This window comes from Hippoglossus hippoglossus, chromosome 19 (genome assembly GCF_009819705.1).
Source record: "Hippoglossus hippoglossus isolate fHipHip1 chromosome 19, fHipHip1.pri, whole genome shotgun sequence".
Lineage (NCBI taxonomy): Eukaryota > Metazoa > Chordata > Actinopteri > Pleuronectiformes > Pleuronectidae > Hippoglossus > Hippoglossus hippoglossus.
In genome coordinates this window covers 9,772,182-9,894,077 of record NC_047169.1, presented here as the reverse complement: position 1 = coordinate 9,894,077, position 121,896 = coordinate 9,772,182, and the positions used below count along the sequence as shown (strand labels likewise).

The window sequence follows — 121,896 nt, the reverse complement described above, 5'->3', positions numbered from 1 at the left end:
CGCCGGGTAATTTGTTGTTTCCTTTCTCGAGCCAAGTGAAGGACTGCAAGACATAAAAGTGGATGACATCAGGGCGCAGCACGGATAATAGGGTGTTAGCAAACACACTGAGAGGGAGAGAGAGAGGGAGAGAGAGGGAGAATGTGTTGCAGTAAGAGGGGTCTATATTGGCGATGTGAATTGGCAGTGAAGCATTCTGGGGCTTCGTGTTACAGGCCTTATAAGGCCCAGGGCCCCTGTGCCTCTGCTCGCTCCGGCTATTCTTAGTCTGTCTGTCCCTCACCCTCAGCAACCCTGCAGGCAAGAGACTCTTCTCCATCTTAAGACTAAGTTTTATATTGATTTTTGAGAGTTTGCACTTTTCCAGAGTTGAGGTTTGTAGAGAAAGTTGTTGATTAGAGGAGAAGGAGCTTCAGGTGTTTTTTGGGGGACATGTCTGAGCTTGGTTCTTCTGTACACAAATGTGTTCCTGTGTTCATGTATGTGTGTGTGTGTGTGTGTCTCAGAGGTTCCACAGCACCTGACCCACCCACCAACCCACCAACCCCAGGGTGTTTGTCCTGAGAGCTAGGAGCAGACAGGGAGAGACGGTCTTGAATCCAGGGCTGACGGAGGATTTGCCGACTTGGTCAAAAGGATAGCAGCGGAGGACGTAGAGCAAGGGCACAGCAAGCAGGAAGAGAAACCACACGGCCACCGGGAGTCGTTGTCAGGGGGAGTGTTGACGTTTGACCGAAGATGAGTACGTACACAGTGACTCTGAACGGCACTGCTCCATGGGGCTTCAGACTACAGGGGGGGAAGGACTTCAACATGCCCCTCACCATCTCCAGGGTAAGGACGGAGTCAGATTTGTTGTGACAAAGCAACTAACAAACAAACACAAAAGCAACAAGCAGTGTGACATTGAAAATTTAACTCACAAACAATGGTGCAATAATAATCTGCTGTGACAAAACAATTCGTGGGAAGTGTCACAAATGACAAAAATGACAAAATCAGGGATTCCAGCACAGACTATGCCAAACTGATATCAGACTGAAAAGAAAAACAACGTAAATATGCACAATATTACAAACCTCATACCTAAATTATCCCTTTAACTATGATTTGTTTTTCTTGATCACATTTTCCTTCTTGAATATCAGCGTATAACAAATTTTGGTGGCTTGCAGGTGAAAAGATGCATCGGTGTATCATAAAAAACTAAGTATGTTGAAAAGCTCATGTTTTTATTCAAGTCTAGGTGCCATCTTACAACTGTAATTGCATTTAAATGATTTCAAGTGCAAGTGGTTAATTAACAGACCCTGACACTGTAAAATATAGTCACTCAAACAATTATATGCAACTTAGATTACATTTTTCAAAACAAAAACTGTCCCAGTTCTGAACATATTTCCCTGTTCGGACAAATGAATGTTGCATGTTATCACCTTCATCGAGTGCAGGTGCATATGCGTGTAATGTGTGTGTGTGTGTGTGTGTGTGTGTGTGTGTGTGTGTGTGTGTGTGTGTGTGTGTGTGTGTGTGTGTGTGTGTGTGTGTGTGTGTGTGTCTGAGCAGTGGCTGTGCAGAGGTTATGTAATGTTGCTTGACATGATGATGATGACAGGGAGCCTCAGATAATTTCCAGAGAGATTTGTAGAATAGAGCAGCCGAAGAGACGGGAATACCTTTTCCTGGAGTTGCTGCCGCATTAGTCAACCAAAAAACCCGAAAATTTGGGAAAATAAAGAGTCGCTCTACAAATAACAACAGAAGATTAGTTTTAAGTTCTGCAACAGAAAGACGGGGCCTCTCTCCCTCCCTCTCTCTCTTTCTGGCAGGACTGCTGGTGTATTTACAGCGTTTCCTTTAAATAGCATTGCAGGAGAGGTGGATGGATGGAGAGGGGTAGGAATTGGACAGGAAGGCAGCGAGGTGAGCGGGGAAGCTAATGGCGGCTTGTGTTACCTTTAGTAAGCTTTACTTTTCGCTTAAAGTCAGTTTCGGTTTCAGCCTCTGGATCCACTCCTGAGGGGGGCATGGGGGCGTCACTGTGGAGGAACAGATGGATGGAGGGATGGCAGAGGAGAAAGGAAAGGGAGGAAGTTAGATGTTGTTGGGTTTTAACTCTGCTCCCTCACACACCTCCACCCTTTGAGTCCTGATTGATGCTCGGCTGCTGATCAGTCATTTGTATTGATTCACAGCTCCAGACGTATGTTGGTCTATCGTTGGTTCCAGTCTATGGGCGACCAATGGGGGGGGGGGGGGGGGGGGGGGGGGGGGGGTGACACTGTATCGTTGGATTTATGAGGTCATGATGGGCTCCGGCAGGTTAACATAAAACACTGCAGCTTGACATGTCAAGTCCGGATGTCTTTACAGTTTGACGTAAAGCCGCAGCGGTTTGAATTTCAGCTCAGCCTAGATTTGCCAAGACCTAAGAAAGGAAAGTGGAATGAAGGCAGCGGATTCCTCAGATCTTGTTAGTCAAGTGGAGTCGTCAGCTGTTAAATGTGACGGGCCAAACTGGTTTGCTGCCGAACAGTCAGTCATAGTATAAATTGGGAAAACCTGCCAATATACAGTAGTACCCCTAATCCAAACTTCCTTAACATGTGTTACCAATGTCATTCCAGTCTATTTACATTCTCCCATGAGGCCGAGATGTTTCCAAATGACTAAGAGCAGCTCTCTGCTCTCTGGTTCGCTTCTGTCATGAGCTTGTGCACGTGGAAAGAGTGAGAAAATAACCAGGCTTAGTCTATTTCTATCGACTTAGCTAATGCATTTGAACAAACTGAATTAGCATATAGTATAAAACACGCAAAAAACAATTCACTCAAACTCCAAAACTCTCCAACATCTTCGTTCTGTTTGTTCTCTGGAATATTTGAAGTATTTGAGATGTACGTAACATGCATGACAGAGCTGGCTGGGCGCTATCATGTGTCCACATATGTATCTACATGTGTGTTTGATGACACTGAGCCGTGCAGAAATAGGTCCCCCCCCCGCCTGCTGTCCCCTCGCCTTTCTACCATAACACACAGAAACACACTCATACACGCATGACGACTGGAATTCACATACTAAAGCAGGAAAATGTGCAAAAGACAAACACAAAGAGGAAAATGTTTGACAAGAACAACGTTATAGGACAAGAAAAGTAGAAATGAGGGACACAGAGTAATGTGGCTTTAAAACGAGGAGCACTGTACTTATTGTAAACAGACAACAGAATCAAGGAAGTTGTGTATGAATAACAGCAGCAGGTGTGATGTGTGTGTGTGTGTGTGTGTGTGTGTGTGTGTGTGTGTGTGTGTGTGTTTGGGGACTGGTCAATCACAGTGAAGCCGCCGGCATCAACAGCATTGCTTATTTTTAACTCTTTAACAAGTCGACTGTAAGCCTAGACCCACCAGTGTATGCATCGGGGCCCCTGAGCTCAGTTAAACCCCCTGTCTGTGTAGTTTAAACACTTAAGTCTGCTTTTGTAGCACAGCCAGAGAAATATGTGTTAAACCGAAGGTCAATAGATGAATGACAACAGAAAAGGAGTGTTGGGGATGTGTCTTTATAAAACTGAAAAAGAAGTGCGAGGTGAGGGTTCACGTAAACTCCAAAGTGTTTCTTGGATTTCACCATTACAGTTTGATTCAGTGACCCAGCAGTGCTTTTATTTCTCTCACTCTCCTCAGCCTGCTTTATCCTGCTGCACTGGATCCTCACGTTTTTACATAGGCGTCGTTAATTCCAACGTTAGATTTAAGATAATTCTGTCCTGCACCGCTTACGTCTCTTTCAATAGAAATCCTGTTGATTCTCCGCTCATTCGCGACCATGATGAAGAGCCTTGTGTGCTGCTGTGGAGACTCGTTTGACTCTCAGATAAAATGCAGCTCCACACTGTCCCTCAGACTAATGAAGAGATTCTTATCCAGCCTCTTTATCTGCAGATCGGATGGATTCGTTTATTTTGCCTCATTAGCTTTTCTCCTCTCTCCCTTTGAGCCTTATTTACTGAGCAGTTACATTCAATGCGTAAATGCTATGTGGACTGAGGCATGACTTGGAAAGCACACATTAGCTGAGCTGAGCTGTAAAGCTGTTTAGATTTGAGGGCGTGAGGCAAAAATTAACAACTTCTTTTCATTCTGATTTGCTTTTTAATTTTTCATGATTTTCACCAAAGCTCTTTCAGCATGCACAAATATTTGCTCACTCTGTAACATGTGTTTGTGTAAACGTCACATCTTTTTCCGTTTGGCTTGTGTGTTTGCTGAGGAATCTGTGTCAGTGCTCCCCTGTGTGACTTGCCCTGTTGACCTCCTCCATAGATAACCCCCGGCAGCAAGGCGGCGGGTGGCAGCCTGGCCCAGGGCGACATCATCTCAGCCATCGATGGCGGGAGCACTGACGGGATGACGCACCTGGAGGCCCAGAACAAGATCAAGTCTGCCAACTCCAAACTGGCCCTCACCATGCAGAAGTAAACAACTACCACACGTACATTAAAACACATGACACACGCACACTGCAGAAAGAACATCCAAGGTACTGGAGCTGGAAAGAATTTGACAGGGGGAAGCATTTTAGGTTAAAGTGTTAAAAATAGACACACATGCAATTGCTCTGCATTGAATAATTTGTGTCTGTTTTGTTCAATTAACTTTTTAAAACCAAATCTACTCCCTCATCAAGAATATGTGAATATGCAAATACATTTCTATTTACAAGTGTCACTGCGGGACACATTCATTTTCCCTGTACGTGCACAGGAGGAGTCGAGTTTCCAGTCCACATACTGGTCCAGGATTGGCTCCTGAACTATTTGTGATGTCGCAAAATCTTACTTACATACTTGTGTCAAACTGGAACTTAACGTGAGGACAGAAAAACAAATGAATGTGCAATTAAACATTCTGCAACCAGTGAGAAAGACTGAAGACTGAGAGTAACAAAAGACATATGACTGGAGGGATACTTTAGAATTTTTCTTTTTTTAAATGCATATGAATAAAGATATTTTTAACGGTTATATTTTTTGCTGTCTTATCAACAGATCAAGACGCCCTGCACCGGTTCCCACAGCAACTCCGAGAATGGACTCGCCTATGCCAGTCATCCCCCACCAGAAGGTATAAAAACCCACAATGCCCTTAAATATACACATGTATACACATAAGATTTAAAAGTTATTCATGCAAACATAAAGTGTTTCTCTGCACAAATGTACATCAATGTACACCTGTCTGTCTGTTTTGTGCTCTTGTCCTTTGTGAGAATCTGTTCATGTCTTTAACGATGCCATCAGGCAGTGCGCCGCTGCCCTCTGGTGTTAAGTATTCACAGTGCACCTGCAGGGAGTCCTGTGCAGAGGTCAGAGGTCAGCAAACACCAATCACATGACAGGAAAATTAAGACAAAACAAGCTGCTCCCTCATTTAGATTTAAAGCTTTTGTTTTTGTTATGCCTCACTGGACGTGTTCCCATCTTTTTTTAAAGACTTAGAAAAGATGGAGGAAGAGATCAGGCCTAAACATTTTGATGAAGTTCAAATTTAAATCTCAGTGTCCGATGACATTTTCCAGGATAAAAATCCCTCAGAGTGGGATTACCCCAAAAAAGATCCCGACCTCCTCTTGACCCCGGTCAAAGCCCCTGCCTCCTCCGCAGCAGCTGCCGGATCTACACCGAGCCAGCGGGGGCAGTACAATTGCCCAATTGGCCTCTACTCTCCGGAGACTGTCAAAGAAATGATGCTGATGCAGGGCAAGTTAGGAGAGGGGCCGGCGCCCGCCCTGGGAGTTCCATCGTTTGGGTAGGTCACCAAAGAGATGATTAACCTCCAGTCACGTCACACTGAGGGGAGACGATTACACTCCTGCAGGAATCCCCCTAAAAACAACACACCCACAAACTAATGTGACAAATGTGTTGTGTTTCACTCTAGAGGAGTGCAGGAAGTCACGCTGTCCTTGTTTAACCTCACATTAACAGGACCGTGATGAGAAAAACGTACTCAGAACTTTCCGTCGCCGTCCCGGCCTTCATTCCTCTCACATGTGGCACTATTCCGGGAGCGTACACACAAACATACCTGGCCTACATCCAGGTAACGGAATAGCAGGAGATCAGTCTACAGGGTCATCAGAGGATTTTGATCCCAGGCAGATCGGAGACACTGAACTAAAGGTCATGTCTCCTCAGCAACCCGATGAAATGTCCCGGACGCTGTCCAAACCAGAGGTCAAGTGGTCAGTTTTGGTTTTGGTTTCTTCGCTTATTGTAAATGGTGGAAACTCATCTACTCATTTCTCATTTCTAAAGAAATCTTTTGCTGTTTCCCTTCCCCTGATTTCCATTTTTGAAGCTTTCTCCTCTTGGTGGGAGCGCTTGTTTGCATTTTGCCTGGGAAACTTTTTTTTTCTGGGTTGAAATAGCTTTTGAGGTCACAGGAAGGAGATGATTTCTAATTACGGTGTGAGGTAAAAGTAAACTCGTGGATACTTTGGGACCTGCAGCCACCAGAAGTCAAAGATCCTAGTGCCCCATGTGATGTATTCAACTATTTTGACTTACTAACTATAAAAAACCCATTCAGATTAGCACAAATTTTGGAGAAAATCAAATCTCATAGAACTTTATGACTTATTCCCATAGGTCCATTTGTTTCTCTCAAAGTTTTTCTTAAAATGCATCACAAATATCAAGTTTGATTTTTAAAACAGCAGGGCACTGTAGTTTTCAGCAAACATTATTCAAATAGATCATTTGTTGGGGACTATTTTCAGCTGTGGAGTAATTTGGTGCTGTAGGGAGACTGACTCAAAATAACGCACAATTAATGCCCATATTTATCATTCATCATACAGGCACTTGGTAATAGTCTCTTTGTTGGAAACTTTTAAAGGGCAGGCACTTTTCCATTGAGCAAAGTCTTCGGTGATGTTGTTTGCTCTTTTTGAAGAATTACTGGAATAAACATAGACTGAATATAAAGATGTAAAACATGACTGCTCGCCACCTGGTGGCTGGCTGCCGTATAGATCATAAACCCCTCCTCGTCCATGTTAGTGGATTGAAATAGATATTCAAAGTTCCCAGTTCTTATCACACTGATGCTCAAGTGTTCATTTTCCCAGTAAGTTTGATTTTAATTTGTTATTTGATGCCATAGAAATGGGGAGAAATGTCAGGATTGACAGCTGACACTGACTCATGTTTGGTCGAGTGTGTATATCGTGGGACTTCTCTGTCGTGGCTGAATTTCTTAGTAGTGGGAGTAAATGGAGATGAGATCAGACTTGTTTCACTGTATCTTTGCTTGAGCCAAATGACTGTGACCTTTAACTGAGCTGCATGTTGCATTGTCGGGAGTGCAGAGGGCGTCACATTGTGGCCACTGTTCAGGCAACTCTCCTCAGAGCGACGGTGTGAGTTCATAACCCGCTGAGGTTAATTAAGGGTGTAAGCTGCTCGGCCTCTGACATATCACATCCAGATATCACTCTCCACTAATGGGTTTTCCCTCTGGAGCCGAGCTGCTTTACAGTAACGGCCAACGATAAGTCAGGTGTCAGGAAACGTGCTCCAGACTGACTGCAGGGCTATGACGGCAGTACCCTGCCAGTAGCCCCACATCACCGGGTATATAGAGACTTTGACTCCCCTGGCACACACACACACACACACACACACACACACACACACACACACACACACACACACACACACACACACACACACACACACACACACACACACACACACAGGAGAGAGCAGCTGTTGCACATGGTCATGGAATGCTCGACTCCGGTTACACACCATCATCCCGAATCCCCTGAATGCCTTTTTTCCAAACTTAAGATACCCTGAGATATGAGGTGTTGCTGAGCCTGATCCACTTTACCCACTGTGCCCTGAACACATATCCCAGCACCGTGTAGAGAAACACGACGTCACATGCAGGCTATAGCCTCTGTTCCACCAGCTCATGTTCTTCAATGCTGCAAAAAGAATCGCTGCCGTCTCCAATTAAAAAACTAATATTGAATCAACCACATTATTTATATAATTATTATTTATTATTTCACAGATCAATCCTTTTCTAAACAAATGAGCGAGTCTTCCTGTTAAAAACGGATTCTGTCGATTTTCTAGATTCTGTCACAGAACCTGGATGTTGTAGTTTCACTCCGGCACCTTGGTCATTCCTGCAGTGACACTGAACAGATTTACTGACAGACACAAGTGAGTTTGTGTTAATGTGAGATGTTATTTCATCTTAAAGTGCAAGTTTGAAACTAGTGAACGTACCACAGTGGTAGATGAAAAAGTTTAGATAGGGTTAGGGTTATCAAACTATGATTTTTTTGCATTGTAACAATAAGAAATTTGTGATTTAATAGATGGAAACACATGTAAAAGTTGTGTCATTTCATAACTTAAATACAACTGGATTTTGAATTTTAACAGTGATTAAAAGTTGAAAATCCTTTGCATACATCAGTGTTACACGTGCTGCTTTAAAGGCACCGCTTCTATTTCCACCTCCACCTCGTCTGCATTTAACGGCAGCAGTTCTGACATCAGTGGTTCAGGTGGTTTGTGTTGTGTTTGTGCGGTTGCGTGTATTCTTGGTCTGTTCTGTGCTAAATGTGTCTCCACGACTGTCATGTGATTGAGGCACTTCTGCCCTTGTCACTCACTCCCGACGATGGCAGGGGAAGCTGGGAAATATCCCAGCGATGACAAACGGCTGCTATTCTGACCTGCACATGGGATTTACAGGATAGCGCTGTTGCTCGGACGGCTTCTCACAAACACACATGGTGCCATTGTTATCCCCAAAATGCCACTGGTGATTCATTGCATGCTCTCCTCTCTCTCTCTCTCTGTCTGTCTCTCTTTGTCTGTCTCTTTCTGTCTGTCTCTCTCTCTGGTGTGTTTCAGGTTATCGCAAACACAGCTGCAAAGTCAGTACTCTCATGTCTCTCCTGTGCATGAAGTATACTGCGTTTAGACAGAGATCTGTGACTCTGGTGTGGAGTGAAGTTGTGTCCAACATGGATTCATGTGTGTGGAGCTTCAGTGCAACTTAAACAGCTTATTGAATGTGCGGGTCATTTTTTTTTTACGGCAGGTAACATGACCTTGCAGCCTGAAAAGTAGAGACATGTTATCAACAGCATCTGGTCCCCAGAAGTGGAAAGTTATTTTTAAAAAGTACATATACTCATGTACTCAACTACGTTGCCATTACTGTACTTGAGTAACTCTTCTTTCACAATATTTCAATCATTCATTTATTTGTAGCTGTAAATGGTAATTTGACTGTATTTATTAGCACTTTTCTAATCAAACCTTTTTACAGTATAAGTCCCGTTCACACATTCATACAGTACTTCTATACGCAGTATTTTTTCCATCACATAGTATCAGGCTCAGTGTTTTGCCCAAGGACGCTTCAGGGATTGATACCCCGACCTTCTGGTTAAGGGAGACCCTGCTTAACCTCCTCAGCCACATCCGCCGGAGTCGTACAATTCTCTGTATCGATATAGATTTCAAGAAACTTACTTTGTGAAATACAATTTACATTAACACAGTTTAAAAGAGCCAAAAGAACTAGTTTTAGTTTTAATACTCGATCTTAGTCTTTATTATAGTCTCCTAAATATTTCAATGCTAAATCCAATTAAGTTTTCCACCTCTGCTGGTCCTCTCAATCTTTCATATTCATTTCTGGGAATATGAACCGATTCACAGTTTATCACTGTGAATAAATGCATGAGCAGAAGTGTGTAGCTGTAAAACATCATCTGCAGTGTGTGTGTGTGTGTGTGTGTGCGACAGATTTTAATCTATGCTGTGGTCCTGTCGGTTTGGCCACGCTGTTGTCGTGATACATCAGCATGTTGTGTTTTCTTTGGATTTGAGTGTCAGCCTTATCGTTGTATTGAAAGTTTGTATATTGTCATTAGTGAGACAAAAAAGTTGTTTAGTTGCAAGTTGATGGTCTTTGTCCCAATTTAGTAGCGCTTACCAAACCCCCATAAACCCCTCTACTGTTGTTTTACGACGCGCTGACCCAGTTTCCTGTCCTCACTTTGCTGCTTTCTCTGTCCTTCCTTTCCTCTCAAATTCCCCTCTACCCCACCCCGACTGTTAACCTCTCCACTTCACCCCCACACCTGAAACCTCCTGTCCGACCCACTGACCTTGAACTCACCCCTCCGCTCCGACACCGACAGTGTGGCGTACACTCCCAGCTTCAACCCCATCGCACTGAAAGACTCTGCCCTGTCCACCCACAAGCCCATTGAGGTGAGGGGTCCAGGCGGAAAGGCCACCATCGTGCACGCCCAGTACAACACACCTATCAGCATGTACTCACAGGACGCCATCATGGACGCCATCGCAGGGCAGTCGCAGGCCAAGGGACACGACGGGTGAGGTCGCACAACCCAACTAATTCCCTCTTTAATATGCTCACACACCTGACTTCACATCACACTGATCGAGAAAGTGCCAAGAAATTAAAAGATCGGTTCGCCCAAACTACAATTTGCATTTGCAGAGAGTGTTTGAATTTTGTGTCGAGATTTTATCCTTCTCTAAGACATGCGTCTCCTCTTCAAATGTAATTATAAAAGAAAAGTCTTTTATGGAAACTTACAGCTTTAAAATTTTCCAAGTACTAGAGAAAGAACATTTTTGGTAGAGAAGTTACAGTGGCATACGATGATTGCACAAGTATTTATACTGTATTTGTGCTTATATATAAGGAGAAAGGCAGGTATAATGTACAATATGACATAAATACAAGGGTTATATAAGGGTTTGTATACACGTTTTATATAAATAGGTATAAATTCACAATAAGTGACATACATAGCATGGAAATAATATATATAATATAAAGATGATATATGTTACAAAGAAAAAACACGTACCTTTATATATATTATATATATATTAAATGGGACATGGATGGGACAAGATGTTTTTGAGACATTGTACATTATGCTCATAAAAGTAAAACTATAAATATAATATCAATATTAATTCAAACTGTAGGGCATAATATAAATCCTCAGTGTATTAAAGTATCCAGGGGAGTCACATGTTACTGTGTTCAGGAACAGAGAGGATAGAAAACTTTGAAATGAAAAAGTGTTTCCTAAAAAAGTTTCCTTTGTCTTCAAATTTGGGTGAACCGACCCTTTAAGGTAGTTTGCTTGAAAAGCCCAGACAGAAAGCAGTAGGTCTTAAACGTTAACGCTGCTACAACCTGGATGTCCGCTGTACTGTACGTATTGTCCGCTGTACTGTACGTATGGCCGGGCTTTTTCCCTGTTGTCCCTGTTTGTGCCCCGTACTCCTGTTCCTTTTCCTTTCACCCACTTTCCTCTGCTCATTCCATCCACAAACAAAACAACCAACCCCACCTGTGCTGTCGTCCACCCATCCCTCCCCATCTCTCCTCCCCGGTCGCGACCTCAGTGAGGAGGCGGGCTCCCCCCTGGCGTAAGTACAGCAGCGTTCCTTCTCCATCCTGCCTCTCCTCATACATGTGTCCTCTTTGTCTCCTGATTTCATAACAGCTTGTGCATTGCTCACATGAACTAACAGCCCACTGAAAAATCCCACAGCATCTATTTATCGATTCTAAATGTGTTTTATGTTTTGATTCATATCTGTCCCTGAGGTATTGTGTGTCAAAGCAAAACGTTTGATGGATGAACTCACTAACCACAGGCCGTCATGGACTCTTTGTGTATGTGCAAGTACTCAGAGGAACTTTGGTCAGAGTGTGAGAGTGTGAGATGAGTTTGGGGTTATTTTTGAGTCCAGCTCTAAAAAAGAAAAAGCCTCAAAGCCTAAAGGACCCTGATGGGATTTCATGGCATGGGAATGTTCTGAGTATCAAATCACGGGTTTATAAACGACTACTGCCCAATCAGAAGTGACTGACTTGTCTAACAGTGTCGCACGGTGTTGTTTCATTTTAACAAACCTGCACATCTTATGTGACAGTAAAGCCACTATAGAATTTGAAAATAAATTAGGATTTGAAAATGCGTGATATTGGCACTCCCTTGTGGTAGTTAAAAAAAAGGCACCATGGTTGTTTCATTTAAAAAATGCATAATCACACCTGAAAGTCCTCCATTGGTTAAATGTCTTGTTTGCTGCAGGGATGTAAGGGTGCACTCCAGGGTGCGTCGGCACACTGTGACATCACTGTTGGGTGTGATTATAGACTGTATATCAAGATGGACGACATGACAGCTCCCCAAAAATGAAGCCAAGGCATCCATATTGTCACCTGGCTGCAGTGCAGGTCATAAATCCCGCCTCTGCCATGTTAGTGGAAGGGACAAGGACCTCAAAAAAACAAGTTCACATCAGAAGAATCTTATCTCAAAGATTTCAGGTAGCTTTTATCACACTGATGTTTGTCAAGTGTTACATTTTTCTGGTTAGTTAAACGTCATTGACTGACAGCTAAGACTGACTCTTATCTGGCACAACACAAGATGGCAGCGTTCGTATCCAGAATATTTTGGCTTCATTTATAGATAGTGGGAGGAAGTGGAGACGTGTCATCTATCTCTATATCCAGTCTCTGGGTGTGATCCTAAATGTTTTGTCAGAGGTGCATCAGACATGAACCTTGAAACTACTGTTTAATGTTTATAAAGAGTTTGACTTACAATATGAAACCGTGTTTTTTTGGTATCTTAGAAAATGCTTAATTCTCTATTATGGTATCAACTTTTGAATTCTCACAATTTGAGTGTGAATATAATATAATCCCTGCTTGCAGATAATATACTATAGATGATCATGGGCATTTATACGTTTTCCGAGCTTTAACGGTCTCTCAACCCTGCAGTGGGGCTCTACCCGTCAAGGACCCTGTGGTAGACTGTGCATCCCCGGTGTACCAGGCAGTGATCAGGCCAGGAGAGATGAACCAGGATATGGCTGAATGGGCTCGTCGCGCTGCCAACCTGCAGTCCAAGAGCTTCAGAATGCTGGCCCACATCACTGGCACTGAATACCGTCAGTACACTGACTGCTTCCTCTTTTCTTTATCACTCATTCCATCTTTACTTTCTCTAGTGACCTTCTTAATACTCATCTCGGCAAATCCTCCATTCTTCTTCAGACTGAGTTATCGTCCCATTAGTTGCCACTTAACAACCTTCTCTCTCCATACAGTGCAAGACCCAGATGAGGAAGCCTTGCAGAGGTCGAGGTAAGGAGGAGTTATTACATTTCTTTTACAGACAGATGCACTTCAGATCAATATGCATTTTTCTTTAGTGGATAAATAACGCCTGCTTCATGAATAGAGGAATTCTACATTTTGCGAAATGTGCTTGTTTGCTCTTCGTTAGATGAGAAAATGAATTCCACTCCCATGTCTGTGCAGTAAATTTTAAACTAAAACAATTCCCTCTTATGTTCACGTGACAAAGCCCTCTAGTGACCATAGGAATTATGACACGTGAAAAAGAGGACGTTAGGTGGCTTTCTTTTATAGCGAAATATTAGATTTAAACTCTGGAGGTTGCTTTTTTGTTACACAAGACACAGGCTAGCTTTGCCGCTATTCTTAATGCTAAACTAAGCTAACCTATTAAACTATTGGCCGATTTTTGGCAGCATCCTCATCCGGGGTATTTTACCTTAATTTCTGAATAGTGAGAGGACGTGGAGACAACTTTATAAAAAGACAATTTTCTCTACAGACATGAGAGTGGCATCCATCTTCTTGTTGATATCCCATTTGGAAGGAAAGAATCGTACTCCATTGTTTAGTTTTTGTATTAAATTGAAAAACATCCCTGTCACCACATGTAAGAGTCTTTTCCTTCCTTCCTCACCTTCAGAGACAAGTTTGAGTCAGAGGTGAAAGGGCCTCGCTTTGCGAAGCTGAAGAACTGGCACAACGGACTATCTGCACAGATCCTCAACGTCCAGGAATAAAGAGGCGCAGGAGAGAAAAGAGAGAGAAAAAGAGAAAGAGAGAGAGACAGAGGGGAGGAGGACATGTAAAGGAGGACATGGACAACAGCACAGGAGATAACAGGAAGAGGGGATTAATTACAGAGGGAAAAAAGGAGCAGGAGGAGGAGACTCCTCAGCGATGTGAGATAGTGTATTGTAGACTAGATTAGTAGAATGTGAGATAATAACTGTTAGTGTGAGAATGCTATGCGTTCATAAGCACAGTATTACCTGTCAAATGTATCTGTCCGCTGCTAAGACCTGATCTCGCATTTGGGTTTTTATTTTTCTTTGTTTCCTGTTTGTTTTGGGTTCTGTCTCTCTTACGTGACAGGTAAATTGTACAAAAAATAACAATTATTCAAGTGAACACGCAGAACTGATGATGTTTCTTTTACGCCCCCAGTACACAAACTGCTTGTGAGTTGTAACACTTATCAGCGTGCTTGTTGAGAAATCACGAATACAGGATGGAGGAGAACACACACGTAGACGTTTATCTATATGCATAAAATACAGTATTTAAAAAACGTGCACTCAAAAAATGTACTGATATCAATGTGAATAAATTTTTTCTTAAAACTCTACAGCTGAGTGAACTACGGAAATGATTGTGTCACTCTGGAGGCATGGTGCGTTTTCAATTCCTGTCATTTTGTGTTTTGACTTTGCAAAGCGTAGCATCACTCAGAAAGAGCATCTAACAGCGTGTAACTGGATAATGTGATTGTACACTAGCTGGTGGCAGTGACACAGTTATGGTGGCAGCACTGAAAAAGACTCAAATAGCATTGGTGCTGCATTCTCAAAGTTTGTTTTCACTTAAATAAATGTGTGACGATTTAATGATAGATAGACATTCTTCTTCTGAGGGTTTCATTCATTTTCACGACAACAAACCCAAAATCCCAAATCCCCAAAGCTTTTTAAGGTAACATGTTTGCGAGCACTCTCCACATCCAGCAGACACAAGGCAACATTAGCCTTCATTTCAAGTCATATTGTGCACTTTCAAACATCAAAAAATCACGAACCTTTAATTCTGTCTTAGTTCTCCACCATCTACTGAGAGGAAAATAATTGTTTTATCTGTTTGACCTGGTTAGCTTGAAGTAGGTTATTCTCTAACTTTGCCAACATTTATGAAAGTTTTTGACTGAAAACAGTTGCCTGCTGCAGCCAGGAAGGATGAGAGTATAGGGATCAGAAATCAAATCAATGAGCAGAGAGATGCTCTGTAAAAGTGAGGGAAACAGCAAAGTCAATAGATAGTTCTGCAAGGGTTTGCCACAACTAGCTCTGGTTTTCACACTGTACATGGACATTTGGTCCGGTTAATATAAATATATGGATTAGTTCAGATTTAAGTAATCAAATGAGGATATGAGACTGAACTAAGATATTTCACATCCTTGATTCCTGACTCCTTGCCAACTTGACTTAAAGGTTCATTGTGTAGAATTTAGTGACATCTAGTGGTGAAGTTGCATGTTGCAGCTGAATACCCCTCACCTCGCCCTCTCCTTCCAAACATGAAGAAAAAAAACATGGCGGCCTCTGTAGAGAGGACCCGCCCCTAAATATAAATTATATAAATATGAAGGGCTCATTCTAGGGTAATGAAAAACAATTCGTACAGTTTAGATGAAACACACAAGTGAAAACATCACTTGGATTATTTTGTATTCATTTTCTGCAAATAGATCCTTTTCACCTAAATCTTAAACACTGGACATTCAAAGCAGTGACAGGACAACAGCTACCAATGAAAAGCATTCAAGTGCAGGCCCATTTTGAGGGTCGTTCAAACACTCTGCAAACTCTTTGACTTGTCATCTAAAAAGTTTAAAGACGGCTCTTCGGGTGATTTATTTGATCATTAAAAATCAGGATTATCTTTTATAAGGAACCCATCAGTGCAGCCATAATGCTGCGTCACGATGCCACATTTCTCTTGACCATGAGAGGGCAGTATGATTCTGCACATTTAAGCAGCCAGAAGACCAGACATCCTCCCTGCAACAGCAAGGTTCAGTGGGTTCCAGATAAATCACTTTACTCTCTGCACTTTGATTTTATCAGGCACAAAAAAACACGAGTGCCTAGACTGCTATTACACAGCAGCAGATTATATATTTTTGCCCACAGTTATTTCTCTCCGCGTGCCACATTTTATTTAAAGAGCACTATTTATATATATATAAAAAAAAAGGAGCTGTGGTGATATCAATAGCATCACCATGATTGCTGTGCCGCTGAGTCGGCATGTTTTGCAGGAATGGGACCATGAGGAGGAGGAGGAGGAGGAAGAGGAGAAAGGCACTTGTGACTCATTCAGGTTGAGATGACAAAGCAATTTCTCTTCTCTCCCAACAACAGAAATGGCAGCAGGTGCTTTCTTTGTCTCTCTTAACTCAGTACAGAGGGAGTTCATGATATTATATCCCAAAATCTGCATAATGCATAAACAAAGTCGTGCATACAATAAATAAATACAATTTATTTCTATGCGTAATATATATATATATCTTTTTTTAAAGGTTAGCTTCAGTAATCACATCTTTTGGACAAGCTGTGTTAAATTCAATCACAGATTTCATGTCAAAACCATATGATGTGAAAAAAAAATCCTCTTCATCGCCAGTGCTAAAGCCCTGCCGGTTATGTAACAGTTCTCACAAGCTCAGCATCCAGAAAGGTGTGTCCAGAGCGACATGCCAATCAAAAAATATGCAAACAGCGTGCCGTCTGAGTCTGAGTGAGAATCATCAGGAGAAAGAGATGGATGGGAAGGAGAGGGATGGCTGAGGGGCGGGGCTGCAGCATGACTTGAAAATGCTGCAGCATCCGGCCATCCCTCCTCTTCCTCCTCCTCCTCCTCCTCCTCCTCTCTCCATCTCGTGCGTACCCGTCGTTTCCTCCACCCTCTCTCTCTCAGTCTGCGTGCTGTAGCTCTGCTGTACAGTCCTCTCAAACCGTCTGTTGTGCAGCACCAAAGGGAGGAGGAGCCACCGGCACACGCATACATACTCACTCACGCAGACCAACACTCTCCTGACATCCCTCCTGCACATCCACTGTAAGCACCAGTCAGCCAGCCAGGCCCGTTTGGAGAAGGGGAGCCCAGCCGTCTCATCACCCAAGATGGATGTACTGATGAAGGGGTTCTCCATGGCCAAGGAGGGAGTGGTGGCCGCCGCAGAGAAGACCAAAGCAGGCATGGAGGAGGCAGCAGCCAAGACCAAGGAAGGGGTGATGTATGTAGGTAGGTAACATGTCCTATCGGTTAGTTTTAACTCATTTCTTTGTGTGTGGTGGCACCGTGTGTTTCCTGAGGTGGGGTCCCATGGGTGTCCATGTCTGGGACACTCGTGAGAGGTGAGTGGAGAAGAGGGAGGAGCAGGAGGAGCAGAGAGAAAAAAGGAGCAAACGAGTGAGCAGAGGCAGGATCCTGCTGCAGGACTGGTGCAGGGCAGAGGGTGGGGGTGTGAACGAGTGAGGGATGGACAGAGTGATGGAGAGGGGGGTTTAGATGGAGAGAGAGATGATAATAAAAGTTGCAACCGGGCAGCAGGGACGGTAACTGGTGGAGGACTGGTTTGTCTTGGGATGGGAAGAATAAAAGAGAAAGAGTAAAAGATAGGCGGAAGGAGGGATGCTGCAGGATTTCAGGATGTCACTGCCTCAGGCTTTTATCACCGTCCTGGTTTATGCACACTCAGTGGTTGGTGGAGCGGTTTGCAGAGGATGAAGTCCCCAGAGACTCCATTTCTGTGCCTTTTTAAAATTTTAAGAGCTGACCTACATGTACATTGCTCCAGTACATTTTTGTGGTACATTGAACATTCATTTTAAAAAATAATGTATAAATTCACAATAAAAATGCACGTATACGAGGACAGGACATGTTAAGTCAAAGAAATTGAATTAGTACTTTTTCAAAGATGCTTCAGACGCCGTGTGGCCCGCTGCACGTCCCTGCACGTTTACGTTAGCTGTAGCAGCAACTGCGTCACATCTCAAGGTTACCCCGAGAATCAGGCTTTTAGGCCGCCTTAGAGGGGAGGGGGGGGAGGGGGGTGTAAAAGTAAGAAGGCGGGTGAGGAGTTTGTGGACGTCTACGTCAGTCCACCTCTCCTGCACTCCCATCCACTGTCATGCAGCAAAATCTTAATGGGGATGAGGAAAATTGGAAATTGCATCCATGCAAGAGTCAATGTCACGATCTAAAATAGTGAGGAAGGGGGAGAGAGGGAGGTGAAGCAGACAGGGCAAGGATCACTTGAGCACTGCAGCATTTGGCCCATGCAACCCCCACCCCACCATGAAAGAAAATATATCCAAAGGATTTGCCAGTGCACGCCGCTCTGATGACTAACCACCTTCCTCCCCCAGAGCTCTTTAAACAACCCCCCATCTCCAACCACCCATCCCAGGGAAAAAAGGGAAGATGGAGAGATGCAGGGGGAAGAGACAGAGAGAGAAAAAATGGAGAAAGAGAGAGAGAGAGAGAAGGGAGGGGTGTTATGTCAGACGCGAAGATTTGTGCCTCTGGTCTCGTGCATGGCTCCCTGGATGAACAGATGGAGGGACAGACAGAGAGGGACAGGTGACGTGCAGCAATGGAGGGATGATGGAGGAGGAGGAGGTGGAATGAAAATGACGCCTTGATGTTTCCAGGGAGTGCAGGGTGGTGCCGAGCTCAGGTAAAGGAGAGGAGGGAGGAGAGGACGGGGTAGAGGAGGAACAAGTGAACAAGGGAGGAAAAAGAAAATGGAAATGCAGATCACAGGAGGTGGGAAAAGAGAAAAGAGGGATCGCTGATATGATCACTGGAGGGAAGATGGTCGATAAAGCAGCGTATCTGCCTGCAGCAGACTGCAGACGTCAGCATGTGAATGTGGGAACACTGTATCGAGGTCGGCACGCTCGCTCTCACACGCAGGCCCAAACCTGGACACACAGCACAATGTACTAGTTTATTGGGCTATTTTTTAAAGATTCAATATGTATTTCCTATGTTTTATTAATCAGAATCCCCCCCAATTTTTTTTTAATGAAATAATAAATTGCACCTTAAAGAACTGATTTTCCTTCACAATAATATGTAAGAAAAAAGGTTATAGGCGCTAATTTTCTGCGCAGACACTCAAAAATGGCTTCAGTAATTTTACAGCAAAGGATTTGTGCTTGGAAAGGATCCATCAACCTTTTTTCCCTACGTCATAGGTGTCACCTCTTCCTTTTCATCTGTGCATATGTAGAAAATGTTGGTGTGCACACATATGGATATCTCAGTGCATATATTAAATATTCTATGTTGCTGCAAATATACTGATATGATAATTCATTAATCACAGGTCACTTGCCACAGCACAAATCCTCCATATGAAAATAACCATATTTTTGTCAATTGAATACATTATTTCATCATAGGAAAAAGCATTCACACACTCTAATCCGTGCAATCTTCCTTTATCGCGGCAGCTTTTCATCGGGATTATGATTTATTATCAGGATTATTTAAAAATGCTTTCTTGTTCATACACAGCAGGGTCCTGTAGTGGAATTGCATCCTTTTTTTTGCACAGAAAAAATATCGGTTTCCTTCCAAACACTTCAAACCCTCTCCCATAGATCACAGTTTGTTCCTTGTGATGGTGGAAGACGGATCACCACAGGCTCTCATACACAAGTGCAAGTGACACTCACAGGGCTCCCTCTGTTGGCTGAGAGAAAGAAGCTGTGTCATTGCAGTGTGTGTGTGTGTGTGTGTGTGTGTGCGTGCGTGTGTGTGTGTGTGTGTGCGTGTGTGTGTCGGGGCTGTGCTGCAGTGCTGCTCAGTGCTCAGGCACGTGGCTCATGTACCACGGGGAGTGTGCAGAGAGATGGAGGGAAGCAGCAGCCACACACAGAGAGGACGAATGGATGCAGGAATCAGTAAATGGCAGCATGTGCATCCGTGTGAAAAGCACAAAGACACAACAGTGTGTGCGCATTTCACTCTGCAGATTTATCTTCTATCTCCTTCCTTCGTTTCTGCCTTCAAGCCATTATTCCCTTTCATCATTTACAGCAGATATTTCTCTCTTCCTATCCCTCACTCAGGCAGATTATATAACCACGATTTAATCTGCTCCAGATCATACTATAATCAGCATAGGATTGCTGAGCAGGGAGACAAAAACACAGAGATGCCATTCCAATTAAAATATCTCCATTAAAATACAAACTGAGGGAAAATGTATGAGTCCAAGCAGACGAATACAAAAAAAAGAACAAGTTCACTTTAAACAAGCAGGAAAGCACGTCAGTAAAAGTAGGTCTCTAAATGTATTTTTAGAAAGAGTAATGGATACTGCTAACACGACACTCTCGGGACGGTTCTGCAGCCAGCAGCAGCAGAGAAGGGCTTTTAAAGATAACAAAAAATATTTGGGTTAGCACATAATTTAAAGTTCTGTGATCATTCCTGTGACTTTGTTGAAAATTTAATAATGTTCTTATAAAAATAAAAGAATAATCTGTTAATGTCATAAACAACATCACTTTATTACACAGACACGATATCTAACGTGGGCATTGTGATGAGTTTTTTCTCTTCTCATTACTACGTCAATAATCAATATATGTATTACATCATCGGTCGGGTTCACAGTTTAATTCCGTAATTGATCAAAATCATGGACATTTCACTGATTAAAAGACCCAAAATAAATGATCTTTCACAAAATAAATAATACATTGACAGAAACTTTAAAAAAAGAAATATAAAACATGTTGTTTCAATGTTACGTGCCTGTAGTGAAAGTTGTGTGCATGAAGGTGATTGTAATCTCTCTCTTTGACCCACAGGTAATAAGACAAAGGAGGGAGTTGTGTCATCAGTAAACACAGGTAAGGAACGTTGTGTAGGTGTGTCGTCCCATTTATGAACTCAGCCATAGCCCAAATCTGTACGGGAAACACAGATGTCTGCTTGTTATTCTACAGGTGATACCTACCTGAAAAATATATTTGCTCAGGGTGAAACCAGTGTTTAGATCCGGTGTTTCCTCAACTCCTGCAGCAAAGAGGAGAACAGCAGTAGCATGTCATCGAGGCTTTTGCTGAAAAGCTGGAGACAGTCTGTGGAAATACTGGATAGTACAGCACAGGAGCCTCCACTCTGCTTATTATTTGATGAGACAGTCCCAGATGTTTCTGTAAAAAAGCTCAGGGAAACATCTGTGTGCTGCTCTTTGGCAGAGGTGGAAGTTAACCAGACCGTGAGCAAAACAACCAGTTACTCTGAATTGTTGTAAAACGGAAAAATATGAAAATGTATAAAATATAAAATGAGAATATATAATATGAATTTTAAATATAATTTAAAAATCGACTTCAAAACGGCTGCGTTAAAGCATAAATTTCACATTTGTGTTATGGCTGTTTAAGCATGTTTTGTAGCGTGGGCCTGCAATGGGCCCCCTGCGGCCATTGGGGGGGAAATACCCACTTTAATTATGTCACCTAAATAGATAGGGAGCACCAAGGTTACACACCTAAAGGCTCATGTATGCGGCCTTTACGTACGGAAAGAGACATCGTCCGTTTGTGTGTGTGTGTGTGTGTGTGTGTGTGTGTGTGTGTGTGTGTGTGTGTGTGTGTGTGTGTGTGTGTGTGTGTGTGTGTGTGTGTCACTACTAACCGTCCTCTATTCTTCCTACCAGTGGCCAACAGGACCGTGGACCAGACCAACATTGTGGGAGACGCAGCGGTTGCCGGGACCAACGAGGTGTCACAGGCGGGTGTGGAGGGCGTAGAGAACGTCGCCGCATCAACCGGGTTGATCAACCAGGTCAGTAACCATGGCAACATTGGGTGAAACCAATTGGCTTCAACAGGTTTAGGTCATTTGCCACCAGTAGCACCATAAGAGAGCATGAAGACTTTTTTAAAATCAAATTATGATGTTTTGATATTTTCATCTATTTTGAATAAATACATTATTGCTTATCTACTAGTATTTTTTTTAAAATCTTTGATTAATTGATTAATGTTGAAACATTAAAAGAATAGAGAAAAATGCAGATTTTATGTTTTAAAGTGTCATCTTTAAAATCCTCTTTCTATTTAAATCCTAAATATATTCTACATAAAAGGTCATTTATATCTAACTCTTTATATATTTGCACTTTATTCATAATTTTCTTTTGTTTTCAGTCATGATTAAATTTAGGATTTTTAAAATTCTGTCTAAAAGATTGGTCAATGTAATTTGCACGATTATGATTTGAAGACTTGTCAAACCTGTTAGATGTATGAGCATCTAACGTTTGTGTGTTTGTGTTTCATGCACGTCTTTGTGGCAGTGTTTCTGTGTTTCTGTGTTTCTGTGTTTTGCGTGTCACGTGTCTGTGTCGCTGTCGTTCTCACGTTTTTTCTCGTCTATGCTGTTTGTGTCTCATCTGTGTTTTCCTGATAGGAGGAGCCTGTATACGAGGTGCCTATTGGACAGAGCAATGTGGGGGTCATAGGTCGTCCCCGGGGTGGGCTCGGGTGAAGGAGAGACAAAGAGGGGAAACTCTGCATGCTTCACGCACAGAGTTATCAGTTTATTAGGCTCACCTGTACAATGTAATGTAATGAGTCAGACCACCGTTTTGAGGTGGGATTTGTTGCACTGGATTTGTTGCTTTGGTTTGCATTAAATTGTACAGGTGTACCTAAAAAACTGGTAATCCAGTGTATATTAGATAATAACAGCCCACAACAGACTGGGTGAGCGTCAAGAGAGGAGAGTAGAAAGAGCTCAAACACAAATACCTGCAGGGTTTTGGCTTCGGACAAAAGCTTTCACTGAATGACAGTATAAAAGCATGAAAATACAACACAATATCTAACAACTTCCTTACTTTGCGATCACTTTCTTCTGACCTCTCAGACGCTTGCTCATTCACGTGGTTTAGGCAACGATAAACACTAAAATTGCTCATTTCTAACCATGTAGCTCCTTCATGTAGTCCCAAGTGCAGAATTCATGGATCTTCCTCATTCATTCAGTAGCTTCATGCACCGCTCAGGCTGAACCAGCCCTGTGTGCCTAGAGCCTGGCAGGTGGAGGTTTCCTTTCACTCTTACATTGTTGTAAATCTCTAATCAACTAACTGACACCCCCTGGAAAGTGTTTTAAGCATGACAATAAAGAGTTATTGAGTCAACCGGACAGCATGGTTCCTGTATCTGCTTCGTTAGATCACATCTGGTGAAAAAACAAAAGCTAGACAGGTGGTCGATAGTGCTTTTGGCCCTCCGCCCTGCCCATCGCCTCATTCTTTTCATCGTCACAGAAGAGCCTCCACCTCTCTTTTGTGTCTAATTTATCATTATCCTACTTCTTCCTGTCCTACAGGGAGAATATGGAGGGATGGAGCAGGGCCGCGAAGGAGGAGAGGTAAGGAAACAAGTCAGGCCACTGCTGGAATTTAAACAGAGCGGCTTATGAATACGCAGCAGCTCAGTCAGATCAAATTAAAGGTGGCGTGTGCGGCTAAGTGCAGCATTAGTAACTAATATTTCACTTCTACTACATTTCCAGGGGAAATATTGTAGTTTTTTTTAACAACATTCACTTCATGTGACAGTTGTGGTTAGTTTGCAGATTAATAAGCAAAATTATGATTCATTAAAATGAAATCAATTGCCACAGATGAACACATCTGAAATGCAACAAGGGATCCCAGGTTGTAAAAGCAGCAAATAAACGCAAATAGCTTATACTTTAGAAAAAGTACTCCAAAATTGTACTTGAGTAAATGTACTTGTAAAATGATCTTGATGTGTAATACCTGTGCCCATTACTTTTACGATGTGATGCAACTTTTAATCTTTTCTTTCTTTCCTTTCTTCCAGGGGTATTAGTTGTCTTCAGGACCCCCCCACCCGCCTCCCGTCTTCTCCAGCAGCCCCCCCGGCCCCCCTCGCCTCGCAGACTCCAGATGTTCGACATATTTTTTTGTGACTCTACGGAACCAAAATCAACTAAAACAGACTCTTCCAGATGCCGCACCTCAGCCCCTGTATCCACCCCCTACACACCCCCTCCTCCCCCTCCTCACACACCCCTGCCTCCCCACCCCATCCCACCCCCTCCACCCTCTGACCCCCTGCAGCCTGTAGCTTCTACTCCACTGCCCGTCTTGCCCGTCTTACCCCCCCCCCCTTACTCACCTGTGTGTTAGTGTCGTCCTGATATGAGCCCTGATGTTGTTACTGCCCCCCCACGCCTACAAACCTATAGGGAAACCTCACACACAAACACACACACACATACCAACACGTACACACACACAAACAAAAAGAGACACACTTTCATTAAACACACGCATGAAACACACACACAGTGCATACCATCAACGCCAGCACAGACGCACACGCTGACCAGATCAGTGTCATCCGTCAGAAATGAAATCATGGTTGTGAGACTCCACTCAGGCCTCTGCACTGCAGTCCACAGCAGTAACTGATGACTGAGGCAGGATGTGAGCTGCTGTTTGTGTGCCTGCGTGTCCAAAGCTTATATTCTATATATATAGTATATATATATTCATGTGTGTGTGCATGTGCAGCTGTGGCATATGAAACAAAATAAAATAAATCTCCGGACGCTTGTGCAGGGAATCGTGCGTTGATGGCGGATCTCGTTCTGTTGTGTGTGTGTGTGCAGTAGTTAGTTAGCCCCGGTAGACTGCATGAAGAGATTTTTGTAGAACGACTCGTCACGTGTTGAAACTGTAGAGTAGCAGCTGTTTCCGTGTGGCTTTGTATGGCTTAAGTGTGTGTCTCGCCTCGACGTGTAGAAACAGGGTTATTAACAGTGTTGTTCACCTGAAAATAACGCACAGGGCTCATTCTTCTAATCGATATTAAATATTCACATACAAGCTGCAATCGATAACTGATGGTTTGATCCGATTTGACTGACAGGGGCATCTCTCTGCAAACAACGATATTTGAATAATAAATTATAATTGGTGATTGGAAATCCTGAATATCTTCCTATTTTCTGTCCCAATCCAGCCCAGTGTTTCCCATTTGAAATAACCAGTATTGCTCCAACTTAGGCAAACAAAATTATGTGTTCATATTTATATGTTCAAGCCAATTAGTGGATATCAAAGTTTCCAAATGCACCAGGGTGAATTCGGGGGAAAATGTGCAGGAAAATGCTGCAAAAACCATTTAGAACAGAGTCTTGGGTTTGAATGTTTCTTTCATTGTAAAGATAGAGTCAGGTCAGGATGAACTTGGACTTAGAGGGAAATTAAAATGGAAAATATGGGGTTTAAAATGTGTTTTCAGGGGAAAATGAGCAGTTGATTTCTGATTATCATGTAGTTGCTTTTTGGTGTTTGTGAAACTGGCTTGCATGTCAAAGAGGAAAAGTGAGCAGCCTGGATGTCATTCAGATTTCTGTGATGAAAACAATCACTCAATAAAAGGGAATCGGTCCAATGAGAGCGCAGGATGAGGGTTTGTGTTTTCACTGTAGTTCAGCTTTGTGTGTAGTTCTGTGTACAGCTTGAATTCTGGGATGTGTAGTGGATTTTTAGGGGTAGTTTTAATTTTAACACTAACTGGTGTTGTGACCAGCTCGACTGTCTCAGCCAATCAGGCGATTCCCTCCTCTCGTCACAGTGTAACGCCACCTTCCACTGCTCGTCTGTGTGTGCGCGTCAGTATGCACTGTATGTGTGTGCGTATATGTGTGTGTTAACGTAGAACGGTTTCAGCCAGCAATGTGTGTGTATGTGTGTTTCTGGAGCAGGTGTGTGTTTTTACTTTGAGGCCAATGGAAACTGATGACTGCATGTTGCCTTATTAAGCAATCTGACATTCACACACACAGACCATACACTTCAACACACTAACATGTACACACACACACTGTCTAAACAACACCCCCCGCCCCCCAACACACACACAAATACACACACCATGTTTAAGTTGGCATCAAAGCAGACTCGCTGATTTTATAAACAGTACCAGTGAAATTAAAAATGTTTTGTTGAAATCCAGCTACAGTGTGGAGAGTTTATTGAAGAGGTGCCTGAATGAAAATATAAGGTTTTATCACATTATTATTATCACATAGTCGGGGCCAGATTATCTCGCTAAGGGGCCACAGAACAAAACTGAGCTACCAGTCCCAGACAAAGATGTTTGTTTGCTTTCTTATCAAAACTTAGAAATAAGAGTATTTGTATTATTTTGTCTGTGCGGGGAGGTGGTTAACTTAGCTTAGCATTAAAAACAGCTCAAACAACTCAGAGCATACAGCATTATAATTTGTCTGTTGTAATTCATGTTTAAATTGTACAAAACAAAAAGAGGAACAATTATGACGACTGGTTTTAGCACGAGTTTCATGCTGGGACTATTTCTTGACCCAGAACAGCATCAACCCAGTATGCTACTTCTAAGCAGTGTTGGTAGCAAGTCATTGCCTGATGCTACAGTAAAATAAACTCACGACACGCCCATATTTTTCTCAACATTTTATTGGTTTCCACAAAATGAATAAAAATAAAAAGTAATTTCCTTCAAAATGGTTTGTATGTTGAGGAACTGGACGGTTAAAATTGAGAAAATAATGAAACCAGGGATCAGGCGGTCACAGTGACACCTCGCCTCCCACCCTGCTCCTTTCTTGGCGAGTGGAGGAATAAGGGAGAAGCTGCTTTTATAGATTAGAGCAAGCGGCGGGGACATGAGGAAGAAGAAGGAAGGGACAAGGAGATGGGGAGAGCATCTTTTTAATCTTGAAAAGGTAAAAACTACAGGAGAAAAATACTACATCATTGTTGGGAATCCTGAACCTTGGCAACTTCACTTCTAACCTTTACACCTCAGTGAGAGTGAGAAGACAAACTCAAGGGTAATAAACTATTCTTTTATTCACATGAAGTTAAATCTGAATCCCTTTTTATTAAAGTGAAACTGCTCATTCTCAGAGCAGACCTCTATCTGAAATAAGGCATCTGTAGTGATGACGACTGCAACAGGAGGGTCACACATGCATTCAGCGATCACAAAAAATAAAGGGCGCTTTGAACATGGCTGCCTTACAACAATACCATTAACATGTATATGGGGTCTGAGGGAGGGATGGGGTTTTCCATTGTCTCTCAGGACGGAGCTCTATCTTCATTTTTTTCAACAGAAGCAAAACAGGAATTGGCAAGATTCAAGCAGAGATAAAGATTCAGTATATCGGCGGCACAAAGATCACAGGGTAAATACCAGGCTGGCCAATGTGTAGCTGCGCATGTGTGTGAGAGAAAGAGCCAAAGAGCAGCCGTAAACAGCGATATGTTCTGAAGGCTGTGTGATGGATGGAAAATGCCAGGAGAGGCTGATCAATAGCAGGCGGGTAGAGGGGGCGGGAAGTGCGGGTGGCGATTGGCTGTTTATGTGAAGGTGAGCCCCGCCTCGTTGTAGACTTTGAAGACCTTCTCGATGGCGTTGACGTAGGCGGCCGTCCGCAGGTCCAGGCCCAGGTTGTGCTTGCTTGCTGTGCGCATGATTTGCTGAAAAGGCAGGAGGGACATTTTTATTAAGAAGTACATATAACAAGAGTCCCTGAATATCTCAAAGACATAATCAATTATCATGGCCTGAACACAGATGAGAAAGAAAAAAAATATGAACTAAATAAAATTAAGTGTTTATGGATTAATTACAGTAAGTCATTTATGCCAAAACTGACACTGTTGTGGTGTTTACGGATTTTACTGAGCACCAATATATTGAATTCATATCAAGAACAAAGTCAGATTTGTGCATCCTTACACTTGAGATGAGATTTGATTACTTTACTTCAAATCAAAATGGATACAGTGAAACACTGAGTATTTTTAGTGGTCGATAGAAATGTTACTGTTTTGACAGAAAGCTTGAGAACCAACAAACATTTGCAGATCCCTGATGTGGAAGTCTAATGTCTCATCTCAGTTTACTAAACTAAATATGGCACCTGCGGGTTCACTTACCCGAGCAGATCTCTCCATGGTGTAGGCCAATCCAGAGTGAACGATGTCCTTCTCAGAGGCACCCTGCAAAGACAAATGAGTGTTAAACAAATGGTTAATCTTAGACTTTTAAATCTCTTATGAACCTTTGCGTAGCATGAGATTCTCCTCTCAGGTCTCCTCACTATCCCAGAGACCAGATGACAAACTAAATGGGACAGAGCCTTTGCAGTCTGGACCTCGAAGCTCTTGAACAACTTGCGCAAGGATATTAAGTCGTCTGAGTCAGTGTCATCTTTCAAGTCTCTTCTTAAAACTTACTTCTACTGGAAAGCACTTCCTGATGCTATCAAAGCCAGTCGTTTATTCAAATTATTTAACTGTTCAGTTTATTGATTTGTTATGCTATATAACAGTAGATGTTACTCACAGCGACTCTGGCCTGGAAGTCAGCAGTGGGTACGACGGGAATGGGTCCCCCCTGTTTGCCAAACTTCCTCTCCAAACTCTCCTGCACAGACACTATAAGAGAGAACATGGGAGAGGTAAACAAGATATCAGGAGACTATTTTGTTTCTTCATGCTGTATTCTAAAAGCTTGTTTCAGCTGTCGGTAGATTGTGCAGGATTTACAAAGCAGTCGTCTTGTACTCACTGAGCAGATGGTAGTTTGAGTCCCTCTCATATTTGAAGGTCAGTCTTCCATAGCTGACATGGTTAAGATTCTTCAGCCACTCGAAATACGACACTGTCACACCACCAGCATTCAGGTACATGTCCTGAAGAGTAAAACAACACTCACTCAGATTGATCTGCCTGTTTGAAATAATCCTTTTTGATTCTGACAAACAAAGACACTGAAATTAACACTTAATGTTATTAATTTTACAAGTAAAACAAAACAGATGAGAAGAACCAAGACTGGAGGAAGTGTAAAAACGAAGTAGAAATGTTCTACTTCGTGTGCGTGTGCACTTACAGGGATGACCATGACGTTATTCTCCAGGAAGATCTTGTCGGCATCTGGGGTGGTGGGACCGTTGGCACCCTCAGCAATTATCTACAACAAACAAACGGAACTTAAGATGACTGCACTCATATCAATCCACATAATGATTTAAGGGTAGATCAAAATTATTATTTGCCTTGGCCTTGATTCTGCCGGCATTATTACGGTTGAGCTGCTTTTCTCCAGCAGCAGGGATCAGGATGTGGCAGTCGGCTTCCAAAATGCTCCCTTCATAGGGTTTGGCTCCTGGGAAGCCCACAATGGTGCCATGTTGCTGCAGAGACACAAGAAAAAGGAGGATAAATATAATGTTTATTTCCGGAAGAAGAAATGCCAAATGACAGAAGTCCTGTTTGAAGAGAATGAATCAGTAAGACACAAAAACTGTGCTGGTACCAGTTTGTAGTCCTCCAGCTGCTTGGGGTCGATGCCGTCTGCGTTGTAGATGGATCCATCGATCTCACCGATGCCCACACACTTGGCCCCAAACCTGTGCAGGTACCTCATGGAGTGAAGACCCACATTACCAAAGCCCTGTGAAAAGTCACGGCAAGAAGATAATCATTAAATAATATAAATAGCAAACATATTGTGTGTGTGTGTGTGTGTGTGTGTATGTATGTATGTATGTATGTATGTATGTATGTATATATATATATATATATACACACAATACCAATTTTATTCAACCATAAAGTATAGCTCAGCTCCAAGGAACTATATCCTCTGGTGCCACCATGTGGACTGCTAAGGTTATAACACCACCATCATCATATGCTGTAATATGAGCTAAAAGGAGACGTCAGACAAGTAAAGTATGTTTGATTATGTTGGTGAGAAATGGAGACAGGATAGATACAATAAAAACACAGGATGTTTTCTGGGTAATATTCAGTTAACTGGCTACATATGGCGATGTGAGTAAAAACAAGATCTGCACTGTCCTCTCTTACGAATATATCGCTAAACAAATCTAATCTCAGCACAACGTAATCCACACATACACACGCACAGAGGGATAAGCTGAACTTTCGTCATGATTCAGCTGTTGTCGCCGACTCTGCACCTCCTCAGTGCCCCCCCCCCCCCTTACCCCCATCATCACTCGAATACCCTCTCCACAAACCTCATCTCCTTTCAACATCTAAAATTGTTTTATTACTGCTGAGAAAAATTTGCCTGTTTGAAAATCTGTATAAAACAAAGAAACAATAATTGCAGGTGCAAACAAGTATAAGCACAACCTCTTCTACGTGTGAGAAGGTTACAGAGGGTGCAGCCCTCCTGACAGACACACAACATACAGGGTCGTTAATCAAGAAGGTCAGATTATAGTTTTTGTCATGGAAAAGTGGTAAATGCCCAAAGTAGTCGAGGAAAGCAGCAGAGGCCGATGTCGAGAGGTTGCCATGTGTCAGTGTGTCTTTGTGTCCACCACACGCGAGGTGCTGCCATGTGACGAGTGGAAGTGAAACGGCTGCTTCTCTTCTTAAAGACGAACTGTTTAAATGAATGGTTCACTTAAAGAAAGAAAGCCCTTCCCATGGTTCTTTGTAACTCACCTTTGTTTCTTTCTAACACCTCTAAGACTTTTCCATTTTGTTGCGTTATGTGAAATAAATGTTCATGATCTGAGCATTCCACTGATTACATTTAATCCGTCACACAAAGACCAAAAAAACTAAAATATCAAGTTCAGTAACATAACAGATTTATTTTTTTTATGCTCGACAAGCCGGAATTAGGGAAGGAGAGCAGGCTCATTTCTCCCATAAGACTATTAATTAGTCTTACTTCCTTTGAATCATTTCCCATTAACAAAGAAGGGAAACTCCTTCAGTTCCCTGCCGCAGCTTGGTGTGAGGAGATCAGGGCCAGACTAGAACAGATGGCACGGCTCTGATTGAGACGCAGCTCTAAAGCCCCCTCATTGTGCTTTCAAATGAAATCTTAAACCCTGCAGTATTGACAGTACATTTCCCCTTGAGCAAAATGTTTCCACTGTGATCAAACCACACATGCAGGCGTTAGTTTGTGTACCTGGATGATGAAGGTCTTGTCCTGGCAGCCAGGGGTCAGGCCCACCATGCTCATGTAGGACGCCTCATTCATGAAGTTCTCGATACCATGGAAAACTCCACGGCCAGTGGCTGAGATACGTCCGTGGATTCCTCCCTGGCTGATGGGTTTTCCTGTCACACATGCATGAGCGTTGATGTCCTGTAAACACGGGCAAGGAAGGTCAGAAGACAAACATTATAGACTAGAAAATTATGTAAACAGCACGAGTATAGTTACCATTTTCTTAAAGCTTCAAGCTTTCACTCATTCTCAATTTAATATGAATTCTTGAATCTAGTCAGAGTTTTGAAAAAAGCATGTGGTGGCCGTGTTGGCATGCCTATACTAAGAGGTTGAGTAGTGCCAGTTCCAGGCAGTACAGTGGTTGACAGAACATCAGCGCACACTACTCATTACACATAATCCTCTGCACTCAGATACCCAGAGCAGGAGTGTTTCACACACTCTTACGTCCTGCCAGGGGTATCAGGAACAGAGGTCATGTGACTGTATAAGGTGAAAGGAGGTTAAAGAACTAGAGTGGAAAGGGGAATCAAGTGTCACTGAGAAAGGAGTGGGATTTAATAATGTTTTAATGACATGGATATGCAAGGGTGCTTGATGTATATTAATTATAGATCATGAAACCCTATATTGGATTGTGAGTTCATAAAATTACAACAAAACAATTAGTAGCCATTGAGGAACCTGTTTAAAAGATACAGATTCTAGCAAAACCCCATTTCCTGGTCGACTCACTGGTAACCAAAAAAGGCAAAAAAAAAATGAACGAGCGCAGGAAAAAATGAGCACTATTTTTATTAAGAGGACCAATGATATATCTGATTCTACATAAGGGAGGGACTAACTTTAGCTGTGCATAAAGGCTACCTCTGAAAGGCTTCAGCTGAAAGACATGTTGCCACACTGTTGTTGCAGGGTTGGGTAACGACCATCAATAATAATCATCATCCATTATTGATGACAGGTCAGAAGAATGAAGAGTAGTGGCCAGAAAGCCAGTCTGTGATTTTTGTTTACCCTTATTCAGAGTAAGACAGAGAGAGCCCGTCAATTCATGTTATATTAACTTAGCTACAGTGGGATTTTCTGCTACGACTGTACACGTGTGGCCTCCACTTTCTCCTATAATTAAAATATCTATAACTGAACCCACATGCTTTCATATTTCATTGGTAGTCCCTATTTTTTTGTAAACTGGATAACTTTCCTTCCAGATGAACATAGTGGCCAAACTTATAACTAGTCTGGTGCTCGTTCAACACATCAGAACAGAATTAGCCTACAAAGTTAGCAGTCTGATGGTTTGCAAAAGTTTGGCCTGGAGTCAAATTCCTGCCATGAATTATCGTTTCAGTCCAGCCCTGGTAGGGTCATTTGAATTCTCATAACACTGCAGCTGGCTTTTCCAAACACTTTTCTGAATATCCCAGACCTAAAACGTGCTAAAAATAAATACCACGTGTGAGTCTTTGAGAATTATAACTTGTGGCAATTGGATGAAACTTTTAACAGTTGTTATAAGCATATGAACATTCTGATAATACACACAAACGTGGGTAAATATATTCTATCTCTGATCAAATAACACCTGTTTGAGAGGTTTTGATAGCAGAAGGATTAACTGATAGCACACACAGAGAAACACACAGGCCTCTGCCTGCAAAGCTGACTTCAAGAGAGCAGGAATGTCTCCCTAATGGGAAGGGAGAGGCAGGAAACCACTGCTCGTGGTTTACATGAGTCACTCCTTGTTTTTCCATTTGGCCCATTTTCCGAGTTGTACCAAAAGAACCAGTCGAAGCACACAGATTTCTATGTCTGAGAACTCACAGTGTGTGCAATGGTGTTGGCGTATGTGTCGGCAATCCAGGACATTTCCCTCTCTCCTGTGCTCATGTCTGGGGCAGGGACATCGATGCCAGGTCCTGGTGAACAGAGATTGTGTAGGAGAGGAAAAGAGGGGAGAGTATTGTAAAGTATGCCAGCGACTGTGTACCTCTGCGGATCCTAACAAATTTGAATGAACTTTGTCATTGACAGCACGGTATCGGATGACAGAAACATGAAGCACAAGACATTGTGTCATACTGTATATACATGTGCCCTCGGGCTGGTATCCTGGAACAAGGTCCAAAAACAGAAGCAGGCATGCAGAGAGGTGGGGGAGGGGAGTACTGAGAGTAAGAAAAGGATGAGCCAATCTCTCAATAGGGGCAGTTTGACCATGTTACACTCAGTGACAGAATAGAGTAGAGAATGTGCAGTGGGTATTGCTTCACCTCCAGGGTGTATGTACGAATTCACCAGTGAAGGGCCTTGTATAAAACCTCACCAAATGAAACAACTGTGTATGTTTACAAGCATATAAAATATACACAAATAACAGACTGTTATATTACTCAGTGCTGTTTGCACAGAACACTATAAACACTAACTTGCATCCAGGCAGGGCTGAAGAATGTGCCCGTATGGGGGCTGTTAACCTGCTGATCTGAGTGTGTGTGAACTTCCAACATAATTACTACTAATCTTACAACTTCCTGCAGAAACTAAAATAATTTTAGAAAATGTTTTTAGTTCTATAATAGTGTTATGTTTACCACCATCTCTTCAAATAAATACTTAAATTAATTCTTCCCTATATTATGTTCTTTTTACTCCTCTACTCCTTACTAACTTCAGTTACTTTGCAGATTCAGGTTACTAATAAAAACACATAAGTATGGTGTTGTTGAAAGTAATCAAGATTATCCCCATCTTTACCAGCCGCAACATTAAAGTGTTATACCCACTGGTAAATGCAAAATTTTACTTGTAGGAGGGTATTTCTGCACAGTAGTATTGCTACTTTTACTTAACTAAAAAGTTTAACTACATTTTCCACCGCTGCATACAGAATATAGGCGTTTTCATTTCAGGTTTTTCCACCTGTAAACATGAGATTCACAGTGAAACTCTATCTCAATCCCTTTTCTTTCTTTTGACACCACTATTGTTTCTCTCGTCAGTTGACACAGGCACACCCTGAGCTACCCCAGCCTGAATAAACAGCACTAGATGACAGGAGATATTTGCTTCCCTCAGGTAATATTCATCACTACACCTCTTTGAACAAACAGTGACAAGGACACCAGACATTAATCTTTCAAAACAAACAAATAAAAAGCAGTACGACAAATAATCACTCACAGAAAAAATTATAAAACCGTTTCTAACTTTCCGAGTACCAAGTTTTAAGATTATTGATTAAAGAATCTCACCAATGAATCCCTTCTTGGCCAGCTCAATGGTGAATCTCCTTGTAATCTTCTCCAGCTCATTATCCTACAGACGGACACACAGACAGTAGAGGTCAATAAAAACACAGTGGCAGTTCCATATAAAGCAATATGGCAATCAGATATTTAGAAAGAAGCTCCAGCTATTTTGATAAGAACAGCCAATGAACTTTAAATCTGTTCATCTCAAAGTAGCCATCAATAGATGGACTAAATTCCCTATCATCAATCAAATAAAAGGCTGGGAATCCTCACTGAAAGAATGTGAACATTGCACTGTTTATCTTCATTTACTGGCACCACAGTTCTTCCAGGTTTTAAATAAAAATTAAACTCGATCTCTCTCCATTCAATGGAGGACTAATACAACACGAAGGGGTGAGACTCTGCAGCCCTGGCTTGTGCATTCTTGTTTGGTTGAGTCATCCTCTGGGGTTTGTTTGGATGTGAGAAAGACACACAGCGAAACTGATATTCCGCATATGACTGCCAGCCTCAAGATCTCATCTTGGACTCACTTTCCTATAAGCATTACAGCACACACGCAAAACATTGCTGTAAATCTCCACATGTGCATGTTAAGTGTAGGCGCGGAGAGACTGACATTAGAAGGCTTACAGAGTAATTCTTGGGGTTGATCTTGACTCCAGCTTTGGCTCCCCCAAACGGCACATCTGGAGGAAAAAAATAATGCAGCTTAATAAACCACAGGAACATACTGTAGATATGCTTGTGCCAACACACAAGACGATAACATACGCATGCAGAGCTGCATTTTTAATGTGTAGTTAGAAGACAACGAGGCAAAATTAAAGATTGATTCCTATTCTCTGCTAGCATTACATGACCAATAACCTAACATGCTGTCAAATGGTCCCGATTGCTTTTGAACATTAAATGTAAAAGAGATGAAAGCGCAAAAAGAAATTGTAGAGATCAGGGGATAAGAACTAAGAGGCTTTGTGGAAAGCTTAGACTTCAATACCTACCGACAACGGCACACTTGTAGGTCATCAGAGAGGCCAGGGCTTTCACCTCATCCACAGACACATCTGGACTGTAACGGATACCTGAGGAAACACACAAACATACAGAGGGAAGTTTAAAACATGATAACCTTACAAAGAAAAACTGGAAAAAAGGAAAATGCACAAAAAGGGCTTGATGTGTGATCATATTCAAGTCATTCAAATGGAGTTTTGGTATTTTTACAGAATAATATTTAAAATAAATGGCCTACACAAACACCATCACATGTGTATCTCAACAACAGAATAATACTATCAAAGACTGGACCAATGCTTGCTCGCAGTATGTTCTCCACAATTGCACAAGACCACATAAACCGGTCAGAGATCACTGATTGTGTCTGACAGCCACAGTAACGGAGGTGGGCGGGTGGAGACCGAGTGAGCCAATCCCAGCCCTCCATTCTGACCCCAGCCCGCAAGCTGCAGTGATTTCTTCCTGCTGCCTTGGCTTTACTGCCGTTGCAAGAGTAACATGTGTGGGTCTACCCCAGCACAGCGTAAAAACGAGATCAAATAGCCAGCTGCCGGCCAGGCCATACCGGCACAGTGTGTGTGTGTGTGTGTGTGTGTGTGTGTGAGAGACTGACAGTGATACCAAATATAGCATATCCAGAGTTAGCTTACGTGGAGAAATCCAAGGGCAAACGCCACAAAGAGGGGACTGCAGAATGGAGAAGAAAGCACTGTGTGTCATTGCATGTGTTCCAACCATGAGCAAAAAAACACAGGAAGGGCAAGATCCCACTTACTGGCATCATTTATGTTTGTGTTAACACAGTCAGAGCCTCTCGTCCCGGGTCTGTTATTACTGAGATTTTGGAATAGACGAGGAAAAGATCAAACATCCTGAAAACAAAGCTCCATCTTGTGGAGTGCTGTTGTGGTTTCCCCTTCATCTTCCTCGCCATTCATCCACAGATCAGCTGAGTTTCCTCAGGCCGACCGTGGAGGACAATCTCGGGCACAGTAATCAAATTAAAAAGGGAAAAAAAGAATAAGCCTAGCTGCCAACCCATCCCCCATCCAACCAACCATCTATCCACCCAACCAACAGCCGATCCCAGCAACAAGGAATCAAAACACGTCTGTAAACACATTCCTCTGAGTGGGGAGGAACGATTTTTTTCATATAAACTGAGACCACTCTGAAATTCAGAGTTTCCACTGCAGTCAGATGAGTTGGATTTTTTTCACAAGACCTCACAAAATGGAGCTTTGTGAGTCAGAGCCGCTTGGCTGCATTGCTACACTCCTTTTAAAGCAAGTTTTGGCTAAGATAAAGGTGTGTTTGGTTGATTGTATCTTAAAATAGTTAGTTGTTTCATAAATACCCATTTAATCCTGTTGATTTTTCTTCAGCAACCACATAACTCTTCATGTGTATGTGTATATATATATGCAAGTCTGAGTCCATTCAAAGGTTTTTAACTTCTATAAACATACCTATGCAACTTTCACAAACTGCTGAACTTGTGTTTTCCACGTGACATGAATTTATGCCAAGAATCTATTCCACTTCTGCACAGAAAGGAGAAGGATGTTGACTAAACAGATCTAGAGTGGCGTGTACTGTAGAGCAACTTGTCAGAAACTCTACTCTGGAAGTGTGAAAACAATGAGATTATTTTATGCTGAAGGTGCAGCTTGGACCACAATGGCTCACTATTAAAAAGTGACAAGATGGGCTGACCAAACTGAGGATAGCAGGTTAGGATACTAACCTCAGGAGAAGCAAAGTAGTAACACAAATATACATTAACAGTGACAGATGCTGGTGAGTAATGGAATGAAATTTAATACCGAATTAACAATGCTTGTGTTTAACTGGTAAGTAAATAGCTGTTAATGCTAAGGCTGGCTATGTGGCACAAGCAAGAATCACATATAGCCCCAGACGCTCACTCAGTAGAAAGCAGCTGTTGCTCTATGTGGCCCTTAAAGCTGGAGCATGACCATGTGCGCACACAGAAACAGCCTTTGCACTTTTGATCTGACCACAACTGAGGGTCTGTGCACCGTATCAATGATTAAACGCAATGAATTTCTTTTTACTCCCCTATCACTATTCAACCGCCATTATAATCGGATTAGGAATGAAGGGGCCTGTCAGACATGTTTACTGAACCACTTGAATCAATAAGCTCTGCAGTTTTGTATATGTAGAGCAAGTTAAGATAAGAGAGAAGTTGTGGTTTCACAATGATTCCTGCATGGGCATTTTTTATTGTGTAAAAGACAGTATAACTCCAGCAAATTGCGAAACGATTTCCAATTTTTTTGCCACTTTATAAGTTTGAATTCAAAGTTAAAACCTTCAGTGATTTGTGTGGTCAACCATTGGAACAACTGGTTAGCTGTTCCTGTGATCTAAATCAAGCAACGCGAGACAGGAAGTAACACGTTCTAGTAACACTAACGCTATAGAGGATTTCTAATGCCAAGCTGGGTTTGGATACAGCTTCGGCTTGTGGTGATACTCTGCAGTGATACTCTCGCTCTCATGAGATGCATCGAGGAAGTTTTGCTCAGTATAACTGAGATTTGATTTGACTCCGATTTTTCCCTGCATTTCAACTGGCTGTTAAGTGTGTGGTGCTGCAAATTCATCAATGGGTGCACGGATGCATTACTGATAAGTGGTATGTTGATTTGTAATGGATACTTTATCTGGGTGACGTAGATAAGGCCATTCTGACTCAGTTTCTCAGACTGCATCCTTTTAAAAAACTATCTGTGTATGGCCCATTCAAGGAACGTGCACGTCTTCAGTCTAAATCTGCCTCCCCCCCAGAATAGGCCTTCATTCACCACGTTACACGGCTGCAGTAGAGGGTTCCGTGGTGTTAATAACAGGCCAATGTCTGCTCCATACCATTCAAACATGCCCTTCGACTGCGCTGACTGAAAGGTATGCCTCTTTTCTACTGAGATCGCCTCCTCTCCACAGCCCCCTCCCCCACCTGTCACACCGCTGACAAATAGGAGTGCCTGGAAACACGACCACCCCCCTCCCCAAGGCTGACACACCTCCCGTCTTCCTATACATCATAGCTCCACTCACAATTTACCCAGAGTGCACTATAGCAGAAAACCCATAATGCTCCGGCTCTGAACCTTGAACTCTGAACCACGGAGCATAAGTCAGTGAACATAATATCCTCTATATTATAACATATTCTGCTTGAGCCTGACACACAGTATTGACAGCTCCTGCATAAAGTAGATGAGTATTTGCATATACAAGGGGGAGGATCATAATCAGTGTATTAGCTCTGCTTTTGGGATTTTTCAGCCTTCTTTGATTCAAAGGACATGCGCAATGGGTCCAACCATGTGTTCTGTGCAGCAAATGTGGGGATGCTAAAGCTGGAAATGCTCAATGACATAACTGGGTTCTGCCCTCTCCATCACACCATACATTAGATTAGAATAAGCATAGAGCACGTTGGTGATGGCAGGAATTAGATTATAACGGGTGCATCCATCCAAGTTTGGAGATCAGACCAATGGATAATGAGAAAATTATGTCAAAACTATTGCATTAGTAAGTTCGTTCTTAAGATTGATAGATTTAGAAGTAGATAAACAGGGTGATGCTAGCTCGCTGGTGGCCCTCAAGCTAGCAAACAACAGCCACAGGTGAGCAGGAAGGTCACTGTAAACTACCCGGAAAGTCTCAGTTTAAGCAGCCAGAGTTTATACTCGGATGTGAGGTCGGTTAGCTCCGGATGAAGCCAGTGGCTGAGTGTGTGTGTGTGTGTGTGTGTGTGTGTGTGTGTGTGTGTGTTGCGGTGAGCTCCATTTGCAGCAGTTGACTTCCTTGTGTTTTGTGCCTTTAAGTGGCTAACGTTGCTGCTAACTCATGCTAAGTAGCCGGCTGGGGCTAACTAGCAGAGGGGCCGGTCGGGGGTCTCCCGCAGGTCTTACCTCCTTTGCAGGGAGTCCTGTGCTGGCTGTGCTGGGCGCGGTACGCCTCGATCACCTCCCACTCTCCGTTATCCCGCTTGATGGGGAACGACAAGCTCAGGACGTGGTTGCAGGGCTTGATGATGCGCAGGATGCCCCGCACACGGTGCCTCTTCTGCTCGGGGGTCTCCCTGGTCTTTATGTCCTCCACCAGCTTGTCCTCCACGATGGAGGCGCCGCGGTCAAAGAAGCCCTCGACCATGCGGAAGAAGTTGGGGTCGTCGGGCTTGTCGGCCGCGTCGGCATAGTGGCGGACCCGCATCAGGGACGCGGACGCCGGGAGAGCGGAGTCCACGCACCCCGAGGCCAGGGCGCTACCCGCCGAGCGGCTCAGCAGCTCCCCGAAATACCGGTACATGACTGGAGGTGGCTGACCGTGAAGAACTAAAGAAAACAGGGCAGCAAAGCAACCAGGACAATGGGGGTGACGACAGGAGAGAGGGGGGACGAAAGAGCGACTCCTCACCGGGTCCTGTCTTCTGGCAGAGTGCGAGCGACCCGCTGCGCGTGTTTGCTTTAAAAAGGTGCACGAGCCCAGCGTGGCGGCGCGAGAGGAGGAGGGCCGAGGCGTGCGCGCGCCCGTGCGAGGCAAGTCAACGCAACTGACAGCGCGCGCTCCCGAGGTGTCGCCAGTGATCCTAGCATCTGGTTTATTGACCGCGCGTGCACGTCAGTTTATTAGCGAGCAAGCAAATCTAAAGCACATTTCATTCCAGGAGGATTAGGTTAATAAAATAAAAATATATATGAAGTAGAATAAAAACAATTAAAAGAAGTTGTAATAAAGATAAAAAGCAAGACATAAAATATAGGAGGATGGGTTGAAAATAAAATGAAATAAGATAAAAAAAAACAATTGAAAGAAGTTGTAATAAAAGATAAAACACAATTAAGACCAGTCGACCAGACAAAAAAAGAAAATCTTAACATTTGTCATATTTTTGTCAGGATTTCAGCTGGTGCCAGTCCCCCACCACCCACCCCTGTGTTGAGGAATTTCTGACCATCCTCACATATTACACCTGCACAATACCATTATGAGAATAGTGCCTGTCTAATTGCACATATACTCCCTTCACTCTTCAAGCAATACCCAAGGTCCGATTATAGATAAAGTGCCAACTAGCTGTACATTGTAGTGTCTTTGCTCTTGGACTTTCATGAGATTTCTTTTGCCTATTTCACCAGTGGCAAGACGTAAGGACACAATGTGATTTAGGAATGCATATTTAGGCTTAACTATCCAATAACAAATACATGATACATGTATATTCAATAGTTTTAGAACTATGTGCAAACAGACATGGGTTCAATGTGGAATTTAATTGGGTTGTGTGCCCACTGTGTGCCATTCTAGATTAGGTTTACGGGAAACCGATCAGGTAGAAAGGAAGTGCACCAGCCTGGTCATTCATTAGTCTTTGTACGGTGACCACAGTGGTAGAGTTTTGTACTTTGTGGCTTGATGGAACAACCTCAGAACAACCTGATCAGTTTAGTGAGTGACACAATGTTGTTCTAATCCATCGAGCAGACTGTAATATATTTTACTGGATAAAGTAAAAAGTTTGATCAAGTGATATAAGGTGAAAAGTCAGACAATCACCAAAGTCAGTGATACACAACCTCTGGAACCATGAATGTCTGCACAAAATGTTCAAATGTTTCAGTCTGGATCACAGTGGTGGACTGACTGACAGACAGACAGACCCATTTCAATCCCTACACCCACCCACTAGCAAACTTTAAGCATGAAAGCATGAAGCATTTTGACCATAAAGATTTACAATTGTTGCCATTCAGATAGTGATATATCAACATCAACTTGAAACTTGAGCCAATTCTTTACATCAGTAATTTAACTTAATTTCCACCTTTCTGAGCTTAGTCTTGAATCCAAAGTACTTTAGCAGCAAAGTGTTCTCAGTGCTGTTAAGTGCAGACAACTTATTATTGCATGTGTTGTCTAAATGTATGTGTGACGTGGGGCATCAATATGCACACATACAAATGTTCTGTGTGTTTGCAAATATGTGTGACCAAGTAAGAGAGCGTAATCCAGGGCAGCAGGTCACACTTGGTGAGCATGTGAATGAATGGGGTGTTGCTGGAGAGCGTTTAGGAGACAACTGGAATAAGGCAGACTTGTGTGTGCATGTGCGTGTGTGTGTGTGTGTGTGTGTGTGTGTGTGTGTGTGTGTGTGTGTGTGTGTGTGTGTGTGTGAGAGAGAGAGAGTGTGGCGACTGCACTACCAGGTTGCTCGAGATAATTTTCATAAGAGGCCTCTTGATGTAGCGTAGGGGCAATGTATCATGGGTACAACCTTCTGATCAGCCAATCAGCAGAGCTTTTTTTTATACTTTGCTCCCATTGCATGCAATCCAATCATTTCCACAAGAGCCAAGACACTGTAACATCAATAATTAAATGCCGTAAATATCTGCTGCTATGCACTTGCCAACATGTGGGAGCAATTTTACGAATCCGAATGCAACTTTAACTCTTGATCCTGAGTCTGCAAAATACTCTCAACATTCTCACGTTCGTGTCTGTGCATCTGCTCCCACACTCTGAGCACAGCTGAGGTACTTAAGCACGAAATCTCTCTTATGTAAAACTGCGTTTATGGCACCATATATATATACTATACTTCACACATATAGTTCATGAAATCATTGTCATCCACTCTACATGGCACAGAGAGAGGGGATATTAGCGCTGAGCTCGGCTGGTTGAAGGCCCTGACCTGGGCTTACACCCGTGGACTCTGCACAGGAGATAAGATTAGATCCAGGTACAAATACACATTTATACTCTATGCTTAAACAGTGCTACAAACACATGATTGCACAATGTTATAAGTCACTTATGGCTCATTTAGGTGTGATTTTTAGACACACATTAAAATTATTAAAGTACATCCAGGTCTGGTGCAGGTTAACATGGTCGCATTGTAGAGCTGCGTGTTCTGAACACCCTGTGTTGTCTCTCTGATGTCAGGAAAGAACAATCAATAGAAACCGTGTTACCCATTACAATGGGAACAGAGTCGAGGCAAAGTCTCACTGGTAGTAATGCAATAATGGAGGAGAGCTTATCACTTTGTTGTTGAAGCTGCTTTCAGACAATCTACTCCAGGGCCATGAGCTTCACTCACTTTTAAAAGCTGATATCCATTATGAAAGCAAGTGATTTTACAACAGAGCGAGCGAGAGAGAGAAAAGATATAATATCTGCATACTATTGGGCCTGTTTGTTCTGTCCTTTTTGGGAGATAACAAGCAGCGGTAAAGATAATCTGAAGCTTTATATACAACTGAGGCCCCTGTCACACCTCACCCTGAGCATACCAGCCATAAAGTGAAGAAGGTGGATGCCACACAATCAGGGGTTTCAGCACAAAAAACTGCATGCAACAGAAATTTGCAACAGATTGTCTGTACACTGAAATTTGCAAGTTGCCACACAATTTAGTTTGCATTAAAAAACCTATCATAAAAATTTGTTTAGTCAATACAGTTTTTGAATTGCAGCGCTTGGCTGTGTTTATCAACATCAATGAATAAAAAGGAGATAAAAAACATTCAGGCTGAGTTTTCCAGATAAACAGAAGGTGTTTGTGGAAAACTTCTGCAAGACTTGAGAGCTAATATCAATAAAAAAAGTGTTTCAAAATTCAAAGAGGCTTTGTCTTACTAACAACTTTGTTTTCAAATGATTCTTAAGCCCATTTTCTTAACTATACTACCATACCTCAATTTTATCTTCTCAAAACCGGCCTTATGACCACCCCTAGAAGATCAGCGGTTCTATTCCAGTCTTCCCCATTCCACATGCCAAAGCGTCCTTGAACCCCAAAGCGTCCTTGAACCCTAAAGTGTCCTTGAACCCCAAATTGTCCCTTCTCATAGAGAAAGTGCTCCACATGGATGCACTGTTGTGTGTGTGAATGGCAAAAACTGTACTGTAAAGCGCTTTGAGTGGTACAGACCATTTACCCTTCTCTCCTGCTCCTTTATGTTCCTCAGCAGCTGTGGCTCAGGAGGTTAAGAGGGTCGTACACTAACTTAAGGGTTGATGGTGCACCTCCAGTCTGCATTCCACAAGTGTCCTTGGGCAAGATACTGGATCTAAAATTGCCCCTGACAGCTGTCCTGACTGAGTGTGTGATAGAAAAAGCTGGGTATAGAAGCATTCTGTGGATGTGTGTGTGAATGGGTGACTGCGACTTGTGCTGTAAAGCACTTCGAGTCAATAAGACTGGAAAAGCTCTAAATAGATATTGTCCATTTAACATTATTTCATATTTATGTATAAAAATGTTCTTACTTATCTAATTTTATTTTATTTCCCCCCACTGTAATTTCTCATCTAATATATAGAGCCTATATTTGAATTGTCGCGGTGCTATAAATACACTTGCTTTGTCTATAGTCGTACAGAAATCCTACACTAAGTTCTTGAGCTGGTTCTTATGAATGCGTCTGCTTGTACAAGGACCCAACCTGTTTTCTCTTGTCATGTCAAACATCAGTCAAAGGACTTCGAACTCTGCACCGCAGGTCAATCTCCATCGGCTCGGCTTTTTCCACCCGCTCTTTATCCAGATACAACCTCGTATTAATACCACAATAAAACAATGGCTGCATTAACAATTAAATTAATAAACATAGAGCAATTCATTAGCCTTTGACTCATTTTATTGCCCACCAGTATTTTCCTGCACGTGTATCTTTAATTACATCATTTGCACATTTACCACCCCACCCCCCCCTCTCTGTTTTGCTCTCTTTAACTCTGCCACACACACTTTTTCTCATTTATCATGTTTGGATTTCAATGGGTGAAGCGCTGTCATGTCATTGGCTCACAGCCTGACAACACCCACCCAACCATAGGGGTGTGACTGGGGGAGGAGAGGAGTGAACAGCAGAGGGAACATGGAGGGGAGGTGACTTCAGCAAGGGCCTGATGACTCAGGTCACATGTTGTTTTTTTTTGAAAATGCTTGGAGGAACAGACTGTTGTTCGGTGTGTGCGTGCGTGTGTCTCTGTGTGTGTGTGTGTGTGTGTGTGTGTGTGTGTGCGTGCGTGCGTGCTTGTGTGTGTGTGAAGGTTGTGAACGTTTTTTGGGAGCTGATGGTTAGAATGAAATTGAAAGAAGAGAAAAAACACACCACGTGACCTCCCCCCTGTCCGCCTCATACTGGGTCATACTGGAGTGTTCAGGCTTCTGAGACAACTCAGGGACACAGATTCCTTCAACAACACAACTACACCAGGGTCACCTTGAAAACCGTCTGCATGGTCAAACCAAAAAAAAAAGAGGTTCCAAATAGTAGTTTAGAAAAATAATCCAACAGGATGAAAAATATTTCCTAAAGCCGAGTTAATGAAGAGGAACTTTGATCGTTGGGAAGTACATTTTCAGAAGTTGTTTCCTTTCCCTTCGGCCAAACTTTCAGCTGTGATTAAACGATTACTGTCAACAAGCATCTTTTATTCCCTTTCAACAGAGCAGCGAGTTCACATTATTTTGATTATTATGATCAGTAGAAATTCAAGGTCAAAGAATAAACGAGGCAATTCAAATATGAAATTAACCCATAAACCTAAGTCAGACCATACCGGGTCAATTTTAAATCTAGAAAGACTTAACTATTGCTTTTTGATCATCTTTAGAAACAAATGTACTTCGTCAATCTGTATGATTAGTTTAATCTTTATCATCTAGAACCATATTCATCTATTATCGAACACTTATCCCAGCTGACACGAGAGGAAGGTCACACCCTGGACAGGTTCTATCGTCTAGTGTGACACATTTAATTACCTGGATTAAAATGTTATAATTAGGATCATGTCTAAGATCAGGTCAGATTATTGCAAAAATAAACACATGGCTGTAAACTTTACATTATGCAGATTTTAATGCAGATTTTACCAGAAATTGGTTGGATTATATTGATTTAGAGGTTAGGGCTGTCAGTATTCACCTGTAAATTTGATTTCAGGTTTTTAAATAAATTGCTGATTAGATTACAAACCAGAATTGTGCCTTTTTTAATTGATTTTATGTATTGTGCATTTGCACTTTCAACTGTATTCACAATGTTTTTTACCCCATACCAGGAAGAGGTATTGCTCTGGTAAAACCTGATGTGAATATGACTAAATAGTGGTTCAAAATAGTAATCCCAATAAAATAAAATCCACACAGATCTGAATCCTGGGCTGGTTTAGACTTTTTAACGTGCTTTTGTAGAGCACATTTTCTATCTGTATTTGTTTTCAAGTCCTGCAGTGACATGTTCTCTGACATATAAGATACACCATTAGTTGTCTGATTGTTCCAAAAACAAAGGAAATAAAAAAAGTGTAACCCACATGTCAATGCCTTTAGACTTTTTTCTTTCTCTGAACCCATTGGAAGTGAGTGGAGATCTAATCAGTTATTTGCCTCTAAGCAAAACTGACTGCAGGAACATGGCCGCTATGTTTCACTGACAACAGTTGAACACTAGATGGAGCAAGACCCTTTCCCTGCATGCTGTAGTCTGACTGCATCAATGTGAAGGTGAGAATATAAACTCGGGTTCACAGCCTTTTCATTCAAACCGAGGTTCCTACTGAGTGACACCCAAATTAACATCCTTACAGACAAACTATCATTAAAGCACATTTATGTGAGATAGTAGAATTGACTGCATTATTAAATGTACATATAGAATTGATGTTCCTATTAATGTAGTTACATTATTAAAGGCATTATTAGGCACAGTTTACCTTTGTTTAACTCAAGTTGAAAAGTATGTCAGTAAATACATAAGTTGTTATGACTTTTTTGTCATACATAATTATTGTTGGAATGCATTCGTATTTTCAGGTTGCTTTCAATTTAGTTTCAAAGTTCGTGTTTGTGCACGTTTGTGTGTGTGTGTGTGTGTGTGTGTGTGTGTGTGTGTGCGTGTGTGGTTGTGTGTGTGTGTGTGTGTGTGTGTGTGTGTGTGTGTGTGTGTGTGTGTGTGTGTGTGTGCATTCAGAGGCCAAAAGGTAAAAAGTTCAAGCAGTTCCCACGAGAACTTTCCTCTTGAACGTCGAATCAGGAAGCTGTGGTTTTGACTTGTCTGCTCACATCTCATCATCAGCAGAATGCATATCTCCCCATATATACTCAGTGGGTGTGTGTGTGTGTCTACTGTTCAATGTGTCTGTGCCTCACAGTCAGATGTCACGCACAGTGTCAGGTGGCCCAGGAGGAAACCTCAAAGGAAGTAGGGTCAGGCCCAGGGCGGTCAGCAAAAAGTCAAACTGCCGGTTTCAGCTCTCACAGTCTGCACCTTTAACTTTCACTTTCTCTTTGCGGAAGACTGCAACTCTTATGCAAAACAGTTTGAGTAGTAAAAAGTAAAATCGCCCACTGCAATACCAAAACTACAAACCACTAAGAATAAGTAATTTTTTTTCCCTCAGGTTTGGTTGAAGCGTCTGGTGGAAATCAACAGCTCAGATTGTTCAAATATTTCCCTCGATGTGCAAATCAAAAATCGCAAAGTGAGAAATATCAGATGACAGCACTTTATTTTGAGTGAGAAAGTCTTATATTTGATCAAAGTTAGCTGGATGGAAATCATTTGACAGAAGGAAGTATACGGGCCGATTGTTGTTTTTCTACAGGACGACTGTTAATACACTTTCAGCTGAGATATCTGTTGATAGTCTGGTCCAAAGAGAGCAGCAGGGACGGCTCCTCCACTCCACTGTAAGACACAAGAGAAATCACAATTCACATCTTACCCCCTAACCCTAACCAGGACCTCAGGAATGAGGTTTTGCCTCATAAGGGCCGGGCCTCGTTCCCAATTAGGTCCTGACAAGATAAGTATTTACACTGGAGTGGGCCCTAAAGAGGAAACAAAAACTAGAATACACACTTACCTGAGGATGTAGGTAACACAGAGGATGCAGAGAGGCTGGTACGAGCGGAACCTGGACTTGGAGGTTCGGACACTGGGGATGACGGCGCAGTGACTCTCCACCCAGACATAACCTCCACCTCTCACCAGCATCCTGTACTGACCGCTCACCGACTGACTCTTAAAACACACTGCGGAGGGACAGAGACACAAGTCAAATCAGGCGTGCAACGTGTCTGTGGGGTTTTTTGTTTTGTTTGTGTGCGTCACTACTCACAGTTCAGATGATTCTTGGTCAGACAGTCTGTGTCCAGTGTGTGACAGAGATCGTAAATGGAACGGCCGAGCAGCTCGACAGGACTGTAGCCTAAAAGCAAAGTCACTCTGTACAAACACAAAAACACAAAGCAGTAACAAGTATGAATCTATTCCACTGAATACTGGCTTATAAACTAGTCTAACGATTCAAATTCAGTCTCTTTTACTTATATAGCAGCAGTCGTAGGTCTAAAATTAAAAACAGGGAAGGTAAAAGATACACAAAGCGGCAGCCCTAGTTCTGAATGTTTTTTCTTTGTTTGAATTACACTTGAAAATCTAGTTTGTCGCTTGAGGGACATTAAACCGACTTATTTTACTCTTTGCATCATATATTCTGTGACTGCTTGTTTAAGCTCCTCAGTGAAGCCACAGTATGTAATGTTTACAGTTTACTGAGAGAACATTCAACCTCTATACTCCATATTCTTGAAGGCTCCAAAAAGACCATTCGATGAAAATATTATAGATGTTTATGTTCATCACATTTCAACTTCCTTACAATAATACCTTAATACTGTATGTGACTTGTAGTGATCAGTTATTAGTAATTAATGAAAGCTGGGACAGATTAGACATTTACTTTCCACACCAGGAAAAAGTCTAAAATGTCTGTGGAATCCACTGAGCTGCAGAGAGTCTGCTAAGGTTTGCATCGGCCTGTAAAACCTGCAGAAAAAATATATGTGCAGCACAGATGCCAAATAAAAGGTGACAAGCGTCGTGAGATTTATAATTTTCAAAGAATTTCAAATTAATTACATTATGTGGAAAATGGCACCTCCTCCTTAACAAGACATGCAGTTTTTAAGATATTGTTACATCAATACTAAAGACTGCCCATTTAAATAAATACTTAAATGCTTGTATATAGTGTAGATGTGTCCGTGTGAACATTTGTGTGAATCACCTCTGGTCACAGTGCGTGAACCTCATGTCCATGCTGTGCTGGCTGGTGAAGGTGTGTGAGCTGAGGAGTGTGTGTGACAGGGGCAGAGGTTGGCAGGTGAGCAGCAGGCAGGACCCCGCGGAGGGAGCTGAACACACCCTCACTCGACCCTGACAGTGCAGAACCTAGAAAACCACACAGTTTTATTTAGGAATCAGACGATAAAGACCATCAGATACAATTTGTGATGTTCAAGAGTCTCAGGAAGAGGGAAATAAGGGGAAAGTCTTTTGTGGCAGTTTCTCACCAACCTTCCACGTCGCTGATTTGAGGTTGGTGCTTCTTCCTCTTTGGGTCAGAGTGCTTTTTATCCTCAGGACAAAGGTCCTCGTGGCACCGCACCAAACTCCCTCTAAAAAACAGGCAATTTACAGAGCTATACAATTTAAATCTGCAAAAAATAAAACTCTTGATCCCCCCCCCCCCCCACACACACACACACACACACACACACCTGACATCCGCTGTAGATTAGATCTGATTTCTTCACGGTCAGAGGGGTGAGTAAAGTCGAAAATATTGTGTCCCATCAACTCAGTCTGTCAGAAAACATGAAGTACACGTTAATCTTTAAATCCAGATTCCTAAATGTAAACCAGAGCAACATTCACATAGATACATATAAATGCTTTTATAGGTGCCCGTGTGTGTGTGTGTGTGTGTGTGTGTGTGTGTGTGTGTGTGTGTGTGTGTGTGTGTGTGTGTGTACCTGTGTCAAGCCCATGTATTTGCTGACATTGTCTGACAGGTAGACCATGTCCCCCTCAGAGGATAAAACCATCAGAAACCCCTCCAGGGTGCTCAGATGCAGTTGTGTCTCCCCCGTGGCTTCCTCCGTGGCTTCCTCCGTCTCTTTCTCCCCACCATCTTGTCCTCCGTCACACACTTCCTCTCCACCTTCCAACACGTCTCCATATTTTACACTCTGACTGGTCTCTGCCTCTGTCGCAGAGTTCACTGAGGTTCAGGGACAGAAGATAAAAGAAATGGAGGGATTTTGATGATTCTGCTGTGAACATTTTGTTCATTTCATGGGAAATGTTTCTGTTCTGTTCTACAGTGGGTTCGTATTTATGGGGAACTGTGCACAAAGGATGTGGTGTGTGTGCGTGTGTAGTCCAGGTGCTATTACACATGTTACACCGCTTACATCAACAACCTGATGTTATTCACCCAGTGGAAAATATCTGGTTTATCCAAAGCAGAAGTTCTGCATAGAAGCATTGTTACTAAAGCAGCATTGTTTTTTGTTAGGATGTTTATTTACTAAACTTTTTGTATGCATAATTAAAAGCACAATGGTTTTTGGTTGGTATTGTATGAGGGATGGTGTTAAATGTCCGTGATGACTTGTGTTACCTTTGAGCAGTGCGTGCATGCGTATGTAGCTGAGGGTGAGGCGGATGACAGAGGGCTTGTCCAGGTTGGATCGGACCGAGGGTTGGAGAGGCAGCAGCCGAGATAAATCTCTAAACACCTCCGACTCCACTTGACGTCTCTTTCTGGCCGCCTCACGGCTGATCACCCTGCACACAGGTATATATATATAACAACAATAATTATAATAATAATAATAATAATAATAATAATAAACTTTATCTAATTAGCACCTTTCAAAATACAGTTTCAAGGTGCTTTACATCAAAACTTTAAAATGTAAGGCAAACAATAGGAAACAGTAAAAAAATATATATATATATTAGGCTTAAGTGAGCTACAATAAACCACTACATACCACATGTTATTATATGAATATAGTGAGACTGTGACACTGTATGGGCTGATTAAGGAATTGTTATGATCCCAGTTAGAATTATGAATTCACCTTTCATTGCACAACTTAAAATACTAAATGTACTTTAGACGTATCATTTTTTTGATACAGTTATTACAAATGATTTAATGACCTTCCAAAGTGAGAATTGGAGAAATGGCGGTAAACTAAATGTATTTACTTGATGACTTATTACCACAAAGGTACTTTAAGTAAGAATTTTGTTATGTCAAAACTCACATTTCTGTACTTTTTCAGATTTTTTACTGTGCATTTCTTTTAGTTTCTCAGGCATATCTCCAAAATCTCAACTTTGCAGGAACTTGGATGAGTCATATTTCAGATTGATGACACAGTGACTTTTTGAGAATTTCTCAACATGTACGGAAGAATATTATGCTTCAGTAAGGAAACTCCATTTTATGGTTATTGTCATGTTTTAAAAAACATTATGCTGCTGAGTTATATTTTTTTAAAGATTTTCATGTAGAGTTTTACTTTTTTCAATAGGTTGTTTAATTCTTCGATCTATAAGGATTTGAATAGTTATTCCACTGTAGACGAACTAGTTGGGGAGACGAGCACCGCACTGTGGTTATTGTTTAAGTTCAAGTATATACGCCCAGTGTGGTTACACTGTCTTTGGCCTCACCACCTCAGTCACACACCAAACCAGCATAGTAACAGGTCAATTAAACATGCACTCGAACATATTTTCAAAAAAACACACAGTTGAAGATGATTTTAAAAATATCCATGCACACGAAGCTTTTACCTTCTCTTCTCCTTGTCGGCCGTCATCGTGTCCAACAGGCGCCTCTATCCAGTGTCATGGTGAACCTTGGCTCAGGAGATAAAAAAAGATGGTGGCAGCAGGAGTTCACAGCACGGCGGGGAACCTCGCCACTCCAGTTTGCACCATCACAGGCAGTGTAATTAATCAGAGAGGCAATTAGTGGCGCCAAATGTCACGAGGCAAGTGGTCCCCCGCAGCAGAGATGACTTAATCAGACTCAGCAAGTGTCTCCTCTCCCTCCTCTGCATGTGCATCACCTACAGGCCTCCAGAACCGAGCTCACTGATAGGTCAGCTGGCCAGGAAAAGCATCATCCTCCCCCTCCACTTCCTCCTCTCCACCCTCTACTCTATTCTTCTTCTTCTTCTCTTGCACAAACTTTCAAGCATCCCACAGACGACCGAGGATGGATAAAAAGCAAAATACGACAAAAAGAGGCAGGAAGAGAAGACACGGAGAGGTGTGAGGGTGATGTAGACAGCTCAGTGTTTTATTGGAATCAGACCAGACAGGACTAGCCTGGCTGTTGCACTACATTTTGGCACAGAGTAAGATAGAAGTGTGACCAGAAACAGCCCTACCCCTGGGTGCACGAAGCTTCACTACACACCGACTCTACTGCACACAGAGCAAACCCGCTCGCCTTCAGACCACTGTACAGTACATGCGACAACAGTCCTTCTCTGTGTGTGTGCGTGTGTGTGTGTGTTTGTTTGTAAGGAAGAGAGTGAGAAGAAGAAGGGAGGAGGCGAAGGAGGGAGTCTGCATGTGGTGATTTGTGTCTTGTGTTTGAAATGAGAGGTAATTCAGCTGCTGGTTCTCCACATTTCTTTTTCACCCGGCTGTAACAGACCTATAATAGTATAGTTATAGTATTTTACACAAAGGTTTCCTCCAAATACACTTTACAATAATAATAATAATAATAATAATAATAATAATAATATAAAAGAGAGAGAGAGAGAGAGAGCGATAAGAAAGAAAAGCCATTCTTGAAAAAAGCAAAAGTCAGAAAAGCAGGTAGTTTAGGCTGAGTGACAGCTGCTATTGGTGGGAAAGGGGAATTGGTGCTTCTGAGGAGACGTGGAAGGAAAGTGGGGGGGGGGGGGGGGGGGGGGGGGGGGCTGAAAACACTGATTGTAACTATAGGAACAGAAATGCTGAAGACAAAAAGTCATACATCAACAAAGAAAACAAAAAAAATATCCACGCATTCACCCACAAAAAATGTACATTCACGAGAAATAATAATAATAAAACCGCCCACAGGCCGGCACATTCTCGCCGGCAGGACGGGAGGTGGACTCTGAAACTAGCAGATGCATGAAACAGCTGAAAAAACGGGGCTTTTTCACTGCTACACAGGCCACCTGTAACACTCTGCTCCACATAATTAGTTCAATAGCCTGTAACTCGTAAAGCTCGACATTCACTTTGTACACACGAGAGAGGATGAGAGCGATCGATCATACAACAAATCCGACAACAACAACCAAAAAAATAACATTTCGAGAACAAACAAAAAAAAGAAAGACAAAAATAACACTTGAACAAACAAAACCATAAAATATATAGATAGTCAGGGTATTGCACAAAGGGTATTTGGCCCTAACCGGTCCACATTAAGGACAATAATAACACAGGTAGGGTGCTTGTCCATGCGCCACGACTCTCCTTTACTAGCAGACGATACCAACACGATACAGCCACTCGACACAGGCTATATACAGGCCTCTGCACCCGGCACCTAGAGTCCACATTTATACAGGTGCTGGGGAGAGAAGCAGTGTCAGTGTGTAGATTTGTGTGTGTGTGTGTTTGGTTGTCTAAGCATATGCAGTGAGTCTGCAGGTATGTGCGAGCGTGTAAAAACTTGGGATTGTAGTGTGTATGTGTGATTATGTGCTAAACGTGTGCACATGGGAATGTGTGTGAGAGCATGTGCAGGTGTGTGTGTGTGTGTGTGTGTGTGTGTGTGTGTGTGTGTGTGTGTGTAGTCATATTCATATTCATAATAAACCCAGGCAACAAGGACAACACAATGCAAGTAAAGAATATTCCAAAAGTAACAACAACCAATAGCTTAAAAATAAAGGAGTGATTGCACGTGTGTGTGTGTGTGTGTTTTGTAAAGGGATCTGTGGTTCTACACATGTATGAGTGTCTGCATGTGTGCGTGTAAATGCGTGCTGGGTTTAATGTTTCTGGTTCAGTGTGTGCGTGTTTGCGTGTGTGTGTGTGTGTGTGTTAGGTCTGTGTCTCCTCGGGGGCGCAGTAGGAGAAGTCCTTGAACTCCTCCTGGTTAATCTGTCGGATGATGGCCTCGTCCGTGGGCGTCAACACGGGGTCCTCCTTAGTGAAGTCCTGGTCGAAGTTATTCACATCTCGCTTGGTCTTCTGCAGAGCGCACACACACACAAAGAAAAGAATGACTTCAGAGAAAGAAACTTCACTATAATCTAGTGCTATGAGAGTAATATTATAGCGACACCTTCTGGCCATTCAGACTTACTGCCTTGTTTGTATGTGACGTTCATACAGTCAGCTCAGTGTGTGGTTAGTGAATACAGATTCTACAGCAGTGGATCCAACCCAAAATATCGCATTAGTTTTCTTTGGGCTCATAAGATGATACAAACTTTTGAATCATTGTATTCTTATTCATTAGTTTATTTTGCTTTCTTCTAAGCTAAACCTTTGCATTTTCTAATGCAATACTGGATTGTTTTAACTCTTCAGTATCCGCTGGGTTTGGTTTGAAACTCTCCAGTATTAGATGATACCAGTGATGAGTTTTAGGGCACATATCATGATTAGTTTAAGGAAAATTATTTAATATCACAAGCAAAAACTTTGTCTTAATACAAATCGTTGTGGTTGTACTTTGGCTAAACAAAAAAGTATGATTTATCACTGGAGTTTGTTTTTCTTTCCACAAGAGAACCTTATTTTACAGTGACGTGCAGAGCGGAATGACCTTGCAGCAGGAAACAACAACTTTTGGATTTCTGGAGATTTTTCAACAGTCTGCTCCATTTTTTTTAAAGTAAAACAAAATCAGTAAGAACCAAAAACAAATGCAGGAAACACTCTTGCATATGGGAACTAAATTAAGACATTAAGTCACAGCAGATGTCCACAGTTACTGTTTCCTTTAGATTTACAGCTTTGAAGGGATGTCAGTGTGTTTTGTGTGTGTAATAATATGTGTGTGTTACTTACGATTCTGGGTTTAAAGGGCGGTTTGACTTTTCTCTGCTCCAGCAGCAGCCAGTCGATCTCTCTGAAGAAGGGGTGGGTCTTGATGGCCTCCTCGCAGCCCTGGCTCACCACGCAGCCCAGACGCTTGGCCGGGTTCTTGGTCATGAACTACACACAAACACACGACACACAATCTTGACTCTGAGATTTTCTGCTGTCTGAAAAGCAGGCCCTTTAAAAAAAAAAAAAGGACGTTTCCAGCTGATGTTTCATGCATAAAACAACAAGGACAGAAACAGAAGGATAAGGGTTGAGCAAAAAGCATTTCGCTGCTAATAATAGAGCGGAGGCATTAATGGCTCTGTGAATGCTACAAACAAAGAGGTGTAGTGGCAGAGTGATGAAACAGGTCAGCGGAGGGCTGCTGTTATTTAACGCCGCTGAAAGCTGCGTCGCATTTGTTCCGCTGTCTGTTCACCGCCGTGAGAGCACTTTGTGATCTGCTGTGGTTTTTATGATGGCATTATTATTTTAACCTCTCTGACTGACTTTTTTTTTTTCATTCTCCTCAGTATCACAGAGAAGTGCACGTCTGTTTTACGTGCACTTTGAATGAGTCTGATTTGAGCAGGTGGTGAGAAAAACATGAATGACTGTGTGATAACAATGATCACAAGAATATTAATGTGATAAACACCTACTTGCATGATGGAAACACTTTTTCATAGAGACTTTTCAGATTATACAAACATCTATTTCATAATGCAGCGTGGTGATATGCAGGTGAAACGCTGTTTAGGTTAAAACCTGCCTGAAAAACATGCTGGTTAAAGATCCAAGTCTACATACAGCGATTGTATCATCAGCGTTTTACATCAAAATCTCAGTCACACATATGTGAATGTATCAGCGGCGAAGCTTTGCCTCCTGGTTCACTTCCAATCAGCGTGAGCGACGGGTTGAATAAAACATTTGCTTCCTGTGGTGAAGCAAATCTGCAGCGTGGCTTCGCATGCGGTTTAACTTTGGTGAACTTTGACCTGTGATATTCGCCTGCATTGTGTGACCGTGCCATACCGCATGGCACCAACTGGAGCTATATGCAACTTAAACATCTACAAACTGCCAGTTTGCAATGAAACTCTGCCCAGTTTTGACTTTTTCTAAACTCCTAATCACCACATAAATGATCACTGAAAGATCTCCTCACAGCAGATTATATTTTGGGGTGTTTAGTAATGAGAAGTGTCAACAAACTGTAACAAAACCCCCAAACAAGTCACAAATACAAGGTCTGATCAACTTAATTGAACTAAATTAAACTTTTCTTCAGTTTATCACAGACGCCTTAAAGCAGGGACGAGCCTCGAGGAGATGAGATTCACTCTTGAAGAGATTTTAACAGCGCTTAAAGAAAACATTAAAATGAGGTGTGTCTGAGAGATGAGCCGTACCGCTCGGAGGATGGAGACGGCCTCTTTGCTGAGCCACACAGGGTACAGGACGTCGTCGTGGAGAATCGACTCGAACAAGTCGTCTTCGTTATCGGCTTCGAACGGAGGCTGCCCGGCCATCATTTCATACATCAGCACGCCCAGGGCCCACCAGTCCACAGACGCTCCGTACTCCAGCTCCTGCAGGATCTGAATTCAACAACATGACAGAGTTTAACGTGAAGGACGGACGGGATTTGAACCAACTAACATACAACTGTCTAACAGACTATAGGACTATCATTGTCTGTTGCATTTTCACAGGATAGATTCTTCAGGTGGTGCAGAGGGTAAAACAGGGAAACAGCTAACCTGCCTCTTTCAAAATAGCAGAAATCCACCTCTAAAACCCATTGATCTTAACGTTGAGTCTGCTGGTTGCCTAATGACGACAGAAATAGTCCCTGTAAAACCTCTGTAAAAAAGAGACAGAGTTTCTTTACACTCTGTTTTTTTTTCTTATAAGGAGACAAAGAAGACAAACGAGGTGCTACATGTTCATAAAAGAGTTTCATAGGTGTTGTTTGGCTGATTTAAATCTTTGGAGAGAGCATTGCTGTCTCTAAGAGCTTTTGTCAAGTCGAATAAAAATTACTTAAGGGTGGATAACAGGGTTATCGCTGCTCGGAGACAAATCATTTTCAAAATAAAGCCTGCAGTACTTGAGTTTCTTAAATTAGCAACCATCCCACCACAGTACAGTTGAGACCACGATATATAAAACCAGCATCTTGAGGACAATGTCATGATCTGAGGGCTGAGTTCGGCTCACCTCGGGCGCAATGTAGTCCGGCGTGCCACAGAAGGTGGTGGTGGTCACTCCGTTCATGATGCCCTCTTTGCACATGCCGAAGTCTGCCAGCTTACAGTGTCCCTCTGCATCCAGCAGGATGTTATCCAGCTTCAGATCCCTACGAGAGACACAGACAGAGAGGGAGAGAATTAGCACCATCTGGTTTCCACAGCAGTCGGGCTTGCTGAGAAAAGTGAGCATGCGTTGCAAAAAAACCCCCACATGAGAATCACGACCTAATGCATGTGTGAATCATGTTGTCATGCACCTTCTGGTATGTTCCTTATATACTGAGCCATTTATAAACTTCACTCATCGGCTCTCTGGCTTTTCCTGGCTTTTAGACAGAACATGAATATTTTAAAGAGTCTAGTAGATATTTCTGGTTCAAAGTGTTTTTTTTATCATGAAAATAAAGGAGGTGCTGGGGGTATTTACCTGTAGATGACACCATTACGGTGCAGGAACATGAGGGCTGAGGTGACTTCAGCGGCGTAGAAACGAGAGCGAGGCTCATCAAACTTCCTGGATCGCTGAATCTGGAACATCAGGTCTCCTCCGTTCACGTATTCCATCACAAAGAACAAACGGTCCTGCAGACAGAGGAAGACAAACAGGCGTGAGACTGAGAAAACAAACATTAGCCATCAAATACGTGCGTGTGTGTGTGTGTGTGTGTGTGTGTGTGTGTGCTGTCTGGCCTTCCTACCCGTGTCTGGAAGCAGCAGTAGAGCTGGGTGAGGTAGGGGTGTCGGCGGGCAAGGGCTAGGATGCGCTTCTCGGTCATGGTGCAGTCAACGTCGTCGTCCTGCAGGATCACGTCCTTCTTCAAAACTTTGACGGCGAAGACCTCCTCCGTCCCCTTCAGCTCCGCCAACATCACCTGAGAGGGAGAGACCACAGCGAGGAGGAGGAGGAGGAGGAGGAGGAAGGAAATAGAGAAAGAGGAAGAAAGCAGATCACAGAAGTTTAAGACTTTAACCTTTAACTCCACATTATTATAAATCTTATATCTCAGCTTTTACCTCATAAAATTGAACATTGAATGATTTATATATTGTCATAATTTAAACATGATAATTCAAATCACATTTAAATACCAAAATCTCTTGTTTGTTATTATTTTTTTACTGAAAAAGTAACAAAAAGTCAAAAAAAGAATTTGTATTGGTGTGTTTGGACAAACATTCTTTGAAATGTAAAAACAGCCTCTGCCTCATCATATAATGTACATATGACTGGTGTATTGAGGTCCTTGATATTCCCTGACATTACCAGATACTGAATGTGGTGTTAAAAGAATAATAGTGACATAATTATAAAGAACAGTAATCGTACAAACATCCCCCTAAAACGCCTCCTCTGAGCCGCCGTACCTTGCCGAAACTGCCTTTGCCGAGAACCTTGATGAAGTTGAAGTCCTTAAGGGTCCTCCTCTGACTCTGTCCGTTCTCCCTGCCCGCGGAGGACGAGGAGGAAGAGGAGTTGGTGGAGGAGGAGGATGAGGAGGAGGAGTGTTGGGGTCCCTGCTGGTCAAGCGACAGCACGTCCTGCAGGCGATCTAACTCTGCCAAGTCTGTGGGTGTCATCGGAAGAGAGGATCAGTGAGAACAGGCTGCTGCCCTTTTTCCTGTCACCGTTCAGCTCGTCGTACAACAAGAGAGACGTTTCCCATTATTTGTTAACAATTAGTTTTCAATAACCTTTTGAAATGAATGATCATATTCTGGGATGACTCTCTTAAAGTTTCTCTGGCAAGGTGGATTAAATAGCAGCTGTAACCTGTGTCATCGTAGTTTGGTTCGATAAGATAAAAATGGGAATCCTTCCACAGAGAGAAAGTTCACTTTTATTTCTCAGCTTAAAAAGTGTGAGAACAAGATGACTCAGTAACAAATGGTGGTGGGTGGCGGGGGATCATTGTTACTGTAGGTAAATCAGGGTTAGACTTATATCTAAAGGGACAATAACATATTCAAGTACTCAAAAGGAGCAACAATATTATTACTGAAAATAAAATGACTGGCTCTCACTGGTAAAATGAACACAGTAAAACCACATGCTGCTCAGAATGTATCTCAGAGGGCTTTGAAATATCTTCATGTTTGTGTAAAAGTGTTTTTTGATGATGATGTGTGTGCGTGTGTTTGTGTTGTGTTACCCTGCTGTGAGGGGGAGGTGGGGACAGCTGGCTGGCTGAAGCTGTTCTCGGTCTGAGAGAGCTCAGGAGGAGACTGGGGAGGGTCCTGCCCTGGAGTCAACTGGAGAGAGAAGGAGACAACATGGCCTTTCATTTGGGGTTCACCTCTTAAAACCTGTATCATCATGCGCCGCAGAGTTTAATCTCGGGTTCTCAGTTCGAGCATGAAGAAAAAACAAGAAGAAGCTAATAACATATTTCTAAAAAGAACCAATGCCCTTCCAAATGCAGAATCAAACTTCAGAGGTACAGCTCTTTATTGTTCTGGTTGGTGCAGCATCACAGTGAGAATGATTCATTACCTTCCTCCTGCGCTGCGCGGTATTCGAGATCTTGTCAGGCGTGACTCCCAGGTCAGCCAGGACCTTAGCGATTCCTCTGGCGTCCACGCCGCAGTTAGGAGCTACATTTTTCTCACACCGCCTGTGCACATTCATCTTACACACTGCAAAACAGCAAAAACACATGAAAAGGTTCAGGCTCATTTATTTTTAAAAGGTGACTTTTTAAAGAAGAGGAAAATGTATCCAAGGTATCAAAGTTCATTGTTAATGCAGAAGACACCATCTCTGGATGCTATGACCGCAACTTTATTTACTCTCTTTACTTATTTTCATTACCAATAATAGATTTCTCACATGGACTAAAAATGTCAGAAAAAAAGAGAATTCACTATAATCTGAAAGTCAAGGCGGCATCTTCAAGTTCAAAAGCCGATTTAAATTTAATTTAACAGGATAAAATCAGAGAAAAGAAAAGAGAAGCAGCTTATTTATAAAGCTGGAGGTTCGTGGAACAACAAATATTTGACATTTTAGTGATTTGATGAAACGATCAATCGATTTTCAGGATTATTAAAGTATTATTCTGGTTTATTTCTCTCTATTGGGTTGCAATAACTTTTCATTCGCCATCTCCGTTGTAGAGATTCAGGGACAGGCAGACTCGCATAAAATATTTGTAATAGTTATGCTGAAGGAGTTAAATCATCCATGGACACGTTGAATTCACCAAGACTGGAATCAACCTTTCCTTCTGCACCGACTGTACGAACAACACCAATTTCCTGAGGTACATCGTCCTGTTTGATTTAGCTTCTTGTCTGTTTACTCCAGTTCAAATAAATACAGTCGACCACCACAGAGAAATGACTCATCCTCATAACAGTCCGTGGCATAATCCAACATTGTTTTTTAGCTTTTAGAATTTCCTCAGACGACAGTGAATCTGCAGTGAAAGTTGGCCTCCCACATGTAAACAAACCGGTGTGTGAGAATGAATATGCAGGGGGGGGGGATTAGGTCAGCCGGCAAGTTGCCCTGGATGTAGATCCCTATAGATCGGCATAATGACTGTGTTGACTGCGAAATGATTCATGAACAAAGCATTTTTATTCAGTAAGCTGTAGACGGCTTCCACTGTTGGCACCGATATGTGTTGTTTTTTGTGAGTCCTTCCCTGAGTCCCTGAATGATTCTGATAATCGATTCATCCTTTCATTGAGCTAAAATGTGCAATATTTGCTCACCAACTTCGCACACAAACAAATCTTCCTCTGCAAAGATATAATGTGTGTGTCATTGAAACAATTGTGTTTTTGTTGACAGCTTTTGACTTTAATTATCTGGACACATAAGCTTTGTTATCAGGTTTCCCTGCAAAATTCCCAGCTGTGCCTGAACTCACCTTTGCACTGCAGGCCCTGCCTCATGAGGCCCCAGAGCAGGGAGCCACAGTGGTCACAGAACGTGGGGACTTTGTAGTTGTGGATACTGAACTTATGGGGCATGTTAACACTGAACCGCTGTGAACCCACCTACAGAGGGAGACGCACACACAGACACACACACACACACACACACACACACACACAAAAACACAGCCATACATGTGGTAAATCATCAGAATCTGAATTATTATACACAAAAGACCTTTATGATTGAGTTTGTATGTGTTGATGTCTATAGGTAGGTAAGTGTGTGTAATTGCATGTAAATGTGTGTGTGTGTGTGTGTGTGTGTACCTCCTCTGGTGTGTCCTCCTGCTTCTTCATCCCAGCACACTTTGTGATGATGAGCTCATGGCAGCGCTTGTGAACGACACACGTGCACACTGGAAGTACAGAGTCAAAACTTTAATCAACACATTTGTGTTTATGAAACATCTGATAGAGATTTTAATTTGATGTTCACATGATTCTGATGTAATACGGTTGCACTTATTGATGCACTGGTCCAAAGCTGACCTTATTAAAGGTGTTGGGTATTCGAGTAAAATTTCCACAACCATTCATGTCTGTTGTTCTATGTAGATAAGCAGCACAACTTCCTGCATCTGCACTGAACGATGAAGAATCATTCAATTTGATTGAGCAGCAATACAGGACAGGTAAGTAACACTATGATGGTTTTTAAGATGGAGAAAACTGATCCTGAGCATTTTAAATACCACTAATACATCATGTGGATGTTGGTGTGATGCAGGTCATAAACTCTCTGGGTGATGGCGGGTTTTGACCAAATCACAGCTGTCATTCAGCAGCACGAAATCCCTCTTGTGTTCTCAGGATTAAATTATAAATGATATGCAACATGTTACTTGAGAAATTGGAACCCGCCACAGAAAAGTACTCACCCTGACACTGGTATCCCTGCTTCCCCAGGACGCCCCTATCGGATCACACACACAGAGGAGTCAGCGTTTCAGCCGGGGTGGTTAAAAAAAACACAACAGCAGGTAAGTTTGTGTGAGTGTGTGAGTTAGTGTTTCCTACCAGATAAAATCTCTGCAATGTGAGCAGTAGGTTGGCTGTCTCAGGTAGGTGGCCATGAACTTGTGTCCATTGACTTGATGGACACGTCTTCGGACGGCGCCCTGTCGTCGGCGGGGACCGATCCTCTCTCGGAACACTCGCTCCTCATTGTCATTGGTACCTGAGGCTGTGGAGTGAACAGACGGGAAAAGATCATCAATAAAAATGTCAAAGCATTTGTTCGTTTCAGATGACACATCCACCCTCTACGGATGTTTTCTTATGGCCATCGATTTTATTTCCTGAGACGGTTTGTACAAATAAGGACCATTTGCATCATGTTGCTCAAGACGTTTGATCATTCAACGGCCTCTCATCTTCCTATTCCCCCTCCCTCCTTCTTTCTCACACCTACCAGAGGCCTATGCATACATAGATGTGATTGCGTGCTATTTATACTTTGGTGTGTGGGCACTAAAACGAAGGACATCATATTAAAATACTCCTCCTCAGTGAGCACCATCCATCCAGCCGTTCCCTTCACTTCCTCTCCGCATCTCCCCACAAAGATAAATGCTTTCCGAGGGTAACCTTAAGACAAGAGAACCACCTACACTCTCACTCCCACACACACTCCTCTCTGCGCTCCTGTCCTAGTTTGCCGTTCTCTCACTCTCCCTCCATCTCTCTCCTGGGTGCGTTATAGATGTGGTTACCGCTGAGTCTCACCAGAGTTCGATTACAGACAGGCTTTCTAGGGAACCTGTGTGTGTGTGTGTGTGTGTGTGTGTGAGAGAGAGTGGGAGTGTATGTGAGTGGAAGTGTGTGTTTTTGTGTATCTGATGATGGTGTTGGTGAGGGGGTGGTGGGGGGGGTGGGGGCTAAACAGGCCATTACTGGGATCACTTTGTTTTACATAATACATCATCCATCTGTCCAGGACAGACACACATCACACAGACACACACACACACTACACACATGTACTAACACACACGCACACACAGAGGCATGCTGACAAGGAGGGCTGATGAGACGTAACAACAGTTAAGAGTGATCGCCGTGGAGACAGACGTACTCTGGACCCACTGAATGACCACCTGGGAGTCCAGCAAACACACACACACACACACACAGACACGCACACACACACACACACACACACACACACACACACACGAGCAGACTGAGGATTCGATCAGACACAAACATGTAAAAAAAAACAGCGGAGGAAATGCTGAACTACAGATGGTGGCATAAACAAATATGACGTGAAAATGAATAACAATACAACTGTGGCAGGAACCCATCTGCTTCTAAAATAATGAATAAGAATCTATTGAGTTCGAGGATAAATATAACAAATATGTTATCTAAAATATTGCACTGTACTCATTTCATTACTCATTGCACTACAATGTGCAATTAAGTGGTTCCTCAAATTGCAAATATCTTTGTAGAAATCAAACCGGTTGTAACATTTAGAGGAAGAAGAAAAGTTGCAGCAGAAGTTGAAGTAACAGTTGAAGCCGTTCCTAAAATATCATGTATGACTGTAGACACATTTATGAAAAACATTTTTAAGACTGAAGACAAATTGAAAACAGAAAAGTTTACATTTTCTGAAGAGAACCGAAGTGTGCTCACGTCACTTCCACTAAACATGTCCCGTTAAAACATTTGAAATGTGACAATGCTGACTGTGCGGATCTATGAAGTTGAAGCTGCAGTGGTTTCTCAAATACTATTTAGGATTATAGGTACATTTGTATTTCATACAACAATTTATCAATGTGTGTTTGGTTGTCTGCCTGTCTGGTACTTACATATTCATCCGATTGATAAATAAGCATTGAAAAAAACTAAAGCTTAATTTTTCTCAAAACGCTTCTCAAAAGTGAAAATGTGATGCTCTGTCTTGTCAGACACAGCAGTGAGTCAAATATCTTTGGGTTGGTTGAACAAAACAAGTCACAGTTTTTTTTCTTCATGTTTTAAAGACCAAACAATACATAGATTAATCAATAAAAATAATCACCAGATTAATCAAACAAAAAGCTCTAAAAGCTGCGGTGGCACTCAGTAGAGCGCGTCTGCCAAGCCCCACAGTTCCCTGAAATTCACTGTCGCTGCACTAAATTTCACACTCATAGATATCAGTCCCCTAAATGTGTGTGATAATTGTTTTACCAAGATCCATTTATTATTTCCAGGGAAATTGGTAGAAATGTCAGAAAATGCCCTGTCTCCTAATGTTAAAGAAAGAGAAAGCAAAGATCCTGAATCTGCCATTTTTGTCTAGATCTGTACCCATAATGGGTTATTTCTTGGCCCATGCCCCCTCCCTTCCACCAAATTTCAGTGCAGTAGTTTTTGCGTAATCCTGTGACAACCCAAAAAACAAACCAACACACAAATAAACAGAGAGTGGCAAAAACAAAACCTCCTTGGCAGAGGTCATAACAAGCCTTTTGTTCCTTTTCTTAAAAAAAGCTTTTACCAAAAATGTTGGGCTGGTAATTTTAAGTGTTGTCGTGGTTATATTTTAAGTGTTATGTGGAATGTTGCTTCACACAAGGAACCGAAAAAGGATTAGAAGAAAACTGAAACACAGGGGGTGAGGCTGCAGATGGTCCAAATAGGTCAGATTAATATTTGCTTCCTGAGACCAACAGATGCAGAAGGATGGAGAGGACAGAGGAGAGGAGAAGAAAATAAAGGAGTCCTTCCGTCGTCTGAAACTGCAGAGAACAGATTGCAGCAGGGGAAAAAAATAAACCTGCTAAAAATACCACCTCTACTTCTAGTTCTCGCCCTGTATCTCTGCATCCCCTACTTCTCTCCATCCGTCCTATCAGCGCGTGCACACACACACACACACACACACACACACACACACACACACACACACACACACACACACACACACACAGTTTATTTTTATCAGCATACATTAACATGACGAGCACTCAAGCCAGCTGAACTCAGAGAGGAAGTTCAGGAGTGGGCGGAGAGAGGGTCCAGAGGTCACAACAGAGGGTCCAATCATCGATGAGGAGGGCAAGACAAGGGTCTGTGTGTGTGTGTGTGTGTGTGTGTGTGTGTGTGTGTGTGTGTGTGTGTGTGTGTGTGTGTGTGTATGTGTGTGTGTGTGTGTGTGTGTAATCCGTGGCTCAATCTAACCTACTATTTTAAGAACCTACTCCCTCTCTCTTCACTCTCCACGGCTGCCTTTATCCTCCTTTATACAGAGGAACTGTTCACCTTTATACTGCGGCATCCTCTCCAGCACAGTCACTTCCACCACACACGCATATACATGTATATAAATGCAAATTTCACTGGAAAGCAGAGAGTTGCTTCTATTTATAACCGGGCATGAACGTACACAGGTGCAGGCGAAAATCACTCTTATCCAGCAGCAGGTGAGTGAGCGTACGTGAGCGAGCGCATCGACTAATTGAGGAAGGCACTGTGGGCGTTTCCATGTTTAATCACTTGAAACAAATGGAGGAGATGGAAAAAGAGCGAGAGAGAGAGAGAGAGAGAGAGAGAGAGAGAGAGAGAGATGAATTCTGTTTAGCGACTTTCTAAGAAAACAGGACGGCCTCGGGCTTCATGTTTGGCCTCTTTTCACAGTAATCGTTCCATCACACCCTGTGACCTCGAGTTTCACTGCAGCAAAGTGGCAACAACAGCAGAGGATTTAAACTTATAGTCACATTTTATATACAAAACATAAAACGGGCTAGAAGCTCTGCAGATCGTTTGAAATTGTTCACTCGTGATCCAACAGAGGGCGCTCACTATCAGCTTGACCTATTGCATTTATCAGTAACGTAAAGCCCCTTTTCCACTGATCAAAAAACCCACTCACACCTGCTATCATCTGACTTTTGTCTGCACTTGGAATGGGTACCGCGGGCATTCACTCCCAGGACAAATGCCTCTGCAGTAGACACAGGTTTTTATCTGCTCCAGCTCTGATAAACAGTGATGGAAACGCAACACTCGGGTGAACGCACTAACTTTGACAAGACAGCGAAGTGAGAGTTGTTGGTGCGTTCGTGACGCACCAGGGAAAAAACAGAAAGGCAAATTCCTCTACTGGCAATGGGAATGGAGTCAATGGGAATGGAGTCAATGGGAATGGAGTCAACCTGCGTTTATCTGCTAATTTTGGTGTAAAAGTCAGTCATGTTATGTTGTTTCACTACAAAAATGCTAGCACAAAGCGACAGCCCTAATATAATCACATAACTTTTAACTCATCCCACATCTGTACAAAACCATCATGAAACTAGATATTCTTTTCTGTGTTAAATACCTTTCTTTTTCCCTCTGTGTGTGTTTACAGCAGGACAGTATGCGTAGTGTGTCGAGGTGGTCTCACCCTCTGTGGAGGATCCGGACAGGTCAATGACCACATACACCTTCCCCTCGGGTTCCAAGTCAATCTGTGCAGACAGAGAAAGAGAAACACAAAGTGAACCAGTGAGAAATAACACAGCTGAACAGTGAGTGCTGCAGGGGAGGGAGGGAGGGAGAGGGAGATAGGGAGGGAGGGGGGACTTTCCTTTACAAAACAAACACACCCGTGCACATGGAAGAGGTCATCGTCTTCACCAGCATCACACGCCCCCCCCCAGCACTTGTACCATTATCAGCATCAAAATCGACTTTATCACTGTTTTCATTTCTGACCTCAACATCCTCATCCACACAGTTAACATTTCCTCCAGGTATTAATGTGTGTAACTGTATATTCATGCATTATCTGCAGAAGATCTTATAATGGGGGGTTTTCATTTACACCTCATGTTTATAACGTTTCCGGTTATCTTGGCCCTGCCCTTGTGACTCCATCTCAATGTGCAGATCAGGTGGGCGAAGCTGGTAGACTCCTCAGCAGACATGACAAAGGGACGATGAGAAGTGATGCTGCTGCATAGGCTCAACTTTTTCATAGAGATTTGCTCTCACATTCGGGTTGTAATGCATTTCTGCATCAGCATTTAATATTTTCTTTCTTATCAAGATAAACAAATACTCACTGAATGTTAATATCACACGTTAATTGGGCTCACAGACATCATTTCAACCATCAAGTTACTTCTCCAAGCAAGGTTACACAAAAACAACTGAACGGATTTCGACGAAACTTGGTGGAATCCAAGAATTTTCTATGTTCACTTTCTTTAAGATTGCGAGATGGGATGTTTCATGCGTGGATCTTGATGAAAAAAATCAGGCCTATTTAGAGGACTGATATGAGATTAGGAAATCTGGTGCAGCTTGATTGGATTTAGGGCCTTGGCAGAGGGATGCACTTTACTGAGTGCTGTTCTAGTTTGAAATGTTTTCTGATGTTTTATAAACCAAAAGAATTGACTGATTAATCAAGGGAAATAGTTGTAACCCTTAATACATAGTACTGGCCCATTTCAAGCACTGGTACAGAGTGAGGGACCTGGTCTATTGGTTGAAAGACCAATAGACCATGGTCAGGAAACATTGAACTTGTGGTCAGACTTGCCTGTTAGACTACTATTCTAATCTTCTACAACTTCTGAATACAACTTTATTTCAATACAACATATTTTTTCATGATTACAAATGAGAAATAATGAATTAATCCACCTATTCAATGCACGCTGCAATCACTTAATCACTATATTTAAAACTGGTCCATTTCTCCTGAGTCCTTTCCTGTTCTGGAGAATCCTGACAACAGAGGGTGTTCAAGAGAAGCCAATTCTCATATAGTTAAATAAGGTGTAACACTACTTTTGCATATTATCCTAGTTAATATTATGCTGCTATTAACAGTGGAGACATTAAACGGGTTCATGCTCTGCAAAATGCATTTTTAAATTTGTCTTAAAGTGCTGGTAAATTAGTCAAATCCCTCCTCAACAGAGTCAAATAATTTTCCTAGACAAAATGTTCTGATGCTGTGAAACACTTGAAGCCAATATTACATGTTGGACATAGTAATGCTCGTGGAGTCTGATCCAAACCTCATATTTTTAGATCAGTGTCAACACACTGCAAAATGCTAAGAATTAATATCTTGTGCCGCACTCAGAGGGACGTTCAGAGTTGCCAAAACCCAGACGAGTTGCTGGAGGAAGAAGACTGCAGGGGAAGCAAAGCTGCTGAGAGAAGTAATGATGTCACTACAAGATATTCGCTACGTGTGTTATAATCCATTAATCCTCTACATACAGTAGGCTACATAGTATGAATTATATAGAGCTGATATAAATGGATTTATCAAAACAACAGCTGATTAAATCGCCAACCTTTTTAATATATCTTTATTACTCACTATGTTCTTCATATTTATATTAGCAAACAGCTTGAATTACAAGTCAAACTGAGCGCCGATCGGTTTGTGTGAGCAGGTGTCATCAAAAAGGATTCTGGGTATTTCATATTCACGGGACAAAAAAGAAATGTTCCTGCTCAAACACTAATAGATAAGCAAACATGGGACACACACACAAAGTTATTCAACAAATAGTGACCTCACCCACCCCACCGCCCGACATTATACATGCAATTACGGAGATTAGCGAGAGTGCAACAGAGAGCACCAGAGACGGCCGACAACAGGAAGAGAGAGAGACAGGAGAGAGACAGTGCAAGAGAGAGTGAGAAAGAGAGGTTTAAATCCTTAGTTAAGCTCTGGGACAGCAGCAGATCCTCTTATGCAACAGTCAGACTCACACACAGGCAGCAACACACACACACACACACACACACACACACACACACACACACACACACACACACACACACACACACACACACACACACACACACACACACACACACACACACACACACACACACACACACACACACACACACACACACACACACACACACACGCTTCCATGCATCGCTGAATGACGAGACACAAAGACTGAACACAAACAAATATCTATAGCATAGAATAATGACAGAAAACACCACACAGTGAATTAAACAAATACTATGTACATATCCTATCATTTACATCTGATATTGATTTGTATTTTCCCTTAAAAATTTGGTAAAATGTTACCTGATGTATTTTTTAATTTGTGGTGCATTAAACTAAACCCTACAGTTGGCAGCCAATGATCGGAAGGAGGAAGGTGTTAATTTCATTCGTTGCTCATTATTACTATTTTGATGACTGAAATATTATTTGAATAGTTTCTAAGTCATTGAAAATGGTAAAAACTCCTCAAATGAGAGGTTTTGCTGCTTTACTTTTCATTATAAACTGAATATCTTTATGTTTCTGACTTTTGACAACACGTGTTGTAATAATAGTAACACTTGTTATAATAGCATTTTTATTTCTATCTATCATTGACTGATAATCCAAAATGATTAATCGTAAAAACAAACAACACATTAGACAAAGAAAATTATCATTTGTTGCAACTCTGAGGTCAAGGAATCTATCTCAAGTGAAAAAATGTAGTTCTTGTATCATTATGCAGTACTGTCATCCTTTTGTATAACACGTAACAACTGCATGGGGTTTGTGACCTATAAGCGCCATTCAATTCTTGATGTCTACCCTTGAAAATGTTGTGCTAATCCCCAAATGTAACCTCTTGCGTAACGGTCGCATCTCAGCGAGGATTTCCGCTGAAAGATGGACTGAGAGTGATTTTTCAAACAGAGCGGAGCAAATGGACGGCACCGTCATTGACTCAGTGCTCGGCTCCTGAGGTGGCACGGCAGCCAAAAAAAATGGCAGCATTGTTACATCACCTGTCGCTGGCCAGTTGAGCTGGGAAGTGCCTTCAATATCATTTTTCCGAATCAATACGGATAACTATGACATGGATATGGGTTTTTCGAGATTATTTAAGACCAAGCCAGTGTTTGATATCATACCAATTAGTCTGAAATAAACAGGCCTTTGACGTTTCTCTTGAATTCAATTCAAGACAGACTTAAAATTCTCTTCTGCATGATTTCAGATGCATGGGTTGAATATGTAAGGTAGATTCGCTGAGTACTAATCAAAGGTGAGTTACACCCTAATACCAATGCTCTCACTCCAAAATGCTACACTAGATTAAAGTCTTCCTATGGCCAGTGTAGCATTAGCTGCTTTGAGACAAGCACTGGTGTCCCGACATTTACCAGAAATTTTCCAGAGGGGCTGTGGGTAAGAACGCAAATGTCAGTTGTTGCAGACATTTTCTGGGACTTTTCCTATTGTTATAACTAAAATATAAAATAAAATAAAACATAAAAATATAATATATATGCAGTTATATGAAATAAAAATATAAAAATAGACAAGACAAAAATGGGATAAATTTGGGTGCAAGGTGAAATTTAAATCAAGGAAATCGCAACATACAATGCAATTATATGAAGTCTTAAGACTGGTAAAACTTATTAACATTGTTGATTATTTTGTTGCCTAATTGTTTAGGCAATTAAATGGTTGTATATTAAACGAAACACAGTTTTAACGTCATTTTCTTGTCAACCCGACGAATCGATTAATCGTTTCAGCGCCACTAAAATGACCTATACCCCTGTTAAGTGAATTGAAACGTGGCTCAGCCTTCACCTGCCGTGTACAGACACGCACACACACTGAGCACCCCCCGCCCTGACAACGAACGATGGGAGGAGAGAGAGAGCTGGAGAATCTAGTTCCCCTCATTAAGCTTGTTAGTCCAATTAGGACACTGATACAGCCAGGGAGACAGATAACTTCACAAACCTTCTCTCACACACAACCAGTTAGAGTGTGTGTGTGTGTGTGTGTGTGTGTGTGTGTGTGTGTGTGTGTGTGTGTGTGTGTGTGTGTGTGTGTGTGTGTAAGTGAGAGAGAGAGAGAGAATGTCTGGGGATTTTCGAATCGACTTCAGAGGGAGGTTAATGTTAAACACACATACAAGCTTAACTCTCTTGCATTCCCTCCATTGCCACACATACAAACAGGCCCCAAACACACTCACACGAGTGCTAGAATTAAAAAAAAGACACACACAGACACACGCACACACCATATGCAGTAGCACAGAGAAGCACTCAACCAAGCAGACAGGGCACTCAAAGCTTGCATTATATCAATACTGTGGCGCTAACCCCCTCCCACTCTCTGTCCATCTAGCTCGCTATCTCTGTCCAACCAGACAGCTCTCTCCGTCTCTCTCAGGAGCGTTTAGTCTCAGTGACAGCCTCCCACATCCATCTGTCAAATAACAAATTTCGGCTTGGAGAGAGCTCGACCGCAATTGCACAATAACAGGCGTGCGTGTTCTCCTTGCTAGCAGTCAGCAACTCGAGCTTGCCCACTTGCACACACACACACACTCACACAGACGGGAGGCCCATGCTGAGTGAGACGGCGTGAGAGTCATGCATCTTTAATGTAACATCACAGACGGCTAATAATGTAAGAGAAGCTGAGCTGTGTGGGGGTGAAGGAGGAGGACAGTGAGGGGGGGGGGGGGGGGGGGGGGGGGGGCTACGCTAAGCCAGATCCCTACCACGAGTGACGGGTCAGACCGTCCAGTAGCGTCTACAAGACAGGGAGAATAATTAGATTTGGAGGAACGGACATTCCCTCTCAGCTCATCCCGACTGCTCCGTCATCTTGGAGACGAGAGTGTGACGTCCAGATGGACTGACAGACGGCCTGAAGAGCAGCCCCTGCAGACCACGCTGCTGGAGCTGCCTGAATGAAAGCACACTTCATGGAGACTCAGTGAGCAGGAGGAAGCTGGAGTCCAGGAGAACATGCAAACTCCACACAGAGAGGCCACAGAGGAACCGGGATAACCACAGCTCTCTAATTTGTATTTTTATTACCAATATTGTGATGTAAATTGCAGCTATTTTCTATAAATCAACTTGTTCTTTTTATACTGATGCCAATGAAAAACCTGAGATTTAGTGTTGAACCCCAAAGCTCTCAAACTGTGCATCAAACACAAGAAGTATCCATGAAGCTGCTCCGAATTTCACACACTTATAGAAATCAGCTCCCTAATCATGCCAGATTTTTTTTCATCAAGATCCATGAACCATTCCTGAGGTGGATTAACACCAAAATTTAATGGGTTCTATCCTGACCCATACCGCATCATTACCAGTTTCGTGGTAATTTGTTCCTCTGTGTTTTCACAAAAACACAGAGGAAAACATAACCTCCATGGCAGAGGAAACTATCACCCTTATCCCTGTGTCCTGTCCCTGGCTAAAGATAAAGGCAGATAGCATTGAAGTGTGTGAGTGAGAAAGTGTGTCTATCTTGGCAGACACACAAAAATAGACACACTGCCGGGGTCACACAGAGAGAGAGAGAGAGAGAGAGGGGACAAACCGTGTGCATTTCACCTGCTGTCCCAGAGCTCTCAAATATCCTCCCATTTCTTCCCTTTCACTGAGAACATGAATTAAACACACTCCAGCGCGCACACATACACACACTAACACACACACACAATACAAGCGTGCTGCTCTGCCCACTGATGCCAAATCAGGTCAACCCTTGGTGTGTGTGTGTGTGTGTGTGTGTGTGTGTGTGTGTATTGTCACTGTGGTAACACTGCATCTTAAATCCAGGCTGTCCTACTTAACCAGGAGGCCGCCAAGGGGTGGAGCCCATGATGTCATTGTCCGGCAACTTGCCACGGTGAGAGAATGGAGTCTGGGGGTCAGGGATAGAGAAAGGGATGATGACAATATGGCTGTGACCTCCATGATTACACGTCTTGAAACGAGCAGAGTGGGAGGGCGGGGCTGAGGATGATGGCTACACAGGGCTGCACCTCAACACTAGAGAGCTATGGTAATTCAATGGTGATGGCGTTGTAAAGGTACGACCCACACGGCTACATGGTATTGCTGTTGCTCATCTTCTCAAGACTGTTTATCAATAAAGAGTTATTCACTGCACAAGCTTATTAACTAACAAGCGACTACAACAAATAGTATATTAAAAGTGATGTATTCATATCATCAGCTCCTGTCTTAAAGATGTCTACAATAGGTTCCTTCATGTTTGACTCTGTGGCTCTTTGTCGAGACAATCCAACGTTGGTCCTCAAATTCATGGATTCAAATTCAACTTGATGCAAAAGATCTTTTTTGATTCACCCAAACCAACAAATCTACTGGTGATGACTGCGTCGAAAAACAACGATTCAATTGCAAAATTTACAAGGCTGCCGAGACCAGACCTTAAAGCAACTTGGGTGACCTTAATGCTGGTGATGGTACAAACAGTATACTGAGGAAATCTTACATGATACGTATGAGCAGCCAAAAAAAAGTCTTAGCTATCAAACAGGACGTTTTACCCCATTTTTACAGCCTCAATTAATTAATTAAAACCAAACTTACACTTTCACATACATCAGCGTAATAAGAACAACCGTAAATGACAGAAACCATCTTTGAGAAAAATTTACTTTGACTTTTTGGTTTGCTAACATGGAGGGATTTATGACCTATACTGCAGCCAGCCACTAGGTGGTGATCAAGATGCTTTGGCTTCACTTTTAGGGAGCTGTCATGTCGTCCGTCTTTACAAACTGTCCCAACATTACTTGGCAGAGCTCTTCAAAGATAAAATCCAATTTTAACACTATTACATACTATTACTATTCTACGGTTATAATAATATTATAGATTTGGCTGATTGCATCTGCTAACAAACACAAAAGTAGCTGATTTAGGTCTCAGAAGCAATGACTAGAAACAGGGTTAACAAGAACAATAAGAGGATTTGTAGTTTTACTGTCGGCTCAAACGTCAGCCTCACAAAGCTACATGTTTCGGTTCAAACCCGTAAACTATAAATTCATTTGAAAGGATTTTAACCCTTTAAAAACAGACTGTCCTCTAAAAGAAGTCCTTGACTCATTAATCTTGGCTGCTGGTAAGTATAAGCATGTGAGTGTGTGAATGTGTGTGTGTGTGTGAGTGTTGATGCCAAGTGTCGAACCAAGGCTGGCTGACATCTGACGTGGCCCTGTGTCCCCGTGAGGAAACATTACACTGGTGTGGTCATCGCCTCTCTGACTTGTGCCTAGAAGCTTCTGGCAGCCTCACAGCTCTCAGCCTCCAGCCTGATATATTTACATGTACACGCACTCACATCTACACCTCGTCTCCTGCTCCCCCGCTCCTTCATCACTCTCTTCTCCACAGCCTCTTTCCTGTTTTTATTTCCTGTAAGTATTTTCATTTCCCTTTCACCTCCCCCCCAAACTCCCTCCTCCTTCTACCTCCTCTGCTCTCTCTCTCAGGACCTTTTGACACCTTTTAAAAGTTACCTGACACTGTTTATAGACTCATTTTAGAAGGAGAATTAAAAGTCGATGACTCAAGTCCAAACGCAGACAGTAACAACATTAATTTAGACTGGAAACATGTTAGACTGGAAACATGTTAGACTGGCAACATGTCCAGAGTGTACCCCGCCTCTCAGCCAATATCAGCTGCTACAAGGCTCTAGCCGACCATCAAAGTATAAGCGGTATAGGTAATGAATGAATGAATAAACACTCATCGTGCTTTCCTCCGGGATTCAGCAAGAACTTTCAAGTTGTGTCATAAAATCTAGCAAAGGTCCATTTTTTTTTACTTTGACAAAAAAATCGATGGCAAGAATTGATCTTTATGGAAACATGAGGCGTGTTCTTGTGGATTACTTTAAATAATCTGAGACAAACTGCTACAAACGCGGTGCAGCAGGTGACAAAATGAACTGAAACCTTTGCGATCTTAACAGAGTTAAATAACGATTACTTTGTGAGCACAGGAAAGACTACAACTTGCAGGAAGATGGCAGGTTGGCAGGTTGGTTATTTTTTTTGTCCGTTTACATGATACGCTCTTGTTTTAAGTAATTTCCCCACTTTTTATAGTTTCTACTGTGTTCGACCCTCTGTGTCCTGCGTACAGTCATGTCTGAAATAGCTCCAACCCCTCGACTCACCTCTTCTGCTGTTTATCCCTCGAGCATCTGGGGCTTATGGGAAATGATAGTTAAAGGCGGTTAAAGCATGAATACTGAATAAAGAACAATTTTACTTGGACTCTCAATCCCATTCGTTTTGGCGAAGGCAGGTTCACTGTGAATTTTTCATTCTGGCACATGCATGAAATATTATGATCCATAATCATAGCTACTACTTATTTCATACGAAGTCATAATACAGCATTTCTCTGACTAAATCTTTACATTAACATCCATGACAGCAGCCAAATAATCTCCATTTAGCTAAACAGCTTATTTCAAAGTGAAAAGTCAAATGTGTGACTCTGGACTTCAATCATAATCATCCTTTGCATTGCTGCAGCACTAACATACCATAGCTGCCACAGGAATGTACAGACACAGTTCTGTTTACAGTGGCATGTGGCTCACCTCTATACAAAGGCGATGCAAGGCGGTTTTATTTATATAACACATCTCACTGCAAGTAAACTCCATGTGCTTTACATTTGAAAAGGCATACAACACAATCACATACATGATCTGGAGTGTGTGGCAGCGGCGCTTGCATTCATGCGATAGCTTACATGAAGGACAAACAGTGCCGTGAAGTGTTGTGTCGCTCTTGATCTCAGATGAAGCTCTACACAGCAGTGGACGATCGTACTGGACATTTGGGATTGTAGCTTTGACTTTGTAGCTGACATGAACTGAACTTTGTCAGGAAAATTCGCTATGGCCATTTTCCAGAGTTTGCCTTTCACATTTGAAGAACACAGAAAGAGATTGTCCGAGTCAGACACGTCCGTCCACAACAACAGGAAAATGTCTGGAACATTCAGATGAGGGTTGGTGCCTGGGTTCATCATTCAGGACGCAGGACATAATGTATGGATTCTGCTGCAGAAATCATGTTTGTTTCTTTACAGCACATCAACACGGACGTCGGCCCTTATCGTTAAAAGCTCTCAAATCTCATTGTCTTTCCAAGTTCTTTCATCGACAACTTCTACGTGTATGGCTCCTCTTCTTCTTCATCCTGAGATATTTGTATTCTTTTTTTTTTGTGTTGCATCTGTCGCATGTTCGAAACATCATCAACACGCCCACTCGCTCGCTGTGAATTCCCCAGACATTTTCCTGCTGTCTCGACAATTCATCTGGTAGGTAAAATAGAATTTCCCATGAAGAATGACCTGGCTGAGCGAACGCCCCATGTACGGAGGCTTGAGTCCTCCAGCAGCAGCTGTAGGTTTGGTTCTGACTCAGCCCTTTGCTGCACGTCTTCCCCGTTCTCTCCCCTTTCACACTTAAACTCTGTCCTACATAAAAGAAAAAGGCTGAATGCACCAAAAATGGCCATGTTAAAAAACCCTGTAAGAAGTTTAAATCATCCTGACTTCGCAAAGAACCACGAGTGTTCTACTTTGTTTTTCTCTCTTCTTAACCCCACTCCCTCCTCTATCTCCCCCCCAATTCTCACCTACCCATCTCTCTCCCTGGTGTTTCTGTGGGTGAGAGGCTGTCACCAAGGGGACAGGCTGTCATTGTCACCATGGGGATGGGCTCCGCAGAGCTTCTCAATTACTGAGTGGGACAATTAATAAGCATCAAAGCCTGGTTAATATTTCACCGGCGGCACGGAGTAGGAACCTGGCCCACAGCACTTGGGTCCATGTGAGATGGATCGCGGAGAGGCGGAGGAGGACAATAGAGAACAGGAGGCAGAGAAGATGGGAATAACAGTGGAGAGACTGGGAGAGATGAAGAGATGAGGAAGGCAGCAGAAGGACGGAGGAAGTGAGAAAGACTGAGCTAAAGTACACAGGCCTCTGTTCATCTGAACAGCAGGCAGCTTACCATTTGGTACAACTCTGGTCTGGGTCTCACTATGGGTCCTTGCATTCATATTCAGGAAAGATGTTCCAATACTGATACCAGCATCAGAAATACCTCCGGTACTGCCGATAACACTGGGTCAGGCGTCAGCGAGTAAGAAAATCTATGTATCGATCCGAATCTACCACATCTTCACCCAGAAAAAAACTGCTATTTTCCTTTCCCGTAAATTATTTATTCTTCTTTGCCGCATCACAACAGCTGTTGCGCCATACTGCCACTGGCAAGTACTGATTTGAGAGCAGCAGAGAAGCAGTGATTTCCGGTAGAGTTAGCCAGAGCTAAAATGTCAGCAGGTGGGCAATGTTTCACAAGTAAAGTGGTGCAGAGTAACGTATGCGAGACTTCAGTTCTGAGCGGTGGCACTAGTATAATATTGGTTCTCATATCGGCCGTTACACAAAGTCCAGGTATCTGAATCAGTATCAGGAAGGGACAAATGGTATTAGAGCATCATAATATTGATTCGTTATTTTACTGTCATATTTTTTTTTACATTTTACAATTTAATGTACATTTTGTCGTACTTGACAGACTTTCTTCCTGTTTTTCTGAAAAAGTGAAATTTTCACAATATGTGTCCTTTGTGGTGCACAAGCCCGGCAGGAAGAGGAAGACGATGGGTAAATGAAGGCGGGGGGATAAGTGTAAGTACTATGACGAGAGGGGTATCACTGCTGGAGAGGGGGAGGATGAGGGAGGCAGAAGTGGTGAGTAATGGAGTAATGCAGGGAGGAGGACGCAGGGAAAGTGGGTGGGACTGTGCTGCTGGGAGGCTGATGTATTGACGAGCTGGCAGCGTGATCGATGGGATGTGGTCAATCAACAGAGTGATCCATATGCTGACCTTACTCTGGATGGGCAAGGGACGAGGGGTGTGTGTGCGCTCCCTGCGTGTGCGTGTGTGTGTGTGTGTGTGTGTGTGTGTGTGTGTCTATTTATTTATATGCGAATGTATACCGATATAGTATTATGTTACACAACTATACATCAATTAAACCGCCCCTTAGGACCTGTACCATGTGGTTTTGCATTCTTCAGTCTATTAAATCATATACATCGTTTAAATATTAACAAAGAGTTCAGTTACTTCTGTATGAAAATAAGCTTCAGATTTTAGATGAATTCACCACAATGAACATTTTGTTGCCCCTTCTCTTTTCTATTACATCATGGTCATATGTTAATCCAGCTGAAGACAGGGTCTGTATTTAAAAAGTCTTCAAAACAGAGTTACCACGCAACAAAAACGCCATTTTGACAGAGGAAATGCCACTAATGCTGTAACTGTGGTGGTTTATCATCATATTTCCAACAGGTTTAAAGTTGCTTTCAGTTCATTTTTATATTGTATGAGCATGAACTGAAACCAGTGGCCACCCTGAAAGGTAGGAAATTATTATATCCCAGAATATGCTTTGGATAATGGTTGGCAGTGATGGGAAATATACGTTAACTGCAGCTAATGGGCTAATTACAAAACAACACGTGTGGTAATTTAAAATCCATGTCCTCAGCTCCCACTACACGTCCTGACATCACCTTCCTCAGCCTCTCATCCGACATAAGGACAAGAACAAACACACGGAGCAGAAGTGGAAGAAGATCACATGTCAGAGCTGGAGACAAAACTCGCAGACCCAAAACAACTAGCCCTTTATCCCCCTTCGTATACAGATCCACATGTGGCGCTCCGGCATCACAGTCCCCGACGCAAATGAGATTACATGAAGAGAAACCGTAACAAATGAAAGGAACTTCAGTCTTTCTGTCCAGCTACTGAAGTCACAGTATGAGTGTGTGTCTGACAACTCACAGGAACCAGGCTGTGGTGAAGCCTCTGCTTAATAATTGTGATTCTACAGCTTCCACTCCAAAAAGGGCAGGAGGAGGTTAAGGGGCCGAGGAAGGACGACTACAGGCTGGAGCTGAGACGTCCAAATCAGATCTAATGCAAGTTCAGCTCCCATGTCCCAGATGAGCTGCAGGATGTAGGTACAGAAAACTCTTCCCTAGCTTTACACTGCATCACAGGTTAAAACCCGACCGAGGTGGACGAACGGCCGAGAGAATGTCTCCATTTGACAAGAGACTTCTAGAACTGAATTTGCTGCTAAACTGTCAAAGAAAGGCAAAGAAGATGGTGGAAAGGACATCTTCTAAATGTAGATACCATCCCCTTAGATTCATCAGTGAAGCGACACCCAACACATACAAAATGCTTAAGTGCAAAGGTTTAAAATCTAAGTCATTTGTGGTATATGAGCATGTTTGCGGCTGAAAGGCCCCAAGAACTGAGACGCGTTTCTTCTACATGTTGAACTTATTCAGTATCATATCGTCTTGTTTATCTCAATGAGTTCCACACAGGGAAGAAGCTGATGTATTGATTTCACATTTGGTGAAAAGAGAGTAACGTTGCTGGATCAGTGCTCAGAATCCGTAAAAAGTTGGATCAGCGCATCCCCTACTCATGAGCAAGGCAGTGGGCTCACTAAAGCTCCAGCCTACGATGCAATAATGTTGTGAACCTCTGAGGAAGGGATATGTGCCCGTGGATGTATGTTGTGAAGCGGAAAATGAATAACTGAGACTCCTTCCTGGAAGAATCTGTTCATAAAGGAACTTGGACTTGGCTGAAGGCTCATTAAAACATAATCAGCTGAGGAGCCTCTGGGCAAGGTCATACTATGGACCTGTTCCACTCTACACTGCAGTTCCAGCCTATGATGCCCTCCAGTACCCAGGGCACGGTAAGCACACAATCAAACATGTTTTGAAGACAGTGCTACAGTAGGTTTTGCTGCAGACCCTCAATGTTGAATCTGCAGACACTGATTGAAGTGTCAGAAGTGTGGCAGATGCATCAACAAGCACCCCTGTGGTTTTCAGGCCCCTGGACCTCACATATCAATCACATACCCAGTCTTCATAGTGCCTGGTTCCGTTCTGCAGCAGGTCCTCCAGCTGGATGGTGCAGTTGGCCACGAAGTCATCGTACCCGATGGGCGCGTCGTGGAAGACGGAGAGCTCCAGGCTCCGTCCCTCGCGGACCTCGGTGCAGAACTCCTGGTGCCAGGCGGGGCTGTTGGTCTTGGTCCTGGTGGCGGTCTGGCCCAGCCGGGTCTGGTCCAGGTTCAGGGCCAGGTAGGGGTCCAGGAGGAAGGAGCCGCTCTTGCCCACAGCGTGACGCAGGGCCCATGGGGTGGGTTTCAGGTCCACTGCCTCACACACTCGCACCTTCAACAGGCCACTGAACACAGGCATAGCTTCAGGGATGTGTGTGTTGTGTGTGTTGTGTGTGTATGTGTGTGTGTGTGTTTGGACTAGTCAGCCTGTTCCTGCTCCTGTACACAGAGTGTTTCCTTCCAATGAGAGGGGGTCACTGCACAGTCCTGCTACATCCCATAATGCCGCTGGCTCCTTAGACTCTCAGTCTAGTACAGCCATATCAGAACACTGTGTTATCCTCACACACACTCGCACAGACACACACACACTGATGTGCAGTAACACGCAGCCCCAACGCAGACTCACACCCTTCAGAGGTCGCTCTCGTGTTTGTTTATGCTCCAGACAAGATTCCAGAATATCTGCGGAAACAGGCCGGGATAGGGACGCCTGGGCGGGGTGTGCAGGTTAACGGGCTCCGGTTGGGTTCACTCGAAGCCCCTGAGCCTCCCCACCGCGGGTCCGTGCGTGTGTCTGTCCCGGGTCAGGGTGGGAGACAGCGGGAGCAGCCGCGCCTAGCCATCCGGGATTGGTGCTCGGTGTCCAGCCCGTCGCAGACTCGCTCTCCGCCGGGATAAGCTCCTCGACCTCACGGTGCCGCGGTGTTTCTGCGCGTCCTCTCCGGAAAGCAGCGCCTCTGTGTGTTCGTCAACCCCGCTGCGGTGTTTTTGTCTTCACGACCACCCTGAGGACATCACGGCGGGGCTCCGCTCCCCAGCTCCGCTCCGGTTTTTTTTCTGCTTTGGTTCCTTGCGCGCGCCCCCCGCTTCCCGTCCCCTCGCTCCTGAATCCGCGAGTGAGCGCGAGCTGCAGGAAATGCGCAAAACGCGTCACACGCGCTGCCGAGCTCTCGCGCCGGATGAGAGAAAAGAGAGAGAGAGGGAGAGAGAGAGAGAGAGAGAGACTATGAGTGTGTGTGTCTTTGTGTGTGTGTGTGTGCGCAGATGGAAGAGGTGTTTTCTGAGGGGTGGGGGGGTGGAATTCACCCGCAGGCATGGAGCGTGCGTGTGCGTGTGTGTCATGGCCCAGGCAGCCAATAATGCCAGTCAATCATTCAGTCCTTATGCATGGTCACACACACACACCCCCCACCCCCCACACACACACCTAGGAAACAGAACAAATAACATACATGTCTATTACTATTATTTGCTATATGTCAAATAATGATAAAATCTAGTAAACTCTGTTTTCTAGATACTCTTTTTTACAGTTTTCTAGATGCTCGGTTTTCTACTTAATCAGTCTTCTAGTTACTCTGTTTTCTAGTTGTCTAACTACTCGGTTTTGTTGTTAATCATTTTTCTAGTGACTCTTACAGCTACTTTTCTAGTTAATCAATTATTGTGTTGATCACTTTTCTAGTTGCTCAGTTTTGTAGTTTTCCAGTTACTCAGTTTTCTAGATTTATATTTAGTTTCTAGTTCCCTTCCTCTTGATCTTTACATTCACACACTGTGAGTTTCTGTATATATTAAATCAGAGGTGTGATGGTGCTCTGAGCTGCAGTGAACGTTGAGCTTGTCAGGAACTTCCTCAGGAACCTGTGATATTATATTCACACCATCATATGTCTCTGTATTAACATGCATAGTGTCCTCATTTAGTTAAACTCTATTATCACATACCTGCTAATTCCAGCACATACATGTACATTTACATGTTTGTAAATGTACAAACTGAGAGCTTTACAATCAGTACATCATGTGTGATATACTCTAACCGTAGACTCTGTATAGTGAAAAGTAAACACCTACATTAATCAGTATAGTATATAATAATATATATATATTAATAGTATTTACCATATGCTATGCTTGGGGAAGTGAATATAATGTGCATGCTACAGTAATGCTGAATTTAAAGCTTACTCATCGTACTGTGCTGTGTTTGATTGCATGTCTGATCTCCCTGGTCACGTATCAGTCTAATAAAATCGAATACATTGTTATTGTGACAACCTCATGAATAAACATATTGTTAAATTCATACCTCACTGACAGTGTCAATCAAAACTGAACATTATTGTATTATTATAAGTGTACCTAATAAAATGACCTCTCTAACCTATCTATCTATCTATCTATCTATCTGTCTGTCTGTCTGTCTGTCTGTCTGTCTGTCTGTCTGTCTGTCTATCTATCTATCTATCTATCTATCTATCTATCTGTCTGTCTGTCTGTCTGTCTGTCTGTCTGTCTATCTATCTATCTATCTATCTATCTATCTATCTATCTATCTATCTATCTATCTATCTACTTTGCTTGTAGACGACACCAGGCCTGGCTCAGCTACGCCATCTGCTGGCTCTTAAGACCTATGACCGGTCTGATGACGCACCCAGGACGTGACGTCGAGGGACGCTGTGTTCAAGTGCTCCTCGTAAATTTGTGTTTCACAAGTGGTCAGTGGAAGAAGTATTCAGACCCTGTACTTGAATTAACAATTTATTCAGATTTGTATAAAAAATATTGCATTGCATGTCAGAGTATTATATTTAAAAAATGTATGAAAATAGAAGAATAAATAGACATCGATTTAATCGAGACTAAAAAAAGCCTTTTCCTGCAGATTGCCCCCTTCCAAAACTTATATTATAATAGGTATTTAATGTATTAAAGTGTATAGAATCATTAACTACATATTTTAACTAGGATTATTTATAATTACTTTCTATACTGTTGCATAGTTTTCATATTTTATACTTAACTAGTAACTTGCTATTGTATAAATGTAGTGGAGTAGTATGTTCAATATGTATAAGTATGAATGGGGTTTGAGTAGTAATCACAAAATCTTAATACTCAATTAAAAAAAAACATTAGACTCATACTTAAGTATAGAACTTGGGTAAATGTACTACATCCACCGCACTGTCTTTATTTTGGCCACTGGATGGCGCTGTTTGGTCTTCTTTCTTACTGTGGGTGTTTCAAGAAATGCGAAAATCATCAGAAGACGGAAGATACGTGAACACATTCTGTCTCCTCATGTGGTACAGGGGGAACAATTTAAAGTGGGAATTCTGGGAATTTTCTTTTTTACCTTTTTATGTTTGTTTTTTTCTCAACGATGGATGAAGTTTTTTCGAGGTGAATGGGTATATTTTATCTGAAGGGACAAATAAGACTAAGAAGGAGAATACCATGCAGAATATTTAGGAAATGGGTTCAACGCAAACTGAACAGGACAAAAAACAAAAATATTATCCATATTATTTATACCTAAAAAACACTCAAATATAAATGCTTCTATTATATTTTCTTAAATAATTAGGTCGCCTTTAGATCAATACTATTATAAATCAGAAAACATGATTTACCGATCATAACTTTAACCATTTATAAGAAGCGACACATTTATAAACTGTTTTAAATCTGGTGTATTTGTATATTCACAGTTAAATCTTGCTCAATAAGACATTATAAAGGTTTGTTCCTGTGCATAATTTCACACTAGATAAATAAATATGATGACATCTTTTAGGAGAAGATAAAACTGTCAATAGATATAATAATGAGTATAAAAATGTAGATCGCCTTTATATCTGCGTAATAGTGGGTCTATATTAAAAAATATTATAGAAAATAAAATGGCTAAGTTAATTAAATTTCAGTTTTTTTAGTTTGACCAGGAAGTCATATTAAGCTGAACACGAATATATACAGATTTTTATTTTTTTGTATCCACCTGAAGCAAGTGAATAACGCTCTATAGGGACATCTTCACATAATAACAAATTAAACATAATGCATCACTATAAACTCACTCATACTCACACTCACACACACAAGAATAGCCACAATAAGAGTCATAAATTAGATAATTTTATTTATATACAGTATAAAATACCAAAACATATTCAGCATCAAACTGAACTTGAAGTCTGACATATCATCAAACACAGACTGAACAGTGAAGTCTCTGAACTTTAAATTAAGTATAAGAAAAAAAACAACCTCAAAGGTACAGACAGGGAGGAAGGCTTCAGTGTGAATTGATTGTCCAAAGCAGGGGACATCCAGGGGTCCTTCAGGGGCCTCTAAAGAAACAACTAGTTCCATTAAAAAATAAGAGAACGACACATAATTAGAGAAAATAAGAGTGATTCGCTCCTCCTGGGTGGGGGTCCCTGAGTTGAAGTCCAACAGCGGGAGGTCAACAGATGCGCACTGCCCTCATCCAGTGATGAATTTAGAAAAACCTAGTGTGAGTCTGGTCTGCGGGAAACGAACAGCACGGACAGAAATCTTTTACATCATCTGTTTGATGTTGTGGAATAATAAAGTTTAGTGCAACTCCTCCTCCTCCTCCTCTTTTCTCCGGTTTCCCTCGACGGACCATCACAGGCCTCTGAAGGTCCATTCCACAGATTTTAAAGTGTCAGACATCCAAGTCAGAGTCACTGTCCGTTACTGAGAGAAGAGTGTGTCCATCCGCGCGCTCTGCGCTCCCGTCCGGACTGCACTCTCCTCCACTGAGTGCACGCGCACCGTCTGAACACATATGGTGCTGCAACCTGAGGATGGAGAGAAGAAGAAGAAGAAGAAGAAGAAGAAGAAGAAGAAGAAGAAGAAGAAGAAGAAGAAGAAGAAGAAGAGGAGACGTTAAACCCAACTGTTAAAATGTATTTTAACTCAGAATGAAAAAGACTACCAGTTAAAATCTGAAACACAAAACTTCTCATATTTTGTTTTGTTGTGCAAATAGAACAAAAATAAAACTCATAAATAATCCTAAATTTATATTAAAATATAGAAATAATAAAATATATATATAAACGTCAATCTTTGGTCAACGCAAAAATAACAAATCATCTCAGTCCAAACATCTTGGAGTCCGTGCGGGCATGGTAAGCAATTTGCGCCCATTCATGCACATTTTGCCTCCACCAACAGGGTGGTTGACCCAAACACTGACCCTGAAGCAAATTAAAGCGAGAGAAAGGAGAAGAAGGATCAACCAGGACACGCTGACGGAGAGAAGACAAAAACCTACAAGCTGAATGGCCGAGCACTTTTACGCATGAATGGCCCCTTTACGCACAACCTTGGCTGCCCGTGGAGAGGAAATTGCTTCAACAAGTGAGCGCATGATGATAGAGGAGTGGTCAATAAAGAGAGAAATTAGACATTTTGGAGTTGTACGAATTTTGACATCTCCAAAATGAGGCCTCAATGTGTCTAGTGGTTTTTGATAGACAGTTAATAAATCCTTTATACTCTCCGGTGCAATTAGAGTAAGTTCTTCCTGCTCCCTGCAAGATGCCAAGTTTAACTCTCAACTGAAAACTTCTTTCAAAAAGTTACTGACCTGTTTTTGGCTGCTGCCGCTCGGTCTCTCTGTCTCCGGTTTTTGAACCAGTTCCCAACTTGAGTCGGTGTCAGTCCGGTGGCGTGCGCCAGCTCCCGCTTCTTCCCCGGGTTGGGGTAGGGGTCCTGCAGGTACCACTCTCTCAGCAGCCCTCGTGTGCGCTCCTTGAAACAGTGCGTCTTCTGCTCTCCGTCCCAGATGGTCCTCGGTAACGGGAACTTCTTCCTCACGCGGTACTTGTCCACGGGTCCGAGTGGCCGCCCCCGGAGCTTCTCTGCCTCCCGGTAGTGAGCTTCGAGCCACATCGCCTGCAGTTTGCCGTGCGACGCGCGCGTAAAGCGGTGCGTCTCCAGGATGTGGTACAGCTCTCGGAAGCTCCCGGTGTGGTACGCCACCACGGCGCGGGCCCTCTGCACGGACTCGTGCTCGGAGATGGAGTCGCGCCCGTCCGCGGTCACCGGGAGCGACCAGAGGAAGCGGGCCAGCCGTTCGATGTCCCCGGTCTCCTCCAGGGTCTCGCACACGCTGGCGATCTGAGCCGCGGAGAAGCACAGTCCAGGGAGAGCCATGGGTGGGCAGGCGGAGGGAGTATCCTCCGGGGACCGGGAGCGGGCCAAGGGAGAGGGCCCATCCGCGAAGTGCGGCAGGAGGAGGCGGGAGGCTGAGAAGAAGTCGAGCGGAGATCTGAAAACCATCTGGTCCACTGAGTGAAGCCCGAGAGGAGACGGAGACAGTCTGACAGAAATGTGCTGAAGTCTGACTCTTTAGTTCACCTGGGAGTCAGGGAGGGACCCCGGATCTCACTCCTGATTGGTCACTGTGGAGCTGATGCGAGGTTGTCATGGCAGCAGTGTCAGTCAAACAGAGGGTTTATCTCCCTCGTTTTACGCACAAGCTGGACACATAAAGTCTCTCTGGTGTTAACGATTTAACCCAACAGGAAGGTTTGCCATAAAAGTAATTAAATACATATTAAAAAAACAAAAATCAAAGGTCACTTAACCACTTTTTTTCCAGAGCTATGGAACAGATTAAATGATTCATGGAGTTGAGTTGAAGTGATTCAAACATATTGTACAGAAAATTCAAATCAGAACAAGCTGGTCAAAAAACACTGTTGCACCTGCTCATCCTATTTGTTCAAAAAGACTTTGGGATCCATGAACCTCCAGATAGACAGAAACAAATGTAAAGAGGGAAAGAAAGTGGCTCACAATAAATATATTTCTTTAATTATCATCACTCAATTAATAGTATTTCATTTAAATAAGTGGTCTGTTAAAACTCTTACCTGGCTGTGTATTCTCTTTATTGTTGAGTCGTATAATTCTTCATGTACGTAAGATGTTTAAAGGAATAAACATTTTCTTTATGATGCCACTGATGCCTTTATTTCCGCATCACAAACACCATAGAAACGGCAGCAGGGCTATAATTAAAATAATATCAATAATTGTCATAGTATAATTGTCATCTATAGCAATATAAGAAAAAGCAGAGTGAGGAGGTATAATACACAATTGAGCCACCTCACATTTGTAAAAATGTTTTTGCTTCAGTCAGGAGCAAAAATCTGTCTTTAACTTAAAAGATGTAATAATGTGACATTTATCGTGATGATTTTCAATATCGACTGATCCTGAAACTTTCATCCTGGTCATTTTTGTCCACATCGCGCCGAAATATGGCAAATATTCAGATGTGAACAAATATTCAGACCTAAAGGGGATGGAACAGATTAAATTAATAATTAAACACAAGTAACCCAAAGACCATAAGCCTCATGAGCAGGACAGATGCTGATTAAGATGATAAAATAAGATGGACTAATAAACTGACACCTCTCCGCTCCTCTCTCTCTCTCCCTCCGCTAGGCTGCTTGCATCATTAATAGCAGTAATGTGTGCGGTAACCCGGTGTGATCGGAAATCTCATCCCGACCTGAAAGCGTATGTTTCTCTGAGTGTTCTCCCGCCACTCTAATCACTCTCCTGTTCTCTAATATCCATAAGTTCAGAGATACTAAGCCACAGTGCAGCTCCATTCAGTTACCTTGGATTAACAGCGCGCCCATACACCTCCTGCCAACATTAGTCTAATAGAGAAGCATATTCAATCAACATTAGCACATTTCGGTGCCCCCCCCCCCGGCCATATGCTTCGGAGTGTGGCACCCTTACTGCAGCATTAGGGTGTGTACGTGTGCATATAGTGAATATCGGGTGTGAAATATGAATATAAACGTGATATTTTGGCTCAAAATAAAAGAAATAGACACAAAATTTTAATTTTATCGTGCATCTTTGCATGATGTTTTGTCACTTGCACATATTAAACTCCTCCAAACACCCCAGTGCAGATGTGTTGGCTGTGAAAAAGGGGGTCACCCAGCTTTAGGGGGTTAATGCCAATTACCCAGAGAGACAGATGTCCCTACATGGTGGTGTGTGAGGAGGCGTGTGCCAGTTTTCGCCCTGGATGATGCATATGGTCCCGGCTTGTCGGGGCAAACTGCTTCTTGCTTTTTTAAATCAAATCCAATAAGCCTAAATAATAACAATAATAGTAATTATAACAGCAACAAAAACAACAATAATAATGAACAAATATGAACAAAAATAAGATTGGAAATAAGAAAAATCAAGTTGAAACTGAGAAAAAAGGGACTTATAATAGACCAGTATCTGCATAAATATAAATATGATGTGCACTCACATTTGCACATGCACACATTTTCATTGATGTTCTTACAAGTTGCAACTGGATATATCATTTCCACTTATCCCTGGGTTTTATTCATCTACTTCTTAGATGCACGGAGGCAAGAAAAAAGAGCTGGAGTCTCTGGTGAGTTATAAAGAAATATTTGCAAACAACGATGAATAAAGGTGATTTGCTGCCATGAAAGCTGTTTCAGTTTCAGTGTCAGTTCTGTTGAGAGGCTCCTCCTGCTCTTCTCGAGATGCCTGAGTCCCCAGAGAAGCTCAGCATGTTCCTCTGTGTTGTAACAAACACAACAATGGACAAACACACACTACAGTCTCTAAGCGACAGTCATGGCCAGGCCTCCTCCAAGTTGAAAAGACATTCTTCTATAATCGAAGCGGGAAGGACAGACCAGACATAGTCGAGGAAGCATACTCAAGGTGTGTGTGTGTGTGTGATGAGGGGGACGAGTGTGTCGTAGCGGTGACAATTAAGTCAATTCAGCTACATCTCCTTTCAGCCAGAGGACAATTATTAGGGAGGAGGAGGGAGAGCGGAGCACGGCTAAAAGGAGGTGGATGACACCACCATGGTGGCTGCAGGAGCGCAGTGAAGGAAGTGAATCACTTCAGCGTCTCCTTATTCCACCCCACAAACAAAAGCCCTGCTCCTAATTAACCTCTCCACAACTTAACACTGACCCCTTAAGCCCCAAAACTTTAACCCCTCACCCTGCCTCACGGAGGAGGCCGCACAGCCCCCTCCCCTGACTCCCCCAGAGTTCTCCCCCTCGTTAAGCCACTAATCACTTCCTGAGTCTTTGTTGTGCTTTTGTGCTCTCGCAGGGCTCCAAGAGAGTGTGGTGCACAATGGTACCCCCGAAAAAGAAAAGGGAAGAGGAGGTGAATTGTAGCAGAGCGAGGAGGAAAATGAAGACGTGGAGAGGAGTGGGAGGACAGGGGTTTTTCTAGCCTGATCACAAAACTGTCAGTGTGTTAGATAATCAATCAATTAGTTGTTTGAAAGTGTTTCATCTTGTTTTAATTTGATTGATTTTAATTGAAACAACAAGTGGGACATTGATTGTCTTCCTCATCTTCCAAAAGAAGGAAAGAAGGCTGCGTGTGTGTGTGTGTGTGTGTGTGTGTGTGTGTGTGTGTGTGTGTGTGTGTGTGTGTGTGTGTGTGTGTGTGTGTGTGTGTGTGTGTCTGCAACACTGACCTTTTTCAGTACCAGTGGACCTCATGGGGACCAAAGCCTCGTTCTAATGAGGCAAAACTAATTCTGTGCAAACCTGTGTGTGTGTGTGTGTGTGTGTGTGTGTGTGTGTGTGTGTGTGTGTGTGTGTGTGTGTGTGTGTGTGTGTGTGTGTGTGTGTGTGTGTGTGTGGTCCAGGTATTATTGATGCTGTGGGGACCTAAATCTGTTTACACATTTTGGGATGTGTCCTCCTCGTGGGGACAAACATTAAGTCTCCAAAACGTTAATCTATCAAATTTAAGGTGAAGACATGTTTTTCAGTTAGGTTGAGGTCAGGTTTAGGCTTAAGTTTAGGTTTAGGTTTAAGGGTTGGGCAAGTATAGGAACTATGGTTAAGGTTAAAGTCTCCATGAAATAAATGTAAGTCCACATAACATCCTCTTAAATCATGGAGACACAACTCTGTGTGTGTGTGTGTGTGTGTGTGTGTGTGTGTGTGTGTGTGTGTCACCATTTGACTCCATCCTGACCTCTGTCCCATACAAACCAGAGGAGGGATACAGGCATTCAAGTAACTGTACCTGACCAACTAATCCTGCACTCTGATTGGTTTGTAACCCAACACCTCAAAGTGAATGCTGCTGTTTGTATTGGTGCCACGTCGCTCCAGCTGTGTGTGGGGGCTGAAACAGCTGGAGAGGAGAAGTTTCATCGGGAGATATGTCAACATATAACTGGGTCTGTGCCACACAAACACACACAGACACACACACGACAGATGGGTGACACAAATGTCAAAGCACAAACACCTGACAGATACCACAGAGGAATAAACAAAGTAATCAGATAATTGGACTGATAACTCCTCAGATGCACAGTTGTTTTAAACCTGTAGCTGAGAGCAGCGGGGCCAGATGTAAACGCAGTGATTCCATCATTATCCTGTGTGTTGTCAGTGTCGTCTCACCACTCAGGCTGTTTTTGATTCACAGCTTTGGAGACAAAGAAAACACCAGCGGCCCAAAATACAAACAGCTGGAGTCTGAACAAACGTCAGGCTGTTAGGCAGAAGCACTTAAACGTGCAGATGTAACCACACACGCACACACACACACACACACACACGGCATTCAATCACACAACTAACACACATCCTCCAGTTATATGTAGCCATGAAAAGAAGCATCATATTTACATCCTCATTTCCTATTATTGAGGAAATGTTTGGTGTTTTAAACCATGTCAGTCCACCTACAGTGTCCTTCATAAAACTGAAGAAGTAAAATCAATTGATCTATTAACATTTTGTAGAATCCAGTTAGTTTGTTGAGGTGTCAGCAGCAACAATAATTTAAGATTAACAATCCATAAAATATAAAGAAAGAATAAAATGGGACCCAAATAGAATTAGCAGTTGTTAATATTAATATTAGTTTCCTAATGAAATGCTTTCTTTAAAATAAAAAAAATAAAAGGTTTTGATCTAAATATCAAATTCCAAATAACTGAATCACTTGTGAAGTGTTTCACAGGCAGTTTATAATGAAAAAGACAACATAACATTACATAATAGTAATGTTTAAGTTATTATAGATATATTAATAATACAAATTTATTTACTGTTATTTGCATGTTTTGTTAATTTAATGAAGGTCTAAAAATCTCATGAAGAATTTTCTAATTGGATATATAGACTTATATTCATGTCCATATTATCTATTGGGCTGAATCTGAGTACGTTTTCATTGTGTCAGTGTCAGTGACGTGTAGGTTGTTTTATATATGATTCACTTCATTATTAACACTGTTCCTGCTTTGTTATCTACTAATCATATAACATAAAAAAATATATATATATATTTAATAATAACGTTTTTAATAATATCTTAATTATACTTAACCAATGTGTTTAATTGATTAAAAAAAGTTTAAACCTTTTACTCACCAATTCGTATATAGACAATAGGGACCAACTAACAAATGCAGAAACAAATACAAGTGCACAGAGGTAACAGGGAGACAGAAAAACTACCGACAAGCAATATTATAAAAATAGAAAATAAATCAGGGAGCATGATCTGTTTGGGTTTGAAATTGAAATCCCTTTATCTGAAATATAGAAGAGGAATTTATGTAGCTATGAGTTCTGGTTTAGACAAAAAAAGAAGAGTGTTTCCACAGCTGAAATAAAAAAAATTTTTACAAATAAAAATAAATGAAGTGATTAGTTGGAAATGTTGTAGGAGGTGTAGCAGAGAGGAAACAGCTGATGATACAAGACAAAACAAAGTGGGACAAGGGTACGGGAATGAAAAAAAAAAAAGCCAAGAGAGGATGAAATTAAACGAGTGAAAAGAGGAGGATGACTGAAATAAAGGGGGGGGGAGGCCGGCCCCTGTCCTGTCTGGTGTGGTTGGGGGTAATCTGGTCTAATCTGCTGCATGTTAACCTATCTGAGCAGCAAGAGCCAGATTATCCCTCTAACAATGGCCACCCGCTCATCTGCTAAATTACTCCACTCAAAATCATATGCTGAAACACACACACACACACACACACACACACACACACACACACACACACAGAAGTACAGACGCCCACACAGATTTCCGGGAGCCATCAGTATTTATATTTCACCGGGTATGAATATTGAACTCCCTTTGAGCTCTTCATTTGGAGCGTTTAAAATCAAACCCAGAGGTGTCGTGTTCGAGTCGAACCGGTCACCGCTCTCGTCCAAGGTCACCGCCACAGCCTCGGTGTGAAAAGACAGGAGTGGGCGGAAGAAGAGGACGAAGAACTCCAGTGAAAGCGCAGGAGCAGGTGAGAGAAGAAAGGAGAGACGGTAAACCAACGGCGAGGAGAAAGAGAAACACCTTCCTCCTCCCTGCGAACAAAGCTTTTTCTTTGGGCGCATGTTCTTTAGCACGTCGGGTCACCGGTGTCAGCTGACCTTCGGATGTAGAGAGCACAACGCTGCCACTGAACACCTTCCCCGTCCTTTCAGGGGAGCAATGAATAAACACAAACAACACAAATATATAACATAAATATTGTAACACGGAGCGGGATCCGTGTGCCGAGCATACGCACTCTGTAAATGGAGTTTGTGAGGCAGCTGGGGGTTTTCTAACAGCTCCGGGTTGGAGGTTGTGGACCGAGAAGCTCGGAGGTTTTCAAAGACGCTGCCGTCAATTCAAATAAGAGGAGAAAGAGGGAAATGAGAAAGAGGCGTGTTGGAAGAATAGAGTCAACAGCCGTGTCAGCAGCTGTGTGAGGCTGCAAACATCTGGATGCTCATGTGTACAGGCGTATGTTTCGTGTTCATAACTAAAAGAGCGCATACCTCCACCAAGGCCCAACAGACCCTCAAATTCACTCAAGATGCACCGATTTTCACAGCCTTCTAAATGTGCCAGTTTTATTCCATAACTCTCAAATCTTACAATGTTAAAGAAAGTGAAAAAAAAAAGAAAGAGAAAAGTTAAGGGATAAACAAAGTCAGCGGATTCATCGTCTGGAGACAACGCATGTCTGTGGCAAACTTCATGGCATCCGTCCAATAGTTGAGACAGTAGTCGAGACATCTGACTCGAAACCAATCAATCTCATGCTGGTGCTCGAGGTTCTTCCTATGGGGAACAAGAACACCTGAACCGATCCAGCGTGAAGATTCCAGTGGTGTAATGTAACTAAGTGCATATACTCTATACTGTACTTCAACCTGCGGTGAGGAAGATTTGTCTCCTCCCTCTGGCAGTGAGTGGATTTACACAAACACTGCTGCTGCATGGACACGGTGTACGCCCCTGTTATTGATCCCTTTCCTTTTTAGACTGTAGTCCTTCCTACAGTCATTGTACAGTGTAGTTTTCTTTATATATGCACTTCAGCCTATTTATGTTCGGAGATGTGAAGAAAGTCTACTTCCTACCATCAAAAATTAACGGTGCAACTTGTCCAGCGAAGAAAAAAAGAAGAAAGTCGGAAAGGTTTTATACTTGGGCAAAATAAGTATTTTTACTTTTGATACTCTAAGTCTATTTTACTGAGGATATTTCCTTACTTTTACCCAGGTATAATTGTAAGTGCATGACTTTTATGCAAAACTAAGTATTTTTCCAAAGTGTTATATGTACTAAGTTCTTCCACCACAGGTATTTGCAGAGGTTTCTCACTAGAAGAGTAAAAAATAAGCAGCATTAGAGGAGAAGTAAAAAAAAATCACCAGTTTTGAAAACTTAATTTCTGAGGATCATTTATAACTGTAGCAAATTCCATGTAACAGTTGTTGTTGAGATATTTCACTGAAAAGTAAAAACCTTGTTGTAGCACCACAGTAAAAACGCCAAGGACGACTGAAGTCAGTTCGGATCCATCCTCTGGGGACCATGATTTAATGACTTCTGATAGCTGTTGAGATCTTTCAGTCTGGTGCTGGGGGATGAACTGACGTCACCTTACTACAAGCTCGGCTGAAAAGAAAAGTGCATGTCAGACAAGAGAAGGCGGAGGGGGCAGATCTGTTGTTTTACGTCGTGTAGTTCGGTGAAAACAAATTAAAGTGAAAGAGATTAAAGATGCAGCGAGCAGGGGCGCGCAAACAGTTTTAACAGGTCACTATCTATTGTTTTGTAATATGAGGCTTAATGTGGATTCAGCCGGTGAATCAGTGAGAGGGCGCACTCTGTACCCCGCCACCATCATCAAATTAAATTCAACCCCCCCTCCCCCCTCCAGCACATGCACCCACGCCATCATCATACACACCACCACCGTAATATATTTGGATCGCTCATTCACACTCTAACGCACACACACGCTCCGCAATCCCATAATCCCACTCCAGATTGAGAACACCTTTAAGATACGATGTGATTATGATTAGGGATTATGATCAAATTATGACAGAGTGACAGATTAGACAGGGGTTTTTTGTGTGTGTGTGTGTGTGTGGAGGAGATATGGTGGTGTGACAGCAGCACACACAATCATTTATGAAGACGTCTGTCTCTGTACAGCGGTCTGCTTTACTTTGACATTTATACTATATAGTGAAGAGTGAAACATATTCGAGAAAATAGAAAAGGGAAAATCCATAATTCAAATCAAATGTATAATTTTGTCGACCAGAGGATAGTTGTCGCATGGTAAGAACTACAGGAAGGAATGGATCACTTCCAAATTTTTATAAATTATCCTTTAGCATAGAGCATGTAGGGTTTAGAGAAATCCTTTTGAAAAACACGAGTCTGTCACTTTCTACATGTATGTACTATTCGTATTTGATCTTGTGTGGTGAGATTAATTTGTCCCTGACTGCTGTTTCCAATGTGTGGACTGGATCACATCAGCCATTTACTCTACGTCTTTTTTCTCTTGCGTATCTACAATTTGTTGGTTTTTCTACCCTTGTTTAAACAAAATTTCAAAACAAATGTCTTTTATTCTCATTTAATTTTAAGTGGTTCATGTTTCTGGGTGTGAAATTTACCTGGAAACTTCAGATCCAATATATAAAGAGGAAAGTTTGCTTTGCAGCACTGTGCAAAGCAAAGGACACTTTTGATTTGTTCACTATTTCTTCATATATGTTGGTTGATGTTAGTATTGATGTGGGGCAACATATATAAAACTAATGAAACTGTATGAACGTATTGTGTGATATTTATGTTATGATGATGGTTAACGATTAATATATAATTGATTTATTTGATTTGGCCAACTGTATTTATGTTGTATATTATGTTATATGAGATTTTTCTTCTTCTTTCATATAATGAATACAAGTGTTTCAGTGTATTGTGATTTGTAAACTTGTGTTTGGATTACACTGAAATAAAAGAATATAAACTCAACGCAACTAAATTAAACTTAAGTTGACGCTTCCTGCGGCTACGAACTAGTTTGTATCTCGTGGTTTGTGAGAATGAATTTTGCAGATGTACAGTTCAAACTTTACTGAAGTGTCAAGGATGGTGTGCAATAATAAGTCTGTTTATACATTCTAGTTTTGTTTTGTGTCTTTGTCTGTCTCTTATACGCTTATATAAGTGTCCTTGGGTCTCTTGAAAGTTGCTATATAAATTCAAGCTATTATTATACATTCTGTATTTTTCATTTACCTTTTTGAAAACTGTTATATTCACACTGTTCATACACCGACTCAGTCTTCCCCTGAGCAAAGAATACATATTGTGGATTTCTGCATTGAAAAGGAGTCGATACAAACCCTGCAGCAAAACAGACATTTAAAAAATGAGTGTTTCTTCAAATATCAATGTATGACTTTAACTTTTCATTTCATGGACTTAAGACATTTAAACAACCTAATATTTAGTGTGAATACTGTTTTCCTGCTTCTTTATCAAATTTCCCTCCAGCTCCTGCATACCTTGTGCAATTTCAACCATTCACGTATATCAAAACATTCAGCTCGTTTAGGACTTTCCTGCTATTATATTTTTCATCATTTGTTATACTATTTATGTTTTTAGAAATTCAAGTGTTTCTTAAAGTTTTCTCTCATTCAAATGAGGAAGTATTCAAACCTTCAGCCCTTTTAAATGCATCCAAGTCTTCATACTTTGTGCAAGAAACTTCATTCAAGAGTTTCAGCTTTTCAGGTGTTTTTCAACTTTTTGATATCATGTACCAGTTCTGAATAATCGCAGTTTAAGATTTTACAGTGGGCGTGTATGTGAGGCTCTTTCACCTCCTCAGTTTTTTCCGACACATTTTTGGGATTCTTCTCTTGTATCTCTCATATATCGAGACGATCTGTGGCTCTTGCACACAGTGTGACCCCTGAAGCAGCAGGGCAAACAGTTTCTACAGTTTCACCTCAAACAAGAGTTTATGACGTTCTGGTAATTAAAGTAATATTCAGCAATTTACAGTTTGAAGAATTGACGTTTTTTTCTTTTCTTTCTACTCTTTTGATGATTCTCCTGGGGGGATTAATAAAATACTTTCCCAACTGCAGCAAAGTCTCTGCTCATTCTCTTCTCACGTGAAACATCAAGGTCGATTAGAATTGGGTCCGTGCAGCTCAAAAGGCCTTTGGAGTCTCAACATGGTGCTTTAACAAAAACACACAACCCTCAGTGTAACACAATTCATCCTGTAAAGAAGGAATAACAAACATGACCCAAAAAAAAGCTAAAACCATTAAATATGGACATTTTTGTAAATGCAAGTTTGTAAATCTGTTTGGAGAGTGACAAAAGTATTACACACACGTTAACGGCCTCCATGAAGCCGCACAGGCATCCAGAAAATGACACGACTTCGCTTATTGAAATACGCAGCCACCGCTGGGTCCTTGGCAGGTATTTTATTTCATATATAGACGCTTTCTGTAATCAAATGTGAGTGCAATCAAACAACAGCAATACAAACATTACCAATGCAGTCTGAGAACCAGGAACAGGGTTAAAACAGGGAGTTCACTCACTCTACACAGCGAGCAGCTAGTAACCTCATGGCCAACATTAAAAAAGAAAAAAAAAACGTTCCTCTGTCAGAACAGTCCGCCGTTATGTGTACCTCCAACTGCGATGGTGAGGAGGGCGGTGGGGAATCACGTCTGATCTCCCACCCTCCCACCCTCACCCCTCCTCCTCTACAGGAAGTCCAACCAGTGATACAACAGCCTCCCCACCACCACCACCACCACCATGAGTCCACCTCGCCCTCAGCTCCTCAGTAAACTAAATAACCTCCCATTTCCCCATTGTGATTATCATCGTCATCATTCTAATAGTATGAGCAAAGAAGAAGAAAAAAAACAAAAAAAAACACAACTCATTTCCACTTCTCTCACGGCGGGAGCCAATCAGAGCCCAGAGGTCCTTCGGGTTCAGTCAGTCTCAACCAATGGCTGTTCGATCCGGGGTCGACGAGAAAACCACATAGCTGTACATGTAGAACCAAAGTCCTCATGCAGTGCCCTGCAAAAGTGGCACATAACGTGCACAGGTGGAAGTGGGAGTTGGTGGGTGTGGGGGGAGGGGGGTTATGGTTTTGGTGTCTGTGTGTTAGAGTGTGTGTGTGTGTGTGTGTTTTTTAACGAGGGGGACAAGCGAAGGTGTTAGGCAATTATCAGACCCAGGAGCACGAAAAAAATGTCCAGAAGAAGAATTACAAAGTCTCTATCCTTCATCTGTCTTCTCTTGGCCCTCCACGAAACACAAACTCATCTCTCGCACATACAAACACACATACGCAGACACACACACACACACACACACACACACACACACTATAGGTCCTCATGTCATTGTGAAGTCGGGTGTTCATTGTCAACATTCAAGAAAAGAAAAGAAAAAAAAACACCTCAATGGTAAAAATCATCTCTACCATCACAATGCTTCAGTTCATAAAACCTTGACATGTCTGAAAAAAGTGAATTTGTTTTGTTTTTTTAATCCTCCAGGTTTAAAGCAGTATGCGTGTGTGTGTACTTGTCGTTTGTCGTCTTTGTCCCACTGCTGCAAACACACACACACACACATGCACAACCAACATACGCACTCACGCACTCCAAGACACACCACATGTCCTCTTTTTTTAAGTGGAGAACGACACGGCGCAATGGAGAGACACCTCCTCCTCTGGGTGGACGAGCCGGTCACCGGGAGGAGACGAAGGGGGATTATTGCCACGGCTACCAGGGGTCCTCCAGCTCACTGGTGCTCTAGGCGGGTAAAAAGCAAAAGAGATGGAGAGTTGTGCGTTAGCTTTAGTTTTTTGTAGCTGCATCTTCCAATGCACACAATAGTTAACAAACAGCTCCTGATGCCTTGAATAGAAGTAGATTTGGAACCTTACTGCCCTCATGAACTCAAAATGAATGGATAATGGTGAAAGACAGTGAGATCCCCCTGCCCGGCCAGCACGTTGAGACACCCAGAACCCAGACCTCTGATGACTCACCTTGCGGAGAATCACAAGGCCAACTGTCAAGACTGAAAAACAGGGGGGAGAAATGGGAGAGAATGGAGTCCCTATAAGACCACGCACCTTCCCTCTCGCTTATCACCGCCAGCTCAAGCAGCACAGTGGCAGGCGTTTATTTTCTTAGACATGTTTCAAACCTGGGAGCTGCCATTTATTTTAAAAGGAGACGACAGATTAAAATGTCCTTAAGCAGCCGACGCAAAATTACAAGTCTAGGGCGAGAGCTGAAAGCTGACAGAGGAGGGCGAGGAAGGTAAGGATTTATTTTCGGCTCAAGCTGCTCACATAAACTTCACAGCGTCGGCTAACACAGAAACATACACAACACATTAAATATTGTTAAGGACACAGAAAAACCTCTAAAACTTTTGAGGAAATGGTATATAATGCTCCCCTATCAGTTTCAGGTCTGTTTAGGCTTTTTGTGATTTGTTTGTGACGTGCAAATGGTGAACTATGACTTTCTCAGCTTTTTGAGTTCCCTAATCACAACCCTGACTTGCACATCTGCAACGTGACTCACTTGGCATGAGACGAACAGACAGAGAGGAAACAGCTGGACAGCCAGTTTACACTGAGAGACACTCACTTGACACAAAGCTGTAGCATGATACCTCAAATCGTTTTTATTTGTTCATTTGTCATTTTATCAACGGTGTGGGACTGATTTGGCCCACGAAACCCCATACAAATACAATTCATACACACACACGCACACTCACAGACAGACATACAGTGTTTAGCGTAACCTCTCTTCCTGATAGCTAAGTGCTTTAGATATTGTAAAGGATAAGGGCAGTGCATGCATTACCAGAGTGACTGGGTACAGGTCATTATACAGACTCCCTCTTCCTGCTTTCATAGAGAAGGAATAAACACTGTAGCTTCTGCAGCCTGTTTGAATCAGACGTCTATAATGAGCTAAGAGTTTCAGATTGTTTCTCTCTGAATAAAGCCAGAAACCTGTGGGGAATAAAATATGCTGGATGTGGGGGATGGTTTTAATCAAGCTGCGACTCTCGTAAAGCCACATTTATTACAAGCATCTGGCAGCATTAGCGGTTGGGAATTTATTAAAACACAGGTATAACAACATGTCAACATTACTGATTATAAATGCACAACTGTCTCACGTAAAACACATTCGATGTTTGCTCCAGGTGTGACTGAGGGTATAAGTGCTGTATCAGGCCTGGATTGGATATGGTCAGCCACGCTACAGTAGCAGTGTGACCTTAGGGAAGTGATGGTGGTTGGCCAGGTCCAACATTTTAGTCAAAAGGTGCAGCATGAGATGTATAAGGAAACAATTGTGGTCTCAGTCACCCATCTATGTGCCATTATCAGGTCAAATATTCCACTTGCTGTCTTCAGCTCCTGACAGAAAACCTCACAGATTAATGACACGAATAACAACATAGCCTGCTAGCATGCTAACATGATGCATGTTACCATATTAGTAAGCCAACTCAACAAACACTAACTGAATTTTAGCATGCTAACAAGGGAAATGCTAAATGTTAGCATGCTAGTGTGTATGCCAACATGTCAACTGTAAGTATGTTTGACCGCTTGTCCTTTAGAACGTACTAAAGACCACGCTGCAATCTTGCCCTCTCTAGTGCTGCACCACGAAGAAGCAGATCTTAACCTCTTTGTGCGTGATTGTGAGGCAGTGTGACTGTACTGTGATGTTGTAGAATCAGGGATATGTGGTGAGAGAATTATTTAAATCAACTGTCGCTCAAACTACAAGTAAACACCCACCCCACGCATCCCTCTGTTGTTTAACTGCCCTGTGATTGTGCCGATAAACGGGTTATCGCTCAAGTATCATCCGTTAAATCACGAAATGTGTGTAGAACTGATTGGTCTCTCAAACTCTGGCGCACACAAACACACACACACACATACATACATACATACACACATATACATAAAAGAGTGTGTTCTGAGTCTGTAGATGGAGTAGGCCTGGAGACACAGCTGCAGTTCAGAGTGTCCCCTCTCCTTTTCTTTGTCCATTGTAAGCAGGTGTGAGGGGGGTGAGGCTGGGGGAGAGGAGGGGTTCAGGTAGGAAATCAGCCAGAAGCGAACACCAGGAATCGTAGATCGTGGAGTGCCATGTTCATTTTTTTTTTTTTTCTTCACAAGCCACTTTTACTCTTTACACAATAATTCACCCTGATTCTATTGTAAACATGATGGTGTTGTAAAAGTGGCTTGGTAAGTTTTGGGGAATCAAAGCCGAGGTGGTCAGGAGGAAAAGGTGGAGAGAAAATCAGGGAGCGAAAGAGTCTTCATTAGGTTTATGTAATAAATGTGGCTCGCAGACAGAACTTGAACAGACAGAGGGGCCATTTTTGTTTACAAAGAATTGTTAAAATATTGTTATGGGTATACGAGTGGCAGCTGAGGCTGAAGACAAAACCAGAAATGGCCGATGTGTCAATTCAAATTCTGTGCTGCAGGAAAGCGGAGAGGTCACAGCACGTCTGACTAGAGCGCTGCAGTCTGAGGGAAAGATGGTTGGGTGGGTTGGTTTGCAGGCGGGGTGCTCAGTCAGAGGAGGGATTTAACTCAGGGGTGGGCGCATCCTCGCTGGCCTCCGGCTCTGCAGTGGCAGGTGAGGGCGGGGGTGAGGGGGGAGGGGGAGGTGAGGCGGGCTTCTTCTGGCCGTCATTATCGCCGTCCGAGGTCCTCCTGCTCGCCCCTGTTCCCTCAGCGACGCTCTCCCCCCGCACTTGGTAGGTGGCCAGGGACTCCTCCAGCACCGCGCGGTACTGCCCCCGGTGGTGGAGGCGGAACTGCCGAAGAGCCTCCAGCAGATGTGCCGCCGTACTGCCACCTCCCTCCTCACTCTCCTCCTCTCCCCCCGCAAAGGCCTGAGGTGACACGCCAGGGGTCAGACTCTGCAGGCACGCTCCATGGTCAAACACACACACACACACACACACACACACACACACACACACACACACACACACACACACACACACACACACACACACACACACACACACACACACACACACACACACACACACACACACACACACACACACACACACACAAATATCTACCACACACTAGCATGACAACGTCAGAGACATTCTTGCTCCAGTCGGACAGGCCCATGCAAGAGCTACCTCTGACCTTGTGGCCAACAACCCTTTGTGAGTTTTGCTGTGTGGTGTAACAGAGAGGAGGGGGTTTGGTCAGAACCCACACAGCCCAGAGAAAAGAGCCTGCAACGCAAGACTCCACTGACATTAATGTGACAAATAAGCTCATGTGCCCTCAAACACACACGCAGACACACACAATCACATCTGAACTGTTTAAAACCTGATAATGTTCTTTTTTCTTCAGAGTGATGACATTTGAAAAACTTGGAAGAAGGGATTTATTTAAGATGCTGCTTATGAGATTTCCTCTGACTCATGACTCTGAGATTGACATTAGATTACACAGATGGTCTTTTTGCAGTGGCCTGAAGTGGATATTATACTTTGTAGTTTTTAAGCGTTTTAAATTACACTGGAATTTGTAGTCTTTTAGATTAAAGTTCTTATTTATTCTAATTCAGGCCTTAGCTTGAATGACCGTGACAAGATAGTGATGCACTCAGAACTGATTTGTTGTTTTCTACCTATTTTTGAGGACTTTATTTTAAGGGGAGGGTTTGTAAATTAAATTGGATTCAATTAAATTAAAACATTGACGGAAAATATTAAAATAAATACAACAACTTCTAATGAATGTTGTTTGCTGTGTAGTGATGTACAATCAATTAATTTACTAAAATCTCTGAACAGTCTTCCAAAAAAGGTGAAGGGTGAAGAGTCTTTTTTTGTTCTTGATGCTGGTGCTTGCACAAGTGTTTGTGTGTGTGTGCACATATTTAGGTAATCAAAGTGTCTCACTTGACTCAATACAGTTGTCAATGGAGATGATACCTTATCCTAGGCCTTAATTTACTGTTTGACACATTTTTCTGACGATAAAAAGCTCCTCACACTTCATCAGCTTGAAGGGTCAACTATATATTCAGTATTATTATTTTCTTAAAGGGGGTGCAAGATGGTTTATTCAAACGATTTACACTTGACAAACTTCCAGTTATCGAATTCAGATGTATTTAATCCAGGTTTGTGAAGCCTTTAATACTATGAGTCAGGTGGTTTAAAGAGTTCATTGCTGAGGAGTTCAGCAGGTTTGCCAAGGTCCTGCTATACATCTTGTTACAATGATAAACACAAAATTGAAACTGACTGCAGAGGCCTTCGGTGCTTTTCAACATGAATGCAGTGAACTAAGATTAACAAGGCTATTCTGTTTAGTCCACCCTCCACCCTCATTCACACTTTAACCACATTCATTTTCTCTCACTCTTAGCACGCACACACACACGCACAAAAGAGTGTCCTTGTCTGGGCTGGTGTGTGTTTATGAGGTCATGTTAAGGGGCTGGGGTGAAAGGTTGAAGAGGTGAGGGGGTTTAGAGAGAGATCAACTCACGCCTTCCTCTTCTCTGTGAGGGTTCAGCTTGTTGTACACCGCCTCGATCACACTGCGTCTGCAAACACACAAACAGCACACGCCTCGCTGCTTAGAGAAGAGAACAACTCCTGACATCATGTAAACACTCTCTGCTCATTCTTCTCAAATGTATATTGATCAAGATTGTAATGGAATCAAGAAAGCAACTGAGTCGATACTCGAGTCTCCGCTATTTGTGCATCAAGACACTCCAGAATCTCTTAAACCATGTGCGCATTAAAGTGTTTTGATGAAAGTTAGTGTACGGTCGTTGCTCCTGCAGTGCTGCCAGATTGGCCGTCTTCCACTTATTTTAAGTGAGTGGGAAAAAAGTGTTAAGGGCAGGTTGAGATAAATTTAGATTTTTTTACCGTCTGAGTAGTTTCCACCAGTGACATGGCACAATGAGAATCTATCTGTGGTGGGAACTGTGGCCTTGCAAGGACGGTAAAAATTAAAGGGTATTTTTTTGACACCGATGAGACAGGATTCCTCCCACTCCACACCACTCTGGAAAATCTCCTGATATAATGCAAGTCAAAACGCAAATGTCCGAGTGAGAGGCTCCGGACTTTCTGCTGAGTTTCTATTCATTTTATCCTTCTAACAAGTAACTAAAGCATAAGGAAATATGTATTGCTGCTATTAACCTCTAATCGTATTTAACAGTATGTTTGAAATGTAATAACATGTAGCTATATATTTACTTGCTGGCCAGGCCGCCACCAGGTGGAAGGTTGGGGATGCTCTCTGTGGCAATGCTCCTTAGGACAGACACCAGGTCAGGGACTCCTGCGTCCCCACAATCTGCCAGTAGATCTACACACAAACACAAAAGAGGATAAAAGGTTTGAGAGAGGTTTTGTTGTATACTGAAGTGAGGTTGTAGCGTCTTAAAAACCATGTTTCTCTGCAGAGGCTGAGAAATCACCCATAGCAGTGGAGAGGAAAAAAAGAAGGGATAAAAATCAGATCCACTGCTTCTTGCCATTTGCAGCACTACTGACTGTAGCAAATGATTTCTAAATATTTGTATTACACTACAGAATGTTTATTTTGTCCTAGTTGTGTACACAGAAACTGAACACAGCATGTGGCCACTTGTGTCAATGACCTTTAAAAAATATATATATTGAAAAAAGAACAAAGAAAAACATAGAAAGACTGCTGGGTCACAAAAACAGTGTAGGTATTTACCCACCATTGAACAGATATATGTTTACAATAATCCATTCCAACTTTCAATGACAACAAAATGATCGATGTATTTGCAAGAACCATGATTCAAGTTTAAGATGTTGGGTGATGTCAAGTGTACTGACCCTCAACACGGGACTCCAGGTATTTATCCAATTCCTCTTCTTTCTTGACAGCCTCCTCTGAGATCTTGGGAGCTCCGGGTAAACGCACCAACACCACACTCATATTGTCCCTGCTCCCCTGCAGGATGACACAACAAATATGGAGTTAAATGAAATCAAGGAATATATTATGTTAACAATTTCACTGTAACACAAATATTGTTTGAGACATCAACTTAATATTGGATTACCTGATCCTGAGTGTTTTTACCACTATTTTTGTAATACTAGCATGCCATTACTTAAATTTCAAAAAGTCCTGTAGTGGCTTTAAATTTAATATTAATTTCCAGTGAGGTCGACTTAATATGGTGTAAGTAATGAGTTATAGTAACTGGCAATAATGTTGTTTAATAACGTACTAAAAGATTTTAGGTTGGTGAAATGCTAAAATCAGTATAATGCTATTAAAGGTGATTAATTGATTATCAAAACACTTGCCAACTGCTTCTGAATTTAAATTTTTTATTATGAACCTCTGACGACGTTTAAGGGATTTACTCTCTTGCCGTGTGCATTATAGAAACAGAACAGCTTAACCTCTGGCTGGAAACTGCCGTCTGATCATTAGACAATATATTAGTTGATATTTATAGGACACACAGTCACCTACAGCCAAGATGGAGCAATGGCCTCAAAGCAATGGATACTCACCTTGTCATTACCATGTAATAAAGTCACAGCAACATTGTGTACAATCTCACATTCATCACAAAGGGCAGTGGCAGCAGAGGAGATTTATGACCATGTGATACTTGTGACCATCCCTGAACTGAAAATAACCAGGCTGTTGTGCACTTTTCTTCTTTACTTCAGATACAAATATATGAGTGATACACGTAGAGCAAAAGTCTCAGATGAACACTGTTGGGGATGAGTTCAGGTAAAGAGTGACCGTTACTTTATCTTGGATCGATAACAGGGAAGGTCAATGGACAGGGACCGATTTAAAAGCAGTCATGTATTATTCAACATCTGATTTATCTTATCTCTCGATGTGAGATGTTAGGTTCTGTTAAACATTAAATCATTTTTATTATACTGGGGTGTAGTTATTAAAGTATTTTTGGACAAATACTTTTGTATGTAGATTTTTTTTAAATCAGATATGTTGGTATTAGCGTAAGCGTTTACTGAAAAATGTATATTACAGAATAAATGATGATTTAAAGAAACTGTTTCGTTTATTTTCTTAATTCAAGTTCTATATATTTATTGATACTAAAGTTTATAATTTAACTGCAAATATCAAGCCTCATATACATTTCTCTGTCAAAAGGGTTTGATAATGACATCTTAGGAATCATTGCCATTGTATTTGTTGATTTATCGCTACCGGAAAATGTTGACTTCTAAAACTCTGAGGCAATATTTGAATGACAAATCAATCAATAATAAACCTTCCTCACCAGCCACTTTCTCAAAGGTTTAATCAAAGCAAAAGCACAAAGTAATCAAGAGCATATGGGAGTCTTCTGTGAAACACTCTAAGCTGGCAACTATGTATGAACTTTCACCTTCAATGTGTGAGAATGTATGTGGAACAAAAGCAGCTTACCTTATGTAGACAGGTGTCCACCACAGAGTTACAGACCTTCTCCAGGTCATCACACACCAGCAGTCGTGAGCGGACAAACTCGCACAGCTCCTCGTTGGACATGACGTCCCAGATTCCATCACACGCCAGCACCACAAACTCGTCTCCTTCGGGCGCTCGTTCCAACACACACACCTCGGGCTCAGGGCTTACCAGCTGCTCCGTGGGGCCCTTACCATCCACACATTTGTAGTCATAGTCCCCCAGGGCCCGGGACACAGCCAGGGAGCCGTTCACCCTCTGGATCATGACTGAGCCGCCAGCGTTCTGGATGCGCTCCTTTTCACGGGGGTTGCAGGGCTTGTGGTCCTGGGTGGAGAAGCCCACCTTGCTGTCTCGACACAGCACGGCCCGCGAATCGCCGCAGTTAATGAAGTATAGGTGGGACGGGCTGAGCAACACGCCCACAGCTGTTGATCCGCTGCGGTCCATGCCCTGCCGCAGGTCAGTGAAGCTGCGCATGTACTCGTCAATGTTCAGGAAGCCTGAGCGGATGCCGTCCTTCACGCCATCCACAGAGCCGGATCCAGGACCAAATTCGGCCCCTCCAGACAAGATGTGTTCCAGCAGGTGGCCAGAGCAGTAGTTGGCCACCCGGGACCCTGCATGGCCATCATAGACGGCAAAGAAGGACCAGTCGGTAAGTCCATGTGGAAGACCCACCACAGCTGTGTGGGCATCCTCCATCTCCACCCGCCATCCCTGCATGGAGCTCAGGCCATACTGCAGCCCATTGCCATCACCGTGGGCACTGTGCTTCTCTGTTTTCGGCTTGTCCAGGAATGCACCCATTGTTGCCTATAGCTGGAGATGAAAGGAGGAAAGAGAAACATTGACAATGAACCATCATCAACAAGAACCAAGAAGATAATCTATCCCTCACCTCTCATCATCCATTCCTATCCTTCTGTTAAATATATTGTACACATAATTAAAGTTAGTGTTAAACTAAATAATTGGCCAATATAGAAGTAACAAGAAAATGCAGTATAGAACTGCCAAACAAGGTCTGAGGTAATTGAAAAAAGAAAATAGTGTCACCAGTAGATAGTTTGAATATCCGAAAGCATTAACAAGTTGATAATTCAACTTTTAAAAGTCTCTCATATCAAGGTGAAAATTCTTTCATAAACAAATCTACGAGATCTGTTTCAAGATCATTTTACATGTAAAAAGTAATGTAAAAATACTTTGTCAATATATTATGTTAAAGGTTTAAATTAGTTGTGCTATAATTACAATACAGGTAATACCAATGTTTAGGGGTTCTCATATTTTATATATTTAAAAACATGATCGTGACAGAAATGTGAAGGAAGCATTGCCTCAGTGCAGTTTCACTTCAATATTTTAAACAACTGTTTACATAATAGTCTCCAAAAATATCCCCAGTCCTATAACATCCTCTGTAAATCACCAGTTTACGTCAGTAGCTCAGTAGGCTGCTTCTTACTATTGTTACAGGCTGCTTTTAATTACTTAATGGATGGTGAGAGCCAGAGATACTGACAACAAGACAAAGATAGCACTGGAGGAACCACAGAGCCCAGGATTACACTGCAGCTGTTAAGCTTCTTTGAGAACAGAGAACCGCTTTCACACAGTAACTAATGCCATTAGTCAACTTGGGAACAGAGTAACATCACTGAATCAGCACAGTCGGAAATTGTCAACTGCCGAGAGCTGAAGTGGAGTGAAATTTGACTTGTAGGGGTTAGCATCAAGTTTAACTTAAGATGTCTACACTCGCTCAAATCATGAGCAGATCACAACCAACGTCTTAATTATTGATGTCATCAGGCAGGTAGACAGCATATCTGGTCTGTTACCAGGTGAAAAAAGGCATCATGGGCTTTTTCCCCCCAATTCAACGGGCTGTGTTGGTGGAGTCGTGTTGTTTCGGATGGTAGTGAGACAATACAAATTGAAGTCTAGGTTAAGGCTGGTCATGAAACAATAATAATTATCGCAATATAATGTTCATTGATAGCAATATTACTTAAATCCAATATGTATCGATATTATGCTTATGCATCGTGCGAAAACAGTGAGGTGGAGTAAGACACTAGTTTTAATAGTTTAATAATCTAGTCTACCTAGATTATTGTCTTGAATTCAAGTTATTATCATATTATTATAATAATATATCATTAGATCATATTATTAGTATAAATATAATAATATAGCATTGGTAACACCCCAACATGACAAAAGCTTTTTAAAGACCTCAAATGTCTGTAGAATTAATATCATGTCATTAAGCTCATTTGTATCAAATAGGTGATCAGCATCTGCATTATTTCTTTAACTTAATATTACATTAAAATCATCATTATACTATATTTTTATATTATTTTGGTCATTAATTTGGAAACTAGCAATTGTTGCAGCATGGAGCAACTTACTTACTCACTCATGAGATTTTGAAATTTAAAAGAACTTTAAAAATCGAAAGCACCCTCTGCATGTCCCCCCCCATATTGATTTCTCGCCCTGCATTACCTCCCACATGAGCGCACACATGGCATGACAGGCGTGTGCCCAAAAAAGGCTGGTACATGCAAGGAGTGACTACCGCTGGTTTCAAAGGAGTGTGTGTGTGCTCTGCGCATGTGTGCAGTGTCATGGTGTATGTGCAAGAAAAAGGTGCTCTATAAATACGCCAGGCCGGTTTAGATTTCATGTCTAGGGTGGGGCATAGGGCCACTGCCATTGGCATTTCTATTGCTTTTTCTGCTATTTGATTATATCAACAGTATTCCCTCTTTCAAGCTCTCACCTTCACCACCAGCTACTGAGATTCAGAGGCAGCCCGAATGTACATGTATGGTAAGAAAGAGGGATCACGTATGTGTGTGCGTGAAAGAAAGAGAAATCTGTTATGTTCACCAGCAGTGATTCTCTCTAAAAATAAAACAAACACACTGCCATTGCTTAGCAACCACCCACCCTGCAGTGCAAACATCCAGGCTAAGCTTCATTCAACTACATCCCCCTCTCTGTCTCTCTCTCTTGCTCGCTCACACACACAGCCGCCTGGTAAAAAGAGGAAAGGAGAGTTGCATCATCCATCCATTAAAGCAGTCGCAGCAGCTAAACCCTGAAAGGAGACATGCAGATACTATGAGATTTCCTCTGGCTAACGACACTACAACTTCTGGCAAAAAAAAAGAGAAAGAAACACACACATATTCATCCACACAAGAAAAAGCGCCAAAAATATCTCTGTTGAGACGTCACATTGAAACCAGGAACACTCCACCCCCCGAAAGCTGCCGTCACCCGTGCTGTTACAGCAGATCAAAACCAACACGCCCGATACTCAGAGGCACGTCTGCCATAAACCACTGGCTACCAAGAGGGAAGAGGAAGGTCACGGATTACGTATTGCTGCAGGGAGCCCCATCTTAACAAGTTTCACGTGGAGGTTCAAGAACTAAACAAGCGTGCACATAAATGTGTTCCAAAAACCCTGGAGCTGCAAGTTTATGGATGATAACAGAGTCGAAACAGAGCATCTGAGACACGTGTTTTTCTTTCACTTATTATTTCAAACTTCTCAAATAAAGCTTAAGACCTTACATTAAGGAAATACCTTTGAATACATTTCAGGCTTTTTCCAGAATTGCCCAGACCTTTGAGTTTTCACTTCACATTTTGCAGAGCATCAAGAATTGTTTTTCTATGTCTGCACTAACACATTACTTGTTTAAAAACATTTTACATTTTCACCTGCCGTCTAGACTACTCTGGAGTTTTCACGCCCTGAAAACTGCTTTTCGTTTGAAAATTCCAGGGTTGCATTTAAGTCTGGACTTGCAGAAAAACTGGGAGTTCCAGAAACAATGAAACCACAAAAGAAAACCACTGGTACTTTCGGATTGAGTCATATCAGCCATGACTCGACTAACAGCAATGAATGTAAAGCGTTATGAACATTTACCGTCAGCAACATTATGCCTTGTCATCAGTCCAAAAAAAGAAGTCAACTGTCATAATTTTTGCCAATGCTGTTTTTCTGCAACTATGCAACCAACTGCAAAGTCGAGAACCAGCTTCCTCTTTACATCTGCACTCTCATGACCAGTGTACGCGAAAAGGTTAAGTGATGTGTGTTTTTGTGAGAGATTATTTCTGATACAGAGCTATTCAGGTTATAAAAGGCCGTTATAAAATGAAAATGTACTAGAGAGGACATAGCCATAAATAATTTCCCCCCAGATAGACAAACAATGGAGCCAATAATAGGAATAGCTACAGTGGGTAACAATACCAAGTGGACAAGATATTTTAACAAACAGTTTCAGAGATACAATTCTTATGCAATATGAGCTAATAGGTTGTTGGCCATTGCCACCACAGTAATGGCCAGATTTATCTACAATGTCAAAGTGATCAACATTTCAGTCACTAGGGAATGAAATTCGAGTCGTTCCTCCACAGAAAGAGGCAAACAAGAAGTCAATGTTGACTGAATAATGGAGTGGTGATCAAATTGTTGCTCGGTCTGATTGTGAGTCTTTTACATCAAACCTCTTTCTTGAAGACTAAGCTGAATCTCCTTCTCAACTCGATCGTTTTTGTCAACTTGTGAGCTCCAAATTATTCAAATTTATTACCCAGAAATTTACTGTAAACACCCAATAAAGCAGTAGATATCAGCAAAAACATTTCACCTCAACATATGAAAGACACTATCAAACAATGTACAGAGGGTTATTTAAGTATCCATAACATTTTGCTGTCATATCCTGTGAATATTAAATTATCCAGCTCTCAAAAATAATCCAAGGTCTTCTCTCACAGCATTTACATTCTGCTCTGGCTTTTTCATTGGTCCAGTCCCTGTCATGGATTCAGTGAATGATGACTGAAGGAGAACACCTGATAAACATGACACGGCCATGTGATATTTCCTCATATTCGCAGAAAGCACCACGTGAATAGCACCATTAAACTAACCAGCCCAGAAGGGATTGTAGGATAGTGAGTGAGGACTGCAGAGGATACACCGGGTCACATTACACAGCCGCATTTGGAGAAGTCTCTGGAATGGAACAGCCCCGTCGAACTGTTATGACGTATTCAGTCTTGAAATAAGGCCTGAATTGGAACACAGCCTATGTTGTGTAGATGATCCCCAGAGTTACAGTGATTACTTATAGAGCCACACGTTCCTATTAAATCGGTTGTCAGTTTTTTTAAGCTTTTATTTATCTTATCCAATGCTTAAAGGATCCTGCTAAAACCATTTTTAACCTTTACTCTACACCAACTCTGACCTTGCCTCTGTGTCTACGTTGCTTTTATTACACACAGAACAAGGTGCATAGATCCAACATGCAGCACTTCCACATTCTTAATTGACTCCATTTCTTTCTCCCCCCCCTTTGTGCTCTGATCTGCAGCAGAGTGCTTCCAATGCCAGCCGTACAACTCCTGAATCATAGCTGTCAATGGAAATCGCCCTAGTACCACTTGTTCTCATGCAATTGTTTTCTTTGACAGTGTGATAAGCAATACGATTTGACGCTGAGATGCCGACATAAGCAACAAAGCAGAAGCTTAATGGACAAAAACGGACACATGACAGCTGTGAAGACAGTTTTCAAACCTAGGCAGACGCTGAAATTGATAAATCTTTGCAATCCTTAAAGAGAAAAGCATCAAGGTGCCCAATGAGGAGGCCAACAACCAACACTACACACAACTTATGACTTAGTGATAGTCTTAAGTAAAGCAGTGTATAAAAAGTCCCCACCAAAAAAACGTGGATTCCAATATACCGACAAAACAAAGTGTAAATAATTGTTAGCTGATTGGCTATCTCGTAGCAAATCTAGAGTATCATCTTTACAAGGAAATGACTGATAGAACTCTGCTTACTGATCTGAATGCATGGTTTGTCTTTGTCGAGGAGATATGATCAGTGGCAGTGGCTATGAGTAATGAGACTGTGGAAGTTGACTGGACAGTGTATGAATTATACTTTATCTAGTCCATCACTGTTGGGTAGTGAACACTAGCAAACAGTTGTCAACAGATATTGGGCCAAAGTCTTGTTAACACAAACAGTAAAGAATGAATTGGTGAGCAGACTTTCAGTTTCTGTCCCGTCTGTGCTCAAAGTGACATGTAAAGTGGATGTCTGTATTTAGATGAAGCATCTGCTACTGACAGTGCGTGTGTCGCCGTATGGGACAGTATTTATGTATTTTAAAATGTGCACAATGATGACATGGTGCAGAATGAAGCACCTTGAGATGCCTACAGATCCATCACTGGATGGCCATGGCCTTTTTTGGATCTGTCAAGCACTAAAATAAGAGTGATGAATGTCTCAATCTCACACTGACCCTGTGTTTCATCTGCCCCTCAGTCTTTACACAGTGTCTGCTGACTCAGATAAGATTATCAGCTATTGAACTCCTCCTGCATCTGACTTGTCGGGCACCTGCCAAACACCAAGTGATGTCATATACTGGTTAACTGTGCACCTTATCACAATCTGATAATGGGTGAGCGAGTGGCTGCCTGTCTAAATTTCAACATGGCAAAATACATAAATTATAATATACCACGAACTAACCACAAGCTTAGCTTTGATGAAATTTCTAATACAATAGGGCAATTTAAAACGGTTTAATCATCTGAGATCACATAAGATTCCTGGTCATAAAAAGAGGCTGTAAAGTTTGTGCTGCTGCCAAACACAAAGTCAAGAGCCTCAGTTTAAAAGTAAACATTTTCTTTGCAATGGAAAGAGACATGCATCAGAAGTTTCTCCTGTTTGGACAGAGTCAAACCAGCAATAGACCCTGGCTGCATTAAAAGATTGAGACATTCCCGTCATGAAATAAAATAATAGGGATGATTGGTTTGATTACTCATGTGAGTTGTTACAAGAGGTAACATAGGACATGATGTACAGTGACTGATTACATAATGTAATCTAATCAACTTTGTATCTGAAAGTAAGCAAAGCTAAAAAAGTTGGTTGAAGGAATCAGCATGTAGCATTTAAAACTAGAATGGCAGTCAGTCAGGCACATACCTCAGCCAAGGCCCAATAATCAGTTATTAAGATTATTGAAAATTTAAAATACACTTATTATCTACTCACCACTATGCCGATGGAGGGGTGGGTGAAGTGTTTGAGCTTCAGGGGTAACCAGGGTTGCAATCAAATCCAATAGAAGTAAATGGTGATTACTTATTCATACATAAAAAAAAAAAAACAGGGAAAAAAAACCCAGAAAATGCCTCCATATTGCTTGTGTTGTGTCATCCAAGTGTCTGTAAGCCCCGGCATTCAAATTTGACTCGAAATGGTGTAATTTGCACCATGTTTTTAGCCTAAATGTCCACTGCAGGAAGTAGCGATGCTACAACATACCCTTGGGCAAGAGCTTGTGTGCAGTGTTAGCGGTGTGTGCATGCGGACGTGAACACGGCTCCAGAGTAGGATCACAGATTGACATTGACCATTTCAGGTTGAATGTGAATGTTGAGGTTTACGGACACTTGGATGACACCACAGGAGCAGTGTGGAGACATTTTGTTTTTCCTCTTGTTTTCTTACGTTTGAAGAGGGGATCCCCAGTTACTTCAATTGTATTGGATTTGGCTGCAACGCTGTTTACCCCTGAAACTCCAAAAGTGTTATGTGGACTCAAAATCTTCACCCATACCTCCTGGGCATAGTGGTAAGTAGATAATGAGTGAATTTACACTTTTCGGTGAACAATCCCTTTAAATACATAAATATATAGGCACATTACATTTCTCAACCAAAAAATTGCCAATGAAAACATAACCTCCTTGGCGAATGTAATAATGATGTACAATTACAACGGGAGTGCATACAACCCACACTCAATGGCCATTGTTATTATTGTATCAGCAAAAACTCCAAACTCATAAAACCTATACTGAAGCATATCTTAAGTAAAGTTAGGAGTTCCCAAACAAGCCCATGTTTAGGCTCAGGGCAAACTCTGTTCATTTTACACAACTGCCATGCGCTGGAGGACACCTTGAATATATAAAATAAATATTTCAAAGAAATAATCACACAGCACATAGCATCTGACTTTGCTGTAATATCAATCAATTGAGGCACGAGGCCCACACTTAGAGTTGCACAATTACAACATTAGTCTACCTGAAAGGTTAAAAGCGAAACAAAGAATGAAGTTTAAACTAAATGTGTTTTCATCTGCGTTGTTTATTAGCAGGATTACGCATAACTACTGAATGGATCACCACGTACCTTGGTGGAAGGCTGGGTCAAGAAAGAACCAATTTAATTTTGGTCCAGATTCAGAAAAGGGACAGGATTCAGCATTTATTTATTTTGAGATTGTGAGATAGGTCATTTTCCCTCACATTTTAATTTCTCTGAGAATCATTCATGGATCTAGATGAAATTTAAAAATGAATCTGGATCTAGTGAATGTAAATGTGGTTTCGTAAGGGTGACTGTTGGGCCTTGGCTGAGGTTGGCTGAAGTCTCCTGAGTGCCATTCTAGTTTGTTTATATGTACACAACTCAAATACAATGTTTTGTTACAGTAAGTATTGACAGATTTCCAGCTACACAACACCAATTGAACCTCAGCAAAAAAAAAAATGTCCTGCTACAAACTGTTGTGTACATATGAACATAAAACCAATCTTTCATATCAGATGAGAATGGGTGAAGTGGGGAGGAGCGTTGCTGTTGCCGCAGTGAAACATGACTTCTTAAGAACATCTCTCTTGCCACATTAAACATAATCTGATTTAACTTCATTTCACGTCTAGCGAGGGACTTCCACAAACGGTACCAGACGTAAAAATGGGCCCTTGCGGTTATATTTAACCTGTGAGGTCGCCGCATACACAACAGGACAAACAGCAGCCATGCGACTCTATCAGTTTTTTTTTAACCATGTCGTTGTTATCTCTGGGTATTTATATCGCTACATGGCTACTTACTGAAATCAATCGGACCTATAGCTGCGTGAGGTCGCGTGCTTGTTTAAATACATATCTCATATCGTTAGAAATGTCATGAGCTAGCCGCTGACACTCATATGACAAAGTCCGCTAAGCTCTCATTAGCTGGATATAGCTATAGCGTCGCCTATACCGTGCTAAATTAGCTCGCCTGGGACCCGACTAAGCGCTGGAGACCAACGTGTTCACACCAGCGTTACTTAAAATGTGCCTTCATTCAGAGGTGGCTCGCTAACGCTGGCGGGGCTACTTTGAAACTTCGGCTAAAGGCTCGGGTTTTAACCTGGCGACGCTCCGTTCCCACGCTTAACGTTCCCGCAAAACAACGGGCTGTGTTGCATTCATCGACTGGCCGCTGTCTGGAAAACGCGGTAATGTGTAAAAAAACAAATAAATACCAATCCACTGACCACATGCTGAACTCCTCACAACACCGCTCCTCGCCACGAAGGGGCCTAGTTCGCTCGTGTGTCTGTGCGAGCTAGCGTTAGCGGGCATGCTAACGTTAACCCGACGGTTGGGAGCCAGCGCGACTGCCCCGGGTTGTCAAACGTTAGCTAGCGACGTTAGCGCACATGCTACTTACGTTTTCCTGCCGCTGGGCGAACGCAGATCCAATGTTGATCACCTGCCGGAGCCCGCTTCTGTGTGAAGATGTGTCGCTGCCCTAGCTATCTGCGGTGCTAACGTTAGCCGGCTAGCTACGTTATGTTTCCTTATTTGACACAAAAAAAATAACCGAGATTGGCCTCAGATGAGCGGCGATAATTCCTTTCTCGGCGGTTCCCTGCTTGGACAGCGTTGATTTTTACGCATGTTTGACGCCCGTTCTTGTCGCTCACGTCAACTGAAGATGATTGCGATCGTTCCAAAACAAATATGGACCCTGAGAATAGTAGATATTATACAACACGGGCAAATCTCGCACTTTCTTCTTCCATTGAAAGGCCACAGAGCTTTCCTTCCACTTTGGGTGCTGAACAAGAGGAGGTGTTATTTTTGGCACATGCCCGCTGATTGGTTACAACGTCCGGGCGAAACGTCGGTTAATTGGCCACTTCTCGTGTCAATTAGCTCTGCCCCTGTCCAGAGCGACAATCGCATTGGTCAATCAGCAGAGCTCCGTGACGCGCTGGATACGGAGGATACACTTGTAACGTCTGCTAGCGTACGCCGAAGCCACTTTGGGTGGGCGGAGTCTGGCTTGAAATAAAAGCGTGTAACGCAGCGGAGGGAGATCTTTTGAGTCAAACGTGACGGCAAAGGCTCGAAATATAAATACAACTAAAAATTGAGTATTTTAGGTTTATATTAAATCGTCCTTCCTCAATATATCCTCTAGTTACCACACAGAGGAGTGCCCCTGAATTGATAACAAGCGCCAACTATTGCAAGCGCAGCAGTGATGCTTCTCCATCAGAATCACACTCTTTGTTTGTGCATACAAGGAATAAATAAATAAACCTAAACAAATCACCATCATGAACAAGACAGTAGGTAATAATAATCATTATCATAATCATAATAATAATAATGTGGTATTGGGTTTCATTGACACCCCTACTTACAGTTCCATGTGTCTATACTATGTCAATGTCAACTATATTTATATAGCACATTTAAAACGACTTGGTTGACCAAAGTGCTTTACAAAGTAAAAGGTAATACAAGAAAACAGCAATACGCAATATATATTATAAAACAAATGACAAAATAATATAACCTGCTGGGATAGTAACGTTCTCAACTCGAAAATAAGGCCAAAGAGAAGAGATGAGTCTTCAACAATGATTTGAAGTTTGCGAGAGAGGCAGCAGATCTAACATCGAGTCGTGAGCTGCTCCACAAGTTTGCTACTGCAAAGGCTTGATCGCCTGTGGTTATGAGCCTAGTTTATGGCACATCGAGGAGCAGCTGAGTGGCTGACCTCTGACCTGGCTGGAGTGTGAACATGAAGAAGTTCTGGCAAGGGTGGTTCCAGTTGATCAAGAGATTTAAATGTAAGCAACAAAATGTTTAAATCAATCCTGTAATGAACAGGAAGCCAGTGGAGGGAGCACATGAGATAAATCTTAACTATACCTGAATAACATTTTTAAAACTAACAATTTAGTAGCACTTAAAATGGCACTTACTTATAGCACTTTGTAGTTTTGCTTTTTGGAAGAAATTGTACTTTCTCTATTCTTGTTGTTCTGGGTTTGTACCCTCATGGTTGAATGCACTTATTGTAAGTCGCTTTGGATAAAAGCGTCAGCTAAATGAAATGTAATGTAATGTAATGTAAAAAATCTCTTTCGTTACTGTTGAGGCCCAACACTCAGCCGTCATTGATTGTGCTTTACGAAAATGTCTTAATTGTTGTAAAATGTTTATTAATGATCTGGTCTTTCTTGTGCAGCTGAGGATAAACAGACGCTTGAACATTTGCTGTTGCATTATTGTACGAACGCATGGTCTTTTTTTCTACATACATCAAAATGAATGACCTATAGAAATGTCATAGGGGATGGTGATTATTTGTCCCGCTCATACTGACCCGTGAGTGAGTCAGACAATTACCATTCTACCGTTGGATCTTGCTTGTAGAGGAATGCAAATAGACCAAATTGAAACTTTAAGATCAATCGAGCCACTTGCAATTAACTAATACTGAGCCCAAAGTCATATTATCAACAGGGAACATCCCTTTTGGTCCACACGTGTGCCAACAGGGGAGCAGAGAGTGGAAGGAACTGGGGATTAATGGAAGGTCAACTATTCATTTCGGACTATCTACTAGGTTTGTCTATAGCCAAGACCTTCAAGAAATTGTGCATTTGTCATATGTCGCATTCAGATCATAGTCATTCAAAAACACGAAATAAGGAGTTACCCTTTATTTCCTTCCTTGGTCTGATTCAGCAAACTGTTTGTTTTTTGAGGAAAAACAAGAGGATTTTCACGAAAATCCTAAATGTTGAAATCCCAAACTGAGTCAACAATCTGCAGAAGCTCAGGTGATTCCCCACATGACATGAACAATGAGTAACGTGTTTTACATGAGCTCTGCCTGCCCTCACAGGAAGACATATGACTCAGATGCAATGCAAACAGCCAAATAGAGATTGCTATAATAAACCTGAGCTCATGCTTGGTCAGACATATTTCGACTAGTGACCAGTTTTCAATGAGAGGAGATAAGTGAGGAAGCCTTTGCTCTGCCGTGTAAGGGCTTATGTGAACAGAGAAAAGTTTAAAGCCATAAAAATAGAATACGAAACCTTCCTATTAGTTTGGTTTCGAGAGGCCTGGACCAATTCTTGCACCGGGAGATTGTAAACCGGCAGATTTGTAAAACACAGACGAGCAAAGCGATCAAATGTAGGCTGGGGGGAGCAGAACGGCGGGATTGGGAGATTGAAGCATAAACTAGAAAATAAGTGCATGTATAAAGATGTTTAGTTAGACAGTGAATCAGTGTTTGTGATGGTAGGAAGGGGGGGAGAGCGGGGCTTATCCGTTGTCATTTTGTGTTTCTCCCTCAGGATTAGACTTGAGTCTTATTAATGAAAAACTCATCAGATATCAGAACAGCTCCCCGAGGAACCAAGCAGGGTTATGAGACACAGGTCAGATTAAGACCCTGGTGTGTGTGTGTGTGTGTGTGTGTGTGTGTGTGTGTGTGTGTGTGTGTGTGTGTGTGTGTCACAGAAACACAGAGAGTGTGACTGGGCATGAAGAGAGCCAGAAGAGGGGTATTTAATTTTCCAAGATGAGGGATTATCACTGGCTGAATTTGATCATTCGGCTCTGATCTCAGGATGTTCAATCACAGCTTATCCCAAATATTAAACTCTTCGTCTTTTGTCCCCTCAATCCCTCACACACACACACACACACACACAGACTGCCAGGCTTCTCATTGAAGAAAGTGGCCCGCTGAGCCTACTGTCAGGGTGGTGTGTGTGTGTGTGAGTGTGATTGTTCCACCACCTGGTCACCTCAGGCGATGGGTGAGGATGGTGGAAATGCTGGACGGGGTTGGTGGGGGGGGGTGAGCATGTCGAGAGGGAGGAGGGGGTCTGGGGTGTGGCGATGCTCAGCTTTAAGCGTCTTTTGGAGGCAGCTGAGGAGAGTAAATTAAAAAACTGTTACGTCTAATCCGGAGCACCAAGAACAAGTGGCACACGCTCCAAAATCTGATCCCTTGTGTTTACATGGATCTGCATGGGCTTAAACACACATGCACACACACACACACACACACACACACACACACACACACACACACACACACACACACACACACACACACACTACAGCATTCTCTCACAAATGACATACACTTATTCCCTGCATACTTTCAAGTACACACACACACACACACACACACACACACACACATTCCCTGCTGCTAAATACTCTGTGATTGTGTCCCAGGGAGGGGTGGTTGGAGGGAGGAGGAGGGTGGTGTTGCTGGTGTGTGTGTGTGTGTGTGTGTGTGTGTGTGTGTGTGTGTGTGTGTGTGTGTGTGTGTGTGTGTGTGTGTGTGTGAGGGGGGGTGACGGGATGCAGCCCTGATCTGCACTCTCATTTTCAGCCCAGAGATCTGCACCCGGGACATCTGGGTCACATCATTACTGCAATCTTCTGCTTGTTCATTCCCAGCTTTACGGGGCTTAGAGTGACAGACGTCCTGCAAACAAACATTCACTCATAGATCACAGACACACACAGAAATCCAGACACACTGTACAACATGAACTGACATGAATCACATCTGAAAAAGAATAAGAGGATGGTTAATGTCTTAAATCCCACAGATTGAAGAAACTGGACTGTGTTATTCAGAAATGTGTATAAAGCAATGTGGACTGATTCTGAATGGTTGAATTTAGAATATAAGAATATAAGAATATAAGATATTCATTAATGATTATAACAGTAACCTGAGGTGGAGTAGAGAGAAACAGCCACAGCCATCATTTGGAAGTTTTAAATGCACATTTTCTTAAAGTTACATGTATCTGTTTGGCGCAGTCGCACCGCCCTCCCGTGGTGAAACCCAGGTTTTACATCAGTGATGTAGTTCCACCTTAGGGCCAGCAGGACGCGATGCTGAACAACAAAGCAAAAGGGTTGCCAGCAGCACATCTGTCCTCATAGTTTATGAATAAAATACAAATATTTGTTCTTTTATGCGGTTATTTTCTATATTGTTCGAAACAACAACGTAAGATACATTTGAACTTTCTACCAAAAATAGAATTGAATAAAAATATCGCTCTTGAAATGAATGAAAGTTAAATGTTTATAGTAATAATCATAATTTTACGAGCAAATACATTCAATATATTATGAAAATATGATTAAACTGGTGCAAAGATAGTGGATAAATAACTACTACTACTACTACTGATAAGAATGAATATAAGAATAAGAATACAATGTTGCATGCATATTTATTTAAAAATGTTTACAAAAAATAAACTGTGTGAAATAATATTTGCATCTTCTTATATTGTCTTGTGTTTCTTTTTTAATGAATGAATGAATGAATAAACTGAAATATTCCATTTAACAACATATAACAGTTTGCAATGAAACGAGGTCCCTGCAGAAAAGATTAGAAAATGTTATAGAACTGATAAATATGTAGGGTTCTCACCTCTTGTGATGTACTGACACAATAATCACAACTTAAAATTAGGTATTTACACAGTTGTGTGTTTGCATATCGTCACCTTCCTAAAATAATGGCCTAAGTCATTTTTTGACAAAAATGATATTTTTTGCCTAAATCCTCTCCTCATGATGCTGGCCACCTCTGGTAAAATCTCTTACATCCTCAGTTGAACAGATCATGCGATTCTACCCCTGTAGAATAATGGCCTATGTCAAGAGTGTGACTTAGGCCGTTTTATTTTGCCTAAGTCAAAAGAAAATGTGACTTAGGCAATTTTACAAGCTTTTCAAGATGGCGGCTGCAGCAAGAAGAATGAAGATCTACCGAGGCGCTGAAGTTATTTCCATGATTCAGGGCCCTATTGGTAAGTGATGAGGTTTACTATAATATAGGCTAGGCTAAATCTTGCATAGTTATTTAGTCTTTTTATTCAGTCTTTTTAGTCAGCAAAATAGCTAGGTCCATGAAGCTAGCATTTAGCAAAGAGTGGAAAGGCTCCAGAATCTGTGGCTGTTACAAGTGACAGGCTTTCTGTTATCTCTTTTCTGTCTTTTCAAACAATATTTCATCACAGTTTTTGTCTCATTTTTTCCACATTACATGATCTAATTAAGAAAGATTTGAATGCCGTATTGTAATCTAACAGCTAGAAATTATGTGAATACTTTTGTGTTTTAATTTAATGAAAAATCTCATTTGAACATAATATTAGTAATCATAACATCATTGGACCAGTATTATAGTATGCCTATGCAAAATAGTTACGGATATCCTCAACCCCAGGAGACTACGTTATCATACTCCAGACTGCAAGAATCAGGCCATCACCTTACCATGTGAAGGTGCTCAAGCATGATGAGTTCCTGAAAATGAATGGATCTTACTTCATTAGAATCAGACCAGGCAAAAAAGCTCCGATCCGACTGTGCATCACTTGCCGGCTCTTCAGTTTAGCAGTGAATGCGAGGTCCATTTCAAGCTGTCCTTCTCGGAGGACTCTGCGTGGGAAGCACTGCCACAAAGGGTGAAGGTGGCAAATGAGCCAATAGCATGGATAAGAATGTTTCCATGTGCTCTGCCAATCAAGGAGAGAAAGTTCCAGGACCTCCAGTCAATGAAACACGTCATGCCCGTTGAGTGTCATCACTTCTTTGACAATTTGCCACATTAATGGGCATCAGTCAAAAACCCAGCAAAGAAGAGCTGGAGGGAGAACTGAGGAGATGCACATGCCTCCTCAGTATTATGTTTAGTTAGTTTGTTAGTTATGCTTTATTGTTGACAGAGTTGAAGGTTTAAAATTGCAAAGGCATGTTCAAAAATGTTACATAATTGACAGACATTGTTATTAGTATGTCAATAGTCATCTATTGTCATAACCTTTTTGATTGAAATTATTAATAAATATCATATATTCAATATTTGGTCAATGTTTTTGTGTTTTTTCTGAGAAAATGACTTGGGGCGATTAGTTTAAGAGGGGGACGATATGTGTAAATATTCAGTCACAGACAAAACTCAGGACGTTCTGTATACTTTGGAGTGTTTTTAAGAGTTGTACGTGTAGAACCACAAGCACTTCAGACACCTGCGAGGAGACAGAAAAAGAAAAAGACTTGCTCCAGGTGAGGCTCGAACTCACAACCTCGGCATTGCTCTGCTCAATACTGTCATATAAGTACCGCGCGCTGACCGATTGCGCCACTGGAGCTTCGTCAGTACGAGGTCGGGAATAGTGTTTAAGTACTAGTGAAATTTTCCAATCGCACAATTAGTGTTGGTATTGATTGTAATCGATGTATTTCTGTTCTCTAATACATTAGTAGACATGGTGAAGACTGGAGGAGA

General features: G+C 42.2%; 7 protein-coding genes, 1 long non-coding RNA gene and 1 other non-coding gene across 18 annotated transcripts; 3 read left to right on the top strand and 6 right to left on the bottom strand.

Moving 5' to 3' along the window:
- Positions 1–233: 233 nt before the first annotated feature.
- On the top strand, positions 234–14,604 carry ldb3b (LIM domain binding 3b). 3 transcript variants are annotated; one of them, XM_034570736.1, is made up of 10 exons: positions 234–374; positions 507–834; positions 4,329–4,480; positions 5,054–5,129; positions 8,948–8,970; positions 10,249–10,446; positions 11,501–11,524; positions 12,897–13,066; positions 13,226–13,262; positions 13,900–14,604. In XM_034570736.1, the coding sequence occupies exons 2-10, from the start codon at positions 739–741 to the stop codon at positions 13,994–13,996; spliced, it is 873 nt and encodes a 290-aa protein (XP_034426627.1). In that variant the 5' UTR covers positions 234–374; positions 507–738; the 3' UTR covers positions 13,997–14,604. The 3 variants fall into 3 exon arrangements, with proteins under 3 accessions (XP_034426627.1, XP_034426629.1, XP_034426628.1); XM_034570737.1 differs by having other exon boundaries at positions 276–300; XM_034570738.1 differs by lacking the exon at positions 11,501–11,524.
- Positions 14,605–16,824: 2,220 nt separating this feature from the next.
- On the top strand, positions 16,825–26,077 carry sncgb (synuclein, gamma b (breast cancer-specific protein 1)). 3 transcript variants are annotated; one of them, XM_034570741.1, is made up of 6 exons: positions 16,825–17,282; positions 20,873–20,914; positions 21,730–21,857; positions 22,388–22,502; positions 23,412–23,453; positions 23,912–26,077. In XM_034570741.1, exons 1-6 carry the CDS (start codon positions 17,162–17,164, stop codon positions 24,238–24,240), a joined length of 777 nt encoding a protein of 258 aa, XP_034426632.1. In that variant the 5' UTR covers positions 16,825–17,161; the 3' UTR covers positions 24,241–26,077. The 3 variants fall into 3 exon arrangements, with proteins under 3 accessions (XP_034426632.1, XP_034426633.1, XP_034426634.1); XM_034570742.1 differs by having other exon boundaries at positions 16,843–17,282; positions 22,485–22,502; XM_034570743.1 differs by lacking the exon at positions 22,388–22,502 and having other exon boundaries at positions 16,854–17,282.
- A 469-nt stretch (positions 26,078–26,546) lies between these two features.
- Positions 26,547–39,920, bottom strand: glud1b (glutamate dehydrogenase 1b). The gene is made up of 13 exons (XM_034570734.1): positions 39,360–39,920; positions 35,391–35,471; positions 35,020–35,075; positions 34,384–34,447; positions 32,954–33,048; positions 31,079–31,258; positions 29,435–29,572; positions 29,175–29,312; positions 29,009–29,089; positions 28,685–28,808; positions 28,460–28,551; positions 28,051–28,113; positions 26,547–27,588 (listed from the first exon to the last, which is right to left on the bottom strand). Exons 1-13 carry the CDS (start codon positions 39,754–39,756, stop codon positions 27,469–27,471), a joined length of 1,629 nt encoding a protein of 542 aa, XP_034426625.1. The 5' UTR covers positions 39,757–39,920; the 3' UTR covers positions 26,547–27,468.
- A 6,475-nt stretch (positions 39,921–46,395) lies between these two features.
- epas1a (endothelial PAS domain protein 1a) lies at positions 46,396–51,492 on the bottom strand. Its single transcript, XM_034570735.1, has 9 exons — positions 51,132–51,492; positions 49,942–50,108; positions 49,292–49,539; positions 49,037–49,121; positions 48,834–48,934; positions 48,544–48,707; positions 47,593–47,699; positions 47,338–47,506; positions 46,396–47,159 (listed from the first exon to the last, which is right to left on the bottom strand). The coding sequence occupies exons 1-9, from the start codon at positions 51,155–51,157 to the stop codon at positions 47,096–47,098; spliced, it is 1,131 nt and encodes a 376-aa protein (XP_034426626.1). The 5' UTR covers positions 51,158–51,492; the 3' UTR covers positions 46,396–47,095.
- A 1,256-nt stretch (positions 51,493–52,748) lies between these two features.
- LOC117752983 lies at positions 52,749–53,217 on the top strand. The gene is made up of 2 exons (XR_004612173.1): positions 52,749–52,968; positions 53,100–53,217. It is a non-coding gene; the product is annotated as an uncharacterized LOC117752983 (long non-coding RNA).
- prkcea (protein kinase C, epsilon a) lies at positions 52,837–80,531 on the bottom strand. Of its 4 annotated transcripts, none has more exons than XM_034570729.1 (16): positions 79,392–80,531; positions 65,919–66,048; positions 61,613–61,778; positions 61,474–61,508; positions 60,863–60,951; positions 60,526–60,655; positions 59,142–59,284; positions 58,801–58,900; positions 58,016–58,215; positions 57,349–57,522; positions 57,078–57,232; positions 56,619–56,757; positions 55,808–55,996; positions 54,375–54,521; positions 53,381–53,549; positions 52,837–53,147 (listed from the first exon to the last, which is right to left on the bottom strand). In XM_034570729.1, exons 1-15 carry the CDS (start codon positions 79,734–79,736, stop codon positions 53,400–53,402), a joined length of 2,292 nt encoding a protein of 763 aa, XP_034426620.1. In that variant the 5' UTR covers positions 79,737–80,531; the 3' UTR covers positions 52,837–53,147; positions 53,381–53,399. The 4 variants fall into 4 exon arrangements, with proteins under 4 accessions (XP_034426620.1, XP_034426621.1, XP_034426619.1 ...); XM_034570730.1 differs by having other exon boundaries at positions 52,837–53,148; positions 53,384–53,549; XM_034570728.1 differs by having other exon boundaries at positions 52,837–53,549; positions 79,392–80,530.
- A 3,160-nt stretch (positions 80,532–83,691) lies between these two features.
- six3b (SIX homeobox 3b) lies at positions 83,692–85,961 on the bottom strand. Its single transcript, XM_034570739.1, has 2 exons — positions 85,014–85,961; positions 83,692–84,219 (listed from the first exon to the last, which is right to left on the bottom strand). The coding sequence occupies exons 1-2, from the start codon at positions 85,706–85,708 to the stop codon at positions 84,084–84,086; spliced, it is 831 nt and encodes a 276-aa protein (XP_034426630.1). The 5' UTR covers positions 85,709–85,961; the 3' UTR covers positions 83,692–84,083.
- Positions 85,962–96,216: 10,255 nt separating this feature from the next.
- ppm1bb (protein phosphatase, Mg2+/Mn2+ dependent, 1Bb) lies at positions 96,217–115,366 on the bottom strand. 3 transcript variants are annotated; one of them, XM_034570037.1, is made up of 6 exons: positions 114,967–115,366; positions 105,342–106,184; positions 103,745–103,862; positions 103,130–103,241; positions 102,402–102,459; positions 96,217–97,617 (listed from the first exon to the last, which is right to left on the bottom strand). In XM_034570037.1, the coding sequence occupies exons 2-6, from the start codon at positions 106,170–106,172 to the stop codon at positions 97,588–97,590; spliced, it is 1,149 nt and encodes a 382-aa protein (XP_034425928.1). In that variant the 5' UTR covers positions 106,173–106,184; positions 114,967–115,366; the 3' UTR covers positions 96,217–97,587. The 3 variants fall into 3 exon arrangements, with proteins under 3 accessions (XP_034425928.1, XP_034425926.1, XP_034425927.1); XM_034570035.1 differs by lacking the exon at positions 96,217–97,617 and adding an exon at positions 97,674–100,765; XM_034570036.1 differs by lacking the exons at positions 96,217–97,617; positions 114,967–115,366 and adding exons at positions 97,674–100,765; positions 114,791–114,930.
- A 6,299-nt stretch (positions 115,367–121,665) lies between these two features.
- Positions 121,666–121,759, bottom strand: trnai-uau. Its single transcript has 2 exons — positions 121,722–121,759; positions 121,666–121,701 (listed from the first exon to the last, which is right to left on the bottom strand). It is a non-coding gene; the product is annotated as a tRNA-Ile (tRNA).
- Between the last annotated feature and the right edge of the window lie 137 nt (positions 121,760–121,896).

Coding starts and splice junctions, on each gene's coding strand:
- ldb3b (XM_034570736.1), top strand. CDS start 739: ATGAGTACGTACACAGTGACTCTGAACGGCACTGCTCCATGGGGCTTC. Junction 10,447..11,500: donor CAGGCCAAGGGACACGACGG/GTGAGGTCGCAC, acceptor TCGCGACCTCAG/TGAGGAGGCGGGCTCCCCCC. Junction 11,525..12,896: donor GAGGCGGGCTCCCCCCTGGC/GTAAGTACAGCA, acceptor TCAACCCTGCAG/TGGGGCTCTACCCGTCAAGG.
- sncgb (XM_034570741.1), top strand. CDS start 17,162: ATGGATGTACTGATGAAGGGGTTCTCCATGGCCAAGGAGGGAGTGGTG. Junction 17,283..20,872: donor GGAAGGGGTGATGTATGTAG/GTAGGTAACATG, acceptor TTTGACCCACAG/GTAATAAGACAAAGGAGGGA. Junction 21,858..22,387: donor CAACCGGGTTGATCAACCAG/GTCAGTAACCAT, acceptor TCTGTGTTTCTG/TGTTTCTGTGTTTTGCGTGT.
- glud1b (XM_034570734.1), bottom strand. CDS start 39,756: ATGTACCGGTATTTCGGGGAGCTGCTGAGCCGCTCGGCGGGTAGCGCC. Junction 29,573..31,078: donor ACAAGACCTTCATCATCCAG/GTACACAAACTA, acceptor GACTTTTCACAG/GGCTTTGGTAATGTGGGTCT. Junction 29,313..29,434: donor AGCTGGAGGACTACAAACTG/GTACCAGCACAG, acceptor GTGTCTCTGCAG/CAACATGGCACCATTGTGGG.
- epas1a (XM_034570735.1), bottom strand. CDS start 51,157: ATGACGGCCGACAAGGAGAAGAGAAG. Junction 50,109..51,131: donor GCCGACAAGGAGAAGAGAAG/GTAAAAGCTTCG, acceptor ACCTGTGTGCAG/GGTGATCAGCCGTGAGGCGG. Junction 47,507..47,592: donor GACCAAGAATCATCTGAACT/GTGAGTAGTGAC, acceptor GTCCCTCCGCAG/TGTGTTTTAAGAGTCAGTCG.
- prkcea (XM_034570729.1), bottom strand. CDS start 79,736: ATGCCTGTGTTCAGTGGCCTGTTGAAGGTGCGAGTGTGTGAGGCAGTG. Junction 60,952..61,473: donor GCAGGGATACCAGTGTCAGG/GTGAGTACTTTT, acceptor CTGTACTTCCAG/TGTGCACGTGTGTCGTTCAC. Junction 53,550..54,374: donor CGCCCTTTAAACCCAGAATC/GTAAGTAACACA, acceptor TGCGCTCTGCAG/AAGACCAAGCGAGATGTGAA.
- six3b (XM_034570739.1), bottom strand. CDS start 85,708: ATGGTTTTCAGATCTCCGCTCGACTTCTTCTCAGCCTCCCGCCTCCTC. Junction 84,220..85,013: donor GCGGCAGCAGCCAAAAACAG/GTCAGTAACTTT, acceptor CTCCATCCTCAG/GTTGCAGCACCATATGTGTT.
- ppm1bb (XM_034570035.1), bottom strand. CDS start 106,172: ATGGGTGCATTCCTGGACAAGCCGAAAACAGAGAAGCACAGTGCCCAC. Junction 102,460..103,129: donor GGTGGCGGCCTGGCCAGCAA/GTAAATATATAG, acceptor GTGTGTTTGCAG/ACGCAGTGTGATCGAGGCGG. Junction 100,766..102,401: donor CTCACAGAGAAGAGGAAGGC/GTGAGTTGATCT, acceptor GTGTCACCTCAG/GCCTTTGCGGGGGGAGAGGA.